This window comes from Catharus ustulatus, chromosome 3 (assembly GCF_009819885.2).
Source record: "Catharus ustulatus isolate bCatUst1 chromosome 3, bCatUst1.pri.v2, whole genome shotgun sequence".
Lineage (NCBI taxonomy): Eukaryota > Metazoa > Chordata > Aves > Passeriformes > Turdidae > Catharus > Catharus ustulatus.
In genome coordinates, this window is record NC_046223.1 from 53,797,931 (window position 1) to 53,942,109 (window position 144,179).

The 144,179-nt window shown below is 38.8% G+C and overlaps 3 protein-coding genes across 5 annotated transcripts; 2 read left to right on the forward strand and 1 right to left on the reverse strand.

The window, feature by feature from the left end:
• Positions 1-46,685: 46,685 nt before the first annotated feature.
• Positions 46,686-67,371, reverse strand: NMBR (neuromedin B receptor). Its single transcript, XM_033056735.1, has 3 exons — positions 66,636-67,371; positions 52,287-52,635; positions 46,686-49,947 (listed from the first exon to the last, which is right to left on the reverse strand). The coding sequence occupies exons 1-3, from the start codon at positions 67,049-67,051 to the stop codon at positions 49,546-49,548; spliced, it is 1,167 nt and encodes a 388-aa protein (XP_032912626.1). The 5' UTR covers positions 67,052-67,371; the 3' UTR covers positions 46,686-49,545.
• A 6,455-nt stretch (positions 67,372-73,826) lies between these two features.
• On the forward strand, positions 73,827-77,301 carry GJE1 (gap junction protein epsilon 1). The gene is made up of 3 exons (XM_033053700.1): positions 73,827-73,933; positions 74,467-74,649; positions 75,028-77,301. The coding sequence occupies exons 1-3, from the start codon at positions 73,895-73,897 to the stop codon at positions 75,421-75,423; spliced, it is 618 nt and encodes a 205-aa protein (XP_032909591.1). The 5' UTR covers positions 73,827-73,894; the 3' UTR covers positions 75,424-77,301.
• Positions 77,302-80,245: 2,944 nt separating this feature from the next.
• On the forward strand, positions 80,246-117,184 carry VTA1 (vesicle trafficking 1). Of its 3 annotated transcripts, XM_033054920.2 has the most exons (9): positions 80,328-80,369; positions 81,391-81,427; positions 93,812-93,906; positions 96,849-96,976; positions 97,622-97,697; positions 101,072-101,183; positions 106,222-106,395; positions 108,921-109,001; positions 116,033-117,184. In XM_033054920.2, the coding sequence occupies exons 2-9, from the start codon at positions 81,406-81,408 to the stop codon at positions 116,176-116,178; spliced, it is 834 nt and encodes a 277-aa protein (XP_032910811.1). In that variant the 5' UTR covers positions 80,328-80,369; positions 81,391-81,405; the 3' UTR covers positions 116,179-117,184. The 3 variants fall into 3 exon arrangements, with proteins under 3 accessions (XP_032910809.1, XP_032910810.1, XP_032910811.1); XM_033054918.2 differs by lacking the exon at positions 81,391-81,427 and having other exon boundaries at positions 80,246-80,369; XM_033054919.2 differs by lacking the exon at positions 81,391-81,427 and having other exon boundaries at positions 80,246-80,369; positions 106,225-106,395.
• Positions 117,185-144,179: the final 26,995 nt, after the last annotated feature.

A 144,179-nucleotide genomic window follows, 5' to 3' on the forward strand; every position in this document is an offset into this window, starting at 1 on the left:
CAGGAAGCAGGAGAGGGGCAGGAGGCATACAGCCATTTAAAACTGAAGTCAGTGTCAGAAGTGAACCCAGAATCGAGAGTTCTCATTCTTAGACAGTTACGTGGATCCAAATAATGGAATCATATCTATGGAGAGACTGGATGGCTGGATTTCTAGTGTTGTGAAACAACTTCAGCTTGCTCTGAAGTCATATTCCAAGTAAAGTTTTAAATCAACTTCTGCTACAATTGGCACAGAAATTTAATCTTACCTAACAATATCTTACAAAACTTCAAGATAATCTATGCAATCTTAATTTTTTCCTTGTAGGTATTAGGGCACAGTTTTCAATTATATCTTCCCACTTCATTTTTCTCCTTGGGAGTCTTGGCTCATTCAGTAAAATCTTTGGAATCACTAAAAGCTTTTAAAGTATTATAAAATCTGGAAAGGAACTATGGCAGAAGAAAATATGTTGGATATGATCTTTGCCATCCACAATAATAATTCTGAAAATTTCATTCACTCAGAACAGGGTCCTGTACTAAAGGCATTATTGCCATTCAGCATTAGAAATGACAACATAAAATTTGGGTTCTTTACAAAAGCAAGGCCACACCAAGCAGAAATGTCTTACTACCTTTAACTTAATATTAATGGAAATAAATAAATAAATCTTACTTGCATTTATTTTTAATGGAAGTAAAGTTTCCATCTTACTTCCATTTAAAATGGAAGCATCTTACTTCCACATATGTGAGCGGGCTCTTAGTAAAGTTCACAGGTCTGCTGCTCATTGTACTAGGACCAATTTTTCTAAAAGGCATTTCTACCTGCAAAGACAGGATATATATTGTTGGAAGTTATGGAACTATCTCAGGCTGACTCAATTGCCAAAGAATTTTTGAAAGATTATCAGAAAAAATAATACTTCTGTCTCTAGAAAGGTGTCAGGATACAAACAGATCTGCCACCATAAGCAGCCATCTTTTAAAAGAAAATGAATCCTCAGTGGATTGCATTGTGGAAAAAGAGAGACTGATATATTTTTCTGCATACTGAAAGGTAAAGAATGAGTTTTACAGTGGTGTCTCAACTGCTTTTAAATTCTAAAGGGTGAGAAGGAGTAAACGTTATATTCTTATGTGTGAATAGCAGGCAAAACATATGACATAAAAGGCCTCTGGAGCTGGAAATGGTCCCTCAGAGAAAGAACTCATAGGGGAGATTTGGTAGTATAATGATAAAAGACATTGGGGGAAAACAGAGGCCTTTTTGTTGTTTCATAAAAACAGAATGCATCTCTTCCCACAGTGCAAGTGAGCCTTAAATTCTGGAGAGGTGTGACAAGAAATCTGCCACACCTTGGCACAGCACTAGGATGCTCTGGCTCTTCTCTGACAATGTTACAAAGCCACCTTTCTTTCACCCAGAGAAGTCTGTAGCGGCCAGCTGACAGTGCCAGTCTGAAACCGTGCAGGGAGACAAAGCCAGCACAGTCTCTGCAGTTTCAGTGGGATTCTCCATTAGGAGATGGTTGGTGGTGCAACTCTCCAGTGGTCAGATACTTGGTACACCTCTGTGACAACTCTGGGACCAAAATCCTAGCTCTGTGACATTTATAACCAAACCACAAGGCACTGCATTTTCTCCATTGCCTCCATGTATTTCACGACCAGTACCAAAACAGATCTGCCCAAACAACTCACCTTTGTTTGATGTTACCGGTTAATAGTCATTTGGCAAAAGGTTGCCATGGTTGCTTTGGTGCAGGATAGAACCTCTTGATTACAGAGACAAATTGCTGCTAAATTGCTGTTAAATGTCTATTTTTTGACACAGCAATTCTGTTAAAAAATTATGCAAGTGTAACCCAGAAGAAGAAAATAAGTCTTTACAGTTTGTAATAACAGTTGTGGTACAATTAAAAACAAGTTAATAGAAGCTGTCAGGCAGGAGTTCCTTATGTGGCAGGAAAGCCAAGAGGTTTGGAATAGCTCCACTTTTCTCTAGGAGCAATTTGAACTAAAATGTTCTCCTTTAATCCATTTTGGCAATCTAAGCAAACTTACACATTAAGAAACAATGAATGTTTAAACTGTTTTAGTTTGGTTTGGTTGTTTTGGAGAAATCAGCAAGTGTTGGCCTCTTGCAGAGGAGAAAAAGTGGGAGAAAGCAAGCTTCTACAAATACTACTATAATTAAAGCTGCTAATGACTGAGATCCAAGGATCATCTGTATCTGTGAGGATTAGACATGCAATACATTGAACACATCAGAACTTTGCTTTGCACTCAGGAGGTGGAGCAGTTAGTGCTCCTTAAAATAATACGGAAGATGAATGGGCAGATCTCTCCAGTAAGTCTGCATGGTATGTCAGAGGTTAGCCACATAGGTTTGTGGATTTGCCAAGCTGCAAACGTGGAAGGATAGATAGAGTGAACAGAGGGGAGATGGAGATGAAGGAGACAGAAAGTCTGGAGCAGCAGCTGAATGTCAGAAAAACTCTAGAGGGAATGAGTCTGTCTAGAGTTGTCAGGTCAGAATCTCCTTCAAGTGTCGTGTGTTTCATGCTGGTGATCTGACTGCAGGTCAGGATTAAAATGCTAACACTGTGCTCATGAGGAGGTAGGTGCCAAATAGCTGTTCTGTGGCAAGCCAAACCAGAAAAAAATCTTTAGTGAAGTTTGTGCCAGTCGTATGTGTTAATGTGTGAATGACTGGAGAATCTAGATTGGAGACCAAGATGAAATATGTGCTAAGTGATAAACCTGGAGTTTCCTGGGCACATAACTGAAAAATCTCATGGGTTTCCAACTGCTAGCTTTAATGACTGTGGATTTGTTGTACATTTGTGGGAAACAATAACAACAAAAATTGAACAAATCCCAGATAGTTCCCAGAAGCAGCTGTGGCAATAATCTTTCTGGTGAATGAACTGAGTTCCATCTAAAAACATCTGAAGACTTTGCCTTTCAATCCAAAATGAAGGTGGACTTCTTTGGAAACTAAACACCTCCTGGTGTTTTACAATGTAAATTCATTGACTAATAGTAATCTTTTGTCTTCAGTGGCATGAAGATTGGTGAGTTTGCAAGTCTCACTATATTCAGTTACCATATTTTGCAGCATTATTTTGCATAACTAGAATTTAGTGTCTTGTTTTGTAAAGTAATTTTAGAAGCATTGCAACTGTATTTTACTGATTATCATCCCTTTTATACTCCCCACAGAAAAAATCTTGTCATTACCTTTATGTAGTTTTCTATTATTCACATGAAGATTTGCACTTTTTCTGCTTTGTTTTCCTGCTTTTTGTTAGTCTTTCATACATTTTAGTTTCTTGTATAACTGACTTTCCTCTTCTCTGGTACCAACATAACTTCCCAACCCCTTTCTTTAATAGAACTCCCCTATAATCATGTCAGATCTAAAAATCTATTGTTCCAGTATTCACACAGTCTCCGTCTCCCTAGGGTAGTTCCTACTGTGAACACATTTCAGTTACAAAGACCAAAATCTCTTTCATATTCCTGGTACTTGAACCATTTGATCATTCTTTAGCACCTTCACTGTTCGTTTAGTAACATGAAAATATCACTGAATCTCACCTAAATCTCTGAGAATAGTTAGCCAGTATCTAATGAATAGTTAGCAGTATCTCATTAAATAAGATCCTTGAAATTTTTATTGTAAGAATGTTAGGGGAAAAAAAGTGATAACGAGGTAAAAAAGAAAATACTAGTTAGCCCCCTGGTCTGCATACCCCTCCCCACCCCCCCCCCAAAAAAAAAGTCAGTGAAGCAGAGACCAGTATTCAAGGATATCATATAGCAAGTAGGAAATAAAAGAAAACATTTTGAAAAAAGTAAAGAAGAAGAACATAAAGAGCAGGACTGAAGGTTAATACCAGTGTCAGAATCAGGCAGATTTATGTGAGGAACCATAGGTCTTTTACTGGAGGAAGGACAGGAACGAAGTATTTCTGCCAGGGACAAGAACACCTATTTCTGAAATGCAATGAAGAATTCACTCTTTGTAATAAATTTCAAGACTAATCCTCTTCCAAGGTTCCTACTTAATTAGAACAAGGCTGACAAATCCCAGACAGAATTCAATCTTCAGTGATACCATTAGATTAACCCTTCAAGAAAGTGCTGAGAGAAGTACAAATCAGGGTTTTCATGCCTTCCTGACAATGTTAACTGGATGCCAATTGCTATTCTCAAACTACTCTGCGCAGGAGGCATCTAAACCATCATTCCCTTTGTGTGATCTTTACACATTATAATGCTGACGAAAATGAATCCAGCTTCTACTGGTGCAAATTTGCACTGTGAAGAATGCAGTTTTATTTTCTTTCCTTTCCATCAATCTCCTAAACATAAGGTAACATCCCCCTCTTCCTCAGATAGCAGTCTCCCCAGAAGTCAAATTACATTCATTTTTTTACCAATTACATTTTAAAGTTTGCCACCCTAATATGATCATTATGAATGTTATTTTATTGGCTCTTAACTCTGACAAAAGCAACAAGTATGAGTTCCTGTAAAGTGTGACATGAACTGCTAATTAGACTCAGATGTTCATCTTTAGTTTCCCATTTCGAAGCTAGTAGGAACATGCTAATTGTAACACAGCAGGTAAATAATAATCTGAAACTCAATTTCATAGCAATTACAAAGAAGCCAAGATAAATGTGCAAGTTACAAACTGATTTAAAAAGCATAGTGTGCTTAATGACTGCTTACACATATCACAAAACTTGACTGTTCCTAATAGTCAAACATTTATACAAGTTGTGCAACAGAAGAGTGCATTTTCATGAGAAGACATGGAAGTCTGTAGTGATACTGCATCTCCCAGCTCCACATATACAGGACAGGATAAGCAAATGACACCCTTGGTACAGAAGATGGAAGTACCTTGCTTCTGATAGTCACTGCTCCCTGGTGCCATGCGAGCACAAGTGTGACAAGAACTGACAGGGGCCAATCATACCCACAGGTTTGACCAACCTGATGATGTGACAGTTCTAGAAATGTGCTAGGAAATACAAGATGGTTCAGTATTTCCATCTATTGAAGTTTTGACAGCTTTGTGGCAAAGTACTGCATTGAATGTGACTTTGATGTGGTGTAGCACTGCTTACAACTGGCTCCAAAGTAAATTCAGTAAGGAGAGCATTCAGAAATAGCTCTGTCTCTCATAAGATCGAGCATTAAAGTTGTTTTTTAAATTAATTGTAAACTGAAACTTTTCAGATTTTGGGTTTGTTTGTCTGTTTTTCACCTTGCCATCACACTTCTGCCCAAGCTCAGAGATTTTTTCCCAGGTGACTGTTTTAAGGGAAGCAGATGCAGCTGGGTAACCACAATAACTTAAGCCACATTTTATTACAAAGCAACCTTGAACATGAACTTACATCCTTAGAAGATAAGCTGTTATCACTACAGATGAGAATATTTGTATCTCACCATTACAGAACACTATTTCCTGCAGCAAAAAGGGCAGATCTGTAGCATGCTAACATTCCCTCAGCTTCATTTAAAAAATGGTAAAGCAGTACAAATGTTGAAAACACACACACAAGATATCTAAGAGGCATTATGTGAAATAAACAGCACCTTTCTCTGAAGGACCACATTTTGATTAACCTGGATCTTCTGTGCTACCTTATGATTGTTTACAATACATTTAATGACTCTTTCCTATATCTACCAAATTTTCTTAATTCCTGCTACATTTTATGATGCCTTTAGTGAATATAAATTTCAGCGGCTAGAGATTCCAGGCATGATAAGAAAAAAATCTCAGTACTAGAACTTCTTTCAATATATAGAGGGCTGGCTGAGGACTTGCAGGACCAGGAAGGAAATGTTCAGAAAGATATGACCAAGGAGTATGAAGCTCTTTGAAAGGGGTCACCTCCATATACCCAAGTTAAGAGCAACACCTCTGACATTCCCCATACCTGAGAGTGAAATATCACTCAATAGCATTAAGAAAATCTACATTACTTCTGTGGTTTCTGAACTTTGAAAGTGGAGTTGGAGGAGATTTTGAAGGAGTTTCCTTAAATTTTAGAATGTTACTTTTGAAAATGTTACTCCGTTGTTCCCTTATTACTCTTCTATACAAAGTCAGTGTTAACACACTTTTCCTAATTATCTATATTTACATGTTCTATTGAATTCCTCTGAAACAGATTCTCAGTTTTCCTTGGGATATGGATCTTCCATGGATCTTCCGCTGAGCCCATATCCCCAACATACCTCCTGCCTTGCAATATCCAAAAGAGCAAAACTTCCCTTGTGTACTCATTATTTTTTCTCTGCTAACAGATACAAAGTGAAAAGTAATTTCTTTCTGCTTCTTGAAAAGGTTTTGTTGTAAACAAAGAGCTGTGATTCATGTAACTGCAATATAGAGCAGTACACAAACTACTTGCAGTCACATAGGATTGTCAGCATTATCAAAGGCTGTTGACATGACTGAACTGAAAACAGACACGCTGACCTCATCCTCGGTGGCTTGACACATTTTCCCATGTGTAGTCATTTACAATCCAACCAGAACCCTGGCAAAAGACCTTTCCAAGTCTGCTCAGTGTCACCCAGTGCTTTGCACACTGGTGCACTTCATTTAGGATTCCTGACTAAATTTATCTCCCATTCCCATCACTTTTCTGAAAACCAGGTCCTTGGCACCTCTACAGTAGAAACTGGGAATGTGTAAGTGGAAATATATTAAATTATCTCCTGTTTTCCCTTTCTTTTGCAACAGTATTGGTGGTAAGATGCAAGTCTAAGTCAATGTTACAGCTTTCCCCGGAGGGTGCTGCCCTCAGTCTAATCCTTTCATTACAAAGTATGTTTGAGGATCACATCCTATTGGTTAAATCTGTTTCTTCCCTAGTGAAATTTTAAAAATGTAACAAATCTGTGTAAAAAAAAAAAATACTCTTAAAATTCATATCAATGAAATTCTGAGAGAAAATAGCATGAAAAAGGTAAGACAGGACTTGCATAAATGTAACAGGGGAGGGAAAATGGAAGAGAAACATAAAATAAAAATGGGCAGTGTTTTTCCCCTCTCTCCTGCAAATGGTAGAGCAACTAAAGGAAGCAACAGAGCCTGAAAATAACAGAGCAAGCATATGAAAAATGGAAACAGACAGAGGAAATTAATAATTTCCTGTAGAACAGGACAAGATTTTCAAGATAAACAATATGCTTACAAATGAAAACAACAAAAGGAGAAAAAAGTTTCTAGAGAACATTCTTTCTTTTCAAAAAGCTAAACAGCCCAGATTCCATGTATGTTCTGAAAGAAACCTTTTCAAGAAAAAGCTTTGCAATTGGGCTAAATTTAGCTAATGTATTTTCTTGGGATTTTTTTTATTCAATCAAGTAGGTCTGAAATATATAAAAATATTTAGCCCAGAAGATATATCAGAGTAACAGCTTTTCATGTGGATTCCAGGAACAGACAGCTAGAATGTTCTTTGCATAAAATTATGTGTGTTTCTTTATGATAGTTGTGTTACTCGCATTAAATAGCAAGTTAAGGATACATTGTATTAAATTATGTAGGACATTATTAACACATGAATAAAACATGCTTTTGGTAATGTGAAGTAATACTTTTGGCCTGTGAGATCCCCAGCATTTAATGGAGAGGAAAATATACTTCAAGGAGGAAAACACAGCATGGGCCAGCATACAGTGCTATCACTGCTCACATGGGTGACACTGATTTGCATCAAGTGAGGGTTTGGAATGAAGCGCTCTCCTTTCCCATTGACAGTCACCAAGCAAAGCAGATGCAGATACAATTTAGAGACACCAAGTTATGTGGTGTAAGACACCTGAGCTGTGGTCCTTAAATCTCCTGCAGTTTGTGAGCAACTCCAGGACAGCTCCCACTCCCAGGCACAGTCGCACAAAGAGCAATGTGGATTTGATGTCTAAAGGTTGCCAAGCAGTTCAAATTCCCAGCTTTGGGAGTGGCTGAGCCAAGCACAGGCTAATGAGTCTGATATCAGTGGTTGTTGTGATGTCCAAAGGAATCTCCAAGTATATACTGCAGACCTCATGAGGAACATATGTCTTACACACATGCATTCGATTTTAGGGTCACAGTAAATGGCCAGCACTGTGTAATGGACAGAGACTCAGGTCACTGAGACAAGGCTCAAGGCAGAAAATCTGTTTAGGCTTCAGATATTAATTATCTTGCACCACTGGAAAACTGACAAAAGTAGCTTCAAGCTTGTTATTTGAGAACTAAGCACTCAGTCAGTATCAGCTAAAATCTCTATTTTCCTTCTAGCTAGGACTGTATCAGAGATAAGACTGCAACCAGAGCATAGGAAGACAAGTGTAGGGTTTCTTTTTCTATGTTGTTGTACTTCAGTAGTTCTGAATGTTAACTTATTTTGATGATCACTAAAAGTTTTTAAAACAGTTGCAAATTAATTTCCTGGTCAGACGAAAATTGCAGATAATTTATATAGCCTGTAGAGCTTCCTAGTTGTTATGCTTGACAAGGAAGACATGATGAGTTTCTTTTGCTTCATTTCCCCTTCTATTCTGACATGAAAATTAGGGGATATGTGATGTGATTGCAATGCACATGTGAGAAAAGGAGAGGAGGCACTGAAATTTTCCTACTTAATTACAAATCATAGGCTTATATAATACTGAATTTTTGTCTACTGTGGATTTTATTTTTTAAAAAAAATTGAAAACAATTTCTTTTTAAAAGGAGTAAAAATAACATAGAAATAAACAATATATAGACAATTTTCTGTTTGCTTAAGATTCTAAGGGATGTCATATATTGCTTATACTGCTTACACTGTAATTACACTGAACTCTCATCTTCAAAGGATGTGTTGGCCCTAAACTCATCCTGTCAGGAGTCCTTTATTCTTAACAAAATGTTGTACTAGAAGTTGATAATAGGACCAAACAATCTGTCTCAAAGAATTTTTTTTGATTTTTAGCTAGACGACTAGTCAGTCTCAGCAGCTGTCTGAATTTACTTCATAAAGAAAGGAGTTCAAGCCTGTAGAATACTTTAGCCACTAAAGGTTTTATTGATGCAACTGCAAAAAAATTCACGAATTTTTGCATTATTTATTTAATATTCAGCACTGGGGTTATTTGGACATCAGTGGTGTAAGTCATTGGAAGTCAGTGAGATACTTTGGGGGTTCATTAATGGAACAATTCTGTTTAGCTTAATTATGTAGCGGATAGATGACACAAATACTTTGCACAAACAGCGCAATGTGAAGGGATTACAAATATTTATCTTACTAATTAAACCTCCCATTTGGCCTCTTTGTTACAAGCTTGATTTTACAAACTCACCATGCATGTCATTCCATGAGTCATGGAGTAGTTAAACTGGTAGACTACATATAAATTTCATCTCCTTTTGGAGAATTCACCAGGATTCTCCTGTGTGTTTGGATGTTTGTTTGCTGAAAATGCTCAAACTGTGGAAATCAATCAAAATTAAAAGCAAGTAAAACACTGGGGGTTTCATTCAAAGGTCATTAAAATCAGCAGAAAGTTTTAATGGATGTCACAGTGTAAGACATTAGAGCAGTAATGCAGGTGTTACCAAGCTGGGTGGGAAAGTTGATCAGCTGGAAGGCATGAAGGCTCTGCAGAGGGATCTGGACAGGCTGGATAGTATGGCAAGCCCAACAAGACAGGTTGGTCATTTGCCTTGAGTGACAATAACTCCATGCAACACTTGAGGCAGAATGGCTAAAAAGTTGCCTGGCAGAAAAGAACCTGAGGGTGCTGGTCAGCAGCTAAACACGATCCAATGTGTGCCCAAGTGGCCAAGAAGGCCAATGGCACCCTGACCTGTAATAAAAACAGTGTAGCCAGCAGGGCCAGGGCAGGGATTTCCCCCCTGTACTCAGCACTGATGAGGCACAACCAGAAGGTGTCCAATTCTGGGCCCCTCACCAAAAGAAAGACATTGAGACGATGGAGCACCTCCAGTGAAGGACAACAGAACTGGTGAAGGGTCTAGAGCCAGGCCTATGAGAAGCGCCTGAGGGAGATGGGGTTGTTCACCCTGGAGGAAAGAAGGTCCAGGGGAGACTTGATCACTCTCTACAACTCCCTGAAGGGAGGCTGTAGCCAGGTGAAGATCAGCCTCTTCTCCAAGGGAACCAGTAACAGGACAAGACGACAGAGCCTCAAGCTATGAACCACCAGAGGAGGTTCAGGTTGGGCACCAGGAAGGATTTTTTCACTGAAAGGGTGGTTGAGAATTGGAACAAGCTGCTCAGGAAGGATGTGGAGTCACCATTCCCAGAAATGTTCAAGAAGCAATTGGACATGGCACTCAGTGCTGTGTTTCAGTTGGCATGGTGCTGTTTGTTCAAAGGTTGGACTCAGTGATCTTGGAGGTCTTTTCCAGCCCTAATGAGTAATTTCCTCTATGGTTCTGTGATAAATACAGAAGGGTTTTATAACTTCATTTTAATGGCAAAAAAAATTTAATAGAACTGCATTTATAGCTCCAGATTATATTTCTGTCTAACAGTCCTTGAGCATGAAAAAATTTAAAACCCTTTTTTCTCTTTGAATCATTAGTCAGATGAATACTCTTCAAGAAAAATTAGAGTTTGCATTATTTTGCCTACAAAAAGTGAATGCACACCACTCGGATAGAAACCTGATAAAAACAGAGGTTGCCGTAAGAGGGGCCCATAATTAAGGTCTATATTATAGAGTTATTACAATTGCCAAGGGTTGAATGACTGTTTGCACACACCAAACACAAAATTATTTTAATTTCGTTTTTATTTTCAGTCCTACTGTCTCTATACTTTTGACACTAAAAATATTAGGCTCTACTGAAAATGAGTGCTATGAATGCACCAGAAAATTTAATACTCTAAGGAGAAAGTTGTATGACACTATCTCACAAGGAAAGATGTTAGTCCTCACTAGGGCTCACAGGAAAATGCTACAGTAAAGTTAGCACGATGAAAGTTATCCTCTAATTTACTAAACAAACTGTGAAACTAGAAATAATAGAAGACTTTGGTAAAAGGGACACTTTTTTCCCCCCAGCATATTATATTTGCACTCCTCAATAAATACGTTTTTTGATACACACAAGAATTTGAAGAGGTCATGTAGTGGCTGTGACAATATAATAGATTTCATAAGTTCTGTAGAAACAGCATTTTCATGGGTGGATCTGAATAAAGTTAGGAAAGGACAGAATTAAGAAGAAAGCAGTCAACAGGTAGCATAAAAATATTCAGGGTCTCATGCTTTGTTCATAGTATTACATATGGTTACAACCATGTACTTACGTGTATATTATATTTTACACATAAAGACTACACATATAACATAAAACATGCATGTCTATACACATATATGCATGTAATTTTCATTTTATTGCTTAATATATAACATACAAAAAAGAAATAGTATGCTATAATCTAATATACAAACATTCATATATATATATATATATATAGTATAATTTATGTATATGTATATTTTCTGCATTTATGACATTTGAAATCTTGACCTTTATTTTGATTTGAGCATCTTTGAAACTTTGAACAAAGACTCTTCTTCAGAAAGACTTGCCTCTGTAAAAAAAATCCCTACTTCTGGGAATTTTATAGTGTTGGAAGACCTTTATGGTTTCATGACATGTATGCATATTTTCTTTCCCAATGAGGAACATTTTTGGCCTAGTTTTAGGCAATTTTTATTAACATTTTAACTAGTAATTAGTATTTTGGCACATAAGCAGGTATTAAACCAGTGCGCAGTGAAATTTAAAACAGCCAAGACCAAAGTAAGAGACATTAGGCAGATTATTGCCATCAAAATGTTTCAAAATTAAGAACACTTAGAGTAATTTTGACTATTTCCAAGAGGTTAAAACTCTAGTAGCTGAATCCAAAATAACAACTCTCCTCTGAACCTTAATGCCTTGGCATCAGAGAGCTTTGATTAATTAAAATGCACACAAAATAAAGGAGGTGGGGATGAAGGAACTTTTTACATTTTTGCAATATTCCAAATCATTGCTGTGTGCCTATACGCTTTGCCAAATTTTCACCAGCAGCAGCTTGTTGCAGTAAGAAGGACACCACAGATAAGAAGATAGTGAAGCAGGTGACAAAGTGAACCAGGTCCATCTGTTTGTCTCTGGAGACTGGGTCGCCTGTATCAATTGGGAACAAATGAAGCCAAATATAGCTATCCCAATGTTAGTGTCTGCCAAAACCCAGCACAATTTGGCTAATTCTTTCCTCCTGATATAATTATCTGTTTAGCTGAAGAGTTACCATATTCATTATAATTCTGAACATCTCCTCAATCTATATTAATTACACGGATAATATTATTTAAAACACAGAGCTCACGGAGTCACATCACCAGTCAAGGAAGCACATTAGCCTCAGGCTAATTGCTCAAGTAAATTGTTGGGCCTCTGTATGTGCAATTTAGATCATAATTCTGTTCACAATTTAAATAATCACTAGCTTTGCCGAAGTTATCCTTCAGTATAAGTTTCTGTTCATGCTTAAAAGAGGGAATTTTCTCCCAAGTGAATTGAAAAATGAAAAAAAAATTTTATTTATCTTCAGGTATCTGTAATTGGAAAGCAATTCCCTGAGTAGTGTCTGCGCTTGTTTAACATGAAATGGAGTCATAGTAAGAATTAAAATAGAAACCAGTATGCACACGATTTTAATGGGATCTTGCTTTACGAACCATTTGTAAATCCAAGCAGCAAATATGTCCAATTGCATAAGACAGGATAAATGGTGAGTGATAACCCAGTTGCAGTGCAAAAATCACAAAGCAAATTATATCAGTTATAATTGATAGAACAATAAAGACAGAAAATTGCAGATACATTTAGTTGATTTTGTTGACTATCAACAAAAGACACTAAGTTCACGAATTTTAGCCTTTCAGGGAGGATCTAGATGTGTTTTGCAAAGCAGACTGAGAGCATTTTCCCTTGCACAAGAAAAAAACCAGCTGATATATCTGGATACAGTAGGAAATCATAAAGCACATGGATGTAAGTGGCAATTATTCTTGTAATGGTAATTACCAAAAAAAATGGTTTGGCAATAATTACTGCCATTCAAGATGAGGCAATTAGAACTTCAGCTTAGTAAAAATGTCATTTTGTTTAAGACATCACAACTAAGACAAGCTGGCTTATGAAGTGGGTCAGTGGTAAAGAGAAACGCATTGTGTCTGCTTTAAAATCAACCAGGCTCTGTGGGGGCAAGCATGGAACTGCAAAATAGAAACATTAACTAGCAGATTCACTGAAATCAAACCAAATCAGATTTAATTCAGGATACATTTTCAGTGCAAAGATGTGTTAGAAATTTCCAACAGCAAACTTTTTAATCCTATAAACTCTCTTGTCATCAGTCACAAATTAAAATGGTTTCTGCCATCTTAGACTGCACAATGCCACCCTAAACATACCTCCCCAAACATGACAGGTAATCTGCACAAATATCTTCTCTGCTCAGAAGAATTATGTTTTTCTGTGGGAAATGACAGAGCCTGGTGCTGACTCTACTTGCACTTCACATTCCCTGGGTTAATTGATCCTCCAGCACAGGAGGCACGTTCTGATCTGTTCTTGAGAACACATTCAGGTTCCTTTGAAGTCTGTAGTAGTGTTGCTGCAGACTTCAAACAGCTTGGAAGTAGTTCTGTTATGGGTAAACAGGGAAGAAAAATAAGGTAAGTAAGGAAAATTAGCTTGGAAAACAATACTGTTGGTACTGATCTAGAAAGAAAACATATACATGACACAGCATATGGTAACAGGGCGTTCTCATGCAAAAGCTGCATAGTAAACAATCGACTTTACATGCACAGGAATTTAGGAGGGAATTTTCAGCAAGATTATCAAGATTCCAAGTGGTACATTGCTGAAGGTAATGCCTCAATACAGCTGACTGCTGAGGTAATATTTCCCAGACGAGTTTCATGCCAGCTGACCCCTCAGACTATTGCTACCAGTACTCGACCCATGAAGGCTCAGAGCCTGGAAGCTGTGTGCACCCAAGAGTGCCTCTGAACTAACACACACCCTGCCTCCAGACAGCACCTCCTGCTCTGGATGTGACCTCCCACACCTGCCAGGCACTGCTGCTGCACCATGTGAGCTTGTGTCCAATGATAAATTAGGGACCCCCTGCCTTGGTCTCCATTTGTACCACAAGCATGCTTTCAGGCATCTGGAGCATTAATAATCCATGGTATCTGCTGCTTCTGAAGATATTAAATAATCAGGAGGTTTCATCACAACTGCACAAACGTTCCAGGTATCCCTGGCTGCTTCCAGTCTGCTCAGATTTGCCCATTGCAAAATGAGTTCCCTATTTGCACAAAGCCTTCAATTACTAAAAAAATTAGGTAACCTTCTGAATGAAGAAGTATTTGCTTGACTAGGACAGTTTTCTAATCCTAGACTATTGTTTTGAAAATCAGAACCTTATAATTCTGCAATTGTGCTTTCAAAATAAAATTTAAAAGGCTCCCCATGGCAGATTTAAAAGCATAAAAGAATATAGGTTAACTCTGCATTGCAAATATTTTGCTTAGCAAGCCACAGTCACAATTCCAGTGCTATTAACAAAGTCCTAATGTCAACTACAGTGCTGTTCCGACTGTCCATATGCTCGGGATTTGTGTTTTGGAGCAGAAATTAGTGCGGTATATTATCACCCTCCAGATTAAATAGTTGGAGGATATTTACACACATACTTGTATATGGAAGCAGCCTTTCCCCATCTCTTTCAATATGCTTTATGAATTTATCAGTTGAACAGTGTTATTGGTAATTCAGACATAAATCCATTTTGCTAAGTATTACCTCCATCAAGCTTTCTTATCCTACTAAGATAAATCCTTTCCATTGTAAGCTGACTGTTAGGAAATGACCATGAGAGTTTTTGAAGGAAGAGAGGAAAGGAGAGCGAAGTGTTTTGCAGGAGATGTACAGAAAACTACTTCCACTTTTCACCACTACTTATTCACACACACACCTACACCCACACATCCCTTAGATCTGTTCCATGTATTGCTACTGAAGACACAATATACTGGCTTAAAAAGGTAGATTTGGAAATGCTAATGAAAAACTTGAAAGCTAGGAAGCACTAGTCATTTCTCTGTCTTCTAGTATATCTTGCATTTCTCTCAGTTATTTTCATATTGACTTCAGTAATTTGAATTCGGCCCACAGGTATTCCCAGAAATAATTCAAACTTCATTTGAAGATCTCAAGAAAAGGTGTGATAACAAAAATACTGTTCTCGTTAATACTTACAGCTTATCTCGGTGGTTTGGATAATTGAGTAATTACAGCTTTTGTAAAAATGTCCTTAATTTTTCTCATCTAAATTATAAAGTTTTAAGTCCAGAACACTTACTTTCATTACATTTTATTTTTTTTAGTGAGCTGGAAAAATCTTAAAATACCTACCATTTTCTCTTCCTGAAGATACCTTTACAACATTGCCTCTCTTACTTCCCTTAAATATACTAAAAAAGAGTGAAACCTTCAATTCTTTGGAAGAAAACCGTATTTTATAGATCATTCATCACTTCTAGTCTTAGACCCTCTCTATGTGCAAGTTTTCACAATCCTTTAAAAATGTGGATAGCCATGGAATTCAGTGTGCTCCTTCCATAGGAAAAAAAAAAGCCATTTACAGAGGTAAAGCTATGTATTTGGCAATTCCCTCCCTCTATAAATAAAGGTAACACTGAACTCTTTGTCTAATGTGTACACTGGTATATAGATATATATTTTTAATCTGGTTCTTGGTTACTGATGAGTTTATTGAGTCATGCTGCACTGAAAACTACTCCTTGAAAATCTTCAATGGAAACTCCCGCACTAAGTTCTCCAATCACCTTTTATTTCTTAATAATGACAAGGTTTGAGAGCTTCAGGTCAGCTCTCATCTAATTATCTTGTGCATAAATGCCAGATTTCAATTTCAAGTTTATAAAGTACAAATCAAACTGCTTACTCAAGGGCTTTGTGTTTTACAGTCTTTAACAACCAAAGTCATTATCTCAATTCAAATTGATGTTACATATTGTAAAATAGATATACTCGGGGGGGACTTTTTAGTTTCTGGAATTTTTTTCAGCTTTTCTTTTCCCACACGGGAAACTACAGTGGCTGCCATTAATAATCTTCTCTCCCATCACTTCTTTATGGATTTAATCCAGTCTGAATTTTTCTGTTATTATTCCCAAGTAGAATGCGACTCTCCAAGCGGAATAATGTCCAGTCTGCATGAGAAGTAAAACAGCATTTGATGCTGATGTCATGACAGGTGATCTACAGAAAATGATCAGGATCATTCATCAGTGTAATATAGTCGGTAGCAACCAGCACAGCAGATTATCTTTCTAATTCACTGCATCTCCAGGAACTGGAAGTTACCACCAAACACCCTACGCACTGCACAAAGACTTGCATTTCACAAGGCACTCTTCCAGTTACTAAAATTTGTTATATCAATAGAAACACAACCCAGAGGTTTCAAATTTACTTACCTGTGACCTTTACACCTGACTTTGTATGAGCTCTGAATCTAAAGGCAAAATTTGAATGATGATCACATCTTTGCTCACAAACTTTGAACACTATTGATTTTGCTCTTTAATTCTTGTCTCAGTAGTATCAGTCAACAGCTTTTGAATGTATATGCTTGCTTATGTTGCTATGGTTCCTTTTGCTGCACTGAGCAAAACCCTGTGAAATTAATTTGCATTTTGCTGAGAGACATCTGTCTTTTCCTTCTTCGCACAAGGAGATCATTCTTAGTGATATTTCAGTCTCTTGCTGAGAATATAGTCTGAAAATTGCAGAGAATCAGGCTTTTTATGATGTGATAATAACAAAAACTATGCAAGGTTATTCTTAAAGCAAATGCCATTTTTTACAAAAATGCATTATTTTATCAAGATAAAATGAGGAATCAAACAAAACACGGGACCCTATACTTAATATTTTGTTATAATGAAATAAAAATGACATCTCAAACTTCGTTTTCTTCTTTTTTTTCTCTATATATAGAAACAAGAAGAACTATGGTATTGAAATAGGTGCAAGGAAATAAATATTGAAATTGCTTTAATTTTCATAACTCCCTACTAGACAAGGTCAGTCATATATCAAAGCCCTCTAATACTTTTAAGTTTTAACCCCAAAACTGATCAAAAAATAGAACTAGGCTATAACTTCCATACAAATTTTGTAAGCCAACATTTTGTGTTACTGTCTGATATACTTAATAGTGATATAATCTAACTAAAGTGCTGAAATCCTGGATTAGAGAATAAAACTCACAAAGTATCTACATCTCCTGAACTGACTGAATTTTTGAATTTTTGAATAAAAAGATATTGTAACTGCAAAATGATGTGGTGGGTTGGCAAGTTACTGAAAATGCAGGGTGTGATTTTCTTACAGCATCAGTCTAGAATGAAAAGGTTGCCCCCAAAAATCTGAGTGATGCTCACTGCCAGGAACCATGTGAATATGCAAAGGCATCCATGTACCTTGAGGATATATGCCTTGCTCCTCTTCTTAGCAGGCAAACAGCTGAAAAAACTGGAACTGGAGCCCGCAGGACACTCCAGATTTTCTGCTCATACAGCCACACATACAAGAGTGTTGTTGCTAGTGTAACAGGGTAAATCAAATGCTTTTCAAAATAGAAAGGAAGAGTTCAAATTCCCTGCCTTAATGAAACATGGACTTTGGAGTGATAGGAGCCCACATTCATGACACTCCTTTTCCCTCATCCTTCCTTCCCCTTGCTAGGGAAGCAAGAACGGGGTATGCACAAGATAAAGTGGTAGCACTCCTGGTGTTAACAGACATTAGCCGTGTGCGGTTTTGGAATTATTTTCCAATTCTAGGCTTAGACTCGTAACACCTGCAAGCCCTACAATATCAGAAAACATTGCTAGAGTGTTTGTGTCTAATTTTCTTCTCAGAAAGAAATCTGAGAACACATTTATGAGCAGAACTTAGCCCAAGCATAAATAAGAGCATCCTCTTTAGCTTCATGTTAAAGGTCATTCTTCTTCAAAAGCTGTCAGGTGCCTGATCACAGTCAGCAATTCTTCAAGCAGGTAAGTCAAGATTTTGTCATTAAGGGAGGTGATACTAGAACTACACTGATTAATGTAATTAAGTGCAATCCAGCATAAATTTAAACAGTAGAAGGAAAGCTCAATAATGCCAAAGTATCAAACATCTGGTTAATAGTATTCATTGGCAAGGCAGATTATGGAGTCACAATGACTGGAATTACCCATTTATTTCAAGTGAGAATTTATATCTCTTTATCAGAGACAAAATATCAGTGGTTAAATTTGCTGTTATACAGAACTGACTTCAAAAACTGAGCCAGCTTTTGAAGTTCTTCTCAATGAATGTTATTTCAGGATTCCCTGCTACATCTCTTTTTTCACCTCAGTAGACACAGAGTGTAATTTAAGCCTTGGAAAAGTCTTCATCAACAATGAAAAAATTAAACCTTATGGCCTGTTCTACAAATGTGCTGGTGGCTATTTGCACAATTAATACAAGAACATTAAATGGTATTCAGGAGAAAAGAATGGCAGAAAAGTGCTTGGATGAACAGAAAAGTACAAGAACAAAATACATTTAGAACAATCAGATAAACATGACTTTATATCTCTGTGCTCCTGCATGCTTTTCCCCTCACATGAACATGCCTAGTTCCCTTCAAAATACAGTCTCTACCTCCCCATTCCCCATTAAAGAAAATAAGTGAACAATTCATGCAAAAATGTGTATGTGTGGTTGAAAGAGCGGGGGGAGAGGGGTCATGAAATGAATCAGAATTAAAATAAGAATAAGAATAAGAATAAGAATAAGAATTCTAACACCACCAAGAAGACCTGATGGAGAGCATCAAGGGAACATCTTTGGGATCCACAGAGAGATGAGGTTTTCTACTTAATCTGGCTTGGTCACTTACTTTCTTTCCCCCCACCCATTTGATTTATTTATTCAATTTCTTTCCCTTCTCTCCCTTCCCTCCTTCCTTCCTTCCTTCCTTCCTTCCTTCCTTCCTTCCTTCCTTCCTTCCTTCCTTCCTTCCTTCCTCTCTCACAGTCCCCCAGGACCCCAACAAGGCTCTGCTGGACTTAGCATGCCACTACTGTGAGCAAGGCTTCCCTGGAGATCCAAGCATCTGCACACCGCCCAGCAGGACAGAGGGACCTGGAGCAGAGCATGGCTGCACAAGCAGAAGCAGCAGCTCCAGCATGCAGGGAAGAGACCCAGGATTTCTATCCTGCACAGCCCTTGCTATCCCTCCCAGCCCCTCCTCAAGCCCCCTGGGAGATTATGCCCCCAGTGAGCAGCAGGAGGCAGAAAGGGGGTCACGACTGCCAAGGGAAGACAGCAAAGAGAAGGTTTGGCTGGTGAGCTTGAGCTTTACTAGCTGGATAAGGAGGAAGGCCAAGAGCTATCTGAAGGAGAAAGGAACAAATACCAAGAAGTGGCCCAAGGAGAGGTCTGCACTGAGCCAGAGACGATCCCAGGAAATGCTGTTAGTTACTAGCAAATTTTCAAGGGGGAAGCCTGCATGGAGTAGAAGCTGACCCCAGGAGAAACAGGTACATACCAGAACTTATCCCAAGGGGAAGCCTGCCATAAGCCAGAGCTGTCCCTAGGACACACTTGTCACTGCCACAAAGGGTCCCAAGGGGAAGCCGGCATAAACTGCTCATAGGTACAGAAAAGTGTTTCAAAGGGAAACCTGGAGTGAGCATGAGCTGTACCCAGGAGATGATGGTCACTATGAGGAAGTATCCCAACGGGAAGCCTGCAGTGAGCCAGAGCTGACCACAGGACATGCTAGTATCTACAGGGAAGTGTTCCAAGGGGAAGCCAGGAGACAGTCAGAGCTGTCTCCATGGAAAAGTGGTAGATACCAGGAAGTATCTCAAGCGGAAGCCTGCAGTGAGCCATAACTGTCCCGGGAGTGACTGCTGTCACTAGGAGATGCTGTTAGCTACTGGGAAGTTTCCCAAGGGGAAGCCTGCAGTGAGACAGAACTGCCTCAGGGAAATTCAGGTAGCTACAAGGAAGTACCCCAAGAAGAAGCCTGCAGTGAGCCAGAGCTGTCCCTGGGAAATACTGCTATCTACTGGGAAGTTTCCCAAGGGGAAGCCTGCATTGAGCCAGAGCTGTCCCTGGGAAATACTGCTATCTACTGGGAAGCTACCCAAGGGGAAGCCTGCACTGAGCCACAGCTGTCCCTGGGAAATACTGCTATCTACTGGGAAGTTACCCAATGGGAAGCCTGCACTGAGCAAGAGCTGTCCCAGGGAAATTCTGGTAGCTACTGGGAAGTTTCCCAAGGGGAAGCCTGCATTGAGACAGAGTCCCTGGGAAATACTGGTAGCTACGGGGAAGTATCCCAAGGAGTAGCCTGCAGTGAACAGGAGCTGTCCCAGGGAAATACTGCTATCTACTGGGAATTTTCCCAACGGGAAGCCTGCAGCGAGCCAGAGCTGTCCCTGGGAAATTCTGGAAGCTACAAGGAACTATCCCAAGGGGAAGCCTGCATTGAGCCTGAGCTGTCCCTGGGAAACTCTGGTAGCTACAAGGAAATATCCCAAGGAGTAGCCTGCAGTGAGCCAGAGTTTTTCCTGGGAAATACTGGTAGCTACTGGGAAGTATCCCAAAGAGCAGCCTGCAGTGAGCCAGAGTTGTCCCTGGGAAATTCTGGTAGCTACAAGGAAGTATCCCAAGGAGAAACCTGCATTGAGCCTGAGCTGTCCCTGGGAAATTCTGTTAGCTACAAGGAAGTATCCCAAGGGGAAGCCTGCAGTGAGACAGAGCTGTCCCTGGGAAATACTGGTAGCTATGGGGAAGTATCCCAAGGAGTAGCCTGCAGCGAACAGGAGCTGTCCCAGGGAAATACTGCTATCTACTGGGAATTTTCCCAAGGGGAAGCCTGCAGTGAGCCAGAGCTGTCCCTGGGAAATTCTGGTAGCTACAAGGAAGTATCCCAAGGGGAAACCTGCATTGAGCCTGAGCTGTCCCTGGGAAATTCTGGTAGCTACAAGGAAGTATCCCAAGAGGAAGCCTGCAGTGAGACAGAGCTGTCCCTGGGAAATACTGGTAGCTATGGGGAAGTATCCCAAGGAGTAGCCTGCAGTGAACAGGAGCTGTCCCAGGGAAATACTGCTATCTACTGGGAATTTTCCCAAGGGGAAGCCTGCAGTGAGCCAGAGCTGTCCCTGGGAAATTCTGGTAGCTACAACAAAGTATCCCAAGGAGTAGCCTGCAGCGAACCAGAGCTGTCCCTGGGAAATTCTGGAAGCTACAAGGAACTATCCCAAGGGGAAGCCTGCATTGAGCCTGAGCTGTCCCTGGGAAACTCTGGTAGCTACAAGGAAATATCCCAAGGAGAAGCGTGCAGTGAGCCAGAGTTTTTCCTGGGAAATACTGCTATCTACTGGGAAGAATCCCAAGGGGAAGCCTGCATTGAGCCTGAGCTGTCCCTGAGAAATTCAGGTAGCTACAAGGAAGTATCCCAAGGGGAAGCCTGCAGTGGGCTAGAGATGTGTCCCCTGGGAATGGTTGCAGCTACTGGGAAGTTTCCCAAGAGGATTCCTACACTGAGCACGCGCTGTCCTACAGAGATGCCAGTTGTTTCCAAGAACAGTCCAACTGGGATGAATGCATTGAGGAAGAGCTGTCCCAAGAAGTTGGTAGCTAGCATGAAGTCTCTGTTTGGGATGAATGCAACGAGGAAGAGTTGTCCCACACAGAAGTCAGTAGCCAGCAAGAACTGATTGGGAAGAGCATATTGGCCAAGAGTTTTCTGAAGAGGAAGACTCCACTGGCCAGGAGGTGCAAAAAGGAAACGATAATCAACCATTAGTGCAGTCTACCTGGGAAATTGACAGTGACAAAGAGCTCATGTCGGACAAGTGGGAACATGTAAGGCTCCAGAGGGTTAGGGTCAAGCGCTTGTTGTGGGAGGAAGACAATTGGGACAAAGCAGCATCCTCAAGCTGTGCAAAGAAGGCAGAGAGCAAAGACCGGGAGGTTTTGCAGAAGACAGACTCCCAGTGCCTGTCCCTTGGGAGGCTTGGGTTGAGCATCAGCCATTTGAGCCCTGCCCCAAAGAGTCAGTCTGTGCCTCACCCTCCCAAGTCCCCGGAGGACATGCAGCTTCTCCTGTCTTCAGGAGCAGGTGCCAGAGGCAAGGACAGAAAGCCTGGTTCCTGCCCTGCACAGCTGCCCCAGCCCCTCAGCTCCCCAGCTGAGAGCCCAGGCCCTCAGCCAGCAACCAGCTTTCCCTCGGAAACAACCCTTCCGCCTCAGGCAGGCACTGCACAGTCTCTTCCACTGCCCCTTCGTGGCGGCACAGCCAGAAAATCAGTGCCCTGCCAGCGCCAGGCTGGGCCCACAGATAGTGGCTGGCCTACAGCCTGCCCAGCATCCTGAGGGAGCCACATAGGCTGCCTTTGCCTGGACATGTCCTTGCAGCTTCAGCAATCCCCGTCTGCTTTGAATCACCCCAAGCAGGTATCCCCAAGACCAAGTGTTACTGCGGTCAGCCCCAAACCAGTACTCACAGTTGGTGCCAGGTGTCTCAGCAATGAATCACAGAGAGTCATCTGGGAGGGAAGAGATCTTGAGTGTCATGAGGGAGGGAAAAGACCTTGAAAGTCATCCAGTTCCCCCACAACCCTGGCACCACCAGCATCATCCCTAAACAACATCCCCAAGTGCCACATCTAGAGGAATCTTGAACACTTCCAGAGGTAGTGACTCCACCACCTCCCTAAGCGACTTCTTCCAATGCCTGACCTCTCTGACAGAGGACAATTGCTTCTCATATGTAATCAAAACCTCTCCTGGTTGAATCTAAGATCATTTCCTATGGAGGCCCATAGGCCTGCCACAGCCAGCCCACAGCCTTGCCATGGAGTGATATCCCTTGAATGGAATGTCCCTTGGATGGGTTGTGATTAGCTTATCCCAACCCTCCTGGAAGGATGCTCCTTAGATTGGCACATCTCTTCTTATCATGGTGAGCAATCCCCAAAGGCTTCAGTGATCCCACCATGCCCTAGTACCCTCATTAATCCTTTGTAACCCACTGCTCCTTCTCCCTCAGTACCACCCATGTTTTCCCCCATAAAAATCCCAGTTTTTCCTCCAATTCTCCAGGGACCTATTGTCCCTAGCCCCCTTCACAGAGCTGCTGGATAATTAAGGAATCTCTGTGGAATTGCCACACAACACTTCTGTCTCTCTGTCCCTGAGTCGGCCTGGTAGCCTCGCAAGCAGAGCTGAAGTCACTGATCAGAGCTGGTCTCATTGAGAGCCAATCACTTGTGGCCACAGGTCACTGCGTGCTGACGCATATCTGGCGGCTAGGACACCTGCCAGAAGACCCCCTTAGAAGGCAGTCCCTTGAGGGACCCTCTCTCTGGAAAGGTTGGCAGCTTCCCGGGTCAGAGCATCGGATTTCCACGGACCCCCCCCTAGCAGCCTACAGTTTTCTCCCATCCTGCAAGGATTACATTTGATCCTTTGGGATTTTATCCATGAGGAATGAACAGAGACAGGAGGTACTGCTCCCAGGACCCACTGCACAGTGCAGCTCTGCAACACACCCAATTCATCCAAACCAAACAGAAGTCAGTTTTAAGAAACAGTAGTAATAGAACAAAACAAAACAAACAACAAACCCACACAAAAATTTAAAAACCGAACAAAAAACCCCAAACAAAACAAAAACAAACAAAAAACAACCAACCAACCAAAAAAAAGAAAGTGACTAAGAATAGGAATCTCTCTCATGTTTCTTGTTAAATAAAATCTGTGTTAAATAAAATCTGACTGTTGTCATCATATGTACTTTAATTCAGGCAGAGGCGTGTCTCCCTAATCTGATTTTAACACATTTTCTGCCCACCCTGTGTTTGGGTGCAGCACCTTGCCCTTTGGAACTTCATGAGGTTGATATGGGTTCACTTCTCAAGCATGTCCAAGTACCTCTGGAGGGCATCTCTTCCCTCCAGCACATTGACTGCAACAGTCATCTCAGGGACACTGACAAACTTGATGAGAGCGCCTCAGTAAATGTCACCGACAAAGATGTTAAACATTGCCAGTCACAGCACTGACTCCTGAGGATGCCTCTTATCACTGCTGTCCAATTGGACATCAAAACCACTGACCACAAACCTTTCCATGTGACCATCCAGACAATTCCTTATCCACCAAGTGGTCCATCCATCAAATCCATCTCTCCAGTTTAGAAACGGATATCATGCTGACAGTGTCAAATGCCTTGCAGAAGTCCAGGCAAATGACATCAGTTACTTTTCCCTCACCCACCAACACTGTTACCCCTTTGTTCTCTTAGTCCCTGACTTTTCCTTTTGTCACTGTCCTGGTTTAGGGGACAGTATTGCCAGAAAAGTCAAGAGCTTTTTCCCAAAATGGAGAGTGAAAATTCCCTCCCTCCCAGTTTACTATAATTTGGAAATTAGGGGTTCTCAGGCAAAAGGTATGGTTTTAGGAATAACAGTTCTTTACTGATAAATCTACAAGACAAACAAGAACAACATTAGCTATGAAAAATCAGTGACAAAACAGAACAAAACTCAGTCTCAGTCTTTTTTTCCAGTCAGACGCTCTTCTCCTCCTCACACTCCCGGTGGAGCAGGACGACCTCAGTCGCAGCAGCTGCTGGAGCAGGCAGGCGAGGTGGCAGAGTGGTCCCAGGTGGGAGAAGGGTGAAGGAAAAAAAACCTCCTCTCACCATTTGCGTCCCGGTTCTCAGTGCTGTTCTCAGAAGCAGGAAGCTGTAGCAGTGTGGGAGTGCAGGGTAGGTCCCACCGCGGAGAAAAAGAACCTCTCTCCTCCGCATTCGAGTTCCGGGCGAGTGAGGCAAGTGCAAGTGGCCCCTTGCAAGGATAAAGCCACTTACAGCTATTCATCCCCACCCTTCTCTTTTGTCTTGAGTAATTAGAAGCCAGGGAGTTACCCGGCCAGGTTCCTTTAACATGCTAATGGCAAAAAATTTTCTCCACCGAGGGAAAGAGCAAAAACTCCCCCAACCCCCAACAGTCACTTTGGTGGTGTAGCTGGAGCAGACGCCAGTGAACAGAGGCAAAATAGTCACTGAGTGTATCAGCCTTCTTCAGAGCGTAGGCAATCAGTTATCCCATTTCCTTCTAGAGAAGTCTGACATGTTCCCTAGACTGCCTTTTATCTCCAACATCTTCCTTCATTAAGCATTTTGTTTAGAGCCTGTTGAAAGGCAGAAGGTGAGAAACTGATCTAGAGGCCCTTAACGTGTCAGAAGGCACAGCTCTCACATTGGGTCACATTACCAAGCATATGATGATGCTCAGAGACTGCCACACCAGAAGCCTGTTCTTCCAGGAATATCAAATTAAATTGGAGCTTTCTGGGGCAAGCCTGTGAATGTGACAGAGATCTTTCAGTATTTCACTACTGCCACCCAGCCCTCTGACTGCACAGCCCCTTCTGAAGCAACAGTTACGTGCCCAATGGAGCAGCTTGCCCTGTCCCACCACTTGTCCTGAAGTAAGGAAATCTAACGAGACACTCGCTACCCACTCTCCTTAAGGAACAGGTAGTGTCAGTTTAGAAACTTTTTCAGAGGAAACAGCTTTTAAAAAAGAGAGTTTAGCTGTCTTGAGAGTTATCATAGTATTTCTAAAGAATGTGAAAGAAAAACAAAATTATTCTGAAGGGAATTTTCTTCATTATCACCCACTCGGAGAAGTGAGCACACAAAGAGCAAAGGTCCACACATATTGATTTTAGAGCTGAGGACATGTGCAGATAACAGATTTTTTAAAATCTCCATTTTCAGTTTCTTCAACAAAATTACCAGCAAACAAACTGAAAGTTATTGTAGGAAATTGCAGACTAAAAATGATAGTTTAGGTTGTGAAATGTTTCTTTTCATCAAAAGTAGAGGGCTTTCAAAAGCACAAGTTACTGTGGGCATTTGACAGTGCTGTCTTCACCTGGCACTTCTCAAACCACAACCTGTCCCTTTTTCAGGACCATAATCTGACATGGCTTTGTTGCATGGAGATTTTTAAAACAGAGGAGCACCTGCTCGGGGCCCGTTGACTTGGAAGGCCATGACCAGGCTGTGAGGGACATGCCAGTCCCACACAGCACTCAGGAACCAAGCCGGGCCAAACCAAAGCAATCATAGCTCCCAGCCCAGGATATCGCATGGGCGGGCCAGGGGGAGCAGAGCCCCAGGAACACGAGGAGCGGGCAGAGCATCCCAAGGCACCGCTCTCCCGCCCTGGGGCTGGCGTGGAGCAGGGGAAGGGCCAGGCACACCCTGGCTCCAGTGCCCAGCTGCGGCCCTGGGATGGTGGCAGGCAGGTAGCGGGGACAGCTGCGGGCAGAAAGAGGCCAAATACTGCCAAGGGCACCGAGTTCCACACTGCATGGAGGCAGTGCCGAACACCGCATTCCCGCCGCTCCATGGGATCTCTCTCCACCGGGAGCTGTTAGCACGGGGAGCCGTGCAGGAGAGAAATGGACTTCTGGACACCAAATCAATATGATTACGGAGAAGCTGATTTATTATTTACATTTAGTCTTAATTATATACTCTAGAACTGCTGTCCACGCGATCACGCATTATTTAATTGGACAATCCCCTTGTTCACATGTCTTGCACAAGGCCCCTTAGGTATGCTGATTGGTTACTTGTCCAGGTTTTTGCTGCCCACTTTTATCTCAGGTCTTCTAATCTCAGCATCCTAGTTTTTATTCCCTTCTTTCTCATTTTAGCACAGTTTATGTTTTAGTAACCTTGAAGGGTTTCAAAACAAGTTACAGAAAAATCCCTGAAGTCATCTTTCCCCTGCACCTGTTATAAACATGGTTCTAAACCAAGAAATATACAAAAACAGCCAAGTATGGGAAAGTACAGTAAAATACAGGGAAAAGCATCTAAACAGCAAAATACTGACAACAATAGCTAAATATAGTTTGGCTGGTGCACACAACCCAAACCATGGCCTGGACTTCTACAGACATGTCCAAGGCCCAGACTTGTCCAATATTACTACAGAGTGAAGCCCTGGGAGCAGCCTGAGTGGCCTCTCTGGGCCCTGTGCTCTGGCGGGGCCATGTGTGTGCCCACTGTGCCCAGGCCCCCCGCCAGCCCTTGCCCTCAGCGAGGAGCTCAGTAGCTCTGTGGTGACAATTCAGCGGCTCCCCTCTGGCCCAGGCAAGGACTGCAATGGTTCTGTGTTTGGGGCCAGTGGCACACTGTGCCAAGCACGTGCCTGCAGCAGTCGGGATTCTTGTCCTCTGCTGACTGCTTGTCTGGACCTCAAAAACCAAAGCAGTCCACAATGGATGTCCTTAACAAAACTGCTGAGCAGTGATGGCTCTGGGGCCAGCAGCAACAAGAGACTGAGTTCGCACTGCAGCTGCTAATGAAAGGCAAATGGGCCTCTCTGGAAAGGCTGAGAATCAGACCAATTTTATCTGTTCCAAATATTGCTCCAAAATATTATCTGTTTATCTGTTCCAAAATATTGTTGAGAGTAGATCTAATTAATCCTCCATTAGTGTCAATACTGGAACTCCCAATACTACCAATAAAAAAATTGTTTCTAGTATGTTCTTTGATGGGAGACTGGCTGTGGAATTGAAGTATTTCATTCCATATAACACTGTTTTCCATCTCCAAGTGTTTTGCCATGACTAGTGGAAGGGACTAAAACTAATATGGTTGGCGTGTTCATCTTTGTAGTTTTTAGTGCTTCCCAGTTTTCCTCTTCAGTAAGTCATGGTTTGGAGACTCTAATATCAGACAAAATACTGAAATTAGGAAGCAGGTATGTAGTAAGCCTCAGGTATTAACTTCATTCTTTTTCTAAACCAATATTGGTGTTTATTAACTACAAACAAAGACCCGAATACACTGGATTATGATAGTCCATCAGGCCATTGCAAACGACATTGAAAGAAGAACTCTTCCTACCAGGAGGCTTGGTTTCCAATTTTCTCAAAGCTTGCTGGAATGAATAAATCATAGAATATGCTGAGTTGGAAGGGACCCATAATGGATTTGTTCAGTGGTGGATTTGATCGAAGCATATTTCATGCAATAAAAACCGCTTTGTCTGGAAATTTACTTATAATGAAGTTCTTTCTCATTGATTTAAGGCTAACTACTTGTCAAAATGTTCAAAAGCTCTAGTAAATATCCAAATTAGTTGGAAGAAAAGCTCTTGATAGAGTTGGTCAGCCAGCATTAGAAGTGGAAATATACTGCACAGTTAAGAAATACAAGAAGGTATGAGTTGCTTCTTCCTCTTTATTTATTTTACTAGGACCTATCAGGGAGAGGTGCTATTCTTTTCACATCCCAAGAAACATTTTATTTTCCATTTTTATGATGAGAAATAAATCCCTGTGACTCAAGTGAGTATTGTAACTTGGAAAAAAAAAAGGTGTCATGAAAAGTTAAGACAGTGGTAGCAACTATGAAAACTTTCTGTTCCATTAATGAGACAGTATGAGTAGGTTCTGATAGAATTTCTTTCTGTGTTTTTTTCAGTCTTAATGATCACATAGGTTATCCTTACACCACATACTAACCTTGTGAGATCACTTTCATTTTATCCTTTTATTTAATTTTCAGATTCTTATGTTTCTTTTCGTGCGACACTCTCTCAGAAAAATGCAATACAAGTCAAAGTGCAGGCAAAAGCATTTCTTTCACACTAAGCTGATAAGTTGCTGAGAATGACAGCAGACTCAAAAATACCCATTTAGCCCACGCAAAGCAAAACTCATGATTCATCTCTTCCACAGCCCAGAAAATTCAACTTATATCTTTGCGACTCCAATTTTCACACAGCAATTGTGTCTACTCTGACATTACACCAAAAGCACCTAAAAGTCTATCACTACAACTGCAACACAACTGTGGAAAGGCAAGAGGAGACAAGGAGAAACACCCCTGTGAGGTTACAGTGAGAAGTGCCTCCCATAGGCCTTTGCAGCCACATGTTAATCCCTTGAGTTCTACTGGTTTACACAGTTGTTCCACCCCTGTTCCACCCCTGTTCACCTTATGTGTATGCTTTCCAGAATGTTCTCCACTCTCCTGATCCCCATTGGTCCTGGTTTGTTGCAGTGCTCCACCCCTGCTACCCCACTGGTTCCCCTGTTTGGTTGCCCCTCCTCTGCACCACTTTCCCCTGTTCCCATCAGATCCACCCCTTCTTCCCTGTGTTTAACCCTGTGCCCTCGAGCAGTTTTCATCTTTGTCTATGGACCTTCTTTGAGACCTAATAAACCTTCCCTTGGAGTTCCATACAAAGACCCATCCTTCACCTCTTTCATCAGCTAGTTTTTATTTGAGCAAGCGTTCTCTGGGCTCCGAAAGTGCAGGTTGCTCCCAGAGGAATCCATTGAAGCACACCACTTCAAGATGTCCTTAGGCATGAATGCTGATGAATCATGGTACAGCAGGCTACCAACAGCTGCAATAAAAGGTGTCCTAATGACTGTCATATAGGTCTTTAAAATATAGTCCTCAAAAACTATATTTTTCATGTTTTGTTAGATTGCAAGGCCAAAATTTTAACAAATGCCAGTACAGAATTCTAACACCAATAACATTAAATTAAGTTAAAAGATTATTTAAAAGAAGAACCATGAAAATTTAAGGTAAAAAAGTATATGTTAATATAGAGGAATAAATCAGTGCATTGAAGATGGGTCAAGGAATTGTGTTACACAACAAAAGATTAGAACATTATTTTGCACAAGTAGATGATAAATACTAACGGTTGATACACCATACAAAACAACAAAACATGTAACAAATTCCCAGGAAAGCATAAAATATTTGGGAATAAGTTGCTTTAAAACGAAATTGTGACACTAGAAAGGAATACAGAGGGCAAGAACCATGGGTGAGACAGATGGGATCAACCCTCTTAAAGAATGTATCTGCACAAGACACCTACATTAGGGCTGTGATTTCTACTTTGTATGCTGGTGACTTGAACAAAGAGCTGAGCCTGATTCTCTTTCTTATTGATCTTCCTTTGTCTTTTCCAAATTATTCCCCAGAGCTGTTAATAAGGTCACTTACTGACAATGTAAAAGTTTAGAAAGTTAACAAAATTCTTTAAACATGTTTAAGCAAAACATTGTTCCTTGTGATTTAATCTTGTGCTTGAATTCCCATAAATTGATACAAGTCTATTATCTGTGAAGGAGTTATGATGACTAGATAAAATAGATTTTTAAAATTCTATTTTCTTTTCACTATGATGATTCTGTGGTTTTTCTTCTCTATCCTCTTTCTACTATTCTGTCCCTTCCTTTCTTTTGTTTTCTGTTCACTCTTGGCTACAATAATTGTAATGACAGTAACTCATGCTCTCAAAACCCACATGGTGTCCCTGTAATGAATCAGGAGATTAGGAAAATGGTTGCAGCAACCTTTTTTGAACCTAAAATAATCTGTCTCCTGGAGGACTGTTCTGTTATGTGTTGGCAATGCACAGAAAGGAATAGAAATGCAAAGAACTACTGTTGTATTAATACCTGGAAAATAAATCAGAGAAAGGGATTAGACCAGTATTTACAGTGCCTGTGATTAGGATTGGCTTTCTTCCCAGTGAAAGAAATCAAATGACTTTAAATAATATAAGAACTAATACTGTGTTGAAAAGGCAATAGATTTTGTTAACTCATCAAAGTAGGTCTACATATTCAGATTTAAATGAAAGATATTTCATTTATAATCATCTCCTCTTTTCTATAACTGCATATCCATTAGTTTAGCTCTTTCTTATCACATTACTAAAAATTAGTTCACTCATGTTTCTATCTTCATTTGCAAACAATTCAGTAAGAAAAGAATGCCTAAACTTTCTTTCCAATTTTAGGTTCCTTGGTCCTTGAAAAATGCATTTCCATAGTATGGTGTCTGAAATAGAGCAACTAATCCCAATTATGGAAGAGCATTCTTGTAGCTCTCATATGAGTTAGCAGACTGTGGTAAAGAACAGTAGGAAATCAAGCACATACCCTGATCTAGTATCCTTGTAAGAACTACTGACATTTCATCTCTGCTGTTTCATGCTATTCAGTGGCCATCATTAATAGGTTTTGCCCTGGGGCACAAGTGAGTGTCCAACATGGAAAAGAAATAAATTAATAAAATAGTTAGAGTGAAATAGAGCAAGAAAATGTGGATTTCTGTTACTAAAGGATAAAGTCCATCTCCCATGAAGGCAGAAAGTTCTCCTTGCAAAATCGTCAATATGCCTCTGGGATACGTCTACACTGCCCTTCTGTGCCACACCCTTTCCTGCACTGCAACTGGCAGTGACAGGGACATTTCCTACAGCAGCTTTAAACTAGTTTTTCATTTGAAGCAGCTTTCTCTTACTTTGTACTGCCTCAAAAAATGAGCTGAAGTGTAAGAGACCCTGCAACACACTGTCCAAAGATTTTTTTGCTGGCAATTAGCTAATTGTCTGGCAGGTGGTTTTTAGGTAGACATATGTAGGAGGACAACCAATTTGTTCTGCAAATAATAAAAAGCTTGCAGTGATAGTAAGCAGCTGCCAATGAACCAGCATCTGGAGTTTTCAGCAAAGACACACAAGGCTTCTATCCAAGTCATTGTTTGAGCCTGCCTCTTCAAAAGAGTCTCAGAAGTACTTTCTATGTCTATCTCATGGAAGCTGTTGCAGAAAATACCTGGATGTTCCCTGGAGTATGGATCATGGAGGATTTGGGCTGACTGGTTTTCATTGACCATGTACTGAAAGATGACAGTATCCACCATCCCCTGCTAGAATCAACATATTCAATCACTTTTAGAAAATTAAGGTATCAGGTGATTTGTGCACAATCTGCAGGTTTCCTCCCTTCTCAGTTTCTACCAGGGGATAAAGACTCCACAGAGTGCTGCATGTGTAGGCAGCATCACCTAGAAATAAGCAACTTTCCTCCTTGCTTCCCAGCTAGATCTTTTTCACAGAAAACAATACACAGTAAATTGAAAATAAATCAAGCTGATACAGCAGCTGCCAGAAGTCCCACAGCTGCTGCACAGTTTTATCACAGAGTCATTATCTCTTAGTGCAGCTGTCTTCCTTGAAGCTGTGAGAGCTTCTGCATGGTCAAAAGGCATATGTGACAGCAGCCTCCTGACACACTCACCAGGTAGCTTCAGCTTCCCCTAACCCAACTTCCTGCTTCCAAGATCACTGCTACCTGTTCTGTGTCTTCAGGCTAACCAATCTTTAGTCACTGGTTGGTCTCATCTGTCTATCCCAGCCTTTCCTGTGTGTCCTCTCACATCCCCGTGACTTTATGACGCCCTCTTGGCATCTCCCTGTTCTGCCCAGCTGGTCTATCTTTTAGCACCAACTTCACTCTAGGTAGTGCTAGCAAGCAACTTAGTTACTCTTTCCTTCCTCTCCCATTCACTTTTGTCATTTACTCAAGCCAAAATGGTCACAAGCAGATTGCTGTCTTTTATCCAGTGGGTCTAGCTGTCTTTTTTCTTGTTTCAGATTTAGGATCTACAGTTCAGTACAATGCGTGGAAACTGATCATGGTCCACACTCTGCTAGGAATGTTGGCTTCCCTGACAGGTTTAATGGAATACATGCTTTATAAATGCAAAACCAAAGGATGGAAGGTCAGATGGGAGCATATCCTGTGCATTTAATCAGAAATCTAACTGGAGAATTATCGGAATTAAACTCATTGTGAATCCCCGGAGAAGATGGTAGGTTGGAAGAATACACTACTGAAAAACGCTTAGGTGTTAAAACTCACTGCATAGGTTTCAACTCCTTGTCTACTTGCCACGTTAGTGCCTATTGTGATGCTTTCCTAATTTTTAAAATCCCAAAAAGGGCGTTCAGGAATGCTTCCTCTTAAAGATGATTCATTGTATGAATCTTAGACAGTTGCAGTCACTTCAGTCATGAGTGATGAACTAAACCACAGCTACTTTGGTCCATCACATTGCTGTTGACACACCAAAAGAGCACCCCTTTGCCCAACAGAGAATACTACTCTTTTTGCAGGGTTGACTCTTCATTTCTTCCCCCCAAGTAAAATCTTCTCATTGCTTATATTGATGAAAAACCATAACAAAAGAGTTGGCTTTAGGCAAACCGCTAGAGGATTAATTACTTGAGAGAAACATACATTTGGACATCTTTTTGGTCAGTTCTGAGTACATGAATACTTTGGAAATTCTGCATCAAAATAGATTATTTTTCTGCAGAGCCAGAATATCTGCCAAAAACTAGTAAAAAACAACAATTCTGCTTAAAAGTACTACATCAAAAACTTCTGAAAAAAATTAGGTTTGAGGTAGATTATGAAATACTGTTCTGGGGAACTGAACTGGCAAAAAGTTTGAGAGGCCAGTTTTTAGGGATTAAGTAACTTCAAATCCCATTCAACTGTGTCAACTAAAAATTTAATCCTTTGTGGGTTGCTACCAAAATGTGAAATTCACAGTCTTGGAGAAGAAGCTTAATTTGAAAAGCTACTAATCAGCCCTCTTCTTGAGAGTCATTACAGATGTACCAAAAGCTGAATGGGCATGAAGCCTGGGAACAAGAAAACTGCTGACAGTTTTTGGAAATACGAGGTCCATCTGGGAAAAAATATTTATTATATGTTCTATTTAATGAATATTGTACTTAGGGAAGAGAGGACTAAGGCTAATACATGCAAACTAGAGACTAGGTTTCTGATTTCCCCTCTTCTTTTTTACATAATGACCACCTTTCTGGGTATTATTCTTTCCCTTTTTAACAGCTGAATAGAATAGTTTTATAGATAGGGAATGACAAATCAAGCAACACACTTTTTGTTAATTTATCAAAGATACTTTTCAAGTGAAAGCTGAGGCGTAGTTCATAGCAACATTTTTTTGTGCTAAGTAAGATTTCATTTATCATGCCAAGAAAGGAGGGAAAAAGGAAAATATTTCATAAATGAATGCTTATATGGTTCAATGGTACGTCAACTTGCCAGCTCAGTGCAGGAGACAGTAAGTCTTAGTTTATAAAATGTTCTTATAGAAATAAATCATAAGATGAGTAAAATTCAGGCGCTCAAACCTCACAGTGTTATTTCCTGAATGGTAAGTCACTGAGAGTCATAGAGTATACAAAAAGTAACCAATTTATTTGTCAGCATTTAGAGAAATGAATAAGAGTTATGTAGCAGATATTTTTAGTAGGATGTAATGAAAATATTTGCCTGACATCACACTCAGACTTCAGAAATAGATAACATGACATTATTTTTATTTGCACTAGTTTCATTCTGCTAATGCTTAAGACACCAAGAAAGCGTAGGAACCTTCCAAGGTACTACATGTACACATATTTACAGGACAAATAGATAAGCTGGTGAAAGAAAAGCAAATAAAATGGATGACACTTATCTTAAAACACATCATTCCTAGGAGAAGACTGCACCCTTCCAGCGCTATTCAACATCTTTGTAAACAACGGTGGACAGTGGGATTGAGTGCGCCCTTAGCAAGTTTGGCAGCACCAAGCTACATCATGCAGTCACCATGCCGGAGGGAAAGGATGCAATCCAGAAGGACCTTGAGAGGCTAGTGTAAACCTCATACAATTAAACAAGAGCAAGTGCAAGGTCATGTAGCTGGTTCATGGCAACTCTGATACCAGTACAGACTTGGGGATGAACTGGTTGAGAGCAGCCCTGCTGAGAAGGATGTGAGGGTGCTGATGGACAAGATCCTGAATATGAGCTGGCAGTGTGCACTTGCAGCCCAGAAAGTCATCCAGATCCTGGGTTGCATCAAAAGTGGTATGGCCAGTGGGTCAAGGGAGAGGATCTTGCCCTCTACTCTGCTCTTGCTGGAGGTCCAACTTAAGAAGAATGTAAACCTCCTGTACTGAGTCCAGAGGAGAGCCACAAAGTTGACCAGCAGGCTGGAGCACCTCTCCTACCAACGATTGATAGAGCTGGAGTTATTAAATCCGGAGAAGATAAGACTGGAGAAAATTTATAGCAGTTTTCCAGTATTGAAGGGGTTCTACAAGAGAGCTGGAGAGAGACTTTTCACAAGGGCATGTACTGACAGGACAAGGGGGCAATAGACTTACACCAAAGGAGGGTAGGTTTAGATTTGTTATTTGGGAGAAATTCTTTCCTGTGGAGGTGATGACTCACTGGAAGAAGTTGCTCAGAGAGGTTATGTACTCCCCATACGTGGAAGTGTTCAAGATGAGGTTGGACAGAGTTTTGAGCAACCTGGTCTACTGAGAGGTTCCCTGCCCTTGGCAGGGGTTGGATCTAGATGCACTTTAAGGTTCCTTTCAACCCATTCTGCAATTCTGTCTAATTATTGTGTCTGTGTTCATCATACTGGGCTAGTAGAATGTCTCAGCAGTGATGTGCACTGTAACACATCTAAAACTACCCAAGACTGGATGTGAGACTAAGAGAGTGAAGATATACAAGCACTCAGAGTCAACACAGAACTATTTTAAATTAACAATTCCAATTAGTTTTACTGCTGATCATAATTTCATAATCAGGGCAATCCACTTAGCATTAATTCTTACCAGTACTTTGTGTGTGTGTGTGTGTGTGTGTGTGTGTGTGTGTGTGTGTGTGTGTATGTGTGTGTGTGTGTGTGTGTGTGTGTGTGTATTAATGGAGCATTTGGACTCTTGTCACAAGCCATGATTCTGTTCTGCTGAACTTTGCCCAGAGACAGAGCCTGTGACTGTCAGGTGTATGTATAAAGGATTTAGTGGAGGTGTGGTGTATCCATCAGCAGTTTCCAATCTGTGCATAAGACAAGTTATAGACAACGTTTAGGGAGTGTAAGGTCTACTCAGCCTAACCACCCAGTCCCAGGAGGGACCAGAGCACAAGCACATTGCTACCTTCATATCTCGCATACCTGAGAGCCCTGAGTACAAGCTGTCCTCATGTCAGACTACTCAGCTGGTATCCATGATGGGACATGTACTGTAGTTGGCAGTTCTCCCAAGGTTGGTTTTTTGCAGCAAGGTCAGGCTGGCTCAGTCAGCACAAAATGCACATTCGTGCACTGAGAGCCTGATGCTTCTCAATCTTCTTTGGGCCCACAGTAGTTTGAGAATTTTTCCAGATATGATCTGCCCTTGAAATTTCCTTTATCTGCTCTCAGTAAAATAACAGCGTCCTATTTCAGTAAGGCTTTTAAAACAAATATAGGACCTCTTCAGTCAATACAGGATGCTGGGATTTACTTTTAAAAGTAAATAATAGCGTTTTAAGGTCCTTTTGCCTCCCTTCTCAGCTACTTTCCTCTTTCTCTGTCATACTTCTAATAAAGTGCTCATCCAGATCACAGTAAGGGTCCTATCACAAAGACTTACCTTTAAAAAAAAAAAAAAATCACTAAAAAGAGAAGTTTCCTTTTTACTAAAACTCCTTCTGCATGGTAAGTTTTCGAGACTGGCCTTCACATTATTGTGTTTTTTCTTCCTGGAAGGCGTATCAGTGCAGTAAGAATGTCTTGGATTTTTAGACATTTTCCAACTTTCAGGATTGAGTGAATGTTGTACCTATATCCCACCTTCATATCAGCACAAGACTCTGGTACTTGCTACATCCTCCAGCACCTCACATACAGTAGGCTGTAGAGAGTTTCAGGAATTTTCCTTCCTAAACACTGTGAACATCTTGAAATTAGTTTCTGCATAGCCTGTGAAGTCTCATATATTACCTCTTAAGACTTAAAAGTTGGTCTCAGATGCCTTCTTTCCCCATCCATAAAATTAGAATTTTATGAAGACCATTAATTTTTCAAATTTATGTTCTGTCTTCAATTCCCACCATAGTGAAAGTAAGTTTGTTTTGTTATTTGCATCATGGATATTTTTCCAGAAAGAACAATATTTGCCACTGGAATGGAGGAGAGGAAAAGCCAGGTGTTATATATCGCCATAGCCTGGGGGTGTAAAAATACACTGAGAATATCATATTCCTCCTATTTTCTTCTAAGGCATTTCTGTCATGATATTACTGTATAAAAGATTAATTTCTGGTTTGGGGTTTTTCTTGTGGAGTTGAAAAACTTACTGAATTTAAATAGGAAGAGGAAAAAAAATTCTCTTAACTGCTACAGTACAAATTGCAGCATATGAAATTGTCCAGATGTTTCTCATGGTCAAAAATTATCAGAATGCCTGACAGAATAGAAAGTCTTTGTGTGTGCATTACATTGCAATACCCAGTTAGAAATGCCTGCTGAAAGGAAGCAAAAGAATCTCCATCTCTGTCCAGAATCCCTGATGACATATTGCTAGATTCTTCCTGTTTGTTCATGTCACCCTTAACCCAATCATCTTTCTATAGAAAGGACAACCCTACCAGGAAGATGTGCAGATATAGCATCAACTTGTTCTAGTTCCCCATAACCTAAGAAAATACAATGAGGTCCCAGAAATATGCTTCCACTTGGACTGTTAAATCCAGAATTAAATCAAGTCAGGTTTTCAGAGTAATGTCTCCTATTTTGAGGAACTTTAGGGTCTTCTTCTCTGGTACCTTCCTATTGTCTTCTTTCATTATTTCCTCATCCCATGACAGAAGAATTCCTTCTTCTGGGTGAGCATGCCACTCTAGCACCCTCATAAGAGCATGTGTAATGCCCAGCTTGTTGGGCTTGCTGAGCAGATATTGAATTGCACAGGAAAGGCTGCAGGACCGACTGATCAAACTCTTACCCAGACATGGAAAGAAGCTTTTTTTCAGGTTATCAGTGCTGATACAGTGTTCTCTGAGATACTCAATCACTTCTGCTTATAGTGCTGGTCTTACAGAGGTTATGCCTTTCTGTCATGATTTGCAAATTATGGGATTCTTCTGTTAACAAGTCTTCAAAAGCAAGAGGGATTTTCCACCTTCTTTTCTGCAACAGTTCTGATCATTATAGGGAGAAAGGACTGTGTACAGAAAGCAAAGTGGGCTCATTTATGACTGCCCAGCAAACACCTTTCTTTTAATGGACTGTACAAATGTCCAGGCATTCAGGCTGTTCATAACTCTGGATGAGGGCATAGATATGTACAGAGCAACACACTCTGTAGGAGGTGAATTACACATCTATCTTAGGTGGAGTGGGTTGCAAATAAAATGAACACCAATTCTGGAAGACGTGTCTAGACTACATTTGGATGAATAATTACAGCCAGATGAAGTATGCTCTTAATTTTTACATTAACTTTGTTACATTAAATTTATATGATTATTATTTAATATCTTCATTGATTCATCAGAAGACTGATAGTGATCTGGTTTTGTGGGGTTGTGTCAAGTGCATTTTCCTGGTGAGTCCAGTACTGTTACCATTCCCACTTCTGACCAATGCCACAAGTCAACAGATTCTCTGAAGGGTACAGAAAACCACAACAGTCCTATGGCAATGTCTACTCAGCAGTATGAGGTATGTGATTTATTCTGGTTCTCTGTATTTACGGATTGTGATAATTTTGTATTTTTTCAAATATATTTGTCACTTAGCAAAAAAGTGAGAAACATATGTATTTTAAAGAGAGTATTTTCCTATTGATCACAACCCCAACAGTATTTTCTGCTCACTTATCAGACATTATTTGCTTCATTTTTGAAATCACAAGAGAATGTAAAAGTCACAGACTTGACATTTTCTCTTATTCTTTATGAGTACTGTACACAGCCATTGATCCAACAGGATTACATGAAAGACAGCTACAAAAAAAAGAAGGTTTTAATCTGTCTGACATATCTGAAGGATGTACCCCAGGACTATACCTGCTGTGCATATTCTTGCTTCAGTAAGAAGAGAAACTGCTTTTGCATTGAAACGTTCTCTTGGTTCTGCTGTTGTGCAAACTCTGGGAAAACACTGAAGTGTTGTGATGTGCCATGGCTTCACTCACTCAGTGTCTGATATTAAACTGTGTCACAAAATATCTTTATTTTCATCTGACAGACTGATGGAATAAGCACTTTTGCTTTCTGCCTTTCAGTCAAATTACTGTGTAGTGCTTGTCCATATCAATATCTTTCATATGAAATAAAAACCATACATAATGTTGCTATATATAAAGGCAATTCTCTAGTAAAAATTCTCAGTGCACATGACAGATCCTTTAAAACTTGACCTTTTACACCTATCTCTTCTGCATGGGGACTGTCAAACAGTTCCCTAGATTTAAGATTTATGTCAGAGAGTTTGAACTGTGTGGTTTGGGTTCACAGAATCACAAAATACTCTTAGTTGGAAGGGACTCACAAAGATCTTAAGTCCAGCTCTTAAATGAATGGCTCATATGGGGATCAAACCTGCGACCATCACATTATTAGCAGCATGCTCTGATCTACTGAGCTAAATGGAAATGTTCTTCTTAAAACCAGAAAATCTGTGTCATTAAGTAAAAACATCTGATTTTTCTCTGCTTTTTTGCTTCAATTCAAAAAGTACTGAAATTTTTCTTAAAATATTTATAGTTTGTTTTTTCAAATAAAATGTGATATTTTCAAGAAAAATTGTGGATATTTTTTGCATAATTTCTTTTCTTGAGAGCAATTTCCATTTTTAAGACAATCTTAGTGGAAAGCATCACACAGGATACTTTGGTTTTTAGTTGTTCTTTGTTGGTTTTGTGCTTCTGTGGGAATTATAGAAGCTAAATGAGATGAATAAATGGATTTTTAACAGGCTTATTACAATGAACACTTGCCAGCATGTTCTCAGCTTGAAAAATAAAGCTCTTAAGATTTAATTTTTAGCTGCCTTTCTCCAAAAGTGAAATTTAATTAGAACCCAATTATACTGAAATTGAGGTAACTGCTGAGGTAGTGCAATGGATACTCAGTCCCATATGGTCTGATTTATAATCCACAAGCACTTTGAAGAACTACCTGATTGTTTTTGCTATATTTATATGCATTTCCTAATAATATAAATTAGAATTACATGGCTGCTTTGAAAATATTTGAGAAAAATTTTAAAATAAAGTTATATAAGAATGTCTATTTTTTATATACTTACAATGTCTTTACACTGCTAAGAATAAACATGCATAAATTGATATTTTATTTCAGAGCCTGAGAGTTTATGTTGGAAAGATAAAGAGGAAAGTACAGTAATTTCATGAATACAAGCCGCACCAATTTGACCAAAAGTTTGGTGGAAACCCGGAAGTGCGGCTAATATTCGAGGGCGGCTAATACATGGACAATATTCTAAAAGCTGCCAACACGGAAGTGAGAGCCCGCGGCAGCCCCAAGCCAAGCTGGAGCCCGGCCGGCCCCGGCTGAGGTGGGAAAGCCTGGCAGAGGCGGGGCCAGCAGTGTGGGGGGCGGGCGGCAGAGTCTGAGCCAGCAGGGCGGGGCAGGGGGGGCGGCAGAGCCCGGGCCAGCATGGCGGGGGAGCCCGGGAGAACTGGGGCTGGCAGTGCAGGGGAGCATGGCAGAAGCAGGAAGCCCGGCGGGTGGGGCTGCCTGGCAGCGGGGGAAGCCCAGCAGAATCGGGGCCAGCAGCGTGGGGGTGCCCAGCGGTGCGGGGGCCTGCAGTGCCGGCCAGGGCGAGCAAACGCGGCAGTGGTGCAGACGGGAGGGGGCGGCCGGCGAGCCCGGCGGCGGCAGCCGGCCCGCCGGCAGGGCGAGTAAACGCAGCAGCAGGGCGGCCGGCGTGCCTCGCAGTGGCGGCGGCTGGCCCGCCGGCAGGACGAGCAAACGCGGCAGCGAGGCGGTGCTGACGGGAGAGGGGGGGCCAGTGAGCCCGGCGGCGGCTGCAGCACCACCCAGCCGGCCCCGTCGGCAACCATGAGCGGGCCGAGCCTTCCTGGCCCCGCCCCGAGCCAGTAAATCCCACTATGCCGCGATCCTGTTACTAATTGGCCAATTTGTGAAAGCTGTGCACGGATTCTCGCTACGAACGAAAGTGCGGCTAATATTCGGGGTGCGGCTTATCTATTGACAAAGACAGCAACATTGTCGAGGCACCGGGGGTGCGGCTTATAGTCCGTGCGGCTTGTATTCGTGAAACTACTGTAAGACAATCTTTCAGAAACACCACTATCACTTTAATTCCTTTGTACAAAAAAAACTAAAAGACCTTCCTAGAAAATACAAAATAAGCTTTCCTATTTCGTACTCACACCAATGTGAGCCCAAAATAATGTTTCTAAACTCATGATTTCTAGTTATCCCACACTTAAAATGAGGTTTTAACAAATACCTTTAAGCTATATGTGAATCCATTAAAATAAAATTTATTCAATTTCCCAACAGCAATAAAATAACACTGAGATCCAATCTATTTTCTCACCTCCACCTTTTTCTTCGAGGGAATTCCTGATGCTTTTAAGGGATTTTATCTGAGATTTCTAATTAATTACATGATTAGAACTTAGAGCTGAAAGCATCTTCATGTTCTGCATAAGGCACAACATAAGTTACTAGACAAAGGAGGATCAAAAGAGTCAAAAACAGTAAAGAAACAAGGCCTGAACAAATGCCCCTTCTTGACTCATGCTCTAACAATTTTTGGTCAAATTTTGAGGCACAAAATGCTGCCATTCCTAATTTTTTAATGTTTAATGGATATGTTAGCAAGTATAATTATTTACCTACCTGATTAGCATTTCCTACAAGGAATTATTTACCTACCTGATTAGCATTTCCTACAAGGTAATTTGATGTGGACTTAGGTTAGTTTGTTAAGCTCAAGCTATTTTCTCCAAAAATCATTTTGCGTTTTCAAAATGGTGTCTGTAAGATAATAATCTATATTTTAAGAACCATTTTCTGGATGATCAACATGATGACAAGGTTTGGTAGGTTAACTAAATGGCAGTTGTGTTATGACCCCTAAAAAACTTTCCCTATTTTTTGGGATGGAAAGCTCCTCTGACTTCCTCTCATTCTCTTACATACAAGAAGCTTAAAAAACATATTTATTGTATCTATTTTCTCCAGTTACATGTCTGATTGCAGATCTAATGTGTCATGGGAATTGCCAACAGCTCTGCTTCTTGGCAGCTGAATGTCTCTGAATGCTGATACTGTACATCACCACATAACTTCTCAGATCACACTTGAATCTACAATCCAAGCAACTGCCACAGAAAGCTGGTAGGTGTTCCTAAAGAGAAGGAAAGACTCTACAACCCACCATGTAAATAATAATTGTTCTGCAGCCCATAGAATTGTTAAGGTTGGAAAAGACCTCTAAAGTAATCAAGTCCAAACATCAACCCAGGAGCACCACCATGTTCACCACTAAACCATGTCCCAAAGTGCTGCAGCCGCATGTTTTCCGAACACTTCCAGGTATGGTGGCTCCACCACTTCCCTGTGAAGTCTGGGTTTTTTTAATGCTTTCCAATCCCTACTGTGATTTTTTCCCTAATATCCAATGTAAACCCTCCCTGGCACAACTTGAGGCCATTTCTTCTCATCCTGTCACATGTTACCAGGGAGAAGAGACCAACACTCACCGGGCTACAACCTCCTTTCAGATACCTTTGGTGAGTGGTAAGGTCCTCCTTGAGGAGTTCCTTGTCCTTTGCTCCAGACTAAACATCCCCAGCTCCCTCAGCCACTTCTCGTAAGATTTGTGCTCTAGGCCCTTCACCAACTCTGCTGCCCTTCTCTGGACCTTGTTCCATCATCTTAATGTCTTCAATTCAGTGCTTGATTACATACTGTACTACCAAAAGCTCCTTAGCAATGTGCTCCAGGTTCTTTTGCCCAATTCAGGCTGCTACTGTCATTATAAAATAACCGTAAAACATCTTTACATCTTTGAAGAGTTGTTCAGAAGTTGCTTAAATTCCTAGCATGTGCTTGCCCATTTGGGAGTCTCACAGGGTGTGATCATCAGCATGCTGCTCTTCCCGTGCATGCTGTGTAAAAGGATCATTTCCTCCTCTCTGCACGTAGTCTCTGTTCTCTATTGCACTTGTGGGCAAAAGAGTCAAACTGGGAGTTTGCATCTGCTCAGGTTTTAATAATATTATTCAGAAATACATCTTGATTAGCTGGTTTTCTGGTCAGCTGCTGCGAAATCCTTTCCAGGTGTAAGCTGATTTGAAGCTTTGATGTTTAATTGAAATGCGTTTTTGAGCCTGTTGTTGGTACTGGTCAGTACACTGGAAAATGCAGCCTGACTTCTTGTGATACGAACTGCCAGGGTGATGCAGACACTTTTTTTAAATAAAGGCTAAACCCACAAAACTGTTCTTCTTTGTAAACAGCACATAGAGCATTCAAGAAAACCATAGTAAAAGGTTATTTTTAAGTTGCAAAGCAAAGATCTCCAAAATAAGGAAATACTGCATTTACAGTGATCCTTACTATGTTTATTTCCTTCCCCATGCAGTCCATAAAGAGAAGTCCTCCTATGGAAGAGTTTGTGGTCCTAGAAGTAATGACATAGATAATGTCTCACTCAAAAGTTAAAAGAGACACACCACTGATTTTTAGCCTTTTCTTCTTTGTCTGTTCTGTGGTCTGCAGCTGAAGCAGACTGCTAGAGCAAGCATGTATAATAAAATCATGGAAGGGACCTTAAAGATCATCTAGTTCCAATCATCCTACCATGGACAGGGACACTTTTCAGGTTGCTCAGAGCTCCATCCAACTTGGTCTTGAACAGTTCCAGGGATAGGGCATCCACAGCCTCTCTGGGAAACCTTTTCTGGTGCCTCTCCCATTTCTTTCAGTTTGATCCCATTCTTCTTTGTCCTGTCACTATATGATCTTGTAAATAGTCTCTCTCCATCTTTCTTGCTGTCTTTTTCCCTTTTACTCCTGGGATTTTACCTAACTGCCATAACTTTTCAAACATCTTAGGAAACAAGAACTCTTCCTATTATTTTGTGTCCCTTATACTCTTCACAGGTTATCTGTTGTTACTATCTGTTTATACTATCCATAGTTTATACTATCCATGTATATGCTCCTTTCCCTGTAGCTTGACAAGCAGTTCCCAACTCAGCCATGCTGATCCCATACCTTCCTTATCCTATTTCTTACTCCTGGGGATTGCTAACTATTACACTCTGTAGAAGACATCCTTAAAAATACACCAGCTCTATTCCACCCAGCCCATTGTCCTTGAGGGCACTATCCCAGAGATCTCACTATCTCCTTGAAAAGCTGAAATTCTGCTTTCCTAAAGTTCAGGGGTCTAACCTTACACCTTACTTCACACATATCCCTAAAGACAGCAAACTCCACCACTGTGGCCCAGACTGCCTCCAATCGTGATATCCCCAGCTAGCTCACTTGCATTGGCTACCAGCAGATTCAGTAACACATCACCTCTGGTAGGGCTATTACTTGGCTGAAGAGGTTATAATGATGCCCATATCACTCTTGGGGGCACAAAGGTGGTTTAGAATACTACCATTCCTTCATTGTGTGGAAATCTAGTCCATGTGTTTTATTCAAAGTATCTGTGTGAAAGTGGTAATAATGAAATGTGTCGAACACATCAGCTTTTGCCATCAGAGGAAAAGAAAACAAAGTGTGTAGACATAAGAGGAGCATTTAACATAGGCTGGTGCACAGTGAAAGCTATAATATTTGCCATTACTGGCATTCTCTTTTATAGATAGACACCTCCTCTGCTGCTGACAGCTCCATTCTCCACAGCTGCAGAATCAGATTGGAGAAGCTGCTACATTCAGAGCCCACCTAAAACTGTGCTGCGCTTTTCTGAAATGTGTGCTTTTACAGAGGTTAAGTATATCTGCTCTCAGACAGACAAAACTGATGGGGGCTCAGCAACATTTAGTTGCAGACAGTGGGATAAAGTAAGAAAAAGTAAGAGTACTTTGTAATTTTAGAATTTCAGTGGTTTTAGATCATATTGATTATATTGCACTGTCTTCAGATCATCTACCCTTAGTTCTGAGTATAACTCCAGACTTTCACATATTATAAAAATATATCCAAATTCTAGTTTGGCTTTTCTAATCTTCTCCCTACATAACCTTACAATATTTTGTAGTCCTTGCAAGTTACTTGACCCTCTCTCCAGAGATGATAGATTCGCTTTATTTCCTAAATTCCAAACTAAGTTCTCTGTTTAATCAGGCTGGTAATTTTCGCTTATCACTTCTCTTTCTACAGTTGGGGGCAGCCTGGTCCTGAGTACTTAACAATTCCTTTCTAAAGCACGTCCAGCCTTTCTAAACTCCTTTTCACTTCAGAACTGACTACCTACTAAGGGACTACTAAGGGACTCTGTGAATCAGTGTCCTAAACAGGCCAAAGTCTGCTCGTTGGAAGTCCAAGGTGGAAGTTCTGGTTGGTACCCCTCTTTATTTCACCCAATACTGAAACTCTAACATTTCCTGGCCACTATGCCAAGATAAGCATTGACTACCAAATCACCCACCAGTCCTCTGTGTTCACAAACAGCAGGTCTACCAGGACACCTTCTCTGGTAGGCTCATTCACCAGTTGTGTTAGGAAGTTGTCTTCCACACACTCCAGGAACTTCCTATGTTGTTTCCTCTTTGCAGTGTTGTGTTTCCAGAAGACATCTGGCAAGTTGAAGTCACCCATGAATACAAGGGTCAGCAACCATGAGACTTCAGCCAGATGCTTGTAGAATGCCTCTGTCTGTTCATCCTGGTTGGGTGGAATAAAACAGACTCCCACTACCATGAGGTCCACCCTGCTGACCTTCCCCCTGATCTTTGCCCACAGGCCCATGCAGTTCCACCCCACCACCTCTCCTGCTTTGCCTCTGTCTTCTAGAGGGCTTAGAGGTGTCCATTGCAGCACTCCAGTCATGAGAGTCATCCCACCATGTTTCCATGATAGCAAATATGTAACTTTCCTGTCGTACAGGGGCTTCCAGCTCTTTGTGCTTGCTGCCCATGCTGTGTGAGGGCAATGGTTTTGCCCTCATCACAAGCCTGCTACCCCTAGGCTGATCTCTAGGAGCCTGGTCATATCCCTTTCCCCCTTTGAGCATGATTTTAGACCTCTTGATCAGTCCTGCTAATTCCTGGGCCATAGTTTCTGTGAATCGATCTTGACTGAGTTAAGAAAAATATCTATGGGGCAGGTGTGTTGTAAAGATTTGTCCTGTGTTTTAAGTGAAATGGCTTTGTTGAAGATTATTATTACATCACTAATAATTGCTAAATGAGGTCAGTTGAGAATTCAACCATACTGACATTTCAGGATTCAGGAGTGTGTGATATATTTCTAGTATTGACAGGATGGAGTGAGAAGATACTATCAGACTTATCTTGTACCACCTCTAGTCTACACAAAAAGGAATGTCTTACACTGAGGAAACTAATTACATCTATTCTCTCGTTTTTCAAAGACTAAGTAGGGGTGGTAGTTTTCTCAAACATTGCAGAAATATTTTTGAAAGAAACCATCTTAAAACTCAGGAGAGGAAGACAGAAAAGAGCTGATGTTTCTGAAATAAGAAAATTTTCATAACAGAAAAAGAACAGATGGCATTTTAACAACTATTTTGGCATAGACCTCATGTAGTGTACAAAGAGCTGACATGATCCCATTTACAGATTTCCTTTGTTTCTTTGACTACAGTTAGAAGAGAATACTTCATAAAATGCATTCTACAATCATTTTAATTGTTAGTAAGCAGAGTTGTTTGAAAATAGCTTTATACATACAGCTTGTATACAATGTGTATGGAAGCACAGCAGCAGACACTTCCAAAATGTGCACATTGTGCTAGCAACACACCTAGAAAAGCTCCAGACAGATTAACTAATTCCCCCATGCCATGCTACAAGAATTGAAAGGAGCTATATACAATTTAGTTTACTCACTTGAAACAGATTTTGAATATTAGGTCTGGGAAATATTGAAGCAAAACTGCTGATTTCCTGACTAGAAGCTGTTATAGTCTACTTCAGAACACCTTCCCCTCTCAACAAAAAGGAACAGACTGTAGTTTTCCATTCTGCCAGAAAGCTGGCTCATGCTGTCCATATCACACACAGCAATTTAAGACATTGAGTGAAGAGCATGAATCAAACAGAAGCATCAAATCTACTACAAATTAGATTGTTATTTTTCCGGTAGGGCACCTGTATCATCTGGTAATGTCTACATTGGAAAAATTCATTTAGGAACTAAAAACCGCAATGGATTTAGAAGTTCTGTGAAAGGTTATGCAGTGTAGAAAGATTGTCAAACAAAATGAGGAGCAGGGAACTGCAAAAACCCTAGCAGAAATAAACAGAAAACCTGATCACAATGATAAGCATCAATAATTCACAAAGGAAGACTTTAAGCTTTAGTGCTTTGCAGGTGTAAAATATTTGTGAGAGAAAAGGACTCAGGACTGATCAGAAGAGCATCCAGGAAGAATTATTGATATAAAATTAAAAAGTAGTTATGAGAACATGTGGGCTCACACAAAACTAAGGCATAAAGAAAGAGAAGAGGCAAAATGGAGAAAAAGGAGGAGTTCGGTAGTTGTGGATGTGTCCTGGTTCCAGCCAGAAAATGGTTTATTTCTGCAGCAGGCAGGAGGGACATGACCAGGACCCCGAGGTTACTCCATACCACCTCATGCCAAAGCAGGGGGCAGGGGAGGGATGGGTTCCTTCCAGTCAGGCTGATGGTGGAGTGGTCCAGGTAGCGCCAAGTTCCCTGTGGTGAGTGCTTGCACATGAATCCTTCACTTCTTATTATTAATTTTAACAACATTCTGTTATTAATATTGTTATTGATACTGTTTGTTGCTTTCATTGCTGTTTCTAGTAAATTGTTATCATGTTAACCCTTGATATGTACCTTCTGTGACTCCAATTTCTCCTCCATCCGTTTGCAGAGAGAAGGAGAGAGGGAAGTGTGGAGTGAGAGAGCGGCACATGGTTTGGAGTGTTTCAGTGGGAACACTAAATTGGGGCATTCCATTCCTAAACTATGACAAAATGACAATTTTCTAAACAATTCTACATAGATTTACAAGTTCATGTTAATCAGCTCCTTTGTGTAAAGCCTTCTAGGGAGCCACTGAAGCCACAGGGCAACTACAACCAGCTACGTTAGGCCAATATGGAGCCAGTCTAAACTGAACTTAAGTTTTCTCATTGGAATTCTGCACACAACTTTAACTACATTACATCCTCCTATAGGTCTCACCAGCTGAACCATGCTGGTCAACATTAAGAACTTCAATCTCTTACTTTCCGTCTTGAGTGATTACAACTAGCAATTTTTTTTCCAGATAATTAGCTAGAACACTTAGAGTTTACATCAATATAACTTCTCACTGCTTTAAAAATTGGGATGGGGATATAACTCTTCTTGAAGAAAGAGGAATTGAGAAAGAAATGTTGAACTTCAGGTGATTCACAGAGTTACAAACACAACTAAATAAGTGTATTATCATAGACTTGAGGAACAATGAACTGATACACTGCATTAGCACTTCAGGTTTTGAAATTATAAGACTAGCAACTAATTCCAAAATCCAATCTAAATTTCTAGTGTACTCTCTAGTATTCACCTTGGAGAAGTCACTGCAGAAGTACAGGATATAGTGACCTGACAGAGACAGATCTGTGCTGGAGCAGTACCACCCAATTGTGAAGAAAACATGCTTAAAATTACATTTAGCTCATGAACTGGCCATAAAAAACTGCTTCCACAAGGTGCCTTTGCCTGCTGTTACTGCCCCTTGTAAGAAAGACACTGCGAGCACCTTCTCTCTGGAGCTCAGACACAAAAGCTAACCTCTCACCTGCCTTGGAAATGATTATTTGTCAGATTCTATGCCACTGTATAAGAGGGGATTCAGCTCTGACATGCTCTTCAAGCTTTTATATGAGTAGCCTTGTGTAAGTAGCAGCAATGAGTTTCAGTCATTGTGTCTACTTGACTACCTGTGCTGACGTGAGCTGATTAAAGAGAAAATAAATTAAAAATAAAAGTTTAATCTAATCCAAAATGACTAACAGTCTTAATCATCAAAGCTAGCACACCACAGAGCTAAAATAATGCAAAATCTATTAAAGCAAAACATAAGCCTGGATCAACATTCAGTTAAAAATACATATTTTCAGATCAGAAAATCTATACTTTTTAAAGCAATATTATATCAGATACACTGCTTTACTTTATGTTAAACATCCATCAGCATCTCCTTTAAAGCACAATATGATGCCAGTCAGTTTGGTTTTCTCAGTAAAACATACTCTTCACTTCTATAAAAGAGTCAAGACAGCATGAAATAACCTCAGATTGGCCAGAATTTAACAGATCCTCTCTTCTGAGGACTAAGAATGAGAGCCAAAAATGAGTTACAAGCTGCAAAGCAAAAGTTTCAGATTTGTTCCACAGTCAAAAATCACACTCATTAGATCATAGTGACATTTCTTGTTTCAAGTTGTGCCCATTCAGTTGTGTCATGGTAGTTACTGTGTTCCTGGTATTGCTTTTCAAGGAAGTCATTTGAATGGCAGAAGAGTTGCACAAGTAGCTGGCAGATCTCTCTTTCTGAGCTTTCTTCCTGCAGCGAAGCTGGTTGTTGAAATGTCTTCTAAAACTCTCACTGAGAAAATACAGTGCAAATGGGTTGACACAAGAGTTGCAGAAGCTTAGCACTCGGGCCACTAAGGTAACAACCATATGTCCCATCGATGGATCAATTTTATTGTAATGAAAAGATCTGTACATGTATAGCACGTGGTTAGGAAACCAGCAGATAGCAAAGAAGCCAACAAAAACTAAAACAATTTTTGCCAGACGCTTCCGAGTTTCCATCTAAAAAGATGAAGAGAACCCAAATGAACAACAACAAATAGAACTACTCCGCATAACAGACTTAGTTAAAATATGCAGCATTTTGCTCTATTAGCTTCAACAATTGTCATGAGTAAGGCCAGCAAAAATTATTCCTTCAGGGTCTGAATTACTTTTGCTATCTCATTAACTTTCCGTTTCCTCTTTCAGTTTACTTTCAGTGAATTTTCTTGGCTGTTTGTGGTTACAGAAGGTTGCTCTTTCTATATGATACGCATAGCAAGAGTGATTCATGACCCAGGGAAACACTGGCTTTAAGCTGTAAGCATGCATCAAAGGATGTGATGAAACGTAACCTTTTCTGACAAGATCTCAGTGCTTGGCTCAAAATTTAAATTTTAGTTAGAAAGCTATGTAGAAACTGTTGGCTTAAACATCTAGAGATATCATGAGATAGACATTACTAGGGTGTTAGCTATACAGTGGTACTTATATCCCTTTGTTTTTCACTGAGGGTCTCAGTTTGCAACTCTCTCATAGGGAAACCACCAAAATTGCATTACACTATCTGAAGCATCTTTATATCTAGGGTAAGGTGAAAGGTTCCATTATTTGCAATAACATCACAAAATGTACCTTAATTGCAGTGCTAAGGCGTAACAGATTACATTGTAGATGCTGAAAGTGGCTGAAAAGATGGCAGTATATCAGCCTACAGAGTGGTTCCAAACTGAGAGAGGGAGATAAACTGGCCAGGTAGAAGGCACCAATGAGAGGCAGAAAGTTTCCCCATATTCCTCCTAAAAGATTTATTATGTATATCAGGCATGAAAGTTTTGCAGAGGAAGGAAAGTTTTCTACTCTGCTCAATTTTCTGGGAAAAAAAATAAAACAATCAAGTGAATTTATTCTAACAGTTTTTCAGAATCTGTGAAATTAATATTTAAATAGTTTTCTTGGGTCTATCTAAACAAAAAAAAATGTGGGGAAAACAAAAAAGATGGGAAAACTCTAACATTCAAATTTGGTAGCATTTGCAGTCTGACAGATTGCAAGAATAGACTAAAAGGTGCAGAAGTGTAGTGTGAATATTACACCTGGTCTAAAGAAACATGAGCTGATAACAGTAGTCTGAATTTATTTCCTCCTGCTGGGACATATGTAAGTACACCAGAATTTTCTATTCTTCTGAGCCTTTTAGATTAACAAAGTGGAAAAAAAAACTAAGTAGAATGAAAAAATGTGTTCTTACTTTGAAAATACATGTGAATTCAGAAATGTGGTATAAATTAAATATTGTTTCCATCCAGAGAGTTCAGCCAAAGGGCTCTCTATATTTCACAGTACTAATATGTATGCACTTTTGACAAGAAACAGACTAGAGTAGAAATGAAATGTTGCTCAAAAAGACGTAAAGGAATGTAGTCTTTCTAAAAGAATGAGTACATGCAAAGAGACTTCTGTGAGTATGAAAGCAGTTTTCTAAATTACTGGTAGAGAAAACCATTCAGAACTGTTTAAATGGGTATCAGTATTTTTCTCTATTGATACTAATGCTTTTGCAAAGTAGTTGAGGCACTTTTGCAAAGTAGTTGAGGCACTTCCACTGCAAAAACAGTTGTTTGTACATATGTGTGTTCCTGCTAATGTTACTATCTTATTGCTTCCTGTGCCTTATGGGGAAGACTGGCTTTGTTCAGCATTTTAAAATGCTTTGTCTCAAAGATATGCAGAATCTATACCAAGAGTTTTATAGCATCTCTAACAGAAAGAATATTAGAAAAGTGCACATTCAGTATTGTATCCGAGAAAGCAAAAAAAAAAAAAAGTTAATGTTCTATGTTCACATTTCCAGCACTCCTTCATCTGAGAAGAATCTTAGATTGCCTAAGTAAAGTTTTCCTTTCCTATGTCAGTTTTCTCATTTCTAAGCACAAATAAGAAGGGACAATCCTCAAAACATTCATGTAAGATTTCTTTCCTAAAATGATTGCCCACTGAGGCAGGTGAAGCCACCATCATTAACTACAAAAACATCATTCCTTAGTAGGAATACAAATAATGGTTTCAGTAACAGCACATGCAAACATATATACCAATCTCATTTGCTGTTAGGAATGTGTATTCTTGGCAGTGAATTTATAATTTCCTTGTTCATAATTATGTACATACTGGGCTTAATATTGAGTAATTGTGAAAGCAAAGAAAATTTTGAGATAATCCTTGGTTTATTTCATGTGGAAACTGATTTAATCCTGTGCAAAATCCAACAAGTTGGGTATTATGATTCCTTGACTTTCATTTATAAGTGTATACAGCATGCAAACATTTTACCAGGATGTACAAAGCAAATTGCTTACCTGTCTTTTGGAATGTTCGCTGTGTTCCCCAGGGATGTTGTGAGCACTTTTTATTAAACTCTTTGCAATATGATAGTAGTAGATACTGATAATTACAAGAGGGATAAGGAAATACACAAGGAAAAGCAGCACAGAATGGATCTTTGGGTGCATGTCATCTGTCATGGGGTATGGTATGCACGCTGTGAAAGTGGCATTATCTGTGTCATTGATGTGAGCCAATTCAGAGAACACTGCTTCAGGAACTGCTAGGAGCATGGAGATTACCCAGATGGCAGTGGCTTTAAGACAAGTCCATAGCACTGCACTGGAGGTCTGGATGTCCATGGGATTTACAATTGCTTTGTACCTGAAATTGATCAAAATGCAGATGCAAATTAAAATATATTCAAATTCAACATGCAATGCACAAGCTTATTTCATATCTTTGATTAAAAGAATGTCATGTTTTTCCTTATTTGAAATTTCAAGGGGCTTGTAATCTTTCTTCAACTTGCATTCTTTAAACCTCTACCTTTTTTCCTATACACTTATCAGAGGAGCAGAAGGAGCCCTGGATACAACCTGTGGCTGGAGGTCCCCATTCTGTGCCAGTGGTGAAAGTGAAGAATCAGCCATGGCTCTGCCCTTTGCTTCTCCAAATTCCCCCAGCAAATCTCCAAATATGCATGCTACCTCCATATTCCATGTGTACCAGCGTATTTGCGCACATAGTGTTTCCTTCCTTCTTTCCTCAGCTCCTGAAGCCCAGGGCTCTCTTTCGCTGCCACCACAACTTTCCCACTCTAGGATGCTCCCAGCCCCACTTAGAGGAATCTTCATAAAGTCAGGTATATATGACTCCCAACAGCCTGTGCAGAAAGTATTAAACTCTTACACAAAATAAACACTTCCTCATCAATAGCTGGAAGCTGCTGCTCTACACTGCGTTTTGGAAAACTGTCTCCTACGATTGCATATAAGCCTTCGTGGAACTGATAATTTCATAGCCCCTGCAATGGAAACAGGAAGAATTGCAGAGAATGAAAATATCACTCTAGACAAAGAAGTAGACTTTGATCAGGAATTCTTTTATTTAAAAAATCATGGCAGGAGGTGAGACAAACTGAAGCTTTCCACAAGAAAATGTACATGTTATAAAGATAAATATAATTTGATAAAAATATTTCAAGGATACCTTAAAGTTCCACTTAGATATTTAATTTATTTTTTTTTTTAAATGTAAGTTATGCTTTAATGTTTTTATTGAAAACTAAACCTTAAACAAAACATTTCATTTTGTCTAAGCTGTAGCAATATGGAAGGTCATGGGGTTTTTTAAAATTCGTTAATCTTTTTGTTTCTACTTTCAATTTGAATTGGGATAGCTGTGATTTTTTCTGAAAGTAAAAGTTTTGAGAAATGGAAAAAATAATTGTTCTTTAATATTCAAAGAAAAGTTTAATAGAATAAGGAGAGTCAGAAGAGATTCATAATTCAGATACATAACTTTGTTCTTCTTTGGGTATTTCTATTCAGTGGAGAAGTGCTTTCAAAAAGTGATTCAGATTTTAGGTATATTAAATCACCCTCTAGGATGCTTGTGTTTTTTCTCTGTTGCTACACAATGAGCTTAGATTAAGGAGAACAGTAAATTAGATGCCTCTGCTTTGTGATGAAATTCCATATCCATGCATGTAGATAGATACACGCGTATAGATGTATAAATATGTATGGGTATGAGCAAGTGTCCAAATATTTACCAGGGATTAGTTTATACCCAATAATAACATGATTGCTGAAGGGAATTGCTGATAAATTGAGCTGTGATCTCAAATACCCCGTAGGACTAATTTGCAGGTCCTGACAGGTAGTTCATAGCCCCTCAACACCTTAAGGAGATGTTTGCAACTGGCTATGCCATGAAAATATCTGGAGCACTGTTATGGTACCCAAGGAAATCTTTCCTTCAGAGAATATGTGAGTCAAAATGTGCCCTGGGGTCCGCTTTCTCAGATTGTGATAAATTGTTTCATCATTAAATAATTAAAAATAATGGCTATTAATGTTCATATCATCTCTAAATTCAGAGAGAGAATTTACTGTATTTTCCCCTTATCATGGAGTAGAAAACTAAACTCAGTAAACTGTCTCTGTTAATTTATATTTACCATTTCTGCTAACATGCAATGCAAAACTCCCTGGATACCAAGGTGTAAAGAAAGCCTTTATACTGCCACAGGAAGGATAGAAGTTTCTGCACAAAGCATGAATACTCCCCAGCACAAACTGTGACCTTATTATTCAATAATTGCTTCCTATTGCTGTCTGCCTTTATTTCATTATGTAAAGACAGACCCTCTATTTTTGAGGTGATGTCAAGTCCTTACATCTGCTCATTTTTTAAAAAGTTTGCATTCTTAGGGAAGAGTTGGTTTGGGGATTTTGGGGTAGGGGGAGGACATTGGATAAAAATAATGTTTTGTAGTACAGATTTTTTTCCTCTCCTTCTCCATTTCATTTCTTCAAAATATTTTGACTACAGTCCTATGACCCAAATAAATGACCATATCACAAATAACTGTTTTAGCAGAAAATTGGCCTAGTTAATCTTTAAATGGAAGATTTTCTCAGAAGTCTTTACTTTAGAAGAAGATGTGACATATATTTGTACTTTTGCATATATTGCTGTTTCAGCTTTTCCCTGAGCCATAACTTACTCCAAGTGGAAAGGCTTTGGAGCAGAGTGCCCTTTTTCATAAAACAGCTGAGTTTAGCACAAAAAACACTCCTTCTTTTATTTTACTTGCTACTTTATTGACTGCAAGGTGGCGTTCTTGCTAGGATTCAGCCCTTCGCAGTACCCAGTGGCAATGGGAAGAAAAATACCCTGTGTTTTACAAAACCTGTCATCTTGTTTATATCTTTAAACAGCTATAGAGTGAAAAGAAACAGATTACAGATAAAATGAAATGTAAACTGAGTGTAATGAGAAAAGTTCCCAAAGTGAAAACTCAATCTCTTCCTTTGTATAAAACCAATGTAAGGCTAAAACATACCACCATACATTTAAAAATTACAAAGACCATATTTTCCATCAATTAAAAAAAGTCAGTAAATTACCCTAATGGTGCAAATTAGTCAAATTAGTAAGTAAATTATTCTTTTTTTTTTTTTACTTTACTGATGAAAAAAGAGAAAATTATAGGTTGCCATGAAGTTCAGAAAATAATTATAAATATGCATTTGGTTTTAATTAAAAGCCTTCAGGTAAATTTCCTCTTCCTATATCCTCTATCATTATCACTGCTGACAAAGGGACCCCAACTTGGAAAACCCTCCTTACCTTTGGAGGTGTGGTTTCTGCCTACAGACACAAGCACAAACTTGCCCACTCTCCTTCAGCCGATTGTTTTTTCTGTATAGCGTTTTTTTCCATTTTAAAGCAATTTTCTCCCTTCCACACAATCTCAAAATAAATTAATGAAAATAATATCCACTTTCTCCAGAGGTTTAACATTTTGCTACCTTCTAAACGCCAATCTATTTTATGTACTTCTCCTGACCCTTGTTTTCAAAGACTTTCTAAAGGTATTTCTCAGTTCCAAATTAGAATGGAAAGTTCTACTCCTGCTTCTGCTACATCGACAATGCTGTTTCCCTCTCACACACTTGATTTCAAAAGAAGGTGCTCCTTTACTATACCTATGCTGTCCTTCCTTTGCTTTCCTAACTCTTTTTCTAGAGTACTTTGTTGTGATGACCTTAAAAAAAAAGTAAAAAGAAAACCCCAAAACAACTAGTCAATACTTATGCAGCCACTGGAAAATAGCCTACCATTGTAACTAGATTAGCCTTAATATCTCCTTGCCCTTTTGATTATGTGTGGTCTCTTGTCCTTTTTTAAAAGCCCTTCAGGTCAAGGACTTTCTTTTTGTTGCTGTTTATATAGTACCTACCACAAATAGGAGGCTAATTTATCACCTAATTTCCTAGATGACATCACAATGAAAACAAATATAATAATGAAGTGTCAAAGCTAAGCAGAGATACAATTCAGGAAGGGAAGTTTCACATTACTTTGCTTTAATTTTCATTTTAATCCTGGAGCTGGAGGGGTTGGCATTATTTGCCTCATTATAAATAAGCTTTTTAAACTGATGTTGCTGTGCCACTGCATTTCCTGCCAACTAGAGTAATTTATCAAAACCATTAATATGTTAGTCTTTTATTGTGTCCCTGCACGGTGCTTTCAAACACAAAAATTTTAACAGCATAAAAGCTTATAAATATATCTGAAAAGGAAACCTGGTTGTATAGCAAATATTTGTAAAAAATACTCATATCATGTGCAGTTGCAGTCCACTCAACTACAGTAAAATGAAATTTTTGATGGGACCAAAGCCCTTTTCCTTGTATGGGCAGTTCAATTGGCCCAAATCCAGTTGAATCATCAAGAGGAGAAAAATTTATCTAGTTGAAAACATTGTGGGATCATTTTATCATTTGATTTGAGATTTGCATTGTTCTATTTTATTCTTATAAGTTCCTGCAATGTAAAGTACATTTATCTTTTTTTTTCAGGTAATATCAATATTTTTTTTGCTTATCTCTTGAGAGCAGAGAATTGCATTCACTCAGGAATGAGCATCTCTGAGGTCTGATAGTGAATATAATAAACAGTATTTGAAATGCAGACTAGAAGACCATGTGTAAACACACTTAAAGTCAATGTCAATGACATGTGTTCTGTGTTTCTCAGGGGGAAAATCTTGAGATTTTCCTAAGTGGAAAAAGTTTTCCACTCTGTAAAAATACACTCTGCTGAGCCAAAAACTATCAATAACGCTTCAACTCTTGTTGATGATTTCTCCACCCTGAAAAGAATCAAACCAGAAGTTTCCCAGGATGGTGGAGGGGTTTTTTCTGCATGAAATGTATTACCTGTCCTGTCCACCCAGTGTTTCAGAGGAGAAAATTTCTCTTTCCTTTTCGTTTTTTTCTTTTTTTTCTCCTTCTGCTCCTTGCTATTCGCCTCACATTAGCTAACTATGCTGCTTACAAGCTCATGCAAATCTTGCAATGCCAGCTCATTGTCTGCAGTCTGGACTTTTAGTTCTACTTCTCTAAAGCCACACATTTATATCCGCACTAGTTAAAAGTACCATAAGTAATTTGCTCAATTCTGCTCCTGAAAGCAATATTAGTAAATTGTTTCACCAGCTATTATTGAGAAAAGTTTATATACATCAGTATTTCCAGTAAATTTATATTTAAGTTTGACAATTTCAAGTCACTGCTGAACATGTTTTTACGTATCTTAAGACAGACTAATAGGTCTTCATTGGGATTCCAGCAGAGTTGCAGTTTCTCTAATTTTCTACTGTGAAAAGGAGGAGAGGGAGAGGAGAGGGAGAGGAGAGGGAGAGGAGAGGGAGAGGAGAGGGAGAGGAGAGGGAGAGGAGAGGGAGAGGAAATCTAATAAAGATGTTATACCTATATGAGCAAACTGAACAGTGTCATAGTCTATTTTTAGGCCTGGAGGCTAAGTGGCATTGGCTGGACATCCATGACTATTTAATTAATCTCTTTAATAGCCCAGTAGAAGACCACCACATCCAAATAAATTAGGCAGTTGGCAATGGCCTCTGGCTTGTGTTTAATCCTGAATCATGCCTAGAATAATTAGAGAATACTGATTGACCCAGGTCAAAACCACATCGCGGACCTCTCCAAAACCAGTTTGACAAGTGTCTGACTGCCAGTCCTCAGTCCCATGTTCTGGTACTGTTGAATAGAGATTTGTGTAGGTAGATAGATAGATAGATAGATAGATAGATAGATAGATAGATAGATAGATAGATAGATAGATAGATAGATAGATAGATAGATAGTTAGACACAGACATATGTATGTACACAGAAAAGAACCCTCACTTTCAGGTGCCTCAAATCTTTATCCAGAAGCCTCACACAATGTTTGGTCCATCCCAATCCACTGTGCCCATTCTTTCTTGGTTTTTAAAATAAGCAAGCAGTTGTATTTCCCCTGTGTTGTGTGCCAGGAGCTCCCTGGATTGCCACTAAATTTAATTTACAATCCTGAAACTAAGCACAGCTAAGTTGAGGAGCCTGATTTCAAAGTAATGTTTGAATAATGGCTGGGGCACACCAAGTCACCAGCCTTCACAAAACCGTGGGAAAAGCAGCTCTGGCACATGCCTCTCCAGGAACAAAATGGGATCATTCATGCAGCCAGGGTATCTGGGAGCCATTGCCCAGGCCTGCTAGACAGCGGATCAAAATTTAAATTTCACCTGTGAGGAGAGAACTTTATTCTTAGCCCACTGAATCACACAAATAACTGGATATACTATTTCCCAGGGGAAGTATAAGAAAATTTAGCATGTGTATTCTCGTGGCTTCTATCAGCTTTCTGGACTATTTATCTCATTCCAATGTTAATTTGGAATTCTGTATTTTGGGTTCTGCTCATGAGGGGTGGATAGGATGAGGGGAAGTCAGTACCTATGCTAGATATTAGGCCTTGCAATGTGCAGCCTGGACAAGCTTAGGTACTGTTTGGCTTTGTCCCCTAGTTCTCTCTTCTCCTTTAAAAAAAACTTAGAAAACCACAATTAATCTTGTTTAAATCTTTCAAGGTTTATAGTCTAAATCATGAAGGGTCAAAGGACTTTGAAAAAAGAGAAATCCATTCCTCCAAATGAGTTTGATCCAAATCCCATTGATACCCCAACCTTTAGACTGATGAGATAGAGTTGCATGCTTGTCTGTATATTTACTACATGCTTACTGCATGTCGCCCAGCAAAAAAAAAAAAAAAAAAAAATCCACTTGAATGAAAAAGATCTCATAAAATTATCACTGCTGGATCAGAAGGTCAATAAAAATATCAATTACAGAAACTGGAGTGTCTGAAAGAAGAAATCCCAAGTGTAAAATATGCTTAGTGCCAGTTTACCTTTATAAATTTTTTTCTGTTACAAAACAATTCCTCCCACTTCATTGATGAATTCAGTTACAATCCAGGTCATGGTAGATAACATACTGTTGTGGACAACATTACATGGTCAGATGATTTTTAGAAATGTTACAAGCCAGGAAGAACTAAGTAACCAAACCTCTATTAATATATCTAGATCAGACTTAGATTTTCCCATTTGAGATTCTAAAGACTAAATCTCTAATTTCTAAATTAAAAAATCAGCAAATCCATTTATTTGCTCCAGTATTATAATCTAAAAGTTCTGCTCTCTCACTTTAAAACACATTTCTAGTCCAGTTTTATTTGCATCTTCTGATCTTGTTCTGCCCTGAAATCAGTGTAGATTAAAAAAAAAAAAAAACAAGTACACACTATGGTAAAAAAATATATAGAGGGAAAAGTTAATATAGTGCTCATCCTTTAAATACATTTAATCAAACAAACTTGGAGCCAAAACACAAGCATGAAACTATTTTTAAAATAATACTATGAAAAGCAGTTGGAAAAAATATAAAACAATACATGGGATAATCATGTGAAGAAAGAAAACAAAATTATATGAGATATAATGACAATAAATTAGAATAACCCATTTCTCTCATGTCTGTATACACACCACAATTTTATTTGATATATGCTCATACAAAGCTGGAAATACACAAATCTGCATGCAGCAGATGCAATTATGAAAAGCTTATGTGGACTGTTTGTCTTGTGGTTATTTTCTCTGATATCTGAAAAGTTATGTCAATTTAATTCCAAAATATGCTTCTCTACCAAAGCAGGTTTCCTCTTATTTCTACAAATTCAATTAACTTGTAAGAACTTGCTTGCTATTTGTAATTAGACTGTCAAATTATACTGAATCTCAGTATGGATTTAGAAGTTGCTAGTGGAACGTGTTTAGACCCAGGGATCATGACTGCATATACCTTATTTCATTAATATACATAAAACCCCATAATTTAGCATCAGAAATATATAGTCTGGTTCTGCAGCAGAACTCATAAATACACAAGTTTTTCTATAATTAAACAATTTAAAATGAAGATTCATTTAAATCACCCCTTTTCAGGAAGATATTGAAGAGTTCCTTCACACTGCACACATATCCAAAGATGTACTATTTATTCTTTAACAAATTTATCATGTGAAATCTTTTCCCTAGACAAAGCATTGGTAGTGCATACTTGATTTTTGACATCATTTCTGAGGATCTGCTAAATGCAGACTTGAGAATTCCACTATTCCAATTCCTATTAACCCATTGCAGTGTAATAGATAAGGGAATCGTGGATAACCACATTATGCTGAGGGGTGAACAGATAAAAGAACTGAATGGTGATATACATGCTTGCTAAGAATTGGGCTGGATCTGCTGTTAAGCAGCTATTTTGTCTGTCACAAAGGCTTTTATCGAACAGTTCAAAGAAGCTCAGAGAAGCTGGAAACAGGAGGGATGGTTTTGAAGCTGTTCCTCCGTGCTTGTGTTGCAGGCTACAAAAGGCAATCCGACACCGGCATTTGCAATAGTTACAGCCAGCACAGCGCAGGCACTGCATTGATCACTGCCCGGGATAAACACCGCAGCCATTTCTCACTTCACCATCCTCAATCTAAGCTGTCTCTGTAGGGCTTGGAGAGCACACACAGGACACGCACAAAGGCAGGAGTTTAACAGATGCATGTGTCTGTATGAAGTTTCAGAAACAGTTCCCTAACTTGGCAGGAAAATGTCATTTGCTGAGAAATTTTCAGCTGTGCAGAGACAGTCACAAGAGGAACTTCATCAACAGCTGATTTGAATTGCCTGGCTTGGACAATATCACTCTAGAATAGTTAACTCCTTAATCTACTCCAGATATAAAATAATTTCTGCATTGTTGGGGAGGGGATGGTTCTGCCATCTCTCTTTTTTTCTGGAATATTTTACATCATATTAGTTCTATCTGCATGAGATGGATATAAATAGTTGGAAAATTATAATTATCAGGTGGGGACAGTAAGGATAGACTTTATCGTTTAATTTGACAAAGGTTTTCTGGCAAGCTTTATTTTGTGAGTAAAGATTGCATATACAAACTAAAAGGCAAGTTGAAAAAATGTGACAGACAAAGCTTGCCAAACCTCTCAAATTTCTTTAGCATTGCCTCTTATTGCATAATTATGACCATACTACTACAGCCTACAGTGAAACATCTGTACTATCATTTATTTTCATGTACTTCAGTGATTCATTCATTCAGTACACTTACCTCAACTGTTAGCGTTTCTAAAATATATACTTGTAGAATCTCATAGTTCTACTTGGTTCATATATTTTTGTTTTTCTATCTAAGGCATTGTTTTTCACCTACACAGATAATCTTCCATTTTACCTTTGATTATTTTTTCTTTATTCTTTGATTAATTATAAGTAATTTTCAAGATGTCATTTAATACTACTTTCCTCATAAGGACTCATTAGTCTCTGACTATCAGCTATTAGACCTCAAGAGGAAATCATGTCCACTGTCCTGCTTCACCTACATGTAATAAGAAATTAGGATTTTGTATTTTTTCAATCACTGTGTTTCAGCCTGAATCAGCATCTGCCATAATAGAAGAAGAAACTAAAAATAAATTCTGACAAAAGTAAGAAGTTTTCATTAAGGTGATGTTACTAATGAAAACCCAAATGACTTACTAGGGCAGCTTTCCACACTTCAGAACATTTCCAAAGTTCCCAAAAAAAAAGAGTATAAATAGACCAGCAAACTGAGCCAAAACATATTTTGCTATAAGATGTCATCAAAAGTCAGCACAAACCTGCAAAAAACATTTTTTATTTTTTTAAATACAGATTGCAGTCTTCCAAATATAAACAAATAAAGAAAAACCATAGAAGGAACAAATAATTTAGCTATGAAAATCCATACAATACATTTTAAGCATCTCAGGCAATATATTTAGTTATTTAAGTATGAATTTAAATTTTCAAACTTACCTGTTAATCAAGTATTTGTCTCAAAAGTGTCTTTATGTCATATTACTAAGGAAGAAAGGAAATAGCAAAGCTATTCCAATTGTAGTAGGGTGAGTTCAGCTTTGCTGTCTCCATTAGAGTGCAGCAGAACTGCATTAGAGCTAACACATTTAAATCTTTCATTAGAAACAAAATTCAGTGTAGGAAAAGAAACAGAATTAAATTTAATCCTATTTTTACAGATCACTTAAAAATGAGGCATAAATGACAGCTAAAGAGAAAAGGAAAGACTATGTGGGACAAATCTAAAGCTGTTTGAAGGGGCTGCTGTTTATTCCTCCAAAGGCTATTCACTCCAGATGCCTTGGCATTTTGTGGGTATCACACAATAAGGCAGTAATGCCAGAGGTGCACATTGTAGCACTCAATCTGAATTTACTGCCCCCTGAGCTGTCCACACCAAGGTTAAAATGCCACCCAGGCACCTAACTCTGAAAAGCATCCTGGAAACACCTTTCCATACCTCCTCACTTATGTTTTTATGTTCCCCTAGTTTCCTTCCCAAGCACAGACCAGCAAGATCCCTCTCACCCTGAGAAAAAGATGAGGGGTCCTATGGACCCAGTTTACTTCCAGAGCTAAATATATGGGCCATTATGGACATAAATTGGGAAAATACTTTGCGCAGCAGTGAACAAGTTCATTGGATGTTTCAAGTCAGGTGCATCCCTGACTTCTGCCCTTTTTGCAGTGAGGAGATGTTGGCAAACATTTTCTTCATATGTGCCACGATGCAGTCCCTCTGGCAAACACTTCTAACTTCTTTATTCTTATTCTTCTTATCGAAGACCACACCATGTCCTGCGACTTTCTCATCAACATCCATTAGCCCTTGCCAAAACTTCAGTCCAGGGACTCTGGAGAAACAAGCTCAGCAAGGCCCAAGTTTTCAATTCTTGTCCCACCACATCTTTACGAAATGCATCCCCCACCATCACACACCAGTTCTGGGCACTTTCAGGGTGTGCTGACTGCTCTTGGGAGTGTCCTGTCCTACAGTCCTCATAGTTCCCCTCCCTTTTTTGGTACATTTTTTTCTTTCAGTCCTTTTCCTCATTTGTCATCCACTCTATTAAGTAAGTTTCCTCTTTGTGTTACCCACCCACTCTTTTTCCTTTGGTTTTATAAGCAAGAGAAATATTAAGGTTTGTGCAGGTGGTCTGGTTTCTCCACAATAGAGAAAACTCAGTGGCCATGAGGGGCAGGGTTGCTGTCCCTACACATCTCCTGCATGGCAGTGAGAAGGGACAGCTGGCTCAGCAGCACAGCCCCTGTGCTGCCTTCTCCATCCCATATCAGAGAGGGAGATGGCATCCTGCTCTGACACTGAAACCCTGCACCACCACTGCATCATCTCTGCTGCCACCATCCCACCTTCACCACTGACCTCCCACCCCTCTCTGCCCCAACACGTGTGGGGCTGCAGAGGGCACTGCCCCCCACATCTGGCACCCAGACCTCCAGGAGCTCAGGGTGGGAAGAACCAGCTACTATTCCTGTGATGGGGATGGGCAACTTCGGACAGGTATGCTGCTAAATTCCACCTGCACGGAAGGGAAGTCTGGAAAGTATTGTTAAAAATTACATTTGTGCACACACACTAAAGTTCCCAAATTAAAACTCAAATAATACCAGATAATGAAGCTTTTGAATAAAAGGTGCATGTTTGTCACACTGAAGCATTACTGATGCTGAGAAGGAATTCTGTGACAAAAAAAAACTGTATGAAATAAAGAAACTTTAGAAAATATATATATGTGCAATTATACACTACTAGTTTTACAAAGTAGTGTACTTTTAAAGTAGTACACTATTATACTTTTATGAAGTAGTAGTACTTTTAGTAGTACCAACAGTACTACTTTTTCTTCCTTCAGTTTATTAGCAGCAGTCATTCAGAGTTTGTAGCTTCTGTAGCTTCTCCTGGAAATTTTCATGCAGAATTTCCACATAAACAGTGTTTATTAGACTACGCAAACCAAGACAACCTCCCATATCCTAATTTACACAGGCATGCTCCAAACAATCGTAAGTATTCCTAAATCTGTTCTTTAGTGTAATCAGTGTCTGGCATTCTATACAGTGTCATGGTTACAAGGAGCAAAAAACAGGAAGGACTTTAATTATCCTATTTTAAAATGTACTTTGAACAGTATCTGTGAAAAAAGGGACCAAATAGGCATTGGATTATAATGGAGCCCTCTTGGTGACATCACTGCTTACAAACTGCTAACACCCTACCCTAGATTCACTTATCTGAAGAAAACACTGCCCCCAGCCAGGTCTCACCTCCTCAGCACTTCTTCGGTGCAGGATGCTGCCAACACTTCTGATGTGCCAGCATAACCATTCACAAGTGATATAGTTTCAGCACACATTATAATCTGGCTACAGATTAGTGTCACAGAAACCCCTCCACACCAGTGCCTCCGCTCCAGTTAAACACAAGTGTTGTACAAAGACCATAGATTTGACTCCAACACAGACACCACTGAAAGTTCAGCCAGCTTCACTCAGCAGTCTCACGGGCCCTAAGAGACTGGTCTCTAAAGTCAGTGGAAGATCTTCTGACTGGAAAATAATTTTTTTGTTGCCAGAAACCTAAAATATAACTACAAAGGTTAAAGAAATATTGCAAATTCCTAGTATAACCATTTCTGACATTGGCATATACTGTGGAGTCCAAAATGCTGGAGAAATGTATTTATTATGAGCTTATTTGGTCTCAGCACACAAACTGTAACTGTTTTTTAGTATGTGCAATTCTAGATGTATTTAAGCATAAACAGAGTCAGTATTATAGATTCTTGACTCTTTACTGACATAAAAAGAAAGATATAAAATTGTCTGGAAAATCAAACAATATGCTCTGAAGCTATATAAAAAGCAAATTAATGAATCCTTAAGCATTAAATCACCAGCATTCCCTCACATTACATTTCTCTAGAGAGATGATCTCCACTAACTTCTTCCATTTTCAAATAACATGTACAGTACAAGATATTAAGGACAGGAAATAGAGCAGAAGGACAACTGCAGGGTTTCCTTGGATCTGTAAGGACAGATTTTGAAATACTATTTAACTGAGGCAATCAGAGAGTTACTGATGTTCACTTTAAGGTATGTTTTGCAACTCCTTCTTCAAAACCAAAATCCATTTTCACAAGTTGCAGTCTTTATAGACAAATATGTTAGGTCCTGATTCAAACAGAACTGAAAACTAATGTTCACTGAAGACGACCCTCAAGTGAAATCAAACAATTGACTGAGTTAGCTAAAAAAAAAATAAATACATATATTAGTTGTAGTCTATTAAAGAAAATAAAGGATTTAAAGTTTTAAAGAAACATTAAGTGTGAAGATCTATTTCTAAACTCTTCACATCATGCACCAATATAATGCAGTGGTTCAGTTCAAAACCCAACAAAAGAAAATTTCCATTGAGAAAGAATTAACATTTTCATTCCTGGCCAAAAAATTTTGCTTAGATTAAAAAAATAGAGATAATTTCATATAATTTAAGTTTGCAATTACACTGCAAGATTTTGTCTTTCTGACCCTGAGGCATAGTCCTTCAGCCACTCAGTTGCTGTAAATTCCTTAAGTACCCATTTACAGCAATTGGGAGGAAAAACTGAGGATCCAGATCTTTGTTTCTTCCTATTTTGACAAGTACTGGAGATAATAGTGTTACTTTCTAGTTTGTTTGAGGGTACTTTTTTTCTTCTTCTTTTCTAAAATTTCAGAAGTTAAGAATAGTTTGAACAAAAGTTTAAGACTGACAATTAAAACAGCAATTTGGTGTCCCTGAATTCCCAGGAGCTAAACTACTGGCAGTCACCCCTCTGGTAACCTGCTCTTCTCCTAAGGCACATGCACACATATACGCACACATGCGGACACCTTCTCAGCAGAAAGAAATAAATTGATTTAAATTACATCTGTGCCTAACTTGTTTTAAGTCACTCACTGCTTGTTGACACAACAGTGTGACTTGACAAGGGTCATATCTGTCATCTAAAACCTTAATCTAATGAATAAAATTTCAGTATCTGGACTGTTACAGGACCATCCCAGAGGTGCAGAAGACAGGGCTAAACTCACTTCCTGCAAATGACACCCTGCAAACTGGAGGTCAGGCACAGCCATTTCCAGATTCCCTTTAACTTCAGTTAGTACCACTTGTCATCGGTCAGTGAGGGAAGAAGAAGCATGGGCACCTCCCAGGTTAGAATGAGAGGATTGCAAACCAGGAATACCTTATCTAGAGAGGTGCTTTATCTTTCATCCAGCCTCAGCCCAAGTTGCAGAGAGCTGGAGTGGCAGCCCAGCTTTCCTACCTGTCAGCACTGAGGGCAGTGAGAGTGAAGACTGAGACACCGACAGAGGTGAGCTGGATGACAGGGATGAGCTTGCAGCCCACTTCCCCAAAGAGCCACTCTTCAGAGAAATACCGGGAGGCATCCACAGGCACACAGGTCACTAGCAGGAGCAGGTCACCAGCAGCAAGACTGGAGATGAAGATGTTGGGCACACTTCTCATGGCACTGTTGGAAATGAAGATCTTCATGAGGGTGATGTTGCCCAGCAAGCCAACAGTGATGATGAGCAGGTAAAGCGAAGGGATCACACAGCGGATGATGAATATGGCCGTGCCTCTCCCCGGGGACAGCAGGGCTGTGTCGGGCTCCAGGTGGACGCTCCCATTCTCCCCAAGCGGCATTGATGTGAGCTCGGGTGGGGGCTCTGGCTCCATCCTCCAGCTTCGCGTGGGCTGAAGGTCTCCAGCGCAAAATGCAGTGGAAGCCACAGGAAAGCTTCACCTCTCTGCAAGCCAATCAACTTTCTCCCCTTTCTCTACTACCTTTCTTCCTACTCCTTCTTTGCCGAGTTTTCTCCCTTAAGAACTGCGGAGGAATGGCCGCTGGCGCAGTGTCCGGGGAGAGAAATACAAACTCCCGTGCGCTACCCCTCGGCTCCTCGGACAAGGCTCTCCCGGTGGGCAGGAGATCCTGAGCCTGGGGACAGAGAACGCCGTCGGGACAGCCGCCACCTGCCCGCGTCCCTGGGAGCGCCCTCGGCGCGTCGCTGCGGAGGCGGAGGCAGAGGAGGAGGAGGAGGAGGCGCGGTCCGGCCGCGCCCGCGGAGCCGCCAGCGCTGTCCAGCGGCGCCGGTGCTGCCCGCGCTGCCCGGGGACGAGGCACAGAGCGAGCCTGCTCCTCGCTCCGCAGCACCGGCTTATACCTGGCACCGGGTGGCACCGGGAGGGGCTGCCCCGCCCCGCCCCGCCCCTCCTCCTGACAGCGCCCGTGCCCTCGCCCCAGCCCCGCGCCGCCGAGGTGGATCTTGTTGTGACGGGAGAGGCGGATCGCGGAGCCGCCCCCGTCCCGCGGGTTCCCAGCCCCTGCGCGGATGGGGACGGAGTGGTGAGCGGCAGGGGAAGGGAAGGCTCTCTCCCACCGCAAAGCAGCCCCCGCCAGGCTGTGCCCGGCAAACCGGAGAGCTGTCCGACACGTCGGACACAACGCGGCATCGCCTCCGCGAACTCATCTTTCAGCATCTTACTCAGAGGAAACCACGGTGCTTTGAAACGCAGGGTGGCAGGGAGCGAGGGGCGTGAGAATTAAGAGATTTTATTCCTGACATCCAGCTGTGGGTTCTGCGCAGATCTTACTCAAATATATCAGCTGTGTTTAAAGTTTTAAGGTTTGATTTGTGAACCAGCATTTCACAGTGGTCTCGACTATGGAAAGGGAGACAGGTGATGTGTTTTATCCATTAGTTACTCTGCAAATAGTAAAACAGTGAAGAATGAATTTTGTCTGCCTCTTTGAAGAGTAGAATTTGCCCCTAATGTTTCTTGCTTTTCAGTAAGGTAACGTCTTTTACTTCCTAGTGTCTGCACAATGTATAGGCTTTACAAACAGCTCCATCTATTTCCAGCAGAAGGCATTGATGTAGGTAGCTGTGTGAATAGGCTGGAAGACAAGCAGACCCATTGGACTGAAGTTTCCAAGATAAAATGTTGAGGTAGAAGAATAACATGCCAGTAACATGCTCTGCAGACTTATTCCTTTATTTCTTTTTCTCAAAGAGAGGATTAATGAGATTGTAGAGAACTAGTTTGTTCATATTACTACAGCAGCTCTCTTGAAGATCTATGCATTTGTGACATGTCTATGGAGAGTCTGACCACTGAAATATCAGAAGCAAAGCATGTCGTGTGTGCATAGCCTGTCTGGTGTAGGAATTAAACCAGCGACTTCTCCTTAAATAAACTTGTACTAAGATTATCTTTAAAAAGTATCAATGTTTCTTAAAAGTTACACCTCTATTCATTGATTGTTGTGACTCTTCTCACATCCTTGAAAATATAAATGTGTTAAAGTTGTGTAAATTACTGATTCATATAATGCTGAGTAATTTGTTTGAACTCAACCAGTGCTAGGCCTCAGAAAGGATCAGGCTAGGTACATCATCTTTACCACTAAGCAGCTCATCAGTATCATCAGAGAGCTCCTCTGGAGGTGATTATCGATACTGATGAAGTTTCCTCCATACAATTTTAAATTTAACCATGCTACCTCTGAGGCAGCCTTGCTGATGGGTTACTTACTTACATAAATTGTTGTGGCAATCTACTTCGTTAAGCACACATGGAATTTTCCAAAATCAACAACAGTCATGTTTCTTTTAATAATCCAAATCACTCTTTTTAGTTCTCATTGGCTGGATCGGATATAAGTCTTTAACACTGTGAGTTAAATACTGGGAGTATAGTCCTTTTGCTAATTTCTTCCAAAATGGGTTTATATATTAACAAACAATATGATTCCCATTGGGAATTTAACATGTATTTAATATTGATTTTCTTGGGACAAGAGGAAGTTGAGTCTTTTTGCATGACTATCAACAAACTTCTATTGATATAAAACTTCTATTGATATAAAAACTTCTATTGATATAAACTTATTGTAGTTTGCATGGAGAGAGGTGAGACTCCTTGCTTTTTGTTGCATAACACCACCACTCCTACTATTGCCGTCCAGGAGAATTTCTTCTATCCTAGTCAATTTTATCTGTCCTTTAGTCCACAGGATGGAACATGTATGGTTGAAGAATTAGAAACATTTACAGTGGAAATTTATGTTCCTGATTTTTGTCAGTACTTGATTTTATCTAGTCCATATATTTCAGAACTCTTAACAGCAAGGAAATAAGCTTTGAAGAAAGTCAGTGTCTCCAGCGCAGAAAACAGAAAGTTAGATTAAACTTCTAATATTGTTCAACAGATGCCTATATAAAGTGAATGGAATACACTCAACCAGTATGAATACAATTTCCTTCAAAGGTAAAAAGGCATGTGCAGGGAAGACCCACAGACCCTGACAAAAACCAGTCAGAATTCAGATCTTCACATACAAACTCTTCATAATTCTGTTTTCAAACAAGAGTCCACCCATGTCTTCAGATGTTATTTCAGATTACAGCCCAGAGACAATTTCATTGTGCATCTCTGATACAGTACTTAGCACAAGAGTAAGGGAGTGAGTGCTACAGGTAAATCTCCACAGTGGGAAAGAAACTGCACAGGCACAATCAGCTACTACAGATAGAGTGCATCCCGGAGTGCAACACCTAGGGCAGAAACAACAACAACATGGAAACATGAGAGAAAAATCCACTTCATCAGTAATTCCCAAATATAGGAGTTCATAATCAGTTCATGTAGGAATGAGGAACTCCACACATCTCACAAATGCCCTCTACCGAGACATGAGTCTGACAGGAAAAAACACTCTTCACATGTTTATGCAGCTCAAGGCACTTAATATTTCCAGGCGTAATTCCAGATTTGCACATCACAACACGTAGCCCTATGAAGAGCCAAGCATATCTGCTACCAAAACTACCTGCAGTAAGCAGCCTTTAATTAAGTATATGTACTTGAACATTAAATAAAAACCAGGTTCAAATGGAGCCCTGGAAGTGATCGCATTTGAAGGCCTGATGATCAGTCGAATTTTAGAAAGAAACAAAGCAACAACCAAGGAATAAATGCTACCTGATTTTAAACACTGAGTATTAGGGACCAAACCTTCAATAAATTTTGTAAAATCACACACTACACCAGTAGATAGAGCTGGAAAAAGTGGGCATGCATTGCAGCAGAGAGGGACTTCTTCCAGGCAGGCAAATGTACAATAACCTAAAGTAACTCATGGGATTTTTTTCTTGTTACTTCAATAGAGGCTTTCTTATTTTGATGGACGAAACTCTGCAAATCAAAATGGGAATGCAGGTGCTTCCAGCACTAGACAAAGTTGGAAAGCTGGCAGAACTGGCTTTCGCCAATATTCATGCAAGTTCTCTTTTGGTAAACAAAACCTTATCTTATTGATACCAATTCAATTTTTTGTACCATTTTCATGGTGCTGGTTTTATTCATGGCAAAAGGATAACAGGTGCCATTACATTTAACCACATTAATAAAGCAATTAATTGGGTGCTTAATGTTAAAAAAGCAGGTCATCCCTCTAAGTAAAACTGTAGCTTTATGCACACATTTAGATTCCATTTGTTTTACTGTATTCATTCAGTAGGACTTCAACTCATTAAAAGGTTAAAAAGCACACCGCTGAGCTGCAAACTGGAGTAAAAATCCAGGCTTCAGACTCACTTAGAAACAAATCAGCATCTTCCATCCCATTTGTCCATGACAGACAACTAAGAGACAGCTGCTCTTACAGATTCAAAACAAATAATGATTTTCTGTCAAGGAAGTCCCAAAGAATGGCTTGAGTTCCCTCAGCAGACTACACTCAAAAGGACTGCACAATGCCAACTTACTCTGCTTCCATCCCAAGTTATCCTCCTAATGTGGTGTTACAAAGCACATTATTGAACACACATGACAAAAGGAAAACATTGCTATTAGTTCCTCCTAGTGCGAAGATAATGAGATTCCTGTGCTTGAGCTCACATGACACTGGAGCCACTTCAAAGAAAGTGACAATTTTATTGTGGGCCCATTCATCACACTCAGTGGGGTTTTGCTGCAGACACCCATGGGGTTTGTATTGGGTTTATCTGACAACCTCTCCAGATTTTTGGGTTTTTTTTATTTCAATGCAGCTGTATTCCTTACATGTTCCTATCAAAAAATCAGAGCATTGCCAACTAAGTCTTCTTTTAGCGCCTTAATCACGGGACAGAGATTCAAGTTTCTATATTGTTACTGAGGTTGATTGTTAATTTTCTTGTATTAGACAATTCAGTCAGGTAAGGAACCATGTGATTCTTACCTAAAAATCAAAAGACACACAGTAGCATTTGTATAGTGCAGATTTTTACCTAAAATGTGTTCTCAAATATTGTTTCTATATATAGTAGAATCAAATGCTGACCAAACTTCATGGGTTCATGTTCATCAATTAATGTGCAAATAATCACTACTATACCAAGCATAATAAAAATTTTTAAAAGATCTATCTCCATTTAGAAACTAGGAGTTGCTGAGTTTTTCTATTGTGTTTGTAAACATTTCAATTTCTATTTTTTTAGGTACATTCAACAGCAGATTGACAATTCACATTTTTAAAAAATTATGAGAATATTACTGATATTAAACATGCTGGACTAATTTAGTAGTTTTGTAGTATTGTGGGAACAGTATAATTTTATTTGGATGACAATTAAGCTCCATATGTATTGAAAAACAACTCACTGTAACCAAAATCACTGTGTTTTGGTGAAGCTAAGTCACCACACTGAGAAGCACACTAGCTTATTGTAGATCACACACCACTGTGAGACATTATTGCTTTTAGTTCATTTGACATACACAAACCTCAGCATTCCCTCCATGCAGCAGAGCAGCAGATTGCATTAAAAACGTTTGGAAACCCATTGTGAATGCTACCAATACAGCACCTTTTACAGTACTCCAGGAGACAGACATTCAATTAACTGCCTGAACTAGGAGCTGTAGTAAATAACATGCACTTACTGGAGCACTTTCCACCTTCTTTGTAATTTACCTACTCCTGTAGATGCAGGGCAGGTTCCCTTTACAAAGGGTGTTCTGATATCTTACAAAGGTTATTTCGACCATGTCATATCCATGCATAAAATGAACACCAATTCCCATCACTTCCCTTCTTCTGGCTGCGTTTCCATGCCTCTGAGCACACATGACAGAGGCAACAACGCCTTTTGATACATCAGCTTGAAGTCATGCTGCAGCCAATTACAAGAAAGGGTCTCTTTTGCATTAAGAGGCACAAGAGTAACTGCCCCTCTCTGGATTTGGTGACTTGATTTAACTTTACTGTGCATGTCAAATAAACTACTGCATACCACTGAGTGAATGACAAATTAGCATTTCCCCTTTACTGGTTTCCCATCTCCATCCTTCCACTCTCCATCTTCTCATAAAACTCCCGCTGGGCTCATACTACTGAGTTGAAGTAGTTCCTTGCGGCAGTTTACCAGCAGGAGCGTCTGCCGCATGCATGAACTCGCATGCACGGCTCTTTGGAGCTGCTTCAGCTCCACATACTCCATGAGTACGCTGGCAAATTATTAGTAGCAATTATTGCCATTAAGTTATTTGTAGCAACTTTGAAGTGGGTAATATTATTTATTTCAATTTCTGTTTCTTTGAATTCAGAATCGTGGCTCTACAGCTTCTAAGTCCTGCTGCATCCTTCTTTATTGGACTTAGTTAAAACGTTGATAAGCTCTAGATGCTTCAGCTGGCCGGGTCCCGGTTGTTCCCGCCTGCGGCAGCCCTAAAGCGCTGCGCCGGGGCCTTAACAGGGACGGGGATGGGGGTCGGGGCGGGGAGCGGCTCCGGGACCGGGCGGGGGTGATGGTCGGTACAGCGGGAACCGCGGGGCGGCGGTGGAAGAGCGACGTGGGCGGCGGGGCAGGGACAGGGACAGGGACAGGGACAGGGGCAGGGGCAGGGACAGGGACAGGGACAGGGACAGGGACAAGGGCAGAGGCAGGGGCAGGGACAGGGACAGGGACAAGGGCAGAGGCAGGGGCAGGGGCACGGACAGAGACAGGGACAGGGACAGGGACAGGGACAGGGACAGGGACAGGGACAGGGACAGAGGCAGGGGCAGGGACAGGGACAGGGGCAGGAACAGGGACAGGGGCAGGGGCAGGGACAGGGGCAGGGACAGGGACAGGGACAGGGACAGGGACAGGGGCAGGGGCAGGAACAGGGACAGGGGCAGGGGCAGGGACAGGGACAGGGGCAGGGACAGGGACAGGAACAGGGACAGGGGCAGGGACAGGGACAGGGACAGGGACAGGGACAGGGACAGGGACAGGGACAGGGGCAGGAACAGGAACAGGGGCAGGGGCAGGTGCGCAGCCGGCGGCCGTGGCGGCAGGCGCTGCTGACAGTGCTGCCCAGGGATTATCGGCGGGCGCCGGCCGGCCCCGCTTTTGCTGCGCCCGCTGCCGGCCCGAGCGCGGGGCCCGCCCGGGGACAAAGGGCGGAGCGAGCCGGGGCCGGGGCCGGGGTCGGGGCCAGGGCGGGCTCCGGCTCCGGCCGCTGCCACCCACACAGGGCACCTTCCCAGCCATGTCCCCCAACTACATCCGGAGCTTCTCGGAGGGATGTGTGAGTACGCGGGGCGCGCCCCCCTGGCCCCGACCGGAGCCGGGGTCCGGCCCCAAACCGCGCGGGGGCCGGGCGACAATTGCCCCTTTGGGCAAGCTGGACTTTAATTTGCGGGAATATAGTACGGTTTCTAAGCATGGTTAGGTATGATGGTGGCACGGCGGTCCGTGCTTTGCCATCACCTGACATCATGTGAATGAATCAGTACAACAGCAAAACGAATAGACTTTGGGTCGAAGCGCTCAGCTCCGTCTGGCGCCTTCTGCAGTAGCGGAATACAGATAAAGGCAGTGAAACAAATGAACTGGCAAGTGCTAGACAAATTAACGTTTATATAAAGTTAGCAGGAACAATAAAGTGTTGTAAGACATTATTTTGTTAGCGAGCTACTGCACCCTTCATAGGCAAACTGTCTCCTTTAAAACCAGTAAAATAAAATAAATACTTTGGATAATGAAAAAGAGCAAGTAGACCTCCAACAATAACACTCTTAATTTTTGTTTTTTATGTTGAATGAACCCTCTGATTTGCAGCTCAGGCCGCCAACAGTAATTGGACAATTCCACACTCTTTTTTTTGGCTCAATTCGAATGTTTTTCCTTGGTGTTTTGGGCTTTGCTGTTTATGGAAATGAGGCCTTGCATTTCAGCTGTGACCCAGACAAGAGAGAGGTTAATCTTTTCTGTTACAACCAGTTCAGACCTATAACTCCTCAGGTAATTATCTTTTTCTGTAATATTTTTCAGGGTAAAAATCCAATGTAACGAAAGTAAACTGCAAAAGTTAAAACATGATAGTTGCATATAAGTATTGACTAGGCTAATTATCACTAGCTTTTTTCATTAATATTTTCCTTTTAATATTCCTTTATCTGTGATTAAATATGGAGCTGTGCTTCCTGTCCTTCAAAATTATCCTCATGTTTCAACTAAATTTTTCAAATCAAAACATAACCTTTATTGTCATCTAAGTTTTTATACATTTATTTGATATATATTAAAAACAGACTTGCAAAATGTTCCAATATCTATGTGTTTTAGCTGTTCCAAAGTAGTTGCAAATGATCTGATAGTTACATTTCTGCTACATTTTAGGTATTTTGGGCATTACAGCTGGTGATTGTACTGGTACCTGGAGCCTTTTTTCACCTTTACGCTGCTTGTAAAAACATCAAACAGGAAGATATTCTCCAAAAGTCATCCTACACTGGTTTTTATATCTTCTCTGTTTTCTTAAGGATCGTCCTTGAAGTTGTGGCTTTTTGGCTTCAGATTCAGCTCTTTGGTTTCAAAGTGAACGCAATCTACATGTGTGATGTGGGAGCACTTGAAAAAAAGTTTAACATTACCCGGTGCATGGTGCCAGAGCACTTTGAAAAGACAATCTTTCTTATTGCAATGTACACATTTACTGTGATTACAGTGATCTTGTGTGTTGCTGAAATTTTTGAGATCTCATGTAGAAGGCTAGGTTTCTTAAAAACTCAATGATGTCAACTACTCTCACTCATTTACTGCTCTGTCCACCTGCAGTTTTGTAACAATGATTTCAAAACACAGTAGAGAAACATCTACTGTCCTCTATGCAGTGCTGCAGAAGAGAACCACGCTCATGATTACTGAGACAGAATAGTCACTTGACATAAACTCCTCGTCTAAAAACTTGCACACTATGAGAATAATCTTTCTTTTCATGTCAAGGTCAAAGGCACTAAGATCTCCAAGAGTAATATATTGTCATGACCTGCTACCTATGATAGTTCTGCCTCCAGAGGAGTGTCTGTGTGTGAGGAGAAGGTTATTTATAAACATACTTCTATTCACATGCCATCAGAGTTAATAAGGTCATTGCCATTCCAGGAAAAATTATTGTAAATTTCTTCCATGTTCTTATAGTTTGAGAATTGAACATTAATACTCTCTGGGCACCAGAAAGCATTCGAGCATCTTGCCAGGAAGTGATGAGATGCAACCTGCATTTCAGGCCCCAGGGGCAGAGACTCCTGGTTAGGCTGTGGTGACAACATACCCATGGATACCAGCTTACTTTGCAGAGGCTCAGCTACTGTCACCTGCTGGCTCAGAATCTCCTTTTAAAAGAGAAAGAGTAGCATGGTATTATTTGTGCTGACAGCAGCACCTCATTATGTTTTAGTTTACCATGTAGAAGATTTTTACCAATTTAGTATGATCACATTTTGAAGGAGGAAAAGTGCTTTTTAACAATTTTGCATAAGTGGCTTAAAAGTGTCAAAATAAAATCTTTGAGAAAAGCCTTTCCTAGGCCCAATCATGATTTGATTTCAATGTGTTTTGCTTGTGTGTGACTGTAGAATTGGGCCCACAGAATTTTCTGCTGTTTGTTTCACATCTAACTTTTTCTTGCTCTGACTAAAGCTGCTAGAGTAACTGAAAAAAGAACTCTGCATATTAAAATTATTCTATGCAGTAAGTGCATTTGGTTAAGTTAGATCTCAGACTTTATATAGGCATCAGATGTTTTTGTGTGCAAGAGTTTCTTCTTAAGGGCTAATGAACATATTAAATTTAGAAGTAATTTCTTTGTGCTGAAGTGAGATGAAGGAAATAAAACAGATTTAAGAATCAGAAAGAGAAGAGGAGGTAGTTTCCTGTATAAAATATCTACAGATAGCAATAATAACAATCAGCCATTTTTCATTTGTTTTTCAAACATAAAAAGGTGAGATCTTGATAACAGAATCTGGGTCATTTTAGAAATATCACCAAGTGTTAGTTAATAAGTCCTAAACACAGTTGAATTATCATAGGCTTGTAATTCTCGCCTACAAAAGTAAACTGCTAAAAAATGGAATAGCAAGTTTTAGGTATCTTGGATTTGACTGAATCTGGGTCATCTAAAACAAAGTGGGCTACAACTAGATGTGTGATTTTTTTAATGTGCTGATCAAGAACAAGGTGATATATTTCAAAACATTAATTATATTAAAGCATTAATATTATTTTTTTCGCTATGCAAATAAGTTATTTTTTGTCTTAAATAAATGTCCAGTCAAGGCTATCAGATTTATGCAATGTCAAACTAGTTTGATATCTGCAAGCATTGCAAGTGAAATAAAAATCACTGTGCTAACTTCTTGTTTGCATAATAGGCCATGTTCTTTGGTTGATACATGTTTAATTTTTCACTGTATATGTCCATATCCATCTGGAATTATTCTTTCCAATTGAAACTTGTAATCTCAGGTAATTTTATTTATAAAAACATACAGTATATAGAACTACTAAGAAAGAGAATTTACTTTCATGTGCTAGGTACACTTGTTACCAATGGTACACAAATCCCATTTCATCAGTTATTTGTAAAATAATAAAATAACTTAATCACAACCTTGTCAGTATTTTCCCTGGTACTTAATATGACATTGCTTGTTGTTCTTCTGTAAATTTCCAAACACTTTCAGAAGGGTCAGAAGAGTGCCAAAACCCCCAAACCCTCAGGACTTCTTTAAGTTCTTGTTATCATCAAGAGCCTTGAAGAACAAGTACTGGCATGGGACTGCCTGAGGATCCCTGGAGTGCTTTAGGAGCTGGGTCACCCACCACCACGGCCTTGTTCTTTGTGGTCAAATTCTGGAACATATTAAAAATTTTCCTTCTTCCAAATCAGATACATCACCAATTTTTTTTTCTGCATTTCCTGTGCAATTTAAATTGTCAAATTCCTCAGTCTTTCATTTGAAAAAAATAATAAAAGTGCATTATTGCCTTTTAGTGCAAATGTTTTTCTGTGCCTGATTCTGCCATTAGGTTCTAGAACACATTGATGGAGATATTATATCCATGTAAAGAAATAATTTCCCCATGGATGTCAACACTTCTCTTTCCTGTATTTGCCGTCTGTTTTCCTGGCACTCATTTTATTCTCAGGTGTCGTCTAAACTTTTCTTTTGCTTAGTCTTCCAAACTCCCACCACTTTCATCCTCGTTTACACTGTTTTCTATCAGCTTCCTTCCACCCTTACTCCCTCTGAGATTGATATGCCTTCATCCATTTCTCAGCGTTGAGCTGATTTTGCTCAAAGGCTTAGCAAGTATATGAGATGATAATGAAGGCTTTTCTTTTCTTTTTTGCCATTAAGAAAGGAATTATAGAATATACTTGGGTATTCTTTGATTCAATTCTATTTCTTTACACAGCAAACATGAAGTCCTGTCTCCCAGAACACTGAAGAAGCATTTTTGTTGCTTACATCAGGTTCACACTGTGCTCAGTGAAAAAGTCAAGTGTTTCTTTGACTTTTACATTGTTTTCCACCATACTCTAGCCACCTAATTTTCACAGATAGCACTTAAAGCAATCTCCAGCTCATATGTTTGCAGTCAATTTTGTCTCTAGTCAGACATCATGACCATTTTAGTTCTCACTTAACAAAGCGCTGTAATTGGGACATGATTGCATTTACATCAAAGCTGCTCTGGGCCAGGCAGCTTCTATTATAGCACCACAGCATCCCAGTCCTGTAACCACTCCTTGTTCTGTTCCTTTCATGGATTCCTCTCTTCTGTTCAGACATAATTTTGCCTCTGTTCCATTTTTGGCACACTCCCACATCAGCAGTGAGACAATGCAGCCACCTGTCCTACCCTATGCCTCCCTCCAGCACACACCTTTCTTTATGCCCTGGAGTACTGACATTCTCTTCCTTTACTAACAGACACTCTGGGATCAAGAAGAGGTTTGGCAAAAGGCCTACCTAAAAGAAATTTTAAAATAGTTTTAACTATGCGATGAGAACGAGGTAATAGACACTAAAATAATTTACATTGCAATAACTTGTGAGATCCATTTGAAACAATTTTGCTTCAACAGTTCTCATTTCTTTTGCTGTTCTTATCCCCTCTCTGCAAAACCAGAAATCCCTCGTAGTTCCTCTGAGAAAAAGTTATCTGGGAAGTGGTGATCCTATGAGATGCATGTTCAAGAGCTGACAGACTTGCTGACAGCTTCCAGGAAGCAGCCTAGTCCTATTAGACATGCCATGGTAATATTGTAAAATGTGGCATATGTTAAATTTTCTTAAGAAAGTATTTTCTTTACTGTGTAATCTTTGAATACTTTCAAGCTTAATCAACAACAAGGGAGATTTAACCCATGAAAACAGAGAGCAGCTAACAAGCAAGCTCTAACTGATGTCCAAGTGTTAGAAAAACAAATCACTTGGTAGTAGATTTGCCTAGTTTGCCAGGTTTAGAGCTTGACATTCTTCATCTATCTCAGACCCTGGGGGAGATTGACAAAGCTTGGGACGAAGGATGCCCACTGACAGTTGACACAAGGAATGCAGAATTTAAAGGCCACAGGGTCATTTGGGAGAAATCACAAAATAAGGAAGAAACCAATAAGGCAACTCCACAACTGCACTGCAGTCAGCTCCAACTGGGTAAAAGGTAATTCTGGCAGGGGGAGATCCTGAGCACCAGCTCATGGGCCAGTGACCCAAGAAACCCAGTGACTCAAATAAGAAAGACTAAACATGCGCACTAATTAGCATAAGAAGCAAGAGAATCATTAACTGTCAGAAGACAGAAAACTAATTAATGAGAGAACTACGTAACCTCTGGCCTTAGTTTGCTAAAATGTGTAAAGTGTTGATAGTTGTGGTGCTTGATTTATGGAATACCCTCAAATACCCAGGCTCACACAACTCTGAAATGAACAATCAATGTCTCTCTCGAGTGTGCAGTTATTGGCTTGTTTCATACCAGGTAACTTATCTGGTTTTCACAAATAACAGGTTTTGGGGATTAAGGGCACAGGCCCAGAAGCAAAGGCACCATTCAGTGGACGGATCTTGGCCAAGCCTTGGCACAGCCCAAGGAGAAGAAGTTTCAGTCTGAGAAGGGATTTCACTTGGAGGTGTACCCCCACAGGCCGGGTCTGTACAGCTCCTTGGGCTGGCCAGCCAGAGGGAGGGAGGCAGAAGGGATGGGGAGGGCGTCACTGCTCAGCCCTGGGCAGCCGGGGCCAGGCTGCCGCTCCTCCAGGGAGTAGCCCCGACCGCCCCGAGGTCTCCAGCCCTTCCTCATGGCTACTGTGGGACGCATTTCAAGCACTAAGGGGGCACGCAGGTAGCGTTCGAGCCTACGGGTCCCCATAAATAGACAGACAGACAGACGGACAGACAGACGGACGGACAGCCCCACCCGCCCCCTCCTAGCCAGCAGGGGGCGCTCCCCGCGCCCACCGCCCGCCTGCCCACCCACGGCGCGCGAGCCGGAAGCGGAAGCGGTGCGCGCCAGCCCCGGGAGCGAGAGCCGCGCGCTGCCGCCCGCTGCCGCCCGCGCCATGGCGGCCCCGGCGCTGCCCCCGCTGCCGCCGCAGCTCAAGAGCATCCAGCACCATCTGCGGACCGCGCAGGAGCTGGACAAGCGCGAGCCCGTGGTGGCGTACTACTGTGAGTGAGGAGGCGGCCGTGGCGCCGTACCCGCGGGCCCGGCCGGGCCCGGGCGCCGCCGCACCGGGCGGAGCGCCCCTCCCCTGCCCGCCCGGCTGCCCGGGGGATGCGCGGGGGCGGGGGGAAGCCCCACCTCTGGGCGGTGCAGGGTGGTCGTGGTGCGCCTCGGCTGCCGCTGCAGCCCCAGCCGCCTTTCCTGTCCGTGCTCCGTGCGTGCGGAGTTTAATCCCCGCTGCAGCCGCAGCGCGCGTTCGGGCAGCCCGACCGCCTGCTTGTGCGCCACCGTGTAAAGTGCGCCTGATGGGACAGTCCGAATAAGTACGGCAAAAAATAACGTTCAAGAACCTTTTCGCAGTTTTTGTTGTCCTGCAAAGACCTCTTCTGTGCTGCGTAACCCTGAATAAGTACTTTGAGTTTGAGACTATTTAGTGCTTTAGAAGCTTTCAAGTTCTTTTCTTGTGAGGCTTTGTCCCTTTCTCGGGGTTCTCCAAGGGAGTGAGCGGTTTGCTCCTTTTCTGCTCCTTTCGCTGAAATGGACACAGCAAAACATTACTGTAAAACTTGCAAAATAGTATGTAGGATTTTCAACCTGATGTGGTTTCTAGGCTGATGGTTGTCAGAGCGGACTGTGAGCCTTTTTAAAAGACTTTGCAGAGTGAATTAAGAAATGCAAGCTTGCTGTTAATCCTTAATTTCTGTTACAGTCAAGCCACAAATGCAGTCTAAGACTAGCAGATCACCAGAAATGTATGTTTATGTTGTTGACAACCCACTCCCCTCACGGGGAAGGAAGATGGGTCACCATAACGTTGATATTTTTATTGACATACGAGGTCATTCGGGGCATTACTTGGCTTATATTCAAGAAGAAATAAAAAATAGATGTGGAACTGGTAGTTTTTCTTCACAAGGTGATCTTAATTTAGAAGAATGAATTGATGAAATTCAGGTTTTCTGAAAAAACTGAGCGTCTGTCATCTGAGTGACAGAAGAATAATTTTATCTTTTCTGTGTTAAACAGGAATAGCGTGCTAACATGGAAAAGTGCAACCAGAAAGGTGAGGTAGCCACATACCAGAGCACTGGATGTTCTCAGTAGTACTCACTCCTTATTTACTGAAAGAATACAGGATAAGTGACATTGGCAGGAAGCATCACCTTGGTCAAGTTGTGCTGGGGGTTTTTTTTGTTTGTTTTTCTTTATTTGGATTTTTCTGTCAGATGTAACATACTGTCTGACTATACAAGAAAACGACATACATTAGTGTAGATGATAAAATACGAGTCTGTTTTAAACCAAAACTGTTTTAGTGTATGATCTCTATTTATCTTTTGCTTTCTGAAACTAAAGTCTTAGTGTAAAGGGAAAAAAGCCTGTGTTGAATAATTACCATTTTCTGTAAAATTTCTGTTGTTTGCCTTGTCTATCCTAAGTAGTTTGAAAATTTTATTTTTTCATTTGTGTACTTCAACACATCTAGTTCATTACTTAATATAATAAAGAGTGTATTCTAGAAGTATCTGTTTCATTACAGTATTACGTAAAGTAAAAAGCGCTGACATCTTTTTTTCAAGTTAGGTCTTGCTCAGGTCCTTTGTTTTTTTGAACACACAAAGGAGAAGAATTTTTTTTCACCAGTCTTCCACTATTGACACTTATTTTCTCCTGTGGTGTTTGTCTGGATTGAGGAAAATGCAGTACTTCTGCTCCATAGTTGTTTTTTTGTCTTCATTTAGTTCTGTCTTTGAAACAAAAGTATGGTTTATGAACCATAAATTTTTGACATCATGGGTTTGGAATAATTGCATGGAATCCCAAAGTATTAATTATTAATATTGTTTTTGTCAAAAAAAAGTACTGTATATGCTCCTAGCATGCTATGAATAATAAAAGCTTTACAAAAAGATAGATTTTTAGAAGTGTAGAGCAGGGGATATGAAAACTTTTCAGGGGTCATTTCAGATAATGTTTTGAAAACAATGCAGATTTATGTAGGGTTAAAGCGATGCCTCTCATTGGATGTTTCACTGAAAAAAGTGAGCATCTCTTTGTGAGCCTTTGAAACGGATTTCAGAGGAGCTCTATACATTTTATATAATATATTGTGTGGAAGGAATAGAGTGAGGAAAACCCCATGTGTGCTAGATTGTGTGGTGTTCTTTGCACTGGTGCTTCTTCATCAGCCTCATCTGCAGGCAGCCTGTGGTCCCAGGATCAAGAGTCTGGTGAGGACAGCAGAGTGCACCCTGTGTTTGAAAGGCTGTGTTCCATCACAGAGCTGCTTACACAGCATTGGTTAGCTAGCAGATGTAACTATCAGTTTGAACAGTGATGTGTTTATAGCTTTGGAATGTTGCCATAAGTGTTCATGGCCAGAAAAAATCTTCGGGCACAATATTATTAATGTTGCTGTGGTACAGTAGTTTGCAGTATGGGCATATGTATGCTAGGTTTTGATTTATGTTAATCTTAGTTCAGTTGCACTTCTATACGTCTAATAAAAAGAGCTGTGACACAGATTAATTTGAGGATTGGAAGCAAGTGAACTCTGGCGAGATGTGTTTGCAACACATAAAATATTGCTTTCTATAGCTTAGCAATAAAATTTTCAGAGAAACTACTTACTGCTCTTGTTAATGTTTTTGTCTCTCATCATAGATGCTGTAGGTATACCCTCGAAGATGGGAATTTATATGGCAGTTACATGATTTATTTGCATGCACCTTTTTTTTCCCCCTTGTGTTGTAGTGCATTTTGAGCATTAAGCTAGCATAAATCAGTAATACCGCCTAAAGAAAATGCTGTAGTCCTTCTCTGGCCTCTCATTCCCAATCCTAGAGTGCCTTAGAAGCAAATGTTGATGTAATTGTATGATGAGCCAATAATAAGCTATTTTTTGGCCAGGCCATTTCACTGCTGCTTAAACATCTGTGTTCCCACACAGACAAAGAAAAGGAACAGGACACAGTGGCTTGGGGTGAAGGCAAGACTCCTGCTTTTGGTATTGCTGGCATATGTTGATTTGCAGAAACTGTAATTTAATTAACATTAATTTGTTTTACACAATATCAATAGGTGCAGCGGGGATTGTCTTTTTCAACTGCCACATCATTTTTCTTATGAAAAATAAAATGTTGAACATTGAAGTTCTTGTACACTGTAACACAACACTTTTTGTTGTGAGTCTTCCACATCGCAAAAATTTAAAATCTGGTTTATTGCTGGTAGTCCTGTGTAATCCTTACAAAACCTTCATTCTTAACCTCTTTTTTAGGTATTCAGATTCAAAGCAGAGTATGATCAGTAGTTTTATATGTTGTATGTATACTTTTTAATTAAAATATATTTTTTTCCTGACAATGTGCACCATAAATTCACATGGCTGTAACATTTCTTCTATCCAGAACACAGACTGTAGAGAAATGAAGAAACCGGATTTTTTTGGTTTTGTTTTTAAAGTTTTAGTGGGATGTGATCTCACAAAATAATTCTCTTTTTAAAGAGTTTAGACATTTAATGTAAGTGTCCAGCACTCTGGTAATCTACCACCTTATTTTAAAAAGCTTTCCTCCCCATATGGTATCTTTTTCACTTTTGCATTATTTGTTAATCATTGTCATTAAGTATGTAGCTATTTCAAGTTCTGCAAAGGTCAGCTTATTCAGCAGGTATAGCAGGATACCTGAAAAGTATGCTTCACTGGTTGCCTAGTAAAGGGCAAATATGTAATTGGTAGTCAATAAAATAACTTTTCATGTTAAAAATTTACTTGAGTGACTGTTTGACTACTTTGAGATGTTACTTTGCAGACACAAGGAGGCAGGCTCTGATAAAAAAAAATCTCTGGCCTGTAGTAACTGAAGAAATCTTATTTCCAACTGTGGCATAGGCAGTTAGACTGATGAGTTATTTTAAAAAAATCAGGATTTGAGAGGTAACTGTATCTTCCAAAAGCTTCAAGTTTAGAATTAAAAGTAAGATTTTCCTTAATGACTGTTGTTTCCGCCTTCCAGTCGCATTGTTGTCCCTTTGCAAGGATGAGTGGTAGTTTGTACTTACTGGACATTGATGTTCAAATTCGTAAGTATTGAGAGAATGCCAGTGAGTTGCCAGAAAGGGACTGGTGTTTCATTATCAATGTTTGGATAGTCAATGAGTTCATGTGAGAAATTACAATTCTAGTAACTTTCAAAAAGTGGTTTTTGTTTTACAGTCTGTTAAACATCAGAAAACAATCATGTAAGATCAGTTTATATGATCTGTATAAGAGAGGCATGAAAAAATCTTCAGTTTTTAATTCTTGAGATGGAAAAGCTTCAGAGAAATGCTTCCAAAGGATCGTACTCTTGTGGTTTTGTGAGATCAAGCGGGAGAGAAAAGCGAAAGAGACAACTTCTATTCCTCAACTAGTTGACAACCTCATGAACCAAAAGTCATTCAGCTTTTAACAGAAGTATCCATCTGTTAAATGTGACAGGCTTGTCACTTTCAAGTGTAGTCTGACATCTGTAAAACAAGCTTCTCTCTGCATCTGAATTATAAGAGCTTTTTAGTATTATTAATATTATTATTATTACTACTACTACATAAAGAAATAGACTGTCAAGTTCATGTCCTGACTAAGAATTTGAGTAATGTAGTAATTTCAATTTTACAACTGAAATACTGTTATTTTTTACCAATTCTTATCCTTTACCAATCCAATTAGTCCTTAATAGGAAGGATTAATAATGGTCAAATATTTTAATTGAACTTTTAAATTAGTCAGCTTTTTATTGTAACGATGCATTCTGGATGATTAATTTAGAAGATGCATGTAACTAAGAAGTATAGTAACATTAAAAGTACAGTAATTCCACGGATACAAGCCGCACCATTTTGACTAAAATTTTGCTCCAACACCGGAAATGCGGCTTACACTCAGGAGCAGCCAATATGTGAATAATTTTCTGACATTTACAACCCCAGAAGTGCCAGCCAGGGTGCTGAGCCAAGCACCTGCCAGTAAAACCCAGGATTTTGCAATTGTTACAAATTGGTTACTCTGTTGCGTGGCAGATGGGGCCTGCTCAGTGCCAGCAGCGCAGGGGGGAGGGAGGCATGGAGCTCCCTCCTTCAGGCGGGGGAGAGGCGGGGAGCTCTGTGCTGACATCCCCATGGCCCGTGGGGTAAGCGAGGGGCTCCTGCCCCCGCCTGCCGTGGCAGGAGCAGGGGTGCTCCTTCCCCTCCTGCCTTCGCTGCTTCGGGAGCTGGGGCATCTGTCCCCGCCCGCTGCCGCAGGTGCTGGTGGGCTCCGTCCCCGCCCACCGCCGCTGCCACCGTGGGTGCCGGCGGGCTCCGTCCCTACCACGGGGCAGCGCCGGGCCGGGGTGAGCGAGACCAGAGGCGGCGACCGGCCCCGAGCGGCCCCGCCGAGTGGCCCCACCGAGCTGGACCACCTGGCCCCGTCAGCCGCCCCGAGTGGGCCGAGCCGAGCCAGTAAACCCCGCCCTGCCGCCATTCTGTTACTATTTGGCAACTTTGTTGCACGCGGGTCCTTGCTGCGAACCACAGAGCGGCTTATACTCAGGTGCGGCTAATTTATGGACAGAGAATGAAATGTTTGCCAACACCCAGAGATGCAGCTTATAGTCCGTGCGGCTTGTATTCGTGAAATTACTGTAACTGATATTTGCTATATTTGGCGAGATTCAGCACATACTTTGTGACTTCATTTATACTGGGACATTGTGGAATTGAAATGCCTAAGAATGTGCTTGTCGAATTCCATATCTAATATGATCAAATCCCTGAGCTTTCCAGTTTAAATATTCATCTTTTGTGCTAGTATTATATAACCCCTTTGTAAAAGTACGTTTTTCATATTCTCACATTGATGATGGTAGAAAACTATTTTGTGGACTACTAATACAAATGCTTTAAAGGCTTTTATTAGAGCTTGCATACAGAAGAATTTTTTTACTCATGGTAAGTTAATATGTTTAAATCAGATATTTAAATAAATGCCAATTTTATAGTGTACTGTGAGACTTGTTTTGATTCTGCTATGAGTATAAGCTAAAAATTTTTCTCAATTCATGTTTTTCTCTTTGCTTTCTATTTTTTTCTTTTTTTCAGTCTGTTTGCTCTGGTTATTTCAAAGATTTGTCTCTGGGGAAGACTGTGCTCTTGGAACTGCTTTGTCTGTAGAGGCAGAAAAACTAAAAAAGTAGTAGGAATAACAAAGATGATTGTATAAACCCCACAATCCTCAAAGCAGACTGTGGGTAGTGGCAAAAATTAAGATTATATTAACTGTTGTGTAGTATTTTGGGCACTTGCTTTGATTACATGGATAATACTTTAAAATAATCTTCTGACAGAGATATGAACGAAAACATATAGAACAAGTGTACTTCAGCGATTGAAACCTTTTCTGAGTTACATGTATTTATATAAAATTCCTAAATTTCACTTGTATGGTGTAAATATACTAAGGTGCATTTTTTTCCACCATATAATTCACCATTTTTGGTATATATTTATTCAACTTGAACCTCTGGAAGTAGCATTAACAACTGTCTTTTCCTGCCTGAGATTTGCATCTGCCTTTGAAGAAGGAATGCATCAAGATCAACATTCTGATTTGCAGAATCACAAAACTATTGAGGTTGGAGGGCTTTGTGCCTCAATCACCTTGTGCAATGCCCTACTCAAAGCATAATGGCTAGGGCAGGTTGGTCAGGACTGTGTGCAGGCATCCCCAAGGATGGCGACTCCATGACTGCTGGGGACAACCTGTTCCAGTGTGTGATCACCCAGACAGTAGAAGATTTTTCTTATGTTTAAATGGGATTTCTTGTATTTTGTTTTGAGCCCCTTTGAGCCCTTGTCCTGTCACTAGACACCACTGAGAAGGGTCTGGCTTTGTCTTCACTCCCCACTGCCCCCCTCCTCTCGTCAGGTATTTACACACAGTGATAATACCCTCTTCACAACTTAAACAATCTAAGCTGTCTGCCTCTCCTGGTCTGACAAATGTTCCCAGCCTTTCATCAGCTTTGTGGCCCTTCCCATGTCTGGTACTGGGAGCTCAGGGCTGCAGATGAGACACGCCAGTGCTGAGTGGAAGGGAAAGATTACTTGCTTCCACCTGCTGGCAACACTTCTCCTAATTTAGCTGTGGATGCTGGTAGCCAGTAAGGTCAAGAGTACACTTTGGAAACTTCTCTCATGGTTCTTCTCACTGAGTAGTTTAAAGACATTATATAGGCTTCTTCCAGTTTAAACTAAACAAGAATGTTTCAGATTTGTGCAATAATCACTAAAAGCTGTTTCATCCTCATGACTTGGCCACAACTAATCCAGAGTAGCTGCCTTCTCCTCTTTTTGCATTCTAAAGATCTCAATTGCCATAAATCCTATGTTTAATGACATTTTTTCGGTTTTAATTGGAAATACTTTATTGTCTTTATTTAACTGTAGAGACAAGCTTTTAAAAATACGGGTAGTTTAAATATTGTAGAAAAGCTTAGAGGCTTATGAATTGTACATACAACTTACTCAAATTTAACAAGACCAAAAAAAGTCCTTAAACCAGACTGAAGTGTGGTAGTGTAGAATACCGTAATTTCCTGAGATTCATAGCAGTTATTACTGTGTTATTTGTTTTGTCATCTAACCTTAACAGTTACCAGTCGTGTTTGTCATTGGAAATTTTGTTTTGCCTATTTAGCTTGTCTGTAAGTTGCTATTACTATTATTATTATTCATGAATTGTGACTTACTCTAACTTTCAGGAGTTTTAAGAGGCAATTGAGATAATTTTGACTTAATAAGATTTGTCTACTATGTAACATACTATACTGTTATCCACTCATTTTCTTCAATAAGATTTAGAATACTGTAAAATAATCTGAGAGGACAAGACAGTCATGATGCTATCCTCTTTAGTGTTTCTTAATTACATTTTTTTTTGTAGTCTTCATTTCCCTGACTTTTGCATTATGTTTTTTTCTGACATATTTCCCTAAGTTAATTTTACTTGAAAATAAGTATTTGAAAGTAATTTGGTTTCTCTGGACTGTTTTAGATTTTCAGTTGATGCTGCCAGCCTAATGTCTTGTCTTTTGCCAGTTTCCTTCGGCATCATGTAATGAAGAGACAGTGTAAGGCCTTCCAAGTTTGTTTGTCAGTATGTTAAATCTATATTTAAAAGTCTTTCAATTCAGGCTGCTTGAACTTAGCCATGTAACAGTACATTTATGACATGCGTGCAGAAATTACGTGATTGATATATGATACATTAATGTTTATGAGAGCAAGAATAATTCATTTTTGTATGAAAATGTTTCCAGTAGTTTTGGATTTGAGTAGAATCCAATTTAATGTCTTTGTGCCCTTTGCTTCCCACATTTGTATTCCAGCTGTTGGCTTCCTATACCAAGCATTTAACAAATGTTTTTCTGTCAGTGGTTTGACAAAGGGATGTAGAATATGAATAAGTAATAAATTATGGCCTGGTAGAGCTTTCATCAGAATGAAAATACTGCTAAAATTTATTGCAATGTTATTTGTTGCTATTTCATGTCAGTTTGTTACTATCAAATGTCAAAAATATTTCAGTTGCTAGTAATTTATTTTCTGTGCTAGAGAATTAAATATGCACAGGGAAAAAGACATAATCTTTTGATCCTATTAGACCAGGAAAAAGAAAGATGGATAGTAGGACAGAATTTTGAAGATAGAGAATCAACCTATTGTGCATACTTGCTGGCTGGAACTTTTGTTCTCCAGTATTTTTTTACTTGGCACAAAGTTAGTTTAAAATGGGAGTGAGGGGAGTTTCAGTTGTTACCCAAACATTAATCTGGAGTAACTTACTGTGTATGAGGAATGAATGTCTGGCACGTACTAGAGACAAAATACTTGCTCTGAAATTGTGCTGTGTATTAGCAAAGGAAAAATAACATGGTATTACGTGACATAAATAAAGGCAGAGAAGTTTCTGTAAAGCTCACTGTATAATTCCAGCCAGCACACCCACACTTAGTATTTACTGAACAAAGATTAAGGGCAGCAAATCAAGATGTATATTTTGTAGTTGTCTTGGCAAAACATTTTTGTGAGAATGATTATTTGCCAAGTCTTTATGAATTTGAAGATAAATGTCCTGTCTACAAACTGAGAGCAAACTCTCTTAGTTAATAATTGGCAGAACAGTTGTGTCTTTCTGTGTAAAATTACAAGTGACTTTAGCTCTACTTCTGATGTTATTAATATTTAAACATTAACTCTCCGTAGCCTCCTTTTCCTCCTTAGTACTTTGCTTTCTGCACATGCTACACTACTTTGTTGGCCACATAAAAGTCTTTTTTACTACTTGGTTTGAGTAGAGAGAAGCAAAAAATAGTTGTATCTTCTATGAAACTGAGTGCATAAAACAAAAAGTAGGAATAATTTCGCCTGTTTGTTTCCAGATATTCCAGATCTCAATCTTAAATAGTGAAGAGAGATAAGAAATCACTTAATTCCAAGATAGATTTAGGCTTTAAAATTTAAAAATATTTGCAGCTACGATGTATGGGTTTAGTTGTCCTTTACATCAATATTTTCAGAAGCTTGGCTGTTCAAAGAGGATTTTTTTTTATCAGAAGTTCTGAACAAATGCCTTCTGTGAGTCAAGTTCTTTAGTTTTAACAGTGTGTCATTAGGAACATGCAGTTTAAACATTCTGTTCGATGTGTAGAGAAATTCTGAAGAGAAAACCAGTGATGTAAATTGGCCTTTCAAGTGTGGTATTTCATAAGGTGAAACAATGCATTTGTAATACATAACACTATGAGGATTTCTTCTGTGGCACCTATACTATTTGGGAGATTACTTTTCTCTTACTAGAAATTGAACCACTTCATTAGCAAGTAGTAGTATCAAAACCAGCACAGTCTTATAGATGGCCTTCTTGTAGAATACTTGGGACATTTCAAAATTAGAGCAGAGAGGATAACAGATGACATGGATGTGGAAGAACTTGCATTTGGAAATAAATATTTTTCCTTAGACGTCTGATATAGTAATACTCAAAAATAGAAAAAGTATAACTAGTAGATGCTTTTTCCTGTTGTCAGAAGTAATACAAAGGATTGCTTACTGCTTTCAGATTCACTCCCATATTGCTCTTCATACAGATAGTTTCAAAAGCAAAATTTTAAAACACTGAAAGGTTATTATATTTATTTCAATATTGTCTTTAAAGATAAATACCAGATTATTGCCTCCTCTTCCTATTTTGTTTCTGTGCATAGAAATCTCTAGTTCTTTCAGTTTTTCCACTATTTCACCTTCTGTTTGCTTGGTAAATTTAATGATAGAGGTTTTCAATCCCAAAACCCTACTTTATGACTAGAGCAGTAAATGTACCTAAATGTACTATGAGTAAAGCAGTAAATGTACCTAAACATCCTTAACAACATTCTGTGAGTCACTGCTGGGGTTCAGACTGGTAGAGTGTACTTTTCTTCTGTTTCTTCAGTTCATCAGCTGAAATTGATGTTTGTGGAGATTTTGACTGTTTTGCATTTCCCGACCTGAAGGTTGCCTCATCTTTCATTGCAATCAGGTTTTACCAATGTTTTATCAATTGTAGCTGAGCCAAGATCTTTTGACCCTGAATGCTACCAGGTAGTGATGCTCTGTCAATAGTTGTTTTCACAGACATTGTACTCTTTCTTGATCACCACTTTCTTGAGAAAAAAGGAATCGTTTTTGCCTTTATCTGAAGCACTGCCTCATCAGAGACCTGTCTCTGGACAGGTTAGTCTTTCAAACATATGTGAAGAAGTGAGCATACAAAAATTCCTGACTTCAAAAGCTATTAAAGATGATGATAGACTCTCTTGTTAGGTTAACTTAAGTGTGTTTTGATCTTTTGCTAGTTAATAAGATCTTTCAGGAAATCTTAATTTCTATAGGCAGTGATGCAAATTTTGACTTGGTGGCTGTATGTGGTAATTGTCTACTGTGGTCAGTTGTGTGGTACAGAGATGTAATTGCTGTGACAGGTGGAGCACATTTAATCTTATCTCAGGTGGCATTAATAGTCTGTCTCAAGGATGTCTCTGTTCCTAATATCTTAGAGCTGCTGCTGCCAGAGCACCTTCATGCTTTCTTGATAGTCTGTGCTTTGGATAGTAGTACTTTGATTTTTAACACCCCAGGAACTTTGAGTACCTTGGTCCTAGAATCTTTTGTTAGGAAGAATGTGTTGTTGTGGAAGATTGCGTGATGTCACCGACAATGTAAATTTACATATGGACAAGAAAAACATTTTTCTTGTTTCTGTAACTGTTGTTCTCTGACATGTGATTTCTCTGTGTTCAAGAGTTGTTCTGCATTTGTTCATTGGAGTGCCTGAAGGAGTCTTGAAGTCTTTCTCAGCCTCTGAAATCCTAAGAGGGGAAAGGGCTGGTTTTTCAGGGCTTTATACAAAGCATACAGATATCTCAGTCCTGTTAATACACCCCTTTGGGTATTAGTGAAGAAAAAATTACCTAGCTTTCACTATTTAAATGAATGCATTTACAATGAGAGTGAAAAAACCCATGTACAGGTAACACAAGAATAACAGTTACAACGTAGAAGATCTTTTCATTTTTAAAATGATCAAGCCTAAAAATATTTGCAAGATCCGTTTATATGGAAACAGAGTTCTTTCTATGTAAATGCATTATGGGCGAGACCTGAAGATACATACTTCAGCAAGTAAGGTAAATCTATATCCTGTAATTGCCAAATGCATTTTGAATTTGTCACCCTAATGCATATCAGTTTAAAATTAATTTATTTGTCTCTGAAAAGATCAGATCTTGGCATCCATCAAAAATAAATAACTGAATCTGGATGGCTCATAGGTTTTCAACCTTTTGTTAATTCTTAAGTTTTGTATTGTTAAATTACACCATGAAATGGGTTCAGGGGAGCTTACAATCAAGTATGTACTTAAAAATCAATTTAATTGAAGACTGTGAATTACATCACATACCATGTGATGATGGTATTTTAATTGATGGTTGCTTTTAATATAAATTTTAGTGCCTTAGATACAATTCTCTGTGTCTTTCTGTATTTGAAATTCTTTGAACTCTAATTTCAACTTTACATGGGCTAGTTTTGTATACTTAACATTAACATGTCAGCATACTGAAGATGAATTAGGTGGGCTTAAGAGTACCTGTCGGTAATTAGCTAGATAGTGGTGTTGTCACTTGATGAAACCCACATAGCAATTCTTCCATTTGTCATGGTCAAGTATGTTCTTAGTCTTTATTAATTCCTTTAGTTTTGTTCAGGACTTTCACTTGGTTTTTCTTTCCTTTGGTTTCACTTTGGTTTTCTGAAAACTTGAATACAAAGATGCTAAATCCTTCTAGACATTGTAATAGTAAAAATAGAGTGGCATTGGAGAACAGAAGTATTTTATTGTTCAGGGAGAGTGTCTTTAAATGGTTGGGCAACCTAACAGCTTTAACATTCGAAAGTAAGTGAGTTTTGCAATCCCAAATATGGAATGTATGCTTAGTCTGGTTTGAATACTCAGTTGTATATGAAATAGGAAATACTACTTTAAAAATCCAGAAAAATTAGTTAAATTATGGTGCTCACCAGCAGAATCTAAGTTTTATAGAAAGATATCTGATTTTATTAGACAAATTGCTAATAGATGGAAAAGGCAGACACACTTTTTCATATGTTTGTAATATTATAATAATTGAGTATATAAGTAATGTCTTCTTCTGCAGCAAACATCAGGGTAAGTGCAATGTGATAACAGTTCTGTTATATGCATGTATACTGAGGTAATTTGAAGGGAGAAGATTCTCTCTAGTATGAAGAGATGCTTGGAAGGAACAAGATGCTAAAGCTGTGAGGCAAGTTAGGATTGCTTGCAGAACTCTCTGTCCTTCAAGAAGAAGGACATGGGGCATTTCATAATAACTATCTCATGATAATATTTGGAATTAAAGCTTTTGATTATTAAACTCTGCATTTGAAAGGGTTTTGTAGGGTTCCCTTGAGATTCAGAAGTGGGAGAGGAATTTGTAGGAGATGTTCTGCATTTCATTGCTGAATTTTTCTGGCTATTTTCCCTTCTTAGTGTGTGTTAATCCTAGTAAATAATAAAAGCACTTGATATTGCATAATAGTATTACAAACATCAGTTTAAAATGAGTAGGAATAGTCACTGGGGAAAAATAAAACATAAATCTTCCAAAAATATCTCCTAGTATCTCTGCAAGCCCACACCTTACATTTCTCTGTCACTGCTCACTAGTTCTGGAGTCAGTCTATGGTTAAATCATGAGTTTATCTTTTAGGTGTGTTGGGGGGCATTGCTTTGTTTGCTTATGGGTTTTGCCTTAATAATGACTTTCAGTGTTTTCTGTGTGTTTTGTATCATTTCTAGGTCGTTTGTATGCAATGCAGACAGGGATGAAGATTGATAGCAAAACCCCAGAATGCCGTAAATTTTTATCCAAACTTATGGATCAGTTGGAAGCTGTAAGTAGAATTTATTACTTTCCTCAAAAATGATCATGATATTAACATAATTTTTGTTTGAATTTCTGCATATACTGTCTCTTCTCTGCAGCTATTCTGCATGCAAGCATACTGCATGAACTTCAGTTGTGTGCAATAAGTTGCAGAAGGATTGGAAGGAGATAAAGCTGTATGTTTGTATGCGTGCACAAACATAATTAAAATTTTGCCATAGGATTTCATGTAGACAGCGTAAATTACAATGCTTTATTTATACATGTTCTTAAGACAAATCATAATTCATTATGAAGTTAATGCAAGTGTTTTAAAATACTTTTTTTATTGGTTTGCTTTTGATTCCTGGAAATCTGTACATTTGTTGTCACTGCTGTAGAACTTAATAGCCTAGTCCGTGGATGCTTTTGAAATCTCTAACCTAAACTTTTGTATTCAGGAAGCTTTTTTGAATTTTCTTTAAAAGATAAAGATACTTCTGATTGTATCCTGTGGTAGAGGTTGGAGATTTTATTTTATAAATTCTTGTAAGCACAGTCTAATCTGTGTGGGTAAGGGATGGCTATGGCACGCTCTTCTGAACGGACCTGATACTATTAAAAAGCCTTAGAAAGGTAAAATTGTGGTGTACAGATGGTCAGTTTAAGTTCCAGGAGCTGTTTATGTTCATAACCTGTAGTTTTCAGTATTCTTAAAGGAAGAAGTTTGTTGATTTTAAGATCTAAGTGCTCATTTGGAAGCAGAAAGCAGTATTCAAAAACAAAGCAGCAGTTCTTTTTTTGTTCAGTATTGGTGATTCCATCCAAAAGTACCACAGCCTTCAGTTATGAAAGATGGATCACTCACTCACGGAAGTATTCAAGGCCAGGTTGGATAGGTCCTGAGCAATCTCTTCTAGTGAATGGCATCCCTGCTCACAGCAGGGGAGTTGGAACTAGATTGCTCTTAAGGTCCTTTCCAATCCAAACCATTCTGTGATTCTTCAGAGAAAAAACAAAACATGAACCATTAGTCTTTTTGTTTTTATATAACTTGTGCTTCTTGCTTTTTTTTATCACTGGTTTTCTGCAATGGAAAATTCAGTGTACAGTGATTTCTTGGTGTGTTATTTCATCAAATTTTGACTTCTTAAATAGGACTGGGTTTTGTGTTCAAGGGGGGAGAGAGATGGCAGGAGAGATGATATTAGAACTCAAAAGGATTTTGCTCTTAATTCCTAAGATTTGTTGGAATTTTCTGGATTACTTTTGGTACTGCAGCAGTTCATCTGTAGTGTTCAGTTACCCCTTCTGTTTCAAAATTGAAAAGGCTAAAAAAGCAGCAAAAATCTATAGTTTCACCTTTTGATTGCTGGTAAGAAGATTGTCTGTGTGACAGTTGATGCACAGATATTGAAGATTCTTCTATGCATCCAGGTGGTGGAAGGATGGAGAGAGCATTCCTAGTCGAGTCTAATAGAGCACTTTTGGGACTAGGAAGTTTGAGTTTATGGAAAAGTTGGAGCCTGCTTTAATTTGGGAGCTGCTGTTTCCAGTCTGCCCCTAACCACCAGGGGGCGCAGAGGGGTGCAGTTTAATTTTTTATAAGATTAAGCCTAAATGCCTTGAGTTTTAGGCTGAAATTTTGTATCAACGTTTAAAACACCAGTATTGCTGTATTGAATCACAAATTGTGTGAAGGATGATTTCAACAGTAAACAACTTGGTTAACTTTAATACTTTTAGAAATGTATGTAACAGTGTCAGTTATGTGTCTGTATAATTGAGCATCAGATCAAGTATAGTAATCAGTTCTTTTCTGAGCATGAGGCATACAGATAGCTTAGGGAGATCTGTGTGTACAAACAGTTTTCTTCCTTAGTTAGCTTCAGTGTTTCATTTGAACACATGAATTTTGGTTCTTCCTCAAGAAAATTACACTCCATGAAACAAATACTTCTTGAAAACCACATAGATTGATGAAAGTCTTTAAATTTAAAATTATATTTCAAAAGCTTATATTTAACTACTGAAATCAAGTAACTTTTCTGGCAACATTCTATGCCTTAGAAAGTTGGCAGCAGTCTGAAAAATATGGAAATGCTGCCTGCATGATTACATTTTCTTTGCACGCACAGTGAAAAATAACTGCCATTCAAAGATTGTTTTTAAATCTTTTGGCAAAATAAAAGCTGCAGGTTAGTATCATGCAGTGTTCCTGTTTTTGTTCTCTAAGGATAACCTGAGATTTCCTTATGTGCAAACAGTAAGCCTATTCAGAAGCTGTAAATCCACCTGTTGTAACTGTTAGAGAGTTGTTTGCTTTACTGATTTTTATTAGGAAACCTGAGGATTCTTGTACTCTAACATTTTTGAAAAGAGTTCTTTGAATTGAAATACACTGCTTACACTGAAAATTCCAGTAAATTCATAGGTAACTAGACCAGTCGCAGTAGGGCTCAGATACTTTGAAAACTGTAATGAACTGCAATGAAATAACCTTACAAGAGGAAAGATACATGATTATCCTCATCTACAGCACCTTTATAAAGCATGCATTACTTTACCAGTTGAACTGTGTTGAGTCCTGACATAGGCTTCAGAGTGCTGGGTCTTTCAGATACTAAAGGGAAAAATATCTGTTGCTGTTCCTTCACAGCATTGTAATTGTATTTATTTTTAACTCTGGGGGAAAGGGTGTTGGGTTGTTGGTGGTTTTTATAAGCATTTTGTGACCAAGATTCAGAGCTGCTTATTTGTAATATTTCGCTCTCTAAAAGGATTTACTTTCTCTTATACATGCTACTCTTAGCATTTGTTACATTAGAAGCTGCAGATTTGTAAAACAAAGCATAAGTTGTTTCTTTTTAAATTGTACTTGACTTTGTTTAAATCAGCAGGTTCTTTTTATGTTTGCAGAACTGCTAAGGTCTAATAAAGTAATTAATGTATTTTTCCAACATTTTTCAGATGAAAAAGCAATTTGGTGATAATGAAGCAATTACTCAGGAAATTGTTGGTTCTGCTCATGTGGAGAATTATGCCTTGAAAATGTTTTTGTATGCAGACAATGAAGACAGAGCTGGGCAATTTCATAAGTAGGTGAAAATCTTTGTTTTTCTTATCTGAAGATGCTGACCAGGGAATATGAATATCTAAACCCTCTTTAATTTGACTAGAAACAAAAATTGGACTTTATTACATTCTTTTCTCTTCTGGAAAACTCAATTTGTTATTACTTTTAGGTCTCTAACTTCACACATTAACTAGTATCCTCCTCCGTAGATACCTTAGGAAGTTGCATACCTACTGGCAAACCTTCTAAAACCACAAGCTGATATTGTGCTTTATTTATCAAGCAGTAATAGTAATAGTAAAATAGTTGTGATGGTCTCCGCTATGTGGTTTGGTTCACAGCAGTTACTATGGCATGTTCATGTATTTTTCTAAGCTAATACAGGATTTTTATGTCCTACACAAAACATTCCAAACGAAAAACTAAATGCAGAACACGTAACCAGTTTTAAAAACTGCTGAACGTTTTCTGCATGGTAGTTAGGAGACTAATCAATATTGCTAGTTTTAAATGTTGTGAAGCAGCTTCCGTAACATCAGATTAAAAGAGAAGAAAAAAGGCGATGTTTGACTTGAATTAAGCCAGTGTGGTCTAAGATTACAACTCCTGTAATGTGATTCTGAGAGACTGACATTACCAAGTTAGCAAAATGCTTTCTTTTCTGCAGAAACATGATAAAGTCCTTTTATACTGCAAGTCTCCTGATAGATGTTCTAACGGTATTTGGGGAGCTCACTGAAGAGGTAAGTGTCAGGCATATGAATGTGTTATCTCATTGCTTTTCCAAGCACAGACACATGCTTTTCTGAGTCATGAATATTAATTTCAAAGAGCATAGGTTCTAATAGTGTAGCCAAATATTTGTTTGTTAGTAAGCCATAAAGAATCATGCTAAGTTTTTCAAATAGTAGGCATCTGTTAGAAGATGCATCATGACAAGTATCAGTTAGAAATTCAAAGTTTGATTTTTACTGTGGGACACATAGCACTACATTGAGCAAGTGGGAATGCTTACAGGGGAAAAATGATGCAAGGTTCCTCGCTTTGTCCACCTTCACTTTTTTCCTTGTCCTACTTAAAATCACAGGCTTAACATTCTGTATGTAAGTCCCCAGTCTGGTAAGTGTGCCTAAAGGGCAGTCATACTTGCTCAGTTTAAAATGCAGTTGTTGTGGCTACTTTCATTTTTAAATATTGGAAGGAATGTGTAAAAGCATGGTCTTGATAGTGGTGCACTTCTTGTGTACTATAGGATGTAAGTGTAGATACTAAAGATAGGTCTTAATCCATGAGAAATGCTTGGTGAAGAGTTTTTGCAAGATTCTCCATCTTCCATAGCCTGAGACTCTACAAATCCAAAATTTTCATCTTACTGAGAGACGCAAGTAAGTTTACTCTTTGTGTTCTCTTAAAACTGTCTGCTCTGCACCCTGACATCCTCTACTAGATCCAGTAATATAATTTCCTAGAGCCAGAGAGTGAATGCACATTTGCACATTGAATTGGTCTGAAAAAGACCAATCTTAGGCTGTAGGAATCCAGTGCACAGACAATACACTGATCAATTGAGTCCCCAAGAGTACCTGAAGCAATCCAGCTTTGAAGATGGAAGAACAAATGTCAGTGCAGAATTCTAGCAGTTGTACATTTTCTACTGTCTTTGGGGGTTTTTTATTGTTGTTGCTGAAAGGACAGAAATGCTTTGTAATTGGAAAGAAGCAGAATGCTCGTTTTGTTTAATTGGTGAACACCGACAGTAAAAGAGAGTGTACAAGAAATACAGAAAATATTTGCTCTTCTATATAGCATATAACATATCAACAGTTTTCCTTATCCATTCTTATGTAAAGGGATGATGGGAGAAGTGTGACTTGGCTGTTTTAGACTTCTGCAGAAGTTTATGTCAGCCTGAAATACACTCAGCCGGACCCCTGGTTCTAGAGTATGACATTATATTCAGACCTGCTGCCTGGTTTTTTCAATAGGTAATTGAAATTGCCTTCATATATATATGGACTGTCAACTGTTAAAAGGCTTTTTAAAAAATCAACAGCAGAAGGCAGAGAAAGCAAGTTCTTTGACACCTAGAATCAGAAAATGAGTGTTGAATATTAAAATATATGTTTTTAAATGGCAAATGATTGATTATTGGGTGGTATGAATGGATTGTGTCATTGATGAAGAGTGGTTGTTCTATATCTCTGTATTAGAGCTAGGCAAAATGATTTTCTGGAAGATGTCTTTTACGAGTGACAGCTTAGATTAGAGCAGTAGGAAGCGCTGCAATAGCAGCATTCTTTTAATTTACCTCAGTAGTAGTATTAATTCAATAGGACAGCCTTCTGAAAAGGACAGCAGTGCATGTTAAAAACAAGCCAAAACCAACAGCATTTCACTTCTCACTTCTGGAATGATAAGCTTTGCAGTCAAGATGCAGGACAGACATCAAGCACTTTGTTCCCTTCTCCTCTCTCCATCCAGCATCTTGGGTGTGGAGGTTGGGGTGCTTGTCCCATACTTAAATATGCTCTCCTCAGTTGTGTCCTGAGGTGGGTACACTGGAGATGGTTTTATCCAGCATGGGGTAGCTCTGGCCTCTCCTCACAGACACCACTCCTGCCATGCTGAGTTACCAGCACCTGGGATGGACACCTGATACAGCAGCATCTTCACATTTTGTCAGTAAATTATCACCATATTAGAATAGAGGGGAGATGTACAGGCTCTTAAATATTGCAGAATAATCTTTCCTGAAAGTAGCATACTCTGGATATGTGTTTTCTGCATTTTGTGACTTCTAGATGTTTGTTAAAAATGAGGGAATTTAATCTGTAACAGTGACTGACCAGAAGTGATTATTAAAACAAAGTTTAACAGAAGGCCATATTTTCCAATTGTACTTTTCCTTTTTGAGGTGGAGTGAATGCATTTTCATAAATATATCATCAGAATAGGCTTTGTTTCTCGTTTTCAAGAGATGTTCAAGAGAATATCTTGTTTTCAAAAATGAAGACCAGATCTTTCTCTTGGATTACCTGAGCATTCTGGGTGATACAATGTATTAAATATGAGCAGGGGAGGTTACTGTGATACCTTTTGTATTGTGTCTCTCTACCCTGTTCTAGATGACAGTGCAGTAGGCTTTGTGAGGTACAGTATTGAATTTCAGTTTATTAATTTCTTGGAAACTTTGGATTTAATTTCCAAATTAGTTTCAAATTTTTTTAAATAGAAAAATTATTTTTTAAATTTTGGTGTTGGTGTGAAGCATGCTATCCAACCTGCATTATTCATTTGGGCAAATTACTCCACTCATCCTTCCACGTTTTTCATCTGTTTATATTCAGCCTTGTTCCTTGTTTTATATTACCTCATAACTGCCAGAATTGGTTGTTTCCCATACAGCTTTTGACAAAGTGGTTGGTTTGCATAATCAGATTACTATTTCTTGCATCAATTGAAAGCTTTTCCTGGATTAAACACTATTGTAACAATCCCAGGAGATAAAAAGTAGCCAATCCTCCTTTCTTGTTTAGACACGTTAAAAGTTGTACCTAGGAACAGTAAAGTATATTTTCAAAAACAAAATGGAAAATCTTAATGTCATAGAATATTGCAAACAAATCACATTAATCTGCAATTACACCAGCCTTTCTGTATTGATACTTTTAAATTAAATTTTAAATTTTAAAATAACATAATTAGAAAATATTTCATATTTCTGATCAGCAGCAGTAGCATTTTAAGTTTCAATTATTTAAAGTAAATAATCATCTAAATTTATGGAAATAGAAAGCTTTCTTCATTATTTCATGTCATTAATTACTTCACAGTGCTATACCTTTCATACTAGATACTCTTGGTATAATTTATTTCCTTTTCCTGATATGCTGTACTAATTGAGGATCTCCACATTTTCATTTCATACTGAAATCTTGTTAAAGCTGTTATTTTAATTATTTTTTTTAGTTCACCTATTAATTTTACACATGTTACTTGTCTTTAAAAGGTTGTCAAATGACAGCAGAGAAAGTGGAAAAAATGTGTATGTTTCTGTTTTGAATGCATTAATTGCAGAAGTGAGTAGTTAAAATGGCTGGCCTTTTCCCTCCCCCAGAATGCCCAGCACAGGAAGTACGCCCGGTGGAAGGCTGCATACATTCATAACTGCTTAAAGAATGGAGAGACTCCTCAGCCTGGCCCCATTGGAATGGAAGGAGAGAGTTTTGGTATGTGGTTCCCCTTTCTTTTTGAGAGAGCAGAAGGCTGTGCCAAGGTGAAGTGGTGGTATGCACAGTTCTTCAGGGAGCACCCCTCAGGAAGCACAACTTCCCAGCTTGTGCCATTCACAAAAGGCTGCCTTCTACTTCTTTTCAGCTTCTCCTGCTGTTATTTTTATTGGAGCTTACTATGTGATTGACTTATTTAATAAAATACTCTTTTCTTTGTAGTGGAGATTATTACTTTGAACGCAGCTACTCTAAGAAGGCATTGTCAGCTTTGGGCCAGAACCATACATTTCTTTAACACAAACCACAGTCCTTTTAAATCTATTCTGTAAAGTTATGATTCCTTTTCCAGTTTATCCTCTCTTAGAAGTTAAGTAGGAGTTAAAAATGGACTGATTGCAAGTGAATTCAACTTCAAAGCAAGGACCTGCTTGTGAGAACTCCTTTCTTCCTGTGTAATGATGTCAGTTTCAAACCAGTTGTATGGCCTGTTCTTACTGAGTTGGATTTTCTGCCTCTTTCTTACTCTTCCTCCTTTTTCTTGTGTTTTCAGTTGCTCCCTCTGGCTACCTGAGCTCCCTGTACAGGATTCCTTGAGGTTCCCACTTTATCTGACAGTTAAGGTGATGATTTCCAAGGACATCCACTTAAGCTGAATGTGTATCAGAAGAAGTTGTTTTGTTTTAGGTAGTGATCAGTTTCATTGGTTTTGGTAGTGACCAGTTTCTTTGCTTTTCTTCTCAATGCAAATTGAATTCAGAGGTTGATCTCTTATTGAAATAGGATGTCATTGGAATGGATATTTTCACTATGCAGATTAAAACAGACTAATTCTACACAATGACAACCTCTGAGTATCATTCTTCACATACTTAGTGGAACACCTGAGACCATAAAATAATTTGTGATTTTCTTCTGTGCTGACATGTGAGACTTTCTGGCTTGTCAATTAAGTTGATGCTAATTTATCTCTTAAGCTTGGGTTTAGTAACACAAATTTCTCCAAATAAAAAGGGTCGATAAACAAATCTACAGTGCAAGTGGGAACGATCTAGCTTGTAGGGTGTGGCTTGTATCTCACCTGTGAAGCAACCTTTTAGAGGTGGCTACATAAAGTTTTGTGAACATAGGTATTAATATAGGTGACCACTGTATTTATACTTGTGCACACATATGAAATATAGGTGTATATACACATAAAAGTAATTATTTGTTTGTTTGCATTCGTTTGTTTTGGGGTCTATACCTGGGACCTGAGTGGATTTTGAAGTCTGAATTTGTAATTTACTTCTAATAAGTTACAAGTAGGCTTGTAATTTTCTACTTATTACTTCTGCTTTAAACATGTCAAAACATTAGAAAACTAGTTTCTCTTCTGGTTTTCAGTCTTTTCATCATGGAATCTCACATTTTGGTGCATCTCCACTTTGTAATTTATATGTCCTGGGCAGTGTTACATTTAAAAAAAAAAAAGGATATTATGATTTTTTTTTTGAGGAGAATACGTACCAAACTTCTATTTCAGTTTATTATTATCTTTATAGTGTCTCAGAGCCTGGGTGCCAAATATAATTGATTTTCAGTTTCCTGGATAAAATACTGTTTACGTATTAGTACTCCAGAAACACTGCAACATAAATAAATTCAAATATTTGTGAACAAATACTGAGTATGATAGTTTTATTTCCAAGCTACTTGTTTATTCTTGTTACTATGTTTTCCTAACCTAAAGGTACCCTACAGACTTAAACACTGGAATAGATATCTTACCCACTGAAATGTGCTCCAGTCTAGGCACAACTGTATTTGAAGTGAAGCATTAGCAAACTAGTTTCTTGTTCAACATACAGTCTTTTCCAAGACAGTTCTCTTAGCCATCTGTGCAGCTGTAGCAAGAGATAGTTATGAAGCAACCCCAACTGCAAAAGTCATCACGTCATCTTTGTCAAATTACACCAGATGGATGATTTAATGGAGAATGCAACATGTGAGATAAAAATCTCTTGTTATATGGAATGCAATGAGTAACTCAGTTAAATTTTTAGCTTTAAATGAGTGCTCTTTTAGTGGTCTGGCTCATAGTGTGATAAAGCTGACCTAAATATGTGAAGTGAACTATGAATTTTAAACAACTGCAAAAACAGAATTTCTAAATAAACATCACAAAGCTTTTGGTAAAAAGTTGCATGTATGCAACTTGTGGGAGCTAATTATTTTTCAAAAGCACCAAATAGGCTTTTTCTTATTTTTATTAATGTGCAGAGGTAACTAACTTGCTCAAGGCTACAAAAGAAACTGGTGTAGGAAGGAAAGCAGAATTCAGGCTTTCCTCAAATCCTTGGTATTTGTTGCAGTTCGTTACAGGTGGTAATGGGAATTGGTGAAGGCTTCTGTTTTCATTGCCAAGTTATGTCTACATGCAGCTTAAAAGGGACACAAATGCTGAGTGAATCAAAATTTTAACATCCTTTTTGATAGGGAACCTGCAAGATCTGTAACTTGGCAATATGTTTTTTGTTGGTTTGTTGTGAAATTTTATTTAATGTAGACAGATTATTTCTCACACTCCTAATTTTCTGAGAAATTAAATGAAAAATACATGTTGATGTTTATTTTTTACAGTTAGCTCCATAGTGTAGGTGTCCATAATGTTTCACATAATCAAGACAAAAATTTTATGCAAATTAATTTTTATGAGAAGATTCAGTACAAAAGAGTTTCAGTTCCTCTTTGTGCATCATAAGAAGAAAAGCAGTATTGTTTGAATGTATGACTGGACCTTCCCCATTCCTTTCTGCTTGCTCATTTTCTTCCTCCCCTAGCATGTGGAAAAAGTCTGTTTAAACAGAGTGAAACTAGGTCTCTTTAGCTTGACAAATTACCATTTTTTTCCAAAGTGTAATTTTTTTTGTGATTCTTGAAAACCATAGTGTAAGTCTTGGAGATGTTTTTACAGTAACATAGGCATGCTTTATGCAGTTCTGCTGTTGGATTTATGGATACTTTTGTCAGGATGCCACCATGGAAACCTTAAAATGACATGCTTAATTTATTAATGCAGCTGGAATACAAGTCCTGGAGTACACATAAAGGTTACTCAGCATTAGCCCTAGGTCATCCAACAAGATTTTGCACTAATGGAAAAAAAATGGAAATATGAAAAATGTTCCTAAATACCCATACTATAGCCATAGTCAATACATTGCAATATGTAATAATATGCAGGCTACATTTCTGTTACAGAATTTCAGAGAACCTTAATAGTTCCAACTAGTAAAAAGAACAATGTAGGAAAAGTTGATGGATTTTGAGTTCATTTTTTAATGTTGTGGAAAAAAAAAATAGATGTTTGTTTTGTTTTTTAAAAGTAGTGTTTAAATAGAAACTTATATTGTGAATCTTTTGGCAACGTCTCAAGCAAAAGAGAAACAACACAGCAGGATGAGACAAAGAAAAAAATTAAATTGATAGATTATAATTCTCTGAATTCATTAAAAATAGAGAACTGGAGGAGTCTGGATTCCTTAAAAAAATTTTTGCGTATTTTATATTTAGTGCACTGAGCTGCTGAAATTAAGTCATGATTGGTGCTTTCTTACATTAGAAAAGGGATTGCCATTAAGCCTTGAGAATCCTCTGTTTATACAAAAGTGTCTTTGTATGGTTGGTTATGGGTCTGGGGTGATTATTTCAGTAAGTCTTGCCTTCAGTAAATAAATAGTCTTTAAAAACACAAACAGGTGGTCTGAGTATACTGTAGCTCTGCAGAAAATTTAAAGAGCTCATGAATTCATTATGCTCAGATTGAAGCACAAAAGCTGATGAGGTTCCAAGACAAGAAACTCAGCTGGAGCTGAAATGAAATGTAAAACAATTGTTTGACTGTTTCACAGCTTACTTTCTGCATCTTTAAGCAAATTGTAAAGAACTTTGAATTCTAGATTATTACTGCTGCATGAGAGAATAATAATTTTCTAATTTTCTAGGATTCTCTAATTTTTTAGGATTCTTTCCCATTCCCTGGAAAATATTTTTTTTTTCAATTATGTTATGGACATTCAAACCATAGAATTTAAAACCTCTGTTGACTTAAATGTTCTTTTACAGCAGCCTGAAACCCTTTTATCTGGCACTACTGTTAAAAACTATTCACAAATACTCAAGAATGGGTATCTTAAAATGTTTCTATCTTTGATAAAGAATATTTTAAATATTTGCTTTGCAGAAAGAATAGTTACAATGCTTTTATGATATTTGGGCACTTTAAAGACCTAAGAAGAGTTAACTTAAACAAAACTACTTTTATGTTTAATACAGTTTTAACATTGGCCAATTGCACAATGAGCAAATCAAACAGTTGAGCTTAATCTTTTGACACACATAGCTGATTAAAAAGTAGATTGCCCATTTGTGAATTTAGTTCTTGCAGGCACTATGAGTGGTTATTATGAGTGGTTAGCACTTCTAACTTTTTTTGGTTGTTTTTAACATTGCCAGACTTTAACCCTTTGAGTTCATGTCTTCTGTGGCCAGTATTGCCCATTACTTTACCAAGGTTCTTCTTGGTTCCTATTTAGTTGTGGTTTGATTTGGGGTAAAAGAATTTGCACTCTCTAGCCTTTTATGAGGAGTTTGTAAGGAAAATGCAGTTTTCCATATTCTGGTTCATGTATATGTTAAAATGTAGATTACTGCCTATTTGTAATAACTTGTTCAACTTCCATGAAGAACATGAAGGTATAATAAATTGTTCTAATGAGACAGATAGCTTACATTCAGACAAGTAAAGAAAATATTCTTCAAGTTGAATAAAAGAGATTTTTGGAAGTATGTGAGTTTCTAGATCTTTATTGTATGGTGTGTTGCTTTTTACCTTTTCGAATCGACCCTATATGGTTTGGGTTGATGTTTTATGTCACACTGTGTGGTGGCAGTTTTTTTAGAAATATAAATTTGAGAGGAGATTCTAAGGAAAACCAAAGCTTTCAAGTGTTTATACATAATAGTTGCAGTAAATTCCTATTTTGTGTTGTTTTAGCAGATGCTGAAAGGGAAGAAGCGGGGTCATCTTCTGTCCATAGTGGAACAACTCCATCATCATCATCTACATATGAAGCTAACAACATACCAACTAGTAATTACACTGGCATACATATACCACCAGGTGCCCATGCACCAGCCAACACTCCAGCTGAAGTACCTCATAACACAGGTATGTCCAAATCACACTGGAGAAATCCATGTCTTTATTGGGACATGAATTTTTGCCCAAATTCTAGTCTATCACATATACAGTAGAATAACACAGTATTGTGTGGAAAAGCATCTTCATAAGCTATAATTGTAAAAATGCCACTGGAAATATTTTTAAATTTTTTTTCTTAAAATATGTAAATAATAATTTGGAGCACTTTTATGGAAGATATATGGACTAAGAAAGTGACTGTTCCTGCAGACAGAATTTATTTGTCTTCTCATAAATCAGTAAAATGGTGTTGAATTGCAACATCTGTGCTGTAAAGCACAATTTGAATCTTTCACTGTATAGATGGAATTGCATAACTTCATTTAATATGTAGCTTTCCCTGGACAGGTAGGCTGCTGCTCTTCATGTGGGAGCTTATCCAACACAGTGTTGAAATTGTTACAACCCTGTAGCAATCATGCATGATGTACAATTCATACTGGTTTGGTTTGTGTCTCTTTCCCTACTTCAGTGTGATGGACTTCAGATAATATTATTAATCAGAATTTTGTCCCTACAGCAAAACACATTGGCTCCTACATACTGCTTATTATTACATGTAATTTTTGGACCAAAACCAAGTTCTTAAAAAATCCAAGTTCTTTGTTTTACCTAATGGGACCTTTTTATGATAATCATAGAGTATAATTATTAATTAATGATTAACAAGACTAAACATCTAAAATATCTTTATTTCAGTCCTGGTGATCATTTATTGTTCAGATACATTTTCATATTATTGCACGTACAAGCTATTTTTGTCACACAATCCCTCCTTTTCTTTTACTTTCTCAATTTATAAAATACTTCACCCTATGAAGAGTTCAGGATGCCCTTTTTTTCAGCTTTATCAAAGGGAAATCCTTCAGATAGATGGGGGTTTTTTTTGAGTCTGGGAGGGAGAGTACAGTAATTTCACGAATACAAGCCGCACAGACTATAAGGCGCATCTCTGGGTGTTGGCAAACATTTCGTTCTTTGTCCATAAATAAGCCGCACCTGAGTATAAGCCGCTCTGTCATTCGCAGCGAGGACCCACGTGCAACAAAGTTGCTAATTAGTAACAGAATCACGGCATGGCGGGGTTTACTGGCTCGGCTAAGGCTGTGCAGGCTCGGCCCGCTCGGGGCTGCTGATGGGGCCAGGTGGCCCAGCTCAGTGGGGCCGCTCGGGGCCGGCCGCCGCTACCACTGGACTCGCTCACGCCGGCCCGGCGCTGCCCCATGGTGGCAGGCAGGGACGGAGGCCGCCGGCACAGAGCCCCCCCACTCCCGCGGGGAAGGAGCACCCCCGCTCCCGCCGCGGCGGCGGGCGGGGACGGAGCCTGCCTGCTCCTGCCGCAGCAGGCGGGGGCAGGAGCCCCCCGCTTACCCACGGGCCGCGGGGATGGCAGCACAGAGCCCCCCGCCTTCCCCCCAGGCTGCGGGGATGGCAGCACGGGGCCCCCCTGTCTCTCCCCTGGGCTGCGGGAGAGGAGGGAAGGAGAGAGCTCTCCCACCTCTCCCCGCCCCATGCTGCCTGCAGGGAGCCAGCTCCACCCACAGCACAATAGAGTAACAATTTGTAACAATCGCGAAATGCCGGCTTTTGCTGGCAGGTTGCTCGACTCGGCACCTCGGTTTCCACTTCTGGGGTTGGAAATGTCAGAAAATTATTCACATATTAACCGCTCCTGAATGTTAGCCGCATCTCTGGTGTGGGAGCAAAATTTTAGTCAAAATGGTGCAGCTTGTATTCATGAAATTACTGTATTTGAAAATTATGGAGTAACATACCTTGTTGGAATACGTGAATTCTGTGCATTGCATAGTTTTAACCCCACCAATTATTCAATGGAGTGATGTAATTTAGAAGTGATTATACCCTTTTCCTAGACAGCAGATGTTGTAGAAATTACTTTATGCTAGTCTGGTATGTTCTGGACCTACTGCAAAAATCCGGCTTTGGATCACAGCAAATGAGTGTGCCTGAAATGGGAACGCCAGGTACAAGAATGCTTCATAGTATAAAGTGCTGTTTCTTCTTCTAGCACCATCCCTTTTAAACTTAGCTAGAGTTTTTATCCTCACTAATTGTTTTCAAAGTAATTAGGAAGGAGATAGTTTTCAAGTGCAAGGTGACTGGTGCTGTGCTTTCAAATAATAATAATAATAGATTGCCTCTGGTATTAGAATGTAGAATTTAATTTTCAAATATAAAAGTTTACTCACGCTTTTCTTCAGCGGGTTTTCCTCAATACTTTAGGGTAACCAGTGTCTCTTGTACCTGTACTGGTAAAATGGATGACAGTCTGTACATTCTTCTGTTTTACTTCATAAACCATTCATATTTGAAGTGAAAGCATTAAAATTATTTGTTGTGCAGTTTCAGAATTCGTACACTATCAGCTGCTTAATTTGAAAACCATAAGGTGTATCTGTTCTAGTTTTTTTCTTGCTTTTAGAGTCAATAGGTGAAAATAATCCAAGTCCATTTTTTCCATTGATTTGCAGGAGTGACAAGTAACACCATTCAGCCTGCTCCTCAGAATATTCCTCTAGTTGATCCTTCCCTTTACAGTGCTCAGTCTGCAGGTAAGTGTGTGGCATTTGTATTGTTGTACGTGGACATACTATGTCCTCTGTGCCTCCCCTGTACTGACGCAGTTTGACAAATATTGTCACTATTACCTGAATACTATTCCAGAATTTTTAAAAGAATGGACAACATATAAGCATTGTTTTAAAGTTTTAGTTGTTTCTGAAATCTGTTGCAATATAGTGTTGTCTGTCTGACTACTTTGAACCAATGAGCTAGCATTGCATAAGGCTTTTAAACATTTTTATTGTTGCTTCTCAGGTGAGGTTCTGATATATTTTGCAAAGCCTGTATTCCTGATAGCCTTCCAAAATTGTATTTTTTGTAATTAATGCAAATTCCCTTTACTTAAAATTTATTCTACAGTGTCAGTATATAATTTACTTATTAATTTCATAAAATAATTCATAAAACATTCAAGTTGTGGTTTTGTGCAGAATAATAGTGTGTGCTTCCTGACTATAAGTAGTACCTGTGTTAAATGAAACAATTTGTAAGGTGCTGCTGATGATGTTATTTTGATGTACCCTTTAATCAAGGCTTTTATCTTCTAAGATGTCATCTGTCCTTGATGTTGAAATCACTGATAGCCTATATCATATGTATTTTATGTCTGCCTTCAAATTCCATGCTTTGAAGTGTACACATAGAGACTAACCTTAGGGAAACCATGGCCTGTGGAGGAGTAGTAACTGACAATAAAGCTGGAATCATTCTAGATTCTCAATTGAACTCTCATGTACATTTGGACAAAGAGTTAACTGTTCTTTTTTCCATGCACAAAAAAAATCTTAGAAAAAATAGTATTAAAAAAACCCCATAAATTACATCCATTTGCAATAATCAGATTTTTGTTGGCAATATAACATGGATGTTGAGTGAGGAGAAGGTCTAGAAGTCTTGTTACAAGTTCTGTGCATATTTTCCCTACAGTTTATCCTCATCAGGGAGAGCTAGTAGTATATATTAATATACAATATTATAACTAATTGCTGTGTTAAGTCCTACTACTAACCACAGTAAAACATTGCCTGTTATGACTGCAAATTTAGATAGGTATGTTCTTGTATTTTGTAACTTACAAATATTTAGTTACTTTATTATGTTGTTGAGGAGTGTGTCTGTTAAAATAGCTTTACTGAAACAGCATTTTTGCTTCAGTAAAATGCTGTAGTAGGAATTCAATGCTTAACTTGTTTCTGGTGTGCTGGCATAAAGAATACTTAAGGCTATTTCCATTTTAATATATTAGAAAGCCATTTTTATAGATGATGTCTTAAAAATAGCAAATTTTACCATTGATAGAGATGTATTAACCTTTAGTATTCTCCTGAGGAGCAAAAGGTACTCTAACTATAGTTTTTCTGGAATATTATTGTAATCACAGAATCACAGGATAGTCTGAGCTGGAAGGAACCCAGAAGGACTGGGTCCCACTCTGAAGTGAGTGGCCCATACAGGGATCGAGCTCACAACCTTGGCACCATGCTCTGGCCAGCTGAACTGGCATTAGTGTCCCATGTGGCAGTAACTCATTTTATTAAGAAAAACACCTCAGACCTGTAGCTGTAACATTTAAACTTCATGAGAGTTTTTGAGTTTTGGGGACTGCTCTGGGGATTTTGTTAGCTCATCACCTGAAATAGCTCAAAGATTTACTTAAGCCTTGCCATAGTAACTGCTAGTTGGAAGGCAAATTTTGTGGTGTTTGGAAGCAAAGCTTTCATGTTTAGCTAGCTTATCATGATCTTCTAGGGAGTCATTTTACCAGGTTTTTTGGTAACTACTCTGAAAATCTTAGTTCATTATTCTTTCTTTCTTATTATTGTTTGAATTTTTGTTTCTGGTTGTCAAAAATATAATAATTTTGATTGAAACTTAAAAGTTTTATTAAGTTTAAGATATTCCATTATTCAATATCTGAATAGTATCGGTGCATTGCTCCCTCTTACCACCTACCTGAGATAACCTGGTTTAATACATACATAAATAAGAAGGAATTAAGTGTGTTTATGAGAATGCGTAATAAGTAATATTGTGTAATTAAGAGATTAAGACCCTTGCTAAGCACCATGATAAATCTCTTAATTTGATCTAACCTGAGTATTTGCATGCCTGCATTCCTCCCCTGCACATCTGTTGTGTCACTACAAGTTTGGGTCTTGTAACAGCTCAATAAGAGGGAGTGCTGCAAAAGTGCACCCAAAGAGTTGATAAAGGTCATGCAGGTTCTTGGTTTGAAAGCTTAAAAAACACATTGTCAGTCATGCAGGAGTCTCAGAGGACACAGGGGATGTGTCAGCAGAGGTACCGTGACAGTTTTGTTTGCATGTGTGGAATTAAGAAGCTTGAGAACAATGGAAAGTGTTTGTCCTGTTGTGTATTCTTCTCCTCATGGTGCTGAGTAGTCCTTTCTATGCCAACAGTGGCCTTATTCTCTAATCCATAAGTAGATTGAGAAATGCCTGTATCTGCTAATGGATGTACAAAACTGTGGGACCCAGCAGTCCTCCTCAGTTCCTGAGCTGCAGCATCTGGGCTAGATCCTTGCTGCTTATTGAGGTGTGTACCATTCCTGTGGAACTGAGGTTTCCTTTGGACGGGAAGGAGGGATCAGTGTTGCCCCCCATCCAGTAGATCTGCAGAGCTAGCACAGGGCATGGTACATTTGTTCCATGATTTAGACACAGTGTCCGTGTCTGCTGACAAATTACACAGGCTTGCAAATATTTGGCACAGAGAACAGCTGGCACAGAACCTCTCTCATCCATATTATTAAACTTTTAAACCTAAACAAGGTAGTTTCTTAAGACTGCTCATACTGAATGGTCTGTAGCATGCTCTGACCACAAGTCATGCCCAGGAATTGTTTGGAAAAGTGCTAGTTTGCATGGGCCAAAACCATACTGGAGTCTGTTCCAGCAGTTTGACACTGCAGACAGTCAAGTTTGAGTGCTGAGACGCCTTCCTTGGCAGTGTTGAATGTGGTAGTATAGGCGTAGCCAAACAGGATATTCCACATATTCCTGCAAGAGTCTTTCTTGTAGTAAGATCAAATGTATATTTTAAAGATAAATTATATATTTTCTTTGCTTCCCATAACATGGGAGCAGCCGTTTGATTAATGCTGTTATGATTTTGGTGGAGAGGAGTAGAATATTTATATAAGAAACATTAAGTTAAAGGAATAGTATTCTTTGATTTTTAGTTAGCATAAATCTTTCAATAGTTGCCCTGTCCTGTGGGAAGAGGTTTCAGAGTTTAACATTGACTTTTGAAAGTGTCAAAACTTTTGCATTTAAGCATGGGTTAATGCATCTGACAACAGAATGTAGAGTTATGCAGCAGCTTCAGTTGTACGTGTGTGTGCACTTCTCTGGTGTTGTTTTCTTAAAAAATTTATTATCCCTAGATTTTGCTAACACTAAAGGCATTCATAGTTGTGCTACACAGTTTTTATAAGATCTTATGTTGCCATATGCTCTCTTCCACAGGTGGCATAGTATAAAGACAGCATTTGTCCATTGTAGTTGTATGTATAATGCTTGATATTCTACACATGAAGTAGGAATAATAATTTGACATTGAATGTGTTTTCATGATCTTAAAAAAATATCCTTGAGTACTTATATTTCAAATATTTAAAGTGATTTAAGGGGAAAAAAGAGTGTCTTGTTTCAAAAACCATTTGTTAGCTTTTAATGCACCAGTTTGTATGATTGAAATGTTCTTAAATCAAGTGTCTTATATTTGGGCATCATAAAAAGGAAAAACATCCAATGGCTAGAAAAAGATTCCAGGGAGAAGCAGCCGTATTTATGTAAAATGCACATTACTTTCATTCTGAACTGTTTTTTTTCCCAAAATTATTTCAGCAGCTCTAGTCAAACCATATTCATTTTGTGTTCCTCTTAAACTAAGGGAATAATGCTTGTTGTTACAGATTCCGTATTCCTGTCATGGTTCAGTAATGTAACTACAGTTCTAACAATTTCAGATTAACACAGGAAGCAGGTTTGGTTCAGAGTGAATGCAGTATACCTTTCGTGTATCAGTGTTGTTGGCTTTTTTTACATACAGAAATCACTGGATACTTCAGGTTGGAAAGGACTTCAGGAGGTGGTGTGGTCCAACCTCTCTGCTCAAGGAAGGGTCATGTAAAACCAGTCACTCAGGACCACATCCTTTGTATCTCTCCCTGCCTGTGCACTTTCCCTGTGGTTTAATTTTCTACACTGAAGAAGTTTGAGAAAAAGTGTCACTGCTAATTCAAAAAATAGGTTTTGAATCTCACCAGGGACCTCTCTGGGCAACCTGTCCTAGAGCTTTGTCACCCTCTGAGTAAATACTGTTTTCCTGATGTTCAGACAGGACCATCCTGTGTTTCAGCCTCTAGTCTTGTCACTGGGCATCACTGAAAAAACCATGTCTCTGTCCTTTTAATACTCTCCCTTCAGGTGTTTATATGCTTCATATAAGATCCCCCTGAACTCTCTCTTCTCTAGGCTGAACACTCTCAGCTTTCTTGGCTGCTTCTGCTATGAGAGTTGCTCCGTTGCCTTAGTCATGTCTGTGACCCTTTGCTGGACTGTCTCCAGCATTTCAGTCTGTTTCTCTTGTGCTAAGGAGCCCAGAACTTGACACTGCACTCTAGAAGTGGCTGAAAGGGACAGGATCACTTCCATCCACCTGCTGGCACTGCTTTTTCTAAAGCAGCACAAGATGCCGTTGTCACTCACCACCTCAAGGGCGGATTGTTGGCTCATGGACAAATCAGTGTCTACCAGGACACCCAGGGCCTTTTCTCCAAAACTGCTTAACCCTTAGAGTATGTAAATTGAAGTTAGTTACTAACTTTTGTGGTTATACCTTTGATGTAAGTACAGTCATTACTGTTAAGTTTTACATTATTTGTGAAACTTAAGAACACAGAGCTGGTTTGTTTCTATTTTGCTTTTCCATTGTGAGGTGTTGACTTCAATAGGAGCTCAGGCTACTGAGCACATCAAAAGATCAACCCTCTTACTGTATAAACTTTGGTTTATAAATTTAAAATTAATAATTTTTTTCCCTCAAGTTATGTCATAATAGCATCTGAGGTAGATTTCATAATAAATAAGGCTTTATGCCAGCAAAACATTAATAGAGCTCATACTGTAAAAATAAGATTAGACGGGTGAATTTAGGCTTGCTTCCAATAAATTAGTTGAATACTGGACTGATGCCTTGGCCAGTTTTTAAAGAATGATTTTGTAGTTTCTTTTGGCATGATAGCATAAAGCTACTTTGAGGGGAACTTGCTCTTTTTAATTTCTTAAAGATGTTCTGTAATGTGGTTGCAGATTGACCCCAGCTGCTTTTAGTCTGTGACTTTATTGAGGTTACAAAATACCCAAGGTGTGTGCCTGTGTTTGTGCACTCCCTCACATGTATTTACTCATATATATTTTAAGAGATTTAATGTGGTTTCACTTATTAAGCATGAAATTAATATACATTGCAATGACAATGGGCCCACCAAGTTTTTGTCCCTCAATGGTTATATTTATTTATTGAAAGGAAAATAAGTAGAGTTCTAGAGTATATTTTTTAAATTGATAAAATTTAAATTCCAAATGCTTACTTTTCTGCTTTTTATTTGTATAAGGTTGTTTTGAAAACCAGCAGAGCAGTCTAGTTTTTAATATTCCCAGGTTTTCTTTTTTATTTATTCAGAAGCTGTTCTTCAATAGTAAGACTGGGGGAAGGAAAAGGAAATATAATAGACATTTTTTTATAAGAATAGAGATTCTTTAGTAAACATTCTCACAGTATTGCTAACAACAGTTCTATTTTGAATGTAAGGATTCAGCTGACAGAAGTTGTGCCATAAAAAATGGCTTTAAGTATATTCATGTAGTTACTTAAAAGTAAAATGTACTTCGAGAGCTAAATCTTTTTTTTAACTACATATTGTATAAAATGTATGCTGTATTTTAAAGTACATTTTAATCTGTGAAATCTATTCATTGCTTATACCGTACTGTGTGGGAAATTATTAAATATATACATAATCTTTAGTGGTTTCCATGATTACTTATCCGTGCCCCTGAAAATCTATCATTTACAAATTGCTTTAAAAGAACCTGAGTAAAGATTTTATAATTTGTCCATAGATTATTGGAGTTGCATGGGATTATCCTTAAATCTCTCAGTGAATTTGTGTGTGGAAGGAGTTACAGTAACGCAACTGTGCTTTATTTTACACCCACATCAGTGATACTATTCACATATAAAATCTTCTACCAGTCCCTATTATGCCTTGTCCAAGACTGAATGCATGTTTTTGAGCGTTACAGAATTCCTAAAATTTTAACTTACATCAAGAAAATACTCTGATTAGTAGGTAGCAGTTGTTTTATACTTTATTAAGGGAGTATTTTTTGCTAATGTTCTCCAGTGTTATAAAAATTTCAATTAATCTTGTTTTCAGTCATCTTAAATAAAATTGGAAACATAAAAATTATTTGGAAAAATAGAAAGATAAAACGTGTGAAAACATGTCAGTACGAAATGCTTCTACATTCTGAAAATTTATTCAGTTGAGAAGGAACAGCTTCTAACTTTGTATTATTCCCGAAGAAAGCAGAGTGATGATGTAAACACGAAAAGCACTGTCCTTGTTTCTTGCAGGTTATAACATGATTGCAGCTAACTTAATATGTAAAAGCTCTCCTTTGGTGTCTTAGATGAAGAGCAGATCTTTCTCAAAGGTATTGGCTTTCTTCTGAAAGGCACTGGGTCATGCAAATATCAGTGTTTAGAAAGATCCTCACATTTTTCAGTAGTGAAGAAGCTTTATATGAATGGAAAGAAAAGAGGGCAGAACAGAAGAAATATTGTAGCTCACTCTCTGTAATACTACCACAAATATTAGCCTGCTTTTCATAATATTACCACAAACATAAGTAAAACATAAAAATTTTAAGAAAGGAAGCTTAAGTCATATTTCTTTTTTAGTAACTTTGTAATATTTATGTTTTTGCAGGAGAAGTCCGCTTGACTCCAGAGGACTTTGCCAGAGCTCAAAAATACTGCAAATATGCTGGCAGTGCATTGCAGTATGAAGATGTGAGCACTGCTGTGCAGAATCTACAGAAGGCCCTCAAGTTACTCATTACAGGCAGAGAATGAAGCTTCAATCCAACATTTCGTGTCTTTCGCCTAAAGAACTAACAGTTTATTACTGTATCTGTTAGGGAAGAGGAGTTACACAGAAATTCTCAATCCCATCCCTCATGACAATGAAACCACTGTTTCAGTGTCAGATTAGCAATTAATGGTACAGTAGGAGTCTCTGTTTTCATTTTACAGACAGTGGAGCTTGAAACAGGAATGCAGTGGCTTTATGTATGCAAAATATTGAACAAAATACTGTGAACAACATTCAAATTAGAATTCATCTTGCAATATTTGGATTATAAGAATTCAAAAATGCTGACTATAAAAAACTTGAGAATTAGGATGTCCTTTTAAAATTCTTACTCTTGTTTTACTATTGCAAACAATTATTTAACAGGTATAATAGCTTTAAAGTGGTAACTAAGATTAATGCTTTCCTCCTGAAATGAGAGCATCTGAGAAGTCTGAGAGATCCACACTGGAAAGGAGTTTTCTATACATAAATTATTTTGGTATTTGTATTATCTGAGACATAAACCTATATTGAGGGAGTCTTGAGGACCTCTATATTTCATTTGAAAATGTGCTGAAAAAAACATCTCTTGATACATCAGAGGGAGTAATTTTGGTGTTGTTCCAATCTAATCCCCCACAGGTGTATGGACTACTACATGTATTCTTGATTATTGGTTCTTGCTCCTTCTCTGTGAACACTTAAAATTTTGTATATGTATGGATAATTAAGAGAAAATACTAATATTTATCAACAATGATCCCAAAACTGGAGGCAGAGATTCTAAATAATTTGAACTTTCAGGAAGACTTACCACAAGAACAAAACTGTTCATCTTTTAAAGAGGCTGGAAAAAAGCTCATTCTTCAGCCATTAAAACACTGTAGGTTTGTCTCTGGTATTAGTGTCATAGAGCTTTGTATTTCCAACTAATATTTTTCCTGTCTGCTTTGTTGTGAAGACTTTTTGGACTTGGGATTTAATTAAAGTATCTTGGAAACTGAATTTTGAGTCTTTATGAAGTCTACTACTGCAGTTATAGAGCTCTTAATTGTTAAAAATCCCTCCATGCTGTTTAAAAGAAAGAATGCACAGTCTTTTAACTGGCATGACATAATAATGGAGTACTCCATAAAGCATGTCTGATATATGTTATAATTTTAATGACATTTTATCTGATCTCTCAATCTTTCGAAGCTGCTGGATCAAATCCATGTTATTTATAGCTGCACTGCTTTGGAGTGACTACAATAAGTCTTATATTCAAAGCAAAAAGATGAGGAAAAGAAAATCAAACATAAGCATGCATTAAAGTTTAGCTGGTTGTATCCTTTAAAGTGTGTAGTGTCTTTAACAGCAGATTTGAAATGGGTAATATGAAACTTAAAAATGTATGCTTAAGCGCTTTAGTTGACTGAGACTTAATAGATAAAATGTGATATTTTTTGTGTTGCTTTGTGATACAGTATAGCATGCTGATCTAGACAATGACTTGGGTTAGATTTTAATTGGGGAAATTTAGAATAAAACCATCTGGAATTTTTTGACAGTAATGCTGTACAGACCTGAGCAGTAAGTCTGTATTTTGTACAGTGTTTCATGCAAGATAGATCTCATACTTCAGTATCAAACTGAATTACTGCAGTCTTCTACCTATTTAATTGTTGGCTTACATTGTAGCATTGCTATAAAATAGTCAGAAGTTTCTTTCATTTCAGGATCATACTACTATTTTTTAAAACCAGCTTCAGTCCCCAGAACTTGTAGGAAGAAATTCAGTTTCCCTATTTCTATTTATAAAATAATAAAAAGAACTTTGGGACTTTTTTATTACATGCAAAAATAAGTAAGCTATGATACAATGTTGTATTTATTTGAGGCTTTAAAATTAAAGTTGTTAGAGATTTTTGGTGGTTGAATGATCTGAAATGGAATACATAACGATGCTTGAAAATGAAAATTTAAGTATTTCTTAAAGTGTATAAAATACTTTCTGTTGGCCATGATTTTATTGTACCTCTTGATTCCTCTAGGAAACCAGGGACTCCTCAGTAAAAAAAGTGATAAGCAATGCAAAAGTCATAAGCAATTTGTTTGAATAATCATTTGTACATCTGTTAACTTTCTTCTCCCTAGAAAGAAATTAAAGTAAGTGTTCCTGAAGGGAATGGAGCTGAAAATGCTAATACAAAAGTATAAGAATTTCTTAGAGAAGCTAGTGAGACATTCTTTCTTGAAACAAATCAGTGTTTAGAAGATTTACCGTATAAAATTTCACGTAAAATGGAACACATCCTAATACCAACCTTCAGACCACAATACCTGACATAGCCCACTGAATTTATTTTGAATAAAATTATTTTGCTGTCATCATTTATTTCTTAATGGAGAAGTTTTGTAACAGCACATAAAACCATGTTTTATACCCCATCTTTAAGCTGCTGATTTTTGATGTAACAGACTGAATATTTATAGTCTAAACTGATGCCTAAAGTAAATTATAGCAAAGCATTTCCATTCCATTATGTATAACCTCTGGGACAGCTTTAAATACAGCAGATAGCTCAAAAGTACAAACCAGTGTTTCGGAACAGTTCAAAAAGTGTACATATTTGAAAATGTCAGGACAATGTAGGCATATAGGCTGTAACTATTCCAAATAGGAATTTGTGACAAGCACTGAAATTTATGGGGTGGGTGGAGGTAGTTTGTGGGCAGGCACATCAGAGCACATATAATATAATGCATGTATATTCAAGGGTGAGCTATAGGAATGCCTTTCAGAAAACAATTATTACCTTGTTTACAAGTATTGGGAAAATGTCAGATAGAAATACGTAGATATTGCTGACAAATTTTGTTCTTAATGTGAGGTTTTAAATGTACTAGCATAGGGTCAAAAGTTAGCATTTAATTGTGTGGTATTCCAAATGAGTGATCTTTGGCTTTTCTTCTTTTTCATGTCAGCTGTAAAGTACGAGCCCAGTACAAAAAGAATGAGAACACAAATTCAGAGGAAGTTAAATTTACAAGAGATCAAATGTGTTTTCTGTTATTGCAAAGTCTTTGTGCTAATGTTTTGATTGAGATTGGAAAGTGCCCATGCTTATGAAGTGTAATTCTTGCATACTTTTACAATATCTTTTGTCGTGCGGTTTATGGAATTAGAGCCTGAACCAGGATATCTGAACTAGGAAAACCTAGACTTTGATGCCAAGTTTCTAAACCACCAATGCATCCTGGTAGTGACAGCAACTGTTTTTCGCAATTACCTCAGTACTTATTTTTAAACATTGGAATTTTAACCAAATTTGTTGGGAAAAGGAGCAATACTTTTTTCTTACTGCATCATCACCTTTCAATGCACAGCTGTAGTAACAAGAGAACTGGACAAAACATGAATTTCCATTAGTTATTTCACTATCAATCAAGAAAAGAGTATTAGTGCTGCCAGCAGAGCTCTCCTTGGCTTACAAGAGCATTGGAGCAGTCTGATTATAGACACTGTTGCAATGCCCTAAATGATCTCAGAATAGGGAACGTATTTATAAGAGCGATGAAAACAAACTTGAAAGAGGGAAGACATATGCCAGGGGAGAAAAAGAAATTGCATTCTCCACAGAATGAGAGAGGGCACAGAAGTGTTTGCAGAAGAAAACAGAAGAAATACTTAAAATCCCACATGGAATGGAAGCAGGACAGTGGCTGGAATGAGATTAGAGTTGTCTGATTTCTTTAGAACTTTGAAAGTGGTGAGAAAAAATGCTGGATCTTAATGCAGAAGATTACAGGAGGGATAGTAGAGGTGGAAAGGAGCACTAGAGTGATGGAAAAAACCCCGTAACTTTTCTTTAGTTCATGGTGGAACAAATGTGAGTTACAGCACAGGAGAAAGATAACCTAGTTGACAAAATGATAGCAGAATCTTAAGTCTTGCTATAAAGGGGAAGCAAAAAAATACAAGTTGACAACATTCTAAAAATGGAGAGTAGATCCTCCCATCCTAAGAATCTATGCTTTATCAAATACATCACATTTCTTAAGTAATTAAAATTGACTTGATGTGCCCTTTTGGAGAACTTAGAAGATTGCATAAGTTACTGCCTGGTATCTTCAGAGAACTGCAGAGATCTGTTTGCCTTAAAATGCTATCTGCTGATTTTGTGCTTTCCTTCCTGTTTAGATTTGCCTCCCCATTTCCAATGTCTGTGCAATCTGTGGTGTTCCCATAGCTGGGAGGAGGTGCTGTAATTTAATACAATGCTAAATCTGAGTGATAGCCCACATGTTGAGGCATTCTCGGGCAATTTGTGAAGATTATCTGGTTTGGGTTTTAGCTGGTATGTGCTGTAAAGAAAGAGGCAGTGATTGTGCTTCCCTTCTTTGAAGAGCTTCAGTCTCTTTGGCAGCAGTATGACTCCAACATCTAAAGAAGGATGTATGGAAATTAACTCTACTCAGAGCTATTTCACAAGTCAGAGCCCAGCAAAATAATCTGTAGAAGTTTGGAGACCTCCAGTTAAGCAGCTGATGAAATTGTAAACTTCCTTTGCCTCAATTAGCCCATCTGTAAAATGGGATTATTTAGATTTAACATTTATAATATAGTCAGGATTTTTTTCATTCTGACAAGTAATAAGAGGAGAAGGGTGAATCATTGTAATAAGTTCCCCAAATAAATAGAACTTTTAGGAGAGACATAGAAGGCACTAATTTTTAATTTTTTTTTTTCCTTAACCTAGTTGTTTTCTATCTTGTTTTCTATCCCCTGTCCAGCAGAGAAGGGGAATGATAGAGTGGCTTGGTGGGCACCTGATGTCCTGCCAAGGTCAACCCACTACAAGAAGAAATGGAAAATAAAAGCTGATAGGATAACTTAGGGAACAATGGACAGAAATGAGAAGATTTAGATATGGAAACATTGTAGTTGTAAATGACAGGCATGAGTATATAAAGAAGTAACATCTAATGTAAATCTTAAAATGCTGATTTTATCAGAGGTCCAAAATAACCTCTATTCTACAATACTGAAATAAGTATAAATGCAGTAATAAGAACCTTTAATGGATTTTAAAAGTTGTATTTTTAAAAAAAAAAAAGCTGTGATAAATTTTAGACCTGCTGTTTTAACCACTAGACTAGGCGAGAGATTACTTCAGATGATGAGCAAAGGCCTTAAAAGTTCAGATATGAGTATTATAGCATATACTACATTTCCTCCTTGCCCTTTGATTCTTCCCCTCACCCCAAGCAGTCTGTGAGGTTTTAGAAAATGAATAAATTCAATTAATTTAATTTACTTAAAATGAAGTAATGCTTAACATAAGGCTTTAAAAATAATTGGATGGAAATAGATTAACATGAGAATTGAAAAACAGATTAAAGCTGGTGGAAAAAGATTGCAGTAAATTCTAAATTATTTTCAGAATGGAAATGGAGAGAGATCAGCCTAGGGATACATCCTGTTTCACGTATCAGTGACTTAGTTTGAGGTTGCCATCTAAGTCAGACATAATTTGTGGATGAGATGGACTTGGGAAGTATTGCAAGACCTGCAGAGAACTGGGGAAAATTCTGTGATTTTAGCTGAAGGATTAGAATGGAGTGAAACTGAAAATACAATACACTGTAGTTCGCTTGGGTTCTAACAAGATAGTGTTTTTTAAATAAAAAATAGGATATTGGAAGCAGAAGCAACACTGATAATGATGTGAATTTAGCATGCATTGGATGATATTGTATCAGTACAAAAAGTGCATTGTCATTTACAGTACTGGGTTTGATTCTGACTATTGTTGATGAAAGTTATTTACCAGTACAAGATGCAAAGAAGGGCTAGTGAAATGATGAAAATCTTATTTATTGAAAAAAGATTAACCATGGGTACAGAATGGCTTTCTTGAGGCATTCATGAGGAAGCATTTATTTTAAGATATCTTGATAAACTGCATTGCAAAACTGAAGCACTTCTGAAGTTAAAATTTTGATTTGTCAAGGGCTTTTGGGAAGGTGTTTCTGGCTTCTGCTAAACCCTGAGTAATGGTCTAACTTTAAAAAACCTGGAGATGTTACTTTTGAAAAAGGTATTGCAGAACTTGAGACATTGTGATGATCTGATTTCTCCCAGTGGGAAAATATTTTCCATCTAATTTTATCTTTATTAGGCCTAATGTTTGCTACAATGCATTGTAATCATTTTTGGGAATAATAGTGAGTGTGGGGGTAGAATGAAGAGATATTTATAGATTGTATTATTTCAATACCTACTGTGTACTTACTTGTGACCATGAAAGAATATCCATGATCTGCATACTTCTCAATGCAAACACCTTTTCAATTCGCAGTATGAAAAGCTTTTCAAAGATTGAGATGTATAGTATATTGTTAAGATATGGCGCTGCTCGAGATAGAGTCCATATCTCTTGGTGTGAATTCAGCTTTGTAGGAATGGACCCATACTGAAATCCCTACAGGATTTTGTAAAAAATAGCAATATTTCTTTTGTGCTGAAGTTAATCAAGTGTATCTGCACAGTCTTGGGAAAAAATACTTCATTCAGTGTCAATACTAAATCTGTGTTTGTAAAACAGGCATGCAGGTACTCATAACTGCTGCACTTCAGCTCAAAAGCTTTTGGTAACAGAAACCACACACATCTGGCCTTCATCCTACACTTACTTGCCTGAGTAACTCCATCCATTTGAATGGTCTTAGTGAAGCAATAAGAGTACTCATGGACATAAGTGTTTGCTGTGTTCAGAAAGCTTTTGCTTGCTGTTGGGTAAAAGAGAGCGAGAAGAATGGCATTGGCATTAGTGGATCCAGGTCTGGTATGCTGATAGCTCTCCAGAGTAGGGGTTCTAATCTCATAATCTTTATACTGGCATTTTTTTCCGGCCATTTTTCTGAAATTAAGACTTAGATTTAAAGTAGTTTCTCAAAATTTTGTCATCAAATGGCAGAAGTACAATAATTTCATGATTATAAGCCGCACCATTTTGACTAAAATTTTGATCCGAACCCAAAGTGTGGCTTAAAATCTGGTGCGGCTTACATATGGACAAAGAACAAAACGTTGCTCTTTTAGTTTGGAGGACAGGTGTCTGCTGAGAAAGGCAGGAGCTTCTCTTTGAAATGGAGAATGTAAACCCCCTCCAATTTATTATAATTTTGAAATCAAGGGGCTTTCAGGCAAAAATATGGGAATTAGGAATAGCAGTTCTTTACTAGGGAAATAAAATAGAAATACAGTACTACAAAGAAACAAACTCCAAACCCTGACAAAGTCAGAGTACAACCTGACACCCCGTCAGGCAGGGTGTTGGTAGCAGTCCCATTAAATGGTGGCTGCATCCTCCTGCAGTGACAGATGTGGCTCAGTTGAAGCAGGGCTCCTGTACAAGGTGCAGTTTCCCTCTGGAGGTCCAGTGATGATGTGGAGAAATCCGGTTTTCCTCTGGAGTCCAGTGGAGAAAGGGGCTACCTTAGTGTCCCAAAACCTCTGTTTTTATCTTGGTAAGAAATGTTGGGCTCTTCCCCCTGGCTGGAGCAACTTCCAATGGGATGAAGTAATTTTATCAGTCCCACAGTGGGACTCAATGGGCCATTAGCAGAAAATGACTCTCTGGAGGAAGGATGGGTTGTGAATAGATAAAGAACAATGCCCTGCCTGGTTTCAATGGATGGCCCATTAGCAGATTATCTGCCATTGAGATAAGGATCACTGCCCCCGCCCTCAACAGATGGTGATAGAATAGATCTTTTATCACACTCTGTATTGTAACATGCGGCTTGTAATCAGGTGCGGCTTATATATGGACAAAGAACGAAAAGTTGCCGACACCTGGAAGTGTGTCTTATAATCAGTGCAGCTTATAATCATGAAATTACTGTACTTTGCAAGGCTAGTATGTTTTATCAGTCTGTATCTTGGTAGGTTCCTTCATCATCACTAAAACAAAGGATGTCCTGACTGGGTCTCACTGGGTGGCTAGGCTCAAAATACTCAGAATACCAGGAACTTCGACAAAAAGTACAAAAGAGTGCAGAAGAGGCTTCTTTTGTTCGTGTGACCAAACACAGTAGCCACCATGTCTACTGCTGAACTGAGTGGCTTTGTTTATAGTAGGACCTGTCAACCACTTGGTAACATTTGAAGACTCGCTAAATAATTTCATCTGGGATTTGGCACAAAGCAATTGTCATGCGACTCCTTGAGCTTCCCGGGAAAGTACCAGAGCACATACATGAATGTCTACTCGGTGTGCATCCTGACTCCTGAAGAAAATTTGTCATGTAGTGAGAAATCTTTAGCATCCGTATAGTGAAGTGGTCATTTTGATAAAGATAGCTGCTTGATACTTTTTGTCACTCAGGGACTTCCCTCCACTCTAAAAAACACTAAATCTGATCTTTTTGTTGAGTGCAATTCAATAAAATTCAGTTTCTTTTCTGTTTGTTGTGACTTTGATCTAATGTCATTTTGGATGCCATTCATCTCTAGTGTTTGACACCTGGTAACCTCAGACATGTTTGGAATTATGAAACAGTTTTTTCTTTGTCTGGTAGAACTCCTCCCACAAGACTCCCATTCCCTTGTTAGACTTGCTAACAGAATCAGAGGCTCATTAGATGTCATTACTAAAACGACCACAGCGGCTATTGTTCATAAAGATGCGATGTAAATTACAAACTTAATGCACAAGCAAAATATAAAATGGTAGAAAATTTAGGGGGTGTATTCATAGTCATCCTTTTATCCAGCTATGCTCTAGCAGTGCTCAGTAAAAGGACTTTATATGGAAAGCACATCTCACACATGAACTTCCACACAGAAGTGGACAGAAGAAAGGAAAAATTAACCCAGATTCTAAAATAAAACAAATGTCAAAAATGTAACTACCTACGTCTTCATTGCTATAAGTGTTGGGGGAGACATGTATGCTTATTTCAATACTGTGAGCTTCTACTTTTATTCTGTGTGGGAATATGTGCTTCCTTCTTGTAAATGTAAAAGAAAGTTGAGTTTTTAGTGTAATTAATATTTCTCTCTGGCAAGATACAACTGAAGCCTAAACTTTATGTATTTGAAGTCTCACAGTAGTAGAATATAAGAGAGGCTGGAAGTGGGAGGGAAAGCTATACCAACACAATTCACTCATTCTTCAAATAATTTTCTTAATGAATCACACCATTGATTCATTTGATTGTCCAGAATGACAGATTTGAATAAAAAATTTGCACATACCTTTTTTATTCAGTTTTTACTAAGTTAATGTGCTCAACTAATTATTGTTGTACTTAAAATTGTATGTTAAGATAGAGACAGAGTAAAAGATTTAGGATGTGTTGATGCAAATTTCTTATTTTCCTCATAAGCATTCCAACAGTGCATCCATTTCTGTCTGGCATTTCTTTAAATGCTAAATTTGCCACAAAATGCAGGTTCATAACCTGTGTTATGGCATTCACCAACAAGCCAATGATCACACTCGAATTTGTTGCAAGCATTCAGCTATTAAATGCATATAAGTATTTCTTCAGTGATTCCCAGATTTTGATTAGTATCATCAAAATAGGCAGGGAGATAAGAAAATTATTTGGTTCAATAATACATGAAAACTAATAAATGTTCAATGTATTAACATTGATTGCTGTCTTAATAATGTCTGATTCTATCATATCTATTTTAGTGTCTAGGTGTCAAATTTTCAGCATATGGGAGGGGAAATCTAGAGCCATAGGGATCTTAAATCATACTTACTTTCAGTAAGTATGTGGAATTCTTTGCAGGGAAGATTATGCAATATGAGTATTTATGTGGAATAAAAATTATTCTTCCTATTCTGTTTACCACTGTCTGTCTGCTTTCAGTTGCTATTCCATGCATGCAGCGAGTGTGTTGGTTGCCATGTGTCATGAACAACATATAAACAATTTGAAACACATAAACAATTTGAAAGCAACCAAATCCAACCCCTACAATGTGGCAACAAGAATGGCAGCTGCTTTAGGCTGTCAGTGGGGGATTTTCTTACTAACATTGTGTTGTAACAATTGTGTGAGTTAGCTGATGAATAACATGCTTTATTCTCTTGAGGTGGAGCACGCTTATACAAATGTATGGTGGTTTTTGAGTTGCTGCAAGTGTGACTTCCCTGAGCCCCTATAACTGCTACAGGAATGGTGGGTTCATGGACAAGGGACAGATTTGGTGACATGATTGCAGAGCCTGTAAAAAAGAGAGGAAAAGGATGGGGGGGGATATAGTTTGAAGATGCTGGAGAACTTATATCCAGATTGGCTTAAGTGGAAGCAAAGATGATTAAATCAAAAACATACTCTTAAATAGCAGTTCAGAGTTTCAAGACTTAATTTGTTGTGAAGACTTTATAAAACTATGTTCCCAGTCTTTTAAGACAGGTTCAAAGTCTAGAAAGATCAAATGTCATCAATGATTGTAATGATTTTGCCCATTTCCTGTACAATACCAGGGTCTGGTATCTGTGGAGCACATGGTATAGAAAGAACTATGTATGTATTAAAGAGGTTTTTCTCTGTCACACTAGTACCTGTACCTGTATTTGCCATTTCTGAGATTTTCTTGGGAGTGGAAGTTGTAATTGATAGGGACTGACATAACTCTTTTTAGGTACTTGTGAAGAGTTCAGTGTTCTGCTTGTACTGTGACATTGGCATGCTCCACAATTTCCATTTTTTATTTTTGTCAGATACAGGTTTGCACAACTTCTCTCTTCTTCTTTCTCTTTTATTCTTCTTTTTGTTTCAGGTTGGCATTCTTATTCAAAGCACCTTAGCTCTTGCTAGAGTGATTAAAAGTCAGCAGACTGTTTTTTCTTTTTTCTCTTTACTGTATTTTTCTTGAATATCTTATACAAAACAGGCAATTTGTAATCTGCAAGGAGAAAATTGTATTGTGCACATGATTTAAAAAAAAAAAAAAATATATATATAGCCTTATTCCACATTGGCCAATACTATTTTTTCAATTGTTCCTTCCACTGTAATTTTGAGAGTATTATTTCTCAACAGGACACGTCATTGTTTATTTTCTCTAATTACAGTTTAGGATGTGAAACTTGACTAGATTTGCCAAAATGAAAATCCAGTGAACCAAGATTAGTTTGGGGGAAAGGGCAAGAATTGGTGTTTTGCAGTGCAGATTCCATTTTAATTGGGTTTTGCTTTCTTTTAGAGGATTCTTGGGTAGAAAAACCTGAGGTTACAAACCACATTAACCAGGCAAGGGGTTGAAAATGGGCCATTGTGTTAAGCAGCATCCCTGAGCTTTGCATAACTCTGGCTGTTATTACCCTATGTAACTGCAGCCTGCTTTCTAAATAGAGGATTTATCTATTCAGCAGGTGTGCTGCTTTTATGTTTTGGGATTTTTGGTTGGTTGGTTTGTTTTTGTCTTTAGTTTGGACTAATTTCTTTCAAACTGGAGTGCTATTTTGAAAACAAAGTAAGACTGACGTATGTATTAATTTAATCTTGGGAGCTGCTCTGAAGGATATGCAATAGCAGCTCTTCTGGCCACAGTATGATACATTACAAAAGAAACAGGATGTTAGCATGCCAGAGTTTTACAAAGCCCCCTTTTTTAAAGATGGGAGTGTACAAATGTGTTGAAGTATATCCAGTGTCAAACTACAAAGGAATGGCCATCCCTTTGCAGACTAATTAGACTTCCTATTCTTGCCGATTTGGAGTCAACAGTTATTCTGTACTGCTTCCTTGGCAAAACTAGGAGGCATGCAGAGAAAAGGATCAGACAGAGCTTTGACTTTCCTGCCTTCATAAAGGATCTGAATTCTGAAGGGAGACTTGTGTGTTTTAATGTGATTACTTTACCAATGATTACTAATATGGAACTAGCACCAAAGGGGGGAAAGAAAAAAATCACAGTTTATTTTGTTTTTATGATGGATCTATATTATAATATTTTAAGTTTTTATTTTATTTGATTGGTAAATTCTCATTCAAGTACTGAACCTTCTTGTAGTAAGCTTTTTTTTTCTATTTTCTGTAGCACAAGCGTGATGAAACTGGTAAATTTCAAGAAAAGTTTTTGTTGAGGAGAACCAAATTCATAAAAGGTTCAACTATCAAGTGCTTCCTACTTCACCTAATGCAATTTATTAATCCTAAAATTTATTAATGGTGAAGTTGTAGTGTATTTTACTGTATTCCCATAGGAACATGGCATTGGTGTATAAAAGATTATGTTAATTTATCTCCAGAAAAGAGAGATCATTAAGCATGAAGAAATATTTATGTTCTAATATGTGTTTTATATAAATGCAATACCTTTGATTTTGCAGTCTACTAATGCAAAAATTTAGACACAAATTATGTCAGTGGTGAAGAAGGAAAACAAGCTGGGAACAATATATTCCCTCCAAGTCATTTGAGGGCAGGATATCTGGATAAATTCTACTTTCCATAACCTGTCATGCATTCTAAACCTTTCGGAAATGCATCTAAACACTCATAATTTCTAAGAGACTATACAGGAGACACACAGCTTGTTCCACATGGCATTTGAGTTACCCAAATGTTAGGAAGAGAATCATAAATCATAGAATCATTAACCCAGCACTGCCAAGCCCATCACTAAACCACATCCCTACCATTCGAGCAACAGCCATAGCATGAGATTTGTGTCCAGTTAAAAGGCTGCTTTATAAATGTCTCTAATTTTTTAACAAACCTGGGACAACTGCTTTAGAGACCAAGTAATCCATGCCTGGAATTAAGTGAATATGGTGATTTCTCAATGCCTACACCAACTCTTCATTAGTGTTTGTTCTTCTAATTTCCTACTGAAGCTATTCTCGTGTTTTGAGTTTTAGCTGTGCTTTAGGCCTGGCTGAGCACAATGGCACAAATTAAGGCTGTGTACTATCATACATGGTGGAAATTATCACAATGAAAAATAAAGAGTATATAAACAAATAAATGAGTGTAATAGGAACAATTGTATTGTCCAAGTGAAATAAGGAATTTCAGATGAAACTTCTTTAACTCTCTAGAATGTCAATATTAAAATTGCATCTTTTAACACACCAATTCTGGACAGATGCACAGAAACATAGTCTGAGAATGAGCAGGCAGTGTAACAGTTACTTTTAAACACACCAAATAAGTGGGAGTTTTAATTGTCTTGCAGTTTTTCTCTTTCATGACTAGAGAATTTCCATGACTGTTTTCACTGGGGAGAATTAGCTTTAGTGACATGTCATAAGGCCAGACTGTATTAAACTTACTACATGCGGAAGAAAACAATAAATTGTTAAGGCCATAGTGTGAATACTACTGATGGAACACAATACATGGCTGTATGGAATTTATGGCATGTTTTCACCAAGAATTAATGATTCATTTTTGTCATTGTTCGTATTTCCATTTCTTCTTATATCCAAGTAGTAAGACTTAATTATTGCATTTATGACAGTATGATACAATATAGAATAAAACTTTAGAATCATCATAATCTGTTTAAAATGCCCACGTAGAAGCAAAACATTTGCATTTCTCTGGTATCTACTATTAAAGCTTCTCTGTTTTCAAAATACCAGGCAAATTCCAGTTCAAATTACCAGTCTGCCCAGGTTGTTCTGGGGACCAACTCTGATGTACCCTTACAGTTCTTAGGATGAAGTGAGGAAGCCTCAGTTACGTGTGATCCATGAGAACTGGAGTTGTAAGCGTGTAGAATTTAGGGAAAGAAATGTATTTGTAAACTCTGGTGGGTTCATAGTTACTGATCAAACACTGTTCTGAAGGTAGCCTCCTGGTTTGATATTAACATTCCTTATCTCAGTAATAGTTTTGGTGGCATTGATAGCTTTCTGTAGATAAATTTCTTGCATAGTGCTATTCTCTGATATCCCTCTTCGCTTGTTTCACTCAGAACTGTTGATGTTGTCATCTTACACTATAATCTTGCACAAGCATGTGGAGAATAAAAATCTATTTATTAAGTGAATGAGAACCTGATCCTTAAAGAATCTCTCTACAGATTACTTGAAATAGATTAATGGCTCTGTTTGTACACATACTTTTCCTTGTTTAGTATCAAATATAATAACACTATCATTTATGAAAAATTATTGAGTACTTGTCATGTGAATTTACATCCTGTTTCCTTGCCACTTATCACGAAGCTAGAGGCGATACGCCGTTTGTGGTGCTCTGTTCCCAGAGCAGGCAGAGGTGCTATAGCTGCAGCAAGTGTAAACCTGGCAGACACTGGAGACAAGGAGGGGGAAGGAAGTACATGAAGTGCTTAAAGGTGAGTAGTGTAAATATCATTTTCCCACTCCCCACGCTGTTGAAATCCCAAACATTTAGACCAACTGATAAAGCCAAAAGAGAGCTCTTTGTTCCCATGTGCAAAGCCAGGGCATATTTTTGAAGGCTGTTTAGCTTCAAGTGAGGGGTGCTATTGCAGCAAGTTGGTCTAAGTTACCTTAATACTTCTAATACAAAACTGTGGCAGCTTGGGTTTCAGCAGGGCTGGTTATCCCTCCTGGCCTGGGCTTGTGAGTGCTAGCATAGCAGCAGCAGCCTGTGTTGGGGTGCCTCACTGCCAGTAAGTGGTTGCAGCAAGTCATTTATGGTGCTTCCTGGACCAGGGTTTATTAAAATATTGGCATCTGCATGTCACTATTTAAGTAGTCAGATTATGCTTGCATCATTAAATTAGACAGGTTTCTCTGAACAGTGAAGTAACAGTGTTCTCAATTACTCTGTCTGTCAATTTAAGCATTTTGGTGATGCCCATTTATGAAGAAAACCTTATTTTAGGAATATTTTACACTAAATCTGCATTTTCTACTAGCAAAGAAATTTTGGTTGCTGATCACGCTCTGTTTTTTCCCCTTTGATCAAAATGGCATTTTTACTACTATACAATAATTGTTAAATTTTGAAACTAATGTGCACTGAAGCACCTTTGGAGCCATACCAAATCCAATTTACTGCCCAAATGTTTCCTGTTTTTCAAAGAGTGTGTGCAAAAACATTTCTAACAAATCATATATAGAAAAATATTCAGAATCAGCTACACTTCTGTAGTAGATCTCTCTAACAGAAATGTAACAAGTGGCTTTTTTTATATTAAAGTATTTTAAAAGTAAAGTTTTCCTTTTAATTTCCCACACTTCAGATAAGGTTCTTTTAAAATAACTGTGTCTTGAAGGAAGAAAAGAATTTATGAGCTTTTATATTTCAAGACTGATGTGGAAATTGTGCTAAACCAATAATTATAATAAATGTAATTTTCTTATCATATAGATACACTATGGCTAAATGCAAACACAATTTTCAAACACAATGCAGCCAAAATTCCACACAGATTCACTGAAGCCAAGTGAGTCAGTGTAGCAAATTTCACACAATGCATTCCCATGTCTAGCTGCACTATATTTTCCTCGCTGCTTTCTAGTTTGCATCTCTATATAGAGGTAGAAACATTCATCCGTCACAGCCTGCTTTATCCCAGAAAGGTGACATTTCTGAAATTGCATTTCTTATCTTCAGTTCCAGATAATATGTGTGCCATCAGCAATGAAGTTTGAATCTGGAAGTTTTGCTGAAGCTGTATCCAGTCTGCAAGACGTGCCTGAATAACTGTTAGGCATAGAATGCAATGAATTCTAGTTTTAAAAAAAAAAAAACAACCCACTTTTTTTTTTTTTTTTTTAATGAGAAAAGATGGATTTTGATAATAATAATTTGGATAATAATTTGACTGTTACCTGAAGAAATGGGGAAGATAGAAGATTTTACCAAAATAAAAACCTCAACAAACTAAACCAGCCAATCAGTCTGCCCATATTTCTGCTAGGTGTTACCATTCTCAGCTGTACTTTTTAAGGCTGTTTAAAGATATGCTTTAATTTTCAGTGTAGCCTGATTCTCTTAGTTGCATTATTAGCCTTAATTTGCTCTCCTTTGAACTAAAGTGGAGTTTAAACTGGCTTTTTCTAGACTGCAGCCATCCCTTTATAACCAGCATATCAGCACTATAGTTATTAGTTCTAGTGAAGATAAATAACATGTTAGTTTCTGAGGAAACTGTAAAAAGCAGTAAGCACAAATACTTTCATTAACAGCAGTGCTTTGACATAAAAAAATTTGTAAACAATAACTGGAAATAGTAAATTAGGCAAGAAAAACAAGTCCTTCCTTAAAACTGCCTCTATGCTGCTCTTTAAGTCTCTTCTACTGTGGGACTGCCTGTTTGTATTCATTTAAATCTTTTCATTTAAATTCATTTAAATTTAATTAAATCTTGATGCTGAGGGCTGTAACAATCAGAGCCTTGTTAATGACAGACAATAGCACAGCCTTCTCTTTCAACTATCCTCGCTTTAGATACAGTTTAATATTGGGAGGAACAGTGTATCTGTTGTCCTGGCTCTGGATTTTATTGACCAATTGCTACATCAAATCCAGCAGTGCAGTAGCTGATTTGTGTAGCTGAGATAGTATTTGGTAATAGCATTCAGTGACACGGTGTCGTATCTGTGTGATTTCTGGTTTTGGCAAAACTATGTAACTAAGCAGTTACATCAATATAATATCTTTTAGGAGTATCAATAGTCTTTTTTACTAGCATCTGGAGGGAGCCTTCCCTCCAGCTTGGATGTACATTATTTCAATATTAGCAGGTGCTAGGGTGTGATCCACCTGTTGTCTCAGATGACAATCTCTTTTTTTTCTTTTCTTTTTTTTTTTTTTTTTTTTTTCCTTTTGAGTACCTCTGGAATTATCCTTGTATTTAATTTCCCTCTTTTTTTCCCCATCAAATCTTAATGAATAATATTGTGTAGTATTTTTAACTTGCAGCTGTCAAATAAATGAACTGGTATAGATTGATAGTTGCCTCTAGTCAAAATAAATGTCTTTTACAATAAAACAAATAGCTAAATGAAAACCAAGATGTGCACATGAATCCTATGTGTCCAGTGGAGTGCAATGAAATCAATAACATAATTAAATATTGCTCTGTCCTCCATAAACTATATTTCTAATGGAAACCAAGAAGTACATGCATCTATGAAATAGACTGCACCAGGCATTCCCAAGAGTGGAAAAGTTCTCGTGTACAACAGGGAAAGGAACACAAATATCATAAGGATTGACTTGGAGCAATAAGAGAAAGAAAGTCAAGGAAGGCCCCGAACATGGACAAAAAAATGAAAGGTACTCACTTGCAAATGTTATATTTGACAAATATATTTGAATCTATTACAAAGTGGAATACTATCACCTTTAAGAGCTTGGTGCTTGAGTAATGAAATGCACTTCATAAATTTTTTCACATGGCTCTGTAACGTTGGTAAATAAAAAATGGCCCATCACATGGGGCCTTTTTAGGGGAAAATTAAAAACTTAAATTCTAATTCTGAACAGTGATCTATAGGCTTTTTTTTTTTTTAATTTTATGAACAGGGAGGTAGTTGAGAACTTCAACTTACCTGAAATCTGCTGGAAATACAACACAGCAGAGAGGAAACAGTCTGAAGTATCTATCCAAAAACAATTAGGTTATTCTGGCATAATCTCACCCTGTCTTTCAATTTCAGGGTATTTACATTTTTTGCAGAGAAAACTATTTGTGTCACAAGTTTATAGCCTCAAAAAGCCTTAAAGAGACACCTTCCTATCTCATCCTTGCTATATTTCACACATTTTATTCGATGTATGTCTGCTCAGTGGGAAAATGTGGTCTCTACGTGTTTGCATGTTGGTTTCAGCATCCTTCAGCTAGAAACCTGACTATTAACAGGCTACCACTTTGCATAAAGGAAACCTGAGATATTTCTCCTTTATATCAATAATTTGTTTCCATTTAAAGTTGGAGGGAGAGTTCTTGCTGGTAAAAGACAAGATAGAAATGCTCATCTGTACCACACTCAGATGCATTCTGTTGCTCATACTAAGGGGAGTGTTGTGTTGAAAGCTTTGGGTCCTGCTGACAAATACATCCAGATAGAAGGCAGAATCTTGGCACACAACAGAGAAAACAGAAACATGTTTTCTTACAATGACAGGATGAAGTCAAGTAAATTTTCTGTTCCCATGTGCTAATTTGTCATCTGACAAAGTAAAAAAGACTTTGGAAGGAAGCCCAAAAGTTTTAGAAGCTCTTCTGCAAGTCACCTAGACTGGAGCAACAGTCAGGAAAGTTAATCTCAGGAAAAAGACAATACTAATAGTTTAGCCTGGAAGGAAGGGTAATACAGACTTTCATTCAAAAAAAGTAGCTCTAATTTCTTAAACCACACAGTGGAAGATTGTATACACATGCCTGCCATCCCATTACACCTGGAAAGACCTGTGGAGAGTAAAGACAGTGTCCCATTAATGCTTTCAGTCACTGAAAATAAAAAAATATTCTGCATTTTTGATCATACAGACGTGATGCTCTGATTTCTGAAGAGTGTTTTGTGCTGTAGGGTTTCTTGAGGGGGCTATGGCTGGAAGGTAGAAAAGGGAGCATCTTAACTTCTTATCTTATCCAGGCTGTCTCAGCCATGAAAACCTGGAAGAATAAATTTAAGATTGCACCATTGCTCAAAGCAAGCAATCTTAGCAAGAGCAAATAATTTTCAAATGCTTTATTCTTTTTCTAATTTATCTACAAGATCCAACAACCTGTCTTCAGAGTCATCAGGTTATAGATTGTGTTTGCAAATGCCACTGTGGGTAGAAGGTCTTATTGGGATGTTCAGTACACTCACTCCCAGATCCACCACAAAAGTTTGGGCTGTCTTAAGATCCCATCATGGAATCCAACAGCTATGTCCTATGCGACTTTCAGTAAATGTGGCAGGACTGCCGCATGCAGTGAAAAACCTACAACCAACGTGTTTCAAAAGCACTTGGTAGAGAGAAAGATTAAGCAATATACATTCCAACTGAAGGAGGAAGTGAGATTCAGCGTCAGAAAGAGAGGTAAGATGAAGAGTTAAGCCCTGTTACAACCGCTGCCTCAAGTTTTTGCAGCCGCAAACTCCAGTCAGGAAGGTGGATATAATTCCATGAAAGATAGGATGAAAACCCATTTGGCATCTAAGTGAGCTGGTTCTGTGCTAACGTGAAAACAAGTGGGTTTGGTTGTGACAGAACATCTCAGAAAACCATTCTATTTCCTAGGAGCAGTGAGGGGAAAGAAGCCAGAAGAGCCCAGTCTGAACAATGCATAATTTCTTTTAGGGAATACTGAAGGCTGAGACTTCATTCACTGTTTAGGAGGGGAGAGGGGAAGGGTGCATTTGTACCTTGAATTTTGAAACTGTGTAATAGGAAATTGAGACCAAAGGATGACTGCCAAAGCCATTGTGGAATGGATATGTTATTGTCTCCATAGACGTATTGTTGGCTTACTGTTATACTTTCCAAAAATGAAAGCCAAATTCCTTCTCCTCCTCAAATTTTCTTTGTTTAGATGCCAGTATCATTCTTAAGAGAAAAAGGAACTACAGCAATTGTGTGGGGTCTGTTTCCATCCTTTGCTTGCTGAAATTGAATTAAGTTGTGGTCTATTCTATTGTTTGGTAATTCTTTAAAGGAAAGAGTAGATGTGGATGACAAACTAACAAATATTATATTATAAATGGTCATGACAACCATTAAAAGGTTTTTCTTCAGTCATTTGAGGGAAGTCTAGTCACTTTACTTCTTTGCATTCACCATAAACTGCCCTTAGCTACTGAAAGGATCTTCTGAAGAAATACTGGCAAACCATAGACTATCAACCACTTTAGAATAGTTTCTCCTGGAGCAAAAGGAACTATGTGACTCTAAGAACAATAAACTCTGTGACTAAGAACAATATCATAATAAGGGTGTACACACTGAACTTGTGAATCATTGGTTTATGACCATTCTGATTAGATTAAGCCTACAATAAGTGTTTGCACCAGGAAATTGTGTTTTCCTATCTTAAAGCTCATAACAGGGTATGTCAAGAAGTTATATGTCAAGTTCTTTAGTGCTGAATTTAATTATTCACTTCCCATTTCACCATCTTCTATTTAAAGAGCCATACTGGATAAAAATGCTTCTCATTACTTTGAAAAATTGGCAATAAACATGATAATGCCAATTGCATAATAGGAATTTGGGTTTAGATGCTTATATATATGTACATATAAATATAACTGGCTTTTCATGAAAATAAGCCTCAGTTTGCATGGAAAAAGATTCTGCCTCTGTTTTCTTAGTATGTGAAATTCAACATGTTTATCAGTGGCATGCACGTAGTCAACAAAATCAGCAGTGATTTTGCCACTGCTTGAATTTCTATTTAGTAGATTTAGTTAAGGTCCCAACTGTACCTGAAACTTTTTGAAAAATTATTTGGCTTATTTTTAAATAGGGATGAGTATTCTTGCATATGAGAAATAGAAGCATAAGATAGAAGAAAATGTTTACAGTGACTTACAAATAAAACAAGGAGACTCCAAAGCAGTTACAGACAAAACAGTGCCAAATTGAGAGCTGCTCTGAGAAGGGCTTTGTTCACGGATAAGAATCTCAATGTGACCTGGCAATGTGCACTTGCAGACCAGAAAACCAATTGTGTCTTGGGCTGCATCAAAAGCAGCGTGGCCAGCAGGGTGAGGAAGAGGATTCTGCCCCTCTGCTCTGCTCTGCTCTGTGAGACCTCACCTGCAGTGCTGCATCCAGCTCTGGGGCCCTCAGCATAAGGAGAACATGGACCTGTTGGTGCAAGTCCAGAGGAGGAAAATGAAGATAGTCAAGGAGCTGAAGCACCTCTCCTATGAAAACACACTGAGTTTAGACTGTTCTGCCTAGAAAAGGCTCTAGGGAGACCTTACAGCAACTTTCAAATACTTGAAGAGAGCTACAAGAGAGCTAGAGAGAGTTTTTCAAGAGCATACGACAAGTGGTGATAGCTTTAAACTGAAAGCAGGCAGATTTATGTTAGATATTTGGAAGAAATTTTTTACTGTGAGAATGGTGAGGCACCAAACCAAGTTGCCCAGAGAAACTGTGAATGACTCATCCCTGTAAGTGTTCATGGTCAAGCTAGATGAAGTTTTGAGCAAGTTGATCTAGTGAAAGGTGTTCCTGCCCATGGCAACGTGGCTGGAACTACACGGTCTTTAATTTTTTTTTTATTCCTTGCTAACATAAGCCTCTAATAATTGATTTAACAATTGATTTTCCTTCCCCAGGTTCACCTTCAGTCAAATATAATTTCTCTACTCTTCCTGGTTTCAACTTTCCTCATTTTTACCACCTGATACTATCCCAGACTCCACAACAAGGCACTGCATGAAATTGGCACTGGTGATTAATGGTTACTTTCTGATACTCCTTGTTTACTCTTTCTCCTCTACTCCACTTGCTGTCCTCTGCCCCAGCGTGAGTCCCTCTGGGGTGTCCCTGCTCTGACATAGAGTTGCCCATAGCTAAAATCCTTCAATGCCATAGCTACTCCATTGTTGGAGCACCTCCTCCCTAGGGTGCATCTCCAGCCATGTCCCAGGCAGCATCCCCTTCTCTTTCTTCCTCTGTTCCTCCTTCTCCTAGCACCTACTGCTCTTAAATGTCGGAGCACAGGTGCTGAATGCTCCCTTGCATTGATGTGAAATAGGTTACCCCACAGGTTTCAGAGCCAGAACGAAGGGTTGTCTATGTGGGTTTAATAAACCAGATTAACACAGCATTGTCTAGGAACAATCCACAGATTGGTTAAGTTCTGCCAGCTACCTTTCCTTCAGCTGGCTTGTGCCAGCTTGCCTGCCACATTTAACAGATCTACCTGTGGAGTCTGAGGAGGCAGTGAGGCAGGCTGGGACAGAAAATGTGTGAAGGAAAAGAGATGCTGTGGTCTGAGAAAACATACAGTATGGGAAATCATTTGCTCCAACAAAGTGGAAAGCAGAGTGGGGGGAAAAAGAGTATTTAAGGTTGCATCACCCTAGGAACCGCAGAGAAGAGTGCTGTTAATTGGGATGTGAAGGAAGCTGCAGGACTGGAGTCTCCACAGTGCAGTGAGGGTCATGGGGAGGAAGAGGTTTTGTGAAGAGGAGCGTTGGAGACAACACCATTCTGTAGGTATCAAAATTTTTTCCAGACCATTTCTTTCACTGTTGGGTATCAACACTGTGGGAAGCGAGTCCTGCACCCATCAAACAGAAGACAATTTTGAAATTTTAGTACTTCATGGCTGTGAGAAGAATGATTAAAAGCCTACATTTTCCATGGTTCAGGCAGCTTGAAATACAAGGAGAGGTACATAGATAAAGCATTAACTGAAGGAACATAGATTATTGGCTAGACAGTGTTACTCTCACTTGGATTCCATATCTTAACAGTTGTCTTGGTGATTTTACTCACTGGGCTGTGCAACATCAGTTTTTATTACATCTCTAATTTAAATGAGTAATTCTATCATAAGCTAGAGCAAACAAGCTAGAATATATTTACATCTATATAGACACAAGTGGATTCTTAGCTCCTTTATTAAGGTAATATTTTACTTGAGCAACACACATATTACCAAGATGATTGTCTTTCCACATTATTTTCAGAATACAGCACTTCTTTTATGGTGTGCATCTATGAGCTCTCCATTTCATTCAGTCCCTATGCAGACAAAGGATTAATTAGTTGTTATTAGTTATTAGTCAATACACACATTCACATATATATGCACGAGTAGCTAGCACAAAAGAGTTCCTCTTCAGACAAAATGTGTGTTATGACCAAAATATATTCTCATATATCCTATACACACACACATATAATACTCACATGGTCTTGCTGTTCCTTATGCAAAGCAAGTAGAAATGGCTTGGTGAGTTGCCAAGGAACTCAAGGGAAAATAAACCCAAAACCTCAGGCATTCAAATCTACTATGTGTTTAAAACAAAAAAGACTTATTCCATCTAAAATAAACCCAAATCTGAGGACCTGCAGCGTCATCAAGTCTCACTTCATCAAGCAGAATACAAAAAACAGGCATGCAACTTACTGCAACAACTTTTGCATTATTAACTAAAATTGAACTAAATTTGGCCCCATGCTTTAATAATCGAATTGTAGAGACTTCTTTTGCGGCATGCCATGATAAGGCAACCCTATTGTCCCACCAAATTATTTTCCTGCTATGTCTGGACATGGGGTGTGGTGAATGGGTTACAGTCAAGGGATTTTTTAATTGTGTTTCCTATTTGCTTTTATGTTATTCCCACCAAATAATAAAAAAAAAGGTTGGTGGGAAGCATAACTTCGTATTTTCTGAAGAAGAAGGCTTCAAGGGCCGCATTTTTTTCAGAAACTTAGACAGTAATGTGTGAATTGCACGTATTTGCTGACACTAGGAAAGATGAATGTGCTTCCTGGCTCAGAAAAGGACAAATACTTTTCTCTGCACTGAAAATTCAAAGTCTGTATGAACTTGCTTCCCTAAACCAATTTTTGTTAGAACCAGGTCTTCTGGTAAAATTATCTATTTGTTATTTCTTAAAAGCACCCATATGTTATATTAATGTTATAAATTTAAATTTAATACAGTGCCCACATTTGCTGGTTTTTTTCTGAAAATTAGCTTGAGCAGAAAATGATTGAAGACAAAAAATCATTCATGGTCTAAAGAATACAATATTTAAGAGCTTGGAGTGCCTAATATGATAATTTCAATACATAGCCAGCCTACAGAATCATAAAATCATTTTGATTGGAAGAGACGTCTATGATCAAGTCCAGCTGGTAAACCAGCACTTCCATGCCCATCACTAGACCATATGCCACATCTTCATGTTTTTGAAAATAAGTCAGTATGTTTAATTCTGGTCTAGTATAGAAATTGCTTTCAAGGTGCTGGCCCCCTCTGTGTAATAGTTGTTAATTCTAGTGTAATTGAGAAAACATTAACACTTAGATTATTCAAAAATATGAAAACCAAAGGAAAATTAAGAGAAACATTAGTGAATATAGATTGGAGTTTTTTCTGTGTCCCTACACAAAATCAGATTTTAGAAGGGTGTTTTACTATAATCTCATTAAAATGGAGCATTCAATAAAGGAATGTTCCTTGGCCCTTAATATTCCCACATTGGAGAAAAGGGAGAGGTAATATTGCATATTGTATGGAAGAGTATCTCCCAGTATTTATTGTCAGAATACTTCCAAACAAGTACAGACTAGATGCTGATGGGGAATGGAATTCTTCAGTGTACACTCTGATATTTAACCCAAAACCTGGTTTATAAGAATTGTCCGTGGGTTCTAACACCACTGACTAGATCATACCTTCCTAGATTTTGATTGTTGTCACTGTTAGTAAAGAGTATTTTAAAAAAAACATTTCTCACAAGTGTACTCACATTCTGTTTAACATTAGAGAGTAAAAAAAAAATTCAGTCTTTTCTCCTCTTTCTTTCCTCCTGACCCTTGTTTGGATGGGGAATAATTAGAGCTAAAAAACAAAGGATAGAAAGTTTCCTCTCTTCCAGGAACAAAGCATTCTGAAATTCCCCATCTCTTTCTGTGTTTATCTGGCAGAGCCCCAGATTCTGTCACCAGTATTTAGCCTGAGCAGGTTCTTATTCACAGCTTAATCCAAAGCCTGTTGAAGTCAGTGGGAACCTTTCCCTTAACCTCAGGGGGAATCACTCTGCTTGTATAGGCAGAGCAGTTTCAAATTATTTCCATTGCTGATTGCAATATAAGTACTGGTTGAAATCAGTAACCTGTCCTGAGATCCAATGTTACAGCTAGACTGATGACATCTTAAGATTCTATTATGCTCTTTTAGCTGTGCTTTCAGAAGCTTAAGTAGTAACAGCTGCCAGAAAAAATCCCCAACAGATAAATTACTGTATTGAGAGCAAAGAAATTAAGAACAATAGTACAGCTTCAAGAGACTGTCATCAATAACCATCACTGGAGACATCATAATGATTCTTCTTGTCTTTTGAAATGTCTATGTCAATAATGCAAAGTTATTTAGTTATTATAACTCAGGAAAAAAGCCCTCCAATCTTAGTTTTTGTCTGGAGATTATTTTTAATGATAGAGGAAGTTCTTCTGATACAAGATAAAGGGGGAAAATATGGAGAGCAACTTAACAGACACTCTTCTTACTGACTTCATATGAATTTGGGGTGTTCAGACCTTTCTGAATCTGATCTGGCTATTTATGGAAACTCTACAAAAAGCTTTAAGGTCTTGCTGACTATTGAACTAAGTGGTGTTGGGAGCCATTCCAGGCAGACTACTGCAAATTCAGCTCCATTTTCCTCATGAGCTTAATGGCTGGCTGCATTCAAGTTCATAAAAAAAAGAAAGGAATGAGAAATGGAGGAAGAATGTAATGATTGTAAATTCATGGCTTTTAATGATTTAGACTGTTCTCCTTTACAATAGTTAGTACAGCAAAGGGCATTATCTCTACACACACATTCTCACATATGTGTGATTCTGAAGAACAGTGGCCTGAAAAGTGCATTTACAGTTACAATGTTAAAATATTGCCAAAAATACTTGCTTGCAGTGTATGAACTTCAATACCAAGTTTTTGCCTTTTTCATACCCATTTTATTTTGATCTCATAACTTTAATTTTAATAAACTTACTGCTTATTTCATATTTTTCAAGTTTTCTGGGTTTTCCAGTTTAATTTATCATTCTCCTTCTGTACCTCCTTCAATCATCTTCCGTTCTCTTCTCACTGCAATGTCCCTTGCCTTTTTTTACCCTGTACTTGTATTTCCACTTATTGTCTCTCCGTTATGTGTCTCTGCCTGTGCTTCTTCTGTACCTATTTGGTTTATCCATCCAGTCTTCCTCCACCAATTCATTTTCAGTGCTTCTACCATTTTCCCTGCATCTTCTTTCTGAAATTCCTAACTCCTGGGATTTTCAGTATCTTCTTAGCTAGCCTTAGATGTTTGTCTTGTGCCACCTCATACACTCACCCTTTTTCCTCAGCAGTGGTTAGGGGTTTGCACTCCTGTGTTTACATGTGCCTTAATTGCTGAGATGCTGTGGGAAATTCCAGTTCAGGGTGGAACCCGCTGCCTATTATTGAGCAAGGAGAAGGTGGAGTGCTGCATGCTTTAGGGGGATAGAAGGATGATTAGGAAGCCCTTGTGGGGTCAGTGGACATAATGCCACTTCCTTTTTCATCCTCCAAAAAGACACGAGGAAGGGCAGAGAGGGGATAGGGAGGAAGCATGTTTCACAAGAACAGAGAAAAGGCAGCATCCAGAGGAACACCCACTATCAATGTTGAAATGCAGTCTTTTATGCTAGGGTCATGTAGTGATACACAGAATAACTCTTCTAGTGCATTAATATTTCTAGCACACTACTTTAAATCCTAAGCCAGTTATTTGAAAGTGGGATTCCAATGCTGCAGAGCTTTTCATAGAAGGAGTTTGGGGCAGACACTGCTGCCTTCCCAGGTCATAGGGCTAACATGCCTTGTCCCTAAGGTGAGTGGTATTTGCTTCCCATAGGAAAGGGGTTGGCTCTTACTGCAGTCCCATTCACCTCTGCTGAGACTTTATAAAATAGAGATCCCAAGACAGATGTTTGGGGCTATGACGTGATGATGGTAAAACCAAGTCATTGAGAGCTGGACTCCAACAACTTAGGACATAAAAGAACCTGTATATGAGATCATTGCTTTAGGGACATATTTGAGCTGCTGAGTCATGAACTCAAACTCTTTCACCAAATACCTCTAGTTTAATAAATTACTGTCTATACTAACGCTGTGAAATTAATAAGCAGCACTAACATTCAACTGCCTGAATTTCCTTTTCAATTTAAAAAAACAAATAAGTAAATTCAAGATAGATTAGACAAAGATTAGCTGCAGGAAGACATTTCAACATCATAATGAAAATGGTGAACTTCAAAAGAATTACTGTATGTTTTTTAATTAATCTTTGTGACTTATCCAAAAAAAGAGTATTAAAATAAGTTCAGATAGTTTAATACAAGGCATTTCCTTTGAATTTGTTTCTGGAACCCTCTACATTCTCATGATTGCCTACTTCTAATGAAAATACAGTAATTTCACTACTATAAGGTGCACCCTTTTGACTAAAATTTTGGCCCAAATCCGGAAGTGCGCCTTATAGTCCGGTGCGCCTTATATAAGGACAAAGTTCGGAAATTTGCAGACCCGGAAGTGCGAGCCGCAAGGGGGAGCAGCCCTGCAGCTGCACTGGGCTGTGATGGGGGAGCGGCAGCGGGGCTGCACCGGGCTGTGAGGGGGAGTGGCCCCACGGCGCCGCGGCTGCCTGGTGCAGGTGAGCCCGGGGAGCCGCAGGGCCACGGCAACGGGGTGGAGGCGGGGCCTCGGCCAGCAGCCACACGGGGGGTGCGGGAGGCGGATCCTCGCTGCAAAAAAAAGGTGCGCCTTATAGTCTGGTGCGCCTTATGGTCGTGAAATTATTGTAATTTAAAATAGCAAAATAAGACAATTAAATTGGAGTGATGTTCAAACATTATCTTTGTGAATCTTGAATATTGATACCTGTACCTAAATTTACATTGTTTGTAGTGTTTTCTGTCTGTCACTGTTCCTTGTAACAGATTTCAGAGATTAAGAGTGTATATAAGTAATATGATTAACAGATGTTTTCCTCATTTCTTTTTATCTTAAAAGTACAAGAACTCTGCTAAGTGCTATAATGTAAGATTTAGAGCTGTAAAAAATAGCATCTCTCATGATTAGCTAGACCTTACATCTGAAATACAAAGCAAGCCACAGGAGCACTGAAACATCCCCAGTTCCTGTGTTGTGGGATCTGTCCCCTCCTCTGCTGTCTGTGGGCAAAGTTTGCTCCTGGCTTCAGTAAGAAATGGGTGATTTCTTTGCTCTGGGAAAGCCACCGTGTCTAGCTGCAGTTGTTTCACTGGGGAGGATGCCCTATGCCTTTTTAACCTCAGTGATGGAGAGGTGGGGAGGATT

Excerpts from the sequence above, each read along its gene's own strand:
- NMBR (XM_033056735.1), bottom strand. The coding sequence starts at position 67,051 with ATGGAGCCAGAGCCCCCACCCGAGCTCACATCAATGCCGCTTGGGGAG. Across the intron at positions 52,636-66,635 it reads ACTGCCCTCAGTGCTGACAG|GTACAAAGCAATTGTAAATC; the intron begins GTAGGAAAGCTG and ends GATCAATTTCAG. Across the intron at positions 49,948-52,286 it reads GCGAACATTCCAAAAGACAG|ATGGAAACTCGGAAGCGTCT; the intron begins GTAAGCAATTTG and ends TCATCTTTTTAG.
- GJE1 (XM_033053700.1), top strand. The coding sequence starts at position 73,895 with ATGTCCCCCAACTACATCCGGAGCTTCTCGGAGGGATGT. Across the intron at positions 73,934-74,466 it reads GGAGCTTCTCGGAGGGATGT|CTCAGGCCGCCAACAGTAAT; the intron begins GTGAGTACGCGG and ends TCTGATTTGCAG. Across the intron at positions 74,650-75,027 it reads TCAGACCTATAACTCCTCAG|GTATTTTGGGCATTACAGCT; the intron begins GTAATTATCTTT and ends GCTACATTTTAG.
- VTA1 (XM_033054918.2), top strand. The coding sequence starts at position 80,261 with ATGGCGGCCCCGGCGCTGCCCCCGCTGCCGCCGCAGCTCAAGAGCATC. Across the intron at positions 97,698-101,071 it reads TTGGGGAGCTCACTGAAGAG|AATGCCCAGCACAGGAAGTA; the intron begins GTAAGTGTCAGG and ends TCCCTCCCCCAG. Across the intron at positions 101,184-106,221 it reads AATGGAAGGAGAGAGTTTTG|CAGATGCTGAAAGGGAAGAA; the intron begins GTATGTGGTTCC and ends GTGTTGTTTTAG.